Source organism: Carettochelys insculpta, chromosome 1 (assembly GCF_033958435.1).
Source record: "Carettochelys insculpta isolate YL-2023 chromosome 1, ASM3395843v1, whole genome shotgun sequence".
Classification (NCBI taxonomy): Eukaryota; Metazoa; Chordata; order Testudines; family Carettochelyidae; genus Carettochelys; species Carettochelys insculpta.
The window spans coordinates 29069033-29213211 of record NC_134137.1 but is presented as its reverse complement, the minus strand read 5'-3'; the positions used below and the strand labels follow the sequence as shown (position 1 = coordinate 29213211).

Here is a 144179-nt window from a genome sequence, read left to right as displayed (position 1 = left end):
AACAGACTGTGAAGAACTACAAAAGGATCTTAAGAAATCTGGTGATTGGGCAACAAAATGGCCAATGAAATTCAATATTGATAAATGCAAAGTAATGCACTTTGGAAAACATAATCCCAAATACACGTATAAAATGATGGGGTCTGACTTAGCTGTTACCACTCAAGAAAGAGATCTGGGAGTCATTGTGGATAGTTCTCTGAAGACATCCACTCAGTGTGCAGTGGCAGTCAAAAAAGCTAACAAAATGTTGGGAATCATTAAGAAAGGAATCGATAGTAAGACAGGAAATGTCATATTAGCTTTACATAAATCCATAGTATGTCCACAGCTGGAATACTGTGTACAGATGTGGTCGCCCCATTTCAAAAAAAGATATATTGGAACTGGAAAAGGTTCAGAAAAGGGCAACAAAAATGAGTATGGAGCATCTGCCATATGAGGAAAAATTAATAAGACTGGGCCTTTTTAGCTTGGAAAAAAGATGATTAAGTGGGGATATGATAGAGGTATATAAAATCATGACTGGTGTGAAGAAAATAAGTCAGGAATTATTATTTAGTCCTTCTCACAACACAAGAACTAGGGGTCACCAAATGAAATTAATAGGCAGCAGGTTTAAAACAAACAATAGGAAATACTTTTTCACACAATGCACACTTAACCTGTGGAACTCCTTGTCGGAGAGTATTGTGAAGATGAAGACTATAACAGAGTTTAAAAAAGAACTAGATAAATGCATGGGGTATAGGTCCATCAATGGCTATTAGCTAGGATGGGCATGGACGGTGCCCCTGGCCTCTGTTTGCAAGAGGCTGGAAATAGGTGACAGGGAATAGATCACTTGATGATTACCCATTCTGTTCATTCCCTCTGGAGCACCTGGCATTGGCCACTGTCGGAACACAGGATACTGGGCTTGATGAACCTTGGTGTGACCCAGTATGGCTGTTCTTATGAAACTGGGGAGAGGAGAGGGAGAGGCAGCTGCGAGGGCTCTGTTGCACTTTCACAGAAACATTCATTTAAAATACCCATTACAACCACCAATCACTTACCTTCCTTTTGTATTTTTATAGAAGGTCCAGAGAAGAGCAACAAAAAATGACTAAAAGTCTAGAAAACCTGACCTATGAGGGAAAACTGAAAGAACTGCCTTTGTTTAGCCTGGAAATGGGAAGACTGAGAGGTGACATGATAACAACTTTCAAGTATCTAAAAGGGTGTTAGAAGGAGGAGGGAGAAAAATTGTTTTCCTTTGACCTCTGATGATAGGACAAGAAGCCATGAGCATGAATTGCAGCTTGGAAAATTTAGGTGGGACATTAGGGAAAACTACCTGTCAGGGTGTTTAAGCACTAGAATAAATTGCCTAGGGAAGCTGTGGAATCTCCATCATTGGAGATATTGATGATCAGGTTGGACAAATATGTCAGGGATGCTCAAGAATAGATAGTGCTTTGTCCTGCCATGAGTTTAGGAGACTGGATTTGATGACTTCTTGAAAACCTTTCCAGTTTTAATCTAAGATTTTCAGTGTTGTCAGTTTTGTTTGCTTTCTGTGTCACTTCATTACTTATTTTTATTGTTCTGTATGTTTGAAGTATTAATCAAATTAAGAGTTGACATCCCATAGAAATTGTATATGTCTTAGAGAATGCCTTTTATTCTCCTAGCCAGTATGAGAGAATATTGCATTCATATTTTCAAGGAGAACATGACTATTTCTGGTTCACTCACAGATTCCTCCAGCATCTTAAAGCTGGGCTATGTTCAGAGAACATGAATGCAAGAGGTATCATTTTAAAAGAGACAAAAGTCTATAGTACGGTAATGTTCTGGCAGATGCTTTAATTTTTGAGAACAGCTTTCACTGCAGAATTAGTGGTCTATGGGAGTAGGTTATTAAATTAGTACAAGTGCATATTCTTATGCTTTTCCTAAATAGTCATGTCTTTATTTGTACAGTTGTTTTCAATGTGCCAAAAATTGGTGTGGTTACTAGCTAGGGTTGTTAGGATAAAATAAAATATATGTACTCAAGAGACATGTCAATTTCCTTTTTTATTTGATTTCATATTAAATACACACATTAAGCAACGCATCTTATTAGTTATCCCATATTTTAATATTATTTCCTTTTCCATTTCTATGCACTTTTAAAAATATATATCTAAGGTTTTTTATTTGTACTTGTTGCTCATGCACATTACACTGGAATGCATTACCTAGAGAGATGGAGGAATCTCCCTCCCTACAGATTTTTACGTCCTGGCTTGAAAAAGTCCTGGGTTGATCCTATTTTGGGCAGGGGACTGGACTCAATGACCTCCTGGGGTCCCTCTGAGCCCTAAGATTCTATGATTCTATAACCTCAGAATTGGTGCACATACCAAAATTCAGTGTGCACATGTATGGAAAAAATTAGAGGTAAAATTGTCGGTCACCACCGACCCTTGTTCAGATTTGCAGCTCATTAAATACTCCAGGATCAGCCACTTTGTGTCTGTAATGCTCATCACAAGACTGGTGAGCAACGCAGGACTCATGCTTTCAGGCAGATATGTTGAACACAAAGTTTACAGGTTGTGACAAAGGTCCTAATTTCACACAGTGGGTCCTGTACTTCTGGGTAGCAGTAAGCTGGGTATTCTCTTTCCCCACCTGGGGAAAACATTATTTCCCAGTCTAATTGCTGGCCTTAGTGTCTCACTACAGCTCTCAGGGTATGTCTACACTAGGAAATAAAGTTGAATTTATTGAAGTCGATTTTTTACTGCTAGATTTTACAAAGTTGATGGTAGGTGTCCGCACACATCCAGAAAGTTGACATAGTGCGACTCCATTACCTTTGCTACATTCAATTGTGTCAGCAGTGCATTGTGAGTACCTATCCCACAGTTCCTGGACCCCCACTGCATTCTGGGTTTCTGTGTCAGCGTTTTCTGGCGAGGCAATGCACCTCAAGTGGTTGTGGGTGTCTGATGTCATCATCCCAGAGTGCATTGCCCTCACTCCTACCTCCCTTTGAAAACAAGCCACCAAAGGAATTTCCATGCCATTTTTCCAAAGCCTGGCCCTCACACACACCAATACAAGGGGCTAGCGTGGATCTGGAGGAGCTTAAATCTATTGCATGGTGTGTTATGGCCACATCAATAAGTATCCTGTAGTATCTCATTAGACAAAGAAACTAAGAAGAGGAGGAGGAGGAGGACCCTGATGTGGAGCATGTTGATGGATTGAAGAGCAGGAATGCCTAGCTGCTGGCTGCACTGGGGGCATTGCACACAGTGGAACACTAGTTCTGGAGCTGTGAAACCAGCACGCACTGGTGGGACTGCATTGTTTTGCAGGTATGGAATGGTCAGCAGTGGTTGCAAAATTTCCACATGCACAAGGCCACTTTTATGGAACTTTGTGATTTGCTGTCCTCCATCCTGCAGTACTGTGACCACCATAATGAGACCTGCTTTGACTGTTCACAAGCAAGTGGCAATTGCTGTGTGGAAGTTTGCAAAGCCCAATGGCTACCAGTCAGTGGGAAATCAATTCAGATCTACAGTGGGGGCTGTGGTGCATTACCAGGGCCAGCCGCCCACCTGCCAGCTGCCCAAACTGCCTGTCAGCCATGGGCCAGCCACCTGCCTGAGCCCTCGCACTGCTGGGGCCAGTCACCTTCCATGGGCCACCTTAGCCATCTGGCCAAGCCCCCGTGCTCCTGAGGCCAGCTGCCCTAGCTACCCATCTCAGCCCTGCCCTGCTGGGGCCAGCCTCCAAAGCCCCCATGCTACAGGGGCCAGTCGCCTGCCCACCAGCCACAGGCCAGCTGTCCGAGCTGCCCACCATCTTTCTTGAAATGTGGTGCCCAAAACTGGACTTAGCCCCAGAGAGTTGATTTGAGACAGCAGATCATTCCGTCAGTGCTACCAGCTTGAACCAAGAACTTGCAATTATAGTATTATTTTATTCTTGTAATGGCTTGCTTGCTTGCTTGCTTTCAATAAACTTGTAGAATGCATTTTGGGTGAGACTTTACGTTATAAATTGATCCAGGAATATGTGGCTCCTTTGTAATCAGAAGAACCTTTTTGATTTGGTGAGATTGCACCTGCTTTGAAGGATAGAGTCATAATTCGAAATGATCTGGACAAACTGGAGAAATGGTCTGAGGTAAACAGGATGAAGTTTAATAAGGACAAATACAAAGCGCTCCTCTTAGGAAGGAACAATCAGCTTTATACATACAGAATGGGAAACGACTGCCTAGGAAGGAGTACTGCGGAGAGGGATTTAGGAGTCATAGCTAAATATAAGTGAACAGTGTGATACTGTTGCAAAAAAAGCAAACAAGTTTCTGGGATGCATTAACAAGAGTGTAGTGAGCAAGACATCGGAGGTCATTTTTCCACTTTACTCTGCACTGATTAGGCCTCAGTTGGAGCACTGTGTCCAGTATTGGGCACCACATTTCAAGAAAGATGTGGAGAAATTGGAGAAAGTCCGGAGAAGAACAACAAGAATGATTAAAGGTCTAGAGAACATGAGCTATGAGGGAAGACTGAAAGAATTGGGCTTGTTTAGTTTAGAAAAAAGACTGAGAGGGGACATGATAGTGGTTTTCAAGTACCTATAAGAGGGTTACAAGGAAGAGGAAGAAAAATTGTTCTCCTGGGCCTCAGGATAGGACAAGGAATAATGGGCTTAAACAGCAGCAAGGGAGGTTTAGATTAGACATTTGGAAAAACTGACTGTCAGTGTGGTTAAACACTGGAATAAATTACCTAGGAAGGTTGTGGAATCTCCATCAGTGGAGATTTTTAAGAGCAGGTTAGACAGATACCTATTAAGCATGGTCTAGACCATGGTTTCTCAAATGGCGGGCGTAACCCCCTGGGGGTGTGTGAAGAAATTCCGGGGGATGCATGAAGTGACCCAGCCCCACCCATTCACCCCCCGCACCAAGGAAGAGCCACCCCTTGCTTCTAGCTCCCAGCCCCTGCCATTTTATGTGCGAAACCTGGCGCAGCCACTATAAAAATCAGGCAGCCAACGAAGAACCACGTGGAGTTAGCTGCCTCCTGCAAAAGTGAGTGAGTGTGGTCGGTGAAGGAGGATAGGGTTAGATGGGGGGCTGGCAGTGCCTGGATTTGGGAGAGGGGAGGGGCTCCAGCAGGCAGCTTGGGTGGTTTGCCCTGGGAGTGCGGGGGCTTGGGTGGCTGGCCCCAGCGGCACAGGTCTCGGACGGGCGTCTAGGGCAGCTGATGGGCAGTTTGGACAGCTGGCCTGTGACTGGTTGGCAGGCAGCTGGCCCCTGTAGCACGGGGCCTCAGGCAGCTGGCCCCAGCAGGGCAGGGCTTAGATGGGTAGCTTGGGCGGCTGGCCCCAGGAGCATGGGGGTTGGGGCAGGCGGCTACAGCGGCTGGCATGTGGCTCAGATGGCTGGCCCATGGCGGGTGGCTGGGCTCAGCAGTGCAGGGGCTCAGGCCTGTGGCTGACCTATGGCTGACAGGCGGTTTGGGCAGCTGGTCCTGGTAATGCAGGGGCTTGGGTGGCTCAGGTGGGCAGCCCTGGCAGTGTGGGATCAGATGAGCAGGCACCTGGCATGGGGCTTGGGCAGCTGGCCAGCTTAGGCTGCAGCAGGCACCCACAAGGTGGGGCCTGTGTTGTTAATCTGTATGGTCCATAGTCAGTCTCCTCAGATTTCCCAACTTATGAAGAAAATGCAACATCATCTTTCACATTAAATTCATTTCTGTTGTTTCTGAGGTTAAATTACATTTTCATTAAATTTTTTGGCCAAGAAAAACTATTTGTGCTTATTTTTATTTTTAAATAACATTTTTATATCAAGATTTTGGGTTTACTTTAAATTACGTATTGAATTTTTTTGCTAAAAGGTGGGTTGCATGATGATAAAGAAAGGCAGAGCATGAGGGTTTCTCAAAAATCAAAAGTGAGGCATGATGCCAAAAAGTTTGGGAACCGCTAGTCTAGACAGTGCTTGGTCCTGCTAAGAGGGCAGGAAACTGGAGTCAATGACCTATAGAGGTCCCTTCCAGTTCTAGCATTCTATTATTCTATGGAATTGGTTTTCATAACCTCTCATCTGTGTAAGGAGCGGTACTGGTGGTGGGACAGGAGAACTGGAGTGTCTGAAGAAACTGCTTGTGTGGCATCTTGTTAGCCAGTGCGGTGAAGAGAAGTGCTCTTCGTGACTGGTTTGGTGTGCCTTACCACGGAGGACTTCCACACTTGGCTGTAAGCAGCCCTTTCTGTAAGCAGTTCAGCCTGAATTGACACTCTCAGCAGTGCCCCCAGAAAACCCTTTTATTACACTCAGCACTCATTCTGGGGATGAAGCAGGTTACATATGAAGGTATCAGAGGCTGCTCAACATGCCACAATGAGTTGCACGCCAAACCCAGTGGCCCCAGCCAAAAGATCCATTGTCATACCTCCAAAACCTTATCTATCAGGTTCTGGTATAAACTTCCCCCCCCAAAATCCTAAAAACCTTAGATTTTGGGGATAAAATTCACTGCCACCACCCAAGTAATAATAAGGAAACCAGGGAGAGACTATTTGGGAAATCTCAGCCCCAAAAATAAAAAAACCAGGACACAAACATTAACCAATACCAGGTTAATAAAAAGAAGAAGAAGAGAAGTTTTATTATAACAATATTCATGTCACAAGCCTCATGACAAGATGGAAGAGTCACAAAGTAAAACACATGGGGAGTCCCCACTATGGGCATAGAACTTAGTTACAAGGAGAGTAAAAGAATATTTCTAAAAAGTGCACAGACATCAGATCCCACTTCCCAAACCATAAAACAATAAAGCCTAATAGATTTATCTGAACTTTACCCTGCTTACAGAAGACTGGAGGGCCTGTTCTTGTAGGGAGATATTCTGTGTCTGTCTCCCTCATGGCTGGAAAAGAAGAAGCAACAGAGGACAGAAAAAGGGACATGCCAAAAAATTCAATTCTTACCTACATTCCTATAGGCCAACCCCACCTGGCTAAGGAGGTTAACCCTTTTACTCCCAGGCTGCTGGCTAACCCTCATGATCATGACACCCATCCTGCCCCCCAACTCCCAAGACACATTCCAGAGCCTGCAACTCCAGTCAAGCCCTCACCCCTCCCACACGCCAACACTCTGCCACATACTAAAGCCCTCCTTTTTGCTTCCTTCCCTGTTACAGGGTTGCCAGCTTTCCTGACTGGACAAACCTGACTGCATTATCATTAATAGCACTGGTGTCCATTTTGTTGGGAAAGTTGACAACCCTAATATCAAAGCCTAGGAAAGTCTGTTCTGGTATGGCTATGATCTGAAGAAGTGGGTCTGTCCCATGAAAGCTCATCACCGAATAAATTATTTTGTTAATCTTTAAAGTGTTACATGACGGCTCGTTTGTTTTGATAGAATACAACCTAACACGGCTACCTCCCTGTCACCATCAAAGCCTAGGGGAAGCCCCAAACTTCTGCACCTCCCAAGCTCAAATTTTGCTCCCTGGCGGGAGTTACTGTTTGTGCCTTGCCCTGATCTGTCTGAATCATGGCATATTATGTTACACTCTTTTGTTGTGATTTTCATGATTTAACATCTAATTCCTGTTTTAATCATGATGGTGGTGGAAGGGATAAAGTTTAATATCAACAACACCAAGTTTCACAACTCACCTAAGATCTAGCTATGAGCAGTTGTAGTGGCACCTGCATGAAGGGATCCAACATGAATAGGGAGGGAAAAAGTGGAATCAAAGTCTGTTTCAATGTGTTTCCCCCTCAGTTGTCATCATTCATTTTTGAAAAGTCAACAAGTCATCCATCTTAGGAGTCCTCCTTCATAGACTGTGTCTACACTAGCCGGCTATTTCGAAGTAGCTGGCCCACCTTAGAAAGAGCACGCATCGCATCTACATGTGCCGTGCACTATTTCGAAGTTGAAATTGACATTAGGCGGCAGGACACCAAAATCGCTATCCCCATTAGAAGATGGGAATTGCGCCCTACTTCGACGTCCAACATTGAAGTAGGGCTTGTGTAGAAGATCTGTGTCCCGCTACTTTGAAATAATGGGGTTCTCCATGGCAGGAATCAGCTGAGGGCTTGAGACGAGATGTCCAGCCTCTCCCGGGCTCTATGGTTGTCACATGCAGCAGCCCTTAAAGCACCACGCATCTGGATATCCTGGGGCAGGAAGCTGAGAGTGTTCAGGCAGCAGCACAGATACGCGGCTGCCCTGCATGCCCTCCATAGGCCCCACAGACCCCATGGGAGCCAGCCAGCCCCCTGAGTGCCCTCAGGGCACACTCCCCAGGGCTCCCAGATGTCCATCCGGCAGCGGAAAGAGGCAGCAGGGCCCTCCTGGACGGACTCTGAAATCCGCGACCTGCTGGGGCTTTGGGGCAAGGAGGAGGTGCTCCAGGTAATGGGGAGCAAGCATTTGCCAAGCTGGCTGAGGGCCTGGCCGCCCAGGGTTACCCTGCATGCACTCCTGACCATGGCAGGAGTAAAGTCAAGGAGCTGTGGCAGGGTTACGCCTGGGCCCAGGATATGGCCAGCCGGTCTGGGGCCACTCCCGCCATTTGCCCCTTTTACAGGGAGCTCAGGGAGTTCCTGAGCCCCTGGCAGACCTCCTTCCCCCAGCCACCCTTGACACTGCAGCCAAGGAGCCCCAGCAGGTCTTGGAGCCCGAGTCCAGCCCTGCACCCCAGGGGCCCCTGGGGGAGCCCACCCCGGGACAGCTGAGGAGGGGGCCTCCAGCAATGGGCAACTCTGCGTAGACCTCCCCTCCCACAGCTCCAACAGGGCGTTTGCCTGATGGGTGTGCCCCGACCATGGGAGTGGACCATCAGGTACGTACCCCACAGGGAGCACACCCCCAGGTTACAGGGCGGGGGCAAGGGACACGACCATGGCCCCTCCCCCCAACCCAGCCAACCCCAGCCCACCACCACCCCGCCAAACCATGGCCATGGGACAGCAGCACGGCCCCCAGGACCTCTCAGCACCTGCCTCCCATGGACAGCACCACGCCCCATCCCTGGGAGAGTAGTGGGAGCTGAATGCCCGAAGGGGGTTGCCCACAGGGACACCACACTCATGGCTGGGGGACAGGGGACGGGGACCCAGCACCGGGGGCGGGAGACAGGGGGCCGTGGGCCATGGGTCAGGACCCAATACTAATGGCTGTCCTCTCTTTTCCCCGCTCTTTCTACAGCCGCACCATCCGAGGGCCACGACAGCGCTGCCGCCAAGTCCATCATGCCAGACAGTCCACTGGGGACGTTGCACCACAGCAGCCAGCCAGAGCAGGGACCAGCCCCAAGATGAGCCCACTACCGCCAGAGCCAGCCAAGGGCGTCCACTAACCCCCAGGTCCTTGCCACCCTCCAGCACCAGGTGGAGGTGGCAGAGCGCCGACTGCAAGTGGAGGAGCGCTGCCTCCAATTGCAAGAGCAGGTGCTGGCCTGGAACCAGGAGGCTTGATGGTCCCTCATGCGGACCTTCGAGCGGATCGCTGGGACATTGGAGAGGATCGCGGACCGGATGCCACCCTCCCCGGCTCCAGCTGCCGTCCCTCCCAGCTGCCCTCCTCCTGCCCTGGAGCCCACTGGGGAGGACCATGGGTGTCAGGAGCTGGCCCGGACATATTTGGCGGTCCTCCCAGTCCCCACCCGGCCTCCACGGGCCCTCCAGCTCAGGTGTGGGTTGCACCCCCCGCCATGCTGGACGATGGACAGTAGTAGGGGCCAAGGACTGAACCACTCAGGCCCCCCTCCTATTGTACAGAGTTCTGCCCCCCTCCATTGTAAATAGTTGTGTCCCCCCCCCGCTTTAGGTAGCTGTCCCCATGTACATAGCTCCCCCATGGGTGTTCATTTCCATTGTAAATTAATTGGTCAGCAGTTTGGTTTGTTAAAATAATTTTCACAGGTTTATTTTTCCAAAAAATGTGTGTCATGCGCTCTTAGGGTGCAGTAGTGTGAGTGGTGGGGGCAGTGTGTCATGGATAGAGGGGACAGTGAGTGGCCTGCCAGGATGGCCCGCCAGTGCTGACCCCGCAGCCTGGTCGAAATGGGCCTGATCAAAATGGGCCTGCAGAGCGTCCTGGACCTGGGTCCCCTCGTGGTCGGCCTGGTGGCTCAGGGTGGCAGCTGGCTGCAGGTAGGACGTGCCGGCCTCCACAGCCCACCCCTGCAGGAAGGCCTTCCCCTTGCTCTCCATCAGGCTGTGGAGCGCACAGCATGCACCCACAACCCGGGGGATGTTGGGGAGATTCACATCCAGGTGGGTGAGGGGGTGCTGCCAGCGGCCTTTGAGGCAGCTGAAAGCCCACTCGACCAACTGGCATGCATGGTTCAGCCAGGTGTTGAACCCTTCCTGGCTGGCACTCAGGAGCTGAAGGGGTTAGGCCACATCTGCCACGAGGCAGAGGGGCATGGTGGTGTCTCCCAGAGGGATCTCCCTCTGGGGGATGTAGGTCCCTGCCTCCAGCTGGCAGCACAGGGCCGAGTTCCTAAAAACACGGGCGTAATGGGTGCTGCCAGGCCAGCCAACATATGTGTCCTGGAAGCAGCCCAGACTGTTCACCATGGCCTGGAGGACCACTGAGTGGTAGCCCTTCCTGTTCAGGAAGCATCCTCCACTGTGCTCTGGGGCACGGATTGGGATGTGGGTCCCGTCCAGTGCCCTGAAGCAGTTGGGAAACCCCATGCCAGCAAACCCCACGATGGCTGCATCCAGATCCCTGAGCCGCACGAGCCTGTGGAACAGCAGAGCAATCAGCATGCGGACCACCTGTGGGGAGGAGGACATGGGCACCTGTGAGGGTGTGCAGGGTGTGCCTGGCCCTGCCCCTGGGCTCTCCCCTCCTCCTGGAGTCCCCCTGCCTGGGCTCCCTGCCCCCTGGGGTCCCCTCCCAGACCTCCTGACCTCCATGATGACAGCTCCAACGGTGGCCTTGCCCACACCGAACCGGTGTCCTACGGACGAGTAGCTATCTGGAGCGGCCAGCTTCCAGACAGCGATGCTGACCCGTTTCTCAACGGTGAGGGCACGCCACATGGGGTGTCCTGGTGCCACAGGGCAGGGGTGAGCCACTGGTAGAGCTCGAGGAATGTCTGCCAGCTCATTCGGAAATTCCGGAGCCAGTGGTCGTCGTCCCACTCCTCGAGGACCAGGCGGTCCCACCACTCCGTGCTGGTGGCGTACCTCCATAATCGACGGCGCGCCTGGTGCGGGGGGTAGGAGGGCCCCATGATGGTCTGGGACGGCCCCTTTATCCCCTGAGGAGGGCTTGTCTTCCAGGAAGTGCTGGGCGGCTTCCTGCGCAGCACCGCGCAGGGCACCTCCTGCCTCAGAGATGGCCCTGAGGGCTTCTGGCTGCTGCTGGGGGTCCATGCTGCGTGCACAGGGTCTGCAACCTGTTGTCGGCTCTGCAGACCTCGTGCTATGCAGGCCAAGTGAGTCTGGGGGGGCCCTTTAAGGGAGTGGCTTGCTATTGCCCTGGAAGGACTAGTCCGCAGGCTTTCTTAGCCCCCTTATTTTGATTGGGGCGCTTTTGCGAGTAGATGCTCCCCTGCGGGGCCCCTTTCAATGTAGCGCATCCCTAAGTTGATGCTGAATGTCAACGGCACCAGCCCCAGAGAAATGCGGACGGTATGCTTCCAAGTAGCTTATTTCAATGCCGCTACTTCAAAATAAGCTACTTTGACGTAGCGTTCCAGTGTAGAAGTAGCTATAGATTGCTTGATGCATTTCACCCGAGAAGCAAGAAAAGAGAGGGTCACACGACAGCCCTATTTGATCTAACCACAGCAGCCTACTTAATGATGGCACACCCATCACTCACCACTGTTCAGAGTGCAGTCTCTCCAACATATCCAGCCACCTTCTAACAAGCCCCTAGCTAAATTAGGATCCATGAGAACCATTAAGGATCAATCTATCTTGCCAGAAGTTACTGCACACACCTGTGTTAACACCTTCCAGCAATTGTCTGCTTACCACAAGTAGGATGTCAAGCTAAAGAATGGAAGAAAAGATGAAAAGGAAATTCAGCCTTAGTGTTTCCCTCAGTTTCCCTAGCCTTTGTAAGGGCTTTTGAGGCTCCGAGCTTTTGCCCATAATACCTATTAACTTCTGAGCCATCATTTACCATTATTGTGCATGTTTGTTCTCTAGTTTGGGTCCCAGATTTTTTACACACTTTTTGCTCAATAAATGTGATCTTGTTTGTGTCTTTATTCTCCCTATGTTTTCATTACTGATTATACCTTTAAAAAGTGTGATTCTCAAGGACTTTGGGCTTACCATCAGCCTAAAGAAGACGAACATACTCGGTCAGGATGGTGCTGAATCCCCACCAATCAGCATTGACAACTATACGTTAGAGGTTGTCCACGAGTTCGTGTACCTAGGGTCCACCATCACTGACACCCTGTCATTGGACACTGAGCTAAATAGGAAGATCGGAAAAGCGGCCACAACTCTGTCCAGACTCAGCAAGAGAGTGTGGAATAACAACAAGCTGTACACTCACACCAAAATGCAAGTCTACAGAGCCTGCATCCTCAGCACCCTCCTTTATGGCAGCGAGACTTGGACCCTGTGTGCCCGCCAGGAAAAGAGGCTGAACATCTTCCACTTGCGCTGCCTCAGGCACATCCTGGAATCCCAGCCATGCACACTCTCCTCAGGCAGCGTCGACTCTGCTGGCTTGGCCACGTCCACAGGATGAATGATGGAAGGATTCCAAAAGACATTCTGTATGGTGAGCTAGCCTCTGGCAAAAGACCTCCCGGACGCCCCCAGTTGCGTTACAAAGATGTCTGCAAGAGAGACCTCAGAGAGGTAGACATCGAGCTGGACAACTGGGAAGATCTAGCAGATGACCGCAGCAGATGGAGGCAGGGGTTACACAAGCGCCTTCAGAAGGGCAAGTTGAAGATCAGACAGCTAGCAGAGGAGAAGCGAGCGCACAGAAAGCACAGTAAGGACTTGCCAGACACCCACTACATCTGCAAGAGATGCAGCAAGGACTGTCACTCTCGTGTGGGTCTTTATAGTCACAACAGACGCTGAAATGAAGTCCTCAATTGAAACTTTAAAGGGTGCAATCCATAGTCTATGCAGACTGAGGCAATTTTTCATGTAGTCTGAAGTGGCACACAGAATCTGTTCCAAGAGATGAATATAGAAGACCTGCTCAGTACAGTAGTCCCTTGAGTTATGCAAGGGTTGTGTTCTCACACACCCCACGTAACTTGAATTTCATGTTAGTCAGGGGGTGGCATTTTTCCCCGTTGGAATGCATGTTCTGCAGCTGGGGAAGCAGCAGGAGCACCTGAAGCTCCTTTTGAAAGGTAAGTCCAGGGGTTTGGGGAGGGGGGCAGTTGGGAAGGGTTAAACCTGGTGGTGGGTTGGGGCCGTGGGAGGGGGACAGGAGGGTTAAGCCTGGGGTGGATTATGGCTGCAAGGGGCATTGGAGATGGTGAGCCAGAGCTGCATGGCCCTTTGGGGGGTTGAACCAGAGCTAGGCAGGGTGGGGACGAACCAGGGCCAGGGTGAGCCAGAGACAGGCATGGGGAGAGGGGCTGAACCAGAGCTGGGGCTCCGCAGGGGTTGAGCTGGAGCCCCACGGGGTTGGGGTAAATCAGGGTGTGCGGTATTTGAACCAGGGCTGCGCGTGGGGGTTTGAGCCGGAGCCACCCAGTGGGGGTGGGGATTTTGAGTTGCACTTAACTCCAGTGTAACCCTTCTATTAATGCCAGATGCCTGCCAGAAGGGCCGGGTTCAACTCCTGGGGGGTTTCCTGTCAAGGATACAACCAACCGGCTCGAGCCCCCACCCAGTGGCCTGGGACAATTTCACCCCATGTGCTGGGTGCCTGTAAGGCGGTTCTTCCCCCCTCGCAAGCACAGAGTCTGAGATAGAAACAGCTTGTTTAATGACCATAACCTACCCCAAGGTTACAGTGACAGATGCAGTATATCTCAGCAAAGAAGAGACAAACCCCTTTACCAAGATACCATCCCCATATGCAGTAGAACTAAGTCTCTTGCTGGGGCTCTTGGCCCTTTACCCCAAACACAGTTACAGGGCATACCTCCCACGGTGCAGTCCCAAACCCAGAGCCCAGATACATCACCAGGGCAGTACTAGCTGTCCACTTGTCTGCAGCATCCCCTTGCTACCACCTGCTGGCCGCCGCTCCTCCTACCAGCCGCCCACTGGTCACTGTCATCTGCTGCTGCTCCTACCGGCTGCCCGCCAGTCACCATCGTTGCTCCCTTACTGGTCACGCTACCAGGGATCACCCTGAGGCAGAACCCTGTGATTTCAGCTCAGTGTGGCCTCAGCTGCCACTTTGTGATTTCAGCTGTTTAACACCCTAGTATCCGGCTCTATCTTTCAACAGGTGCAGAGGGCTTGTCAAGCCAGGCTTATAGCTACATAGCCAAGGCATAGGCAGGGCCCAAGCACTCGGTAAGCTGCCTTAAATAAATTAAATTGGTCCTCCTTGCTTAGTGTTTTTGGTTCTCTGTGTCTTAAATATTGAGTCTGTTCTGGTCTGAAAAAGTGGGTCTGTCCTTCAAAAGCTCACCTAATAAACTATTTTACTAGTCTTTAGAGTGCTACTTGACTGCTTTTTGTTTTGACTGTCTTAAAGAGTACACCTTCCCTCTTTCTTTACAATGCTTTAAACCAGGGAGCCCTGTGCAATCAATGTCTTAGGCAGGTATGGCGACTGCCCTGTCCCGCACAACAACCCAGAGCATTGGTGAGATCTCACAACTCCCATACTGAGTGTAAGCTTAAATTGTGATTCTACAACAACATGTTTACAATAGACCAAATCTTATGGCTTACTTGCTACCCATTAGGCTTTGCCTGAAAGGTATCACACATGCACACCTTTGTATTCTTATGCAAATGATCTCTGGGAGACACATTCCTCCCAGCCTCAGTAACCTTGCATTCCTGCTGCCACATTCCCTACACCAGTAAATGCAAGTTAAGCTCAATTTGAAATCACCTATTCTGGGGGATTACTGTAATAGTAATCATAATGTAATTAACATTCTTGTCATGGGTGTGACAGGGTCAGGCCAAAGGCAGCTCTATGAAAAAGCAAAAACAGCCCAGCTAATCAGGCATCATATCATCATAGGCAGAGTGGGAGCAGCCAGGAACAGGCTGCCATAAATCAGTTAAGGGCCAGCTGTCCCCACTTGAGGCTGCTATGAGGATTTTAAAAAACCCTCTCACGCAGAGGCGGAGAAACTGGAAGAGGAGTGAGGCAGTTCAAATGGCCAAGGAGAAGGTTAAAAGAGTAGTGTAGGTAAATAATAGCAGCATCAGAGACAGCAGGAAAGGTGAGCAACTAGAGCATGGAGTGCTTGGGGCTCAGCTGAAATCTGTGGTGGGGACTGGGTACTTAGTATGATCAAACCAGGAGTCTCCTACCCATGGCTTGATAAACCTAGGGACCGAAACCTGACCTGTGGCAAGGTCACGCAGGCCCCACACTATGGACTGAGCTGAAGATTAGGGCCCAGGAGTGACCTTGACCCTGCCACAGGGGAAAATAGCAAAATACCAAGCCATTATAGTAGCCTTGAACTTCAAAAAGGAGAATTTGACAAATTGGGAGACTAATTAAATAGAAACTTAAAAAAAATCACAAAATTGAAATACTGACAAACTATATGGAAACATTTTTTAAAGTACCATTAGAGTCTCAAATTAAATATATAGCCCATATTTTTAAAAGGCAGTGAGATGACCAAACAAATAGCACCATCACTAAAGAACTGACTAAAAGAAGTGGTTAGAGGCAAAAAGCCATCTTTTAAAAATTGGAAGTTAAATCCTACTGAAAAAAATAAAAAGGAACATAAGGTCTTGTTGGTAAGTCCAAGTATAATAATATAATCAGCCACGACAAAAAACAACTTAAAGAATACATAGCAAAAGACCCAAATGAAGAACAGTTTTTAAGTATTGAAATAAGGAAGATAAGTATCAGAGAGGTAGCCAACTTAGTGCACCTTATAAACTAAGAGATATTTTGGAGCATAAGCTTTCATAGGCAAAGACCAGCTTTGTCAGATGCATGAGAGGGTGCGTTTTAGAGGAGGATTTAAAGAGGGTGCCTCAGTAAAGGGGAGGGCTAGAGCTGACAAAGTCTATTCAGTCAGGGTGGATAAGGCCATTGTGGAGAAGCTAAATGGATTCTTTGTGTGAGGTCAACAGACCTGGGTTGTCAGCCAAAGGGACTGAACCTGTGATTAGAAAGGTTAAAGCCCGGTGCTCTACCACAAGCTAAGGCCAGCTGGCTCTTAGCCAAAGCTGTAGCACAGACACTTCACTCTCCCTAGTACATGGTCTCAGAGGCTCTGGGGTTACATATGCATTGGCCATCACTGCAGATGATGACAAAGAGATTCACAGACCTGAGCTATTCATTTTAGGTAACAAATCTAAGAACTGTATCCAGATTAAGTGTCAATAGAGGAGGTTTGGAATCAGTAAATAAACTACACGGAAATGTCATCAGGACCAGATTGTATTTATCCAAGTGTTCTAAAGGAAATCAACGATGAAATTGCAGAACTACTAACAGGTATGTAGCCTCTGGATCAGATGACTAGTGGCTAGCTAATGTAATTCTGATTTTTAAAATGGCTCCAGAGGTGGCCCTGGCCATTACAGACCATAAGCCTCAATTCAATACCAGGCAAGCTCTGTGAAATACAAAAACACAATTATCAGACACATAGTTTTATGCAGTTTTGTCAGTGGGGCTTTTCTGTAAGACAGCCATGCATCATCAATGTATTAGAATTCTTTGAGGTCAGCAAACGTGTGGGCAAGGGTCACCCAGTGGATAGAGTGTAACTAGACTTTTCAGAAACCCTTTGATAAGGTCAACCATTGTTACCTGCACAAATTTCTTTATCCCTTCCATACTTCAGGGACCCACATACACCTTTACCCAATCCCCAGGGCCCAAGGTGTGACCCTATTAATTTAAACTACCACCCTTCCCTAACTCCTAGGGCTCAGGGCATAATTCCCTGCGGGTATGCAGGATCTATGCCTCTGAAAAAGCCTTACACAGTAATATTCTTATTTGCTATTTATTGACAATTACCAAGCAAGCAAAATACATGCTAAGAATACAGTGTCCTGCTCACCAATCCTAACGAAAGGCAGGCAGGCAGACTTCCCCTGTTGGGACAGTCCGAGTCAGTCTCTGTGGATGCTGGTTGCTGTACCCCAGGGTCTGGCAGCTCTGGTCTTGGGGGCCTCCCAGGTCTTTTTCCTTCTTTTTCCTGCCTTTTTTCCCCTTTCCTTCCACCTGCTGTTTTCCTCCTTGGACCCCAGTTAAAGTAGTGAAACTTCAATCATGTTTAGCTATTCTTTGACTAATTATTTTAGTACAATTTTACTAACCAATCCTAAACTACTGTAACAGAATTACCTGACCAGTCATACTCCACTACCTTACTTTGATTTACACTTAGTAAAATTAATTGTACAGCAGAAGAAACAATTATAAACCAGACAGATACACAGAAAACAGTAGGAAAGTGAGGATGATCCTCACAGAATCAGGATGCCACAACCTCAGCTACTGATAAGTAGTTTCGTGCCAGACAAAATGCTATCAACTAAATTTTCTTTATCCATCTTGAGATCTCCTTTCTTCATCTGGTGACAGTGGGTGGCAGTAGGATGTGGTCTTCTTCTAACAGTCTGGTGTGACACTATTGTAATGAGAAAAAACCCAAGAAGCCCTGTGGTACTTTATAGACTAACAGATATTTTGGTGTCACAGGACTTTTTGTTGTTTTTGAAGATACAGACTAATTTGGCTACCCCTCTGATACTGTAATGAAAGTTAGATGTATGTGACTCCTAGCTTCAAAATTAATGGCTGCAGCTCTTCATACTCACTGCACAGGAAGGCCTTAGGTATGGTTATAGAAAAAACGTATTTGTTATACTGTTACACCATCAAAAGCAGTTAAGAAAAGCAGGCTGTCAAGGAATAAGATGGAAAGTCCTCTCATGGACAGAAAGTGGTTAGAAGAGAGGAAATAAAGGATATGAATAAATTATCAGTTTCTGGAATGGAAAGGTAAATAGTTGAGGTACCCCCAGAATCTGTACTGAATCCATTGCTTTTCTATGTAATCATAAATGATCTAGGAAAAGGGGGAAACAGCGTGGTGGCAAAAGATCCAGAGGATACAAAACACTCAAAATTACTGAGCACAAATCACACTGTGAAGAGTTACAAATGGATCTCACAAAAGTGTCAGTGCTTAACTTGTGCCAAGGCTGAGCCAGTTCTCTAAAAACATCTGCTCAGTGAGCAGCACCGGTCTAAAAACTAAAAGAATTCTAACAATCATGAGAAAAACAATGAGGAGTCCGGTGGTACCTTTCTCTCCTTAATGTAACAACTAACGAGGTTTTAACGGGAACACCGATGACATAATCAATTAGAGTGAATTACTCAAAGGCGTCCCAGGGCAACCGGCCCTCAGGTTTTACCCCACGACCTGCCTCTATGTACACGGGAATCTAGTCCAATGAAGTTTACAGGGTTGTGACGAGCTGTTCCACCTCCAGAAACACGACAGACAAGGAAATTGAGTTTAAATTAACAAGGGAGTTTATTAGGAGCAAATTATCTTATTAAAGGAGTTAAGTTGTTCTATTGTACTAAAACTACAACTATTTAATCCCCTACCTTTCTAGTCCTAGCACAGGATTTTTATACTTATAGACTTGTAGCCTTCAAACAGCGTGTCACTGCAACAGCAGTAATATATCTAACCCCATCTATTACTTACTGTGTGTCCAGGGGTGATCATTCTATTCTTCCTCACGTGCTGAAAATGGAAATAATTATTACAGAGCTAAGTATTATAGTTAATATATCCTTGGCTCTTCCTTTTAGGTTTACCAGGTCGCTCAACCCTAGGCCGAGTTACCTTGGGGAACAGGCTTTGTTAAATAAGGAAATTTACCTATGCTAAGCTATAGGTTATCCTTTTATATTAAATGGGTTGCCCTGCCGGCCAAACAGGGGAGAGCCCAATATAAACGGGGATTACCAAAAGGTTTTTCCCTCTTATCAATCAATATATGGGGTTATCCTATTTAAAGGTTGTCCCCTTAATTAAAATTGGGGTTTTCCTCCTCTGAGAGGTTTGCCCTTAATTACCCTTGAAGGGTTATAATTGCTAGGGTTTTCCCTTTAGCGGGTTGTCCCCAGCCGCTCTACCCCTCCTGAATAGGGGGGAGCTAACAGCTCTGTTATCAATAATAATAATAACAATGATGCTACATAAGCCTATCTAATCTTCTATTTGGATGTGATATTTTCAGGCTAGGCCAATAAGGCTGGCCTCCTGTGCTTTACAATTATGCACTAGAAGGTGTGGGTTACAAAATATAAGACGCTTCTAAACCTGTACTGTATCTTTAAATTCTTTGTGTACAAAATAGCAATAGAACACTATAAACTTAAGTACAGCTATGAGAAACAGTAAACATAACAGGAAGAATACAAATCCTATATCCATTCTAACATAAATAACAACAAGCAAACATACAGCATAGGCAATAGAACACGCACATCCAATTGCTCATGTTGTTACTAGACCTAACAGATGTTAAATATCTCCTCTCTCCCGCTCTGTAATCTGGGCACTGGGCCCGCAGGTCTCTTCACAGAGGCTGAGAAGGTATGACCCTCACGGCGCACTTGTACAGCTGCCGCGTCAGGTCAGATAGGAAAGAGAGGAGAAGGGAGGAAACCAGGAGGAAAAAGGCCAACGTGGTAAACAAAAAACCTCCTGGGTTGAAAACACGGCCTGTGTTTCCGTCACTGGCCCAGGCTGAGGTCGATGACTGAAAGGGCAGGGCCGCTTCTGCGGTTCACCCGTGCAGGGCACCAGCCGGCGTGGTCTGCCGAGTGAACCCTCCAGATAAACGCCGGAGCCTTTAAAGTGATTTCAGCTCTTAAATGCTGGAGCTCTTCTCTTCAGATCTTCTACGGCCCACGGCGGCTAGAGAGCGATGACTGACACGTAGTTCAGCTTCGGCTCTTCCGCCAGCGATCTTCGGCTATAGGCACAGTCCAGCTCTTAGCTCAGTCCTTTTTAGATCTTCTCTTCTGGTCCGCTTCATCCCGAGGTCAACGACAGTCTCCCGCAGACTGACTGGCTGCGGGGTGCGCTCCGGAATTTATGGAGCCAGGCCGGACCTGGTTGAGCACCTTTACCTGTCAGGTCTGCTCACCTGTTGCCCCGGCAACCAGGATGCACCTGCTCATTGCATATGCATGAGCATTCTAAACCAGCCTATCAAATTACAGAATTTTGAATCTTACCCTATTAATATTAATAAACCTAATGAATATTCATAGTAACCGGCCCTTTTTAACGGCCATCCTATATACCTTACATTAAGCCCATTTATGTAACCAGTTTAACACTGTTTTTTGAAGTAAATTTCTTGTGTTTTTTATTTCATTTTAATGTGGATTGATGGGGAATAAAGTTAGAAATGCTAACATAGCAAATTAATATTTTTGAAATGCTTGGTTTCTTGAGGCTATCTGGAAAGGGTAGTGGAAGGCACACAAACCTCACAGCCCATGGCCAGGGACATGTTCTCTTAAAAGAGGAATTTACAACAACAACAACATTTCAATAAAAATTGTTAACCAAACAATTTCAAAGTTTAAACAAGAGGCTTCCTCAAACTATTAACCAGATAGTGTGGGGTATCTGCACTCCACGGGGCACTTTGTGGACACACCTCAAACAGCATCTGAAAGACAGGCTGATGAGATGGCTTTTGTTGTACCAGCCAATGATTTTTTAAGGGGATGTGTTTTACTAACCTGTTGCAGACCTGTGTAAGTCCTTGAGACTAAAAGTGCTGCTATAAGTGAAAGTACTCACTGCATACTGTTTGTGCTAGCCATCAATCACTCAGATGGTCATGTCACCAATGACTGATTTCCTGCTATGGCAGGGTTGGGCAAAATACGGCCCACAGGCTGCATCTGCCAAGTTACCAGAACTGGCCGGTGACTCATTGTCAGCCATGGACAGGCTCTTGGCTTCCCCACCACCACGTGCCACTCAGAGTGGCCAGCTATGGAGGCAATGTGCTTCTCAGAGTTCATTTGCAAGCCTAGGAAGCGGAGAGAGCCCTTGCATGCTGCTCACCCCCACCCCCAGCACAATCTACCAGCCAATGTGAGCTGCGAGATTGTGCAGGGGGTGGGAGCAGTGTGTGAAGCCTCCCCCCACCCCCCAGCTCCCTGCACTTTGAGCAGCACGGGGTGGGAGTGGCAAAAAACCTGTCTGAGGGACCTGCATAGCAGCTGGTTGGGAGCTGCCTCAGTGAATGCCTCCCGGACAGATCTTGCATCTGGTACCCCCACACCCACCCGCTGCCACGCCTACCCCGTGTAACCCAAGCCCTCTGCAGCCTTGCTCCTGCACCTCCTCCTAAAGCCCTAATTTCGGTCAGAAATCTCTCCTGCATCCATACCTATACTTCCTCCTAGAGTCTGCACCCAATCTCACACTCCAATCTCCCTTCTGCACTCAACCTCCAGAACAGACCCTGCACCTTCTCCATTAATATACCTGAAGAGTGTGCCCCTTGACCACTTTTCAGATTATTGAAGTGCCCCCCTTCCAGCCAATCAAAAATTATTGCCCGCCCTGTGCTATGGCCTCCCCCAGAGTAACAGTTCCCAGGAGCTTTGGGAACCCGTCAACAGCATTGGCGATGCCAGTGAGAATGGGTGAAGAGGAAGGAGACCTATGGTACAAACTGTTTGTCTATTACAACAGAAAGTAGAAGACAACAGAGTGGGTTAGCTCTATGTCATAGTTCAGAAGTCTGTTTATAGATAAATTCCATTACTGTGACAAAGAGCTCAGGCTGAAAGCCTGCTTGAGAAAGGAATTATGTCCAAAGGAAACACATGGAAAGGGAAAACAGCTGAAAATGACATTGGGGAAACAGCTTGGCTGATTTATTTATTTACTGAACAGGAATATGGGATAACAGACTGATAGAATGGATTTGACAGCTGTTTTGTATGTCTGAATGGCTCCTTAGCTCTGAGATGCTGTTCAGCATCAATAGTGCTGATCTGTCATCATTAGCTGAACCAGGAAAATGACGTGATTTGGGCTGAAGTAAATTAGTGATATTTCAGTCATGACAATGAAACAAATTACATCCCTATATGCAGTTTGTCACTATCTGGTATTTATAAAACTAAACAGATGTAAATGTATTCCGCCATTGCTGGTCATAAGCCCGGATGAAAAAGGAGGAAGGCTGGGCATTGGGCTAGCAACCCGATCCCATAAAACCTATCAATCGCTACAGAAACAACAAGTGCAACCAAACAAAATAAACAAAACCTAATTCAGCATTAAGGTATCAGCTCTTTCTCTATGATGGCGCTAAATGAAAGCCGAAAGAAATTCAGTGCTTGATGCAGAGCTTGATCCTAAGTGCCAAAACCATGACGAAAGTCGGAACCTCGAATGTACGAACATTATACCAGTGTGGAAAGCTAGCGCAGTTACTTGGCGAATTTGACAGCTACCTAATGGACATTCTAGGCGTTAGCGAGACGAGGTGGTTAGCAAGTGACAGGATACTCAGTGATGGAAAGACCATTCTATACTCCGGAAATGATGACCAACATGTGCACGGTGTAGGTCTGGTATTCAGCAAGGATGCAACGCAGGCATTAATTGGATGGAAGCCCGTGAGCAAGCGCATTATAACAGCAAGGTTCCAGTCGAGGCATGCAAAGACTACCGTGATTCAAGTATATGCACCAACTGAGGATGCCAACAAAATCAAAAAAGATGCATTTTACAACCTGATGCAAGACACTATCAATGGTGTCCCCAGTCATGACATGAGGCTACTTATGGGCAATATGAATGCACGAATAGACAGCAAAAGACAAGGGTGGAAATACATGATTGGCCCATATGGATCAGCGACACAAACGAGCAATAATGGAGAGTGCCTACTGCTGTTCTGTAGTATGAATAACTTGTGTATTGGAAACACCTATTTCGCACACAAAAATATTCATAAGAAAACACGGAGGTCTCCCGATGGCATCACTAACAACGAAATCGATTATCTCTGTATCAGCAAACACTGGCGATCAGCGCTGTTAGATGCAAGAGTATATAGTGGAGCCAATATTGGATCAGAACATCATCTTCTGATGGCATTGCTTCGCTTTCGCTTAAAAAGAAAAAGAGAAAGGCAACCACTCCGGTCCTTTGCAGTTGAAAAGCTGAGAGATCAGGCCATGGCTGAACGGTATAAGCTCGAACTCTAGAATCAATTCCAACAAATGCACCGTGAAACTGAACTTGAAGACCAGTGGACGTGGTTCAAACAAGCAGTGACTAAGAGCATGGAAGAGATGACTGGATGGAGAAGAGGCACGCAAAGAGAACGCTGGATACAAGACAGAACCTGGAAACTGATAGATGAGCGTAAAATCGCGAAACAGCATAGAGACCAGGCAAAATCGCCAAACGAGATAGCAGAGGCTATTGCAAAGTATCAATCGCTGGATTGTCAAGTTAAGAAAAGCTGACGGGCTGACAAAAAACAACGGTTGGAATGTAGGGGTGCTGAAGCAGAAGAAGCAGCTAAGAAATGTGACACCAAGACGCTGTCTTGTATTGTCCGAGAATTAACAGGCGCAAGATGCAATTCCAACGTTCCTATCAAGGATAAGAACGGGAAGATCTTACTTTGTAAAATAGAGCAAGATGCACGCTGGGTAAAGCACTTCAAAGATATATTAAATCAGCCATCTCCAGTCACAACCTAAGATTTTAGTAATTCCAATCCTTCTGACGAACTAGAAGTAGACCTAGGCGTGATTAAATTTGAAGAAACTGATACAGCCATTAGATTGCTGAAGAATAACAAGGCCGCTGGTCTTGACCAAATCACGGCCGAATTACTAAGATATGGGGTCAACAGTGTCGTGCAAGAACTAACGGGGTTGTTGAACGCATGCTGGTGAGCAGTGTGTCCCAAGTGATTGGAGGAAGGGAGTGATTGTTAAGTTACCAAAAAAGGGGAACGTCACTGATTGTAGTAATTGGAGAGGCATTACGCTCCTATCAGTCCCGGGCAAAGTGTTTTGTATTGCCCTGCTTAGGACACTTCTGGCCACAGTGGATAATACACTGCTGGAGGAGCAGGCTGGATTTCGGCGCGGACACTCATGCAGCAAGCAAATTTTCACGTTGTGCAACATCATTGAACAGAGTATTGAATTTCAAAGGCCACTGTCAAATGTAGTAAGTACAGGCCCAGTATGACGCCTTAGGCCTGAACTAAAGTAATGGTCAAGACTTTGCTAACAGAAAGCGAAGTGCAGCTGTGAGCTAAAGGAATGCATTACTCACAGAAGTTGTCAAGAAGAGGGTTGCTGGTGCATAAACATATCTACCTAACATATTGAAGTAGGTACATGGTACCAGAACTCCCTACCCCGGAACATTGCACAGATAAAGAATAGGCCAATCCATCCCAATGACAGAGGCAAAAGGGTAGTATGGCAGGTACATGGTACCAGAACTCCCTACCCTGGAACATCCCACAGATAAGAAAGAATAGGCCAATACATCCCAATGACAGGGGCAAAAGGGTAATATGATGGATAGAGTTGTTTTGTTCAAACCAACATGTACAAAGGGGGAGGCGGCACCTAACTACGTAGAAGGGGTATACCTCAATACATCAGAAGTGATGTGTAAGTTGTTTGTACCTGTGTATAAGAATGTAATCCTGGGATGTGGTCTGGGTCCGGCCAAGGGGGCAGTGGAAAGTCCCGCCACTGACTGAGCCGAGTCCATTGACCGTGGGTGCATATTTGTAGTATGTCCTGACTTAGACTAAGAAATCTACAGGGAACTACTATTGTATCGAATATGACAATAAACCTGGCCGACGTGCCTTCGCACCTTAAAAAAAAAAAATTATATCTGTAAGGGAGAAGCGAGTGTTGTTTTGTATTTTTACAGGTTAAGATGCCAACATGGATATGGACCTTGGCAGGCGTTTTGGTGATAGCCCAAGACTCGAAGGGACTGGTTGATGTCATTAAGATCAACCGAACACATTCAGTGATCAGGATCTTCCGAGTCGAGACAGCAGGTAACCCTGATGGATGGGAGACAGCAAGTCAGCAGCACCCTATTGGGACTGTATTAAAGCTGGTGTGTGAAACTCAAGGAAAGCGACAAATGGAAAACATCCTCAGGTTTTCGCCCTTCCTGATTATGATGGCGTGGGGATGGACAGTTAAAAACGGCAGCCAAACTCAACATGTTTCCATCCCAAAGCTTGAAAATGAACGAAGACGAATTGAAAAGGAACTGACTTTAAGTACAGAGACACAGGGGGAGTATGCATGCTGCTGGAAGGTTGATGTTGTTGTTAACTGTAAAGCCATTGATGATATCGCCCGTTCTCATCCAGGTAGTACACCACAACCCCATGAACATAATACAAATAAGGAAAAGAAACGAGCAACTCCGGATATGGAGCGTGCTCTAGTGGCGCCAAAGCAGATTATGGAGGTATATCTTACAGGTATGGTGGGGGAGGATCTTACTGTAACATGCATTATACAACCACACTTGCTTCAAACCAATACAGTATATCTGGATTGGTTTCGAGCAACAAACCCAGTAATCAGTTACATTAAAGGACAGGTAAAAACTTATGGGGATTGGCTAAATAGGGTGGAATTTACAAATGTGCAAAAGAAGTGGAATGCATCTATTCACATTCGCAATATACAATTAAGGGATGCAGGAACATACACAGGGACGTGGTCTATAACCCCGAGTACCAGTAAATGTATTTACCATGTGCAGGTCTGTGAGGATGCCTGTCCTACAACAGCCCCAACATCAATAACCTTTATCGATTTCAAAAAGGCGTTTGACAGCGTACATAGAGTGTCATTGTGGAACATAGTACATAGTTATGGTATCCCGCAACGCTACATCAGCACCTTCCAAAATCTCTGCCTAAACTCCAGTTGCTGTGTGAGGAACAATAGTGGTATGACTGATTTCTTCAATATTGACTCTGGTGTGCGGCAAGGGTGTGTTCTATCACCATACTTGTTCTTTTTGGCTGTGGACTTCATTCTGAGGAAAGCAATGTGCAGGACAAATTTTGGTATCTCTTGGGAAAACCAGTGCTGGCTCACGGATCTGGACTTCGCCGACAATATCACGCTGCTTGCAGAAACAGGTGAATGCTTGCAGGACATGACAAGTTTAGAAAAAGAAGCAGACAAAGTTGGGTTGAGGATAAACAGCAATAAAACAAAGGTGATGTGGGTCAGAAAAGCTCAGGCGGACACACCAATAGTGGTCGAAAGTCAGTCCCTAGAAGATGTCTGGCGGTTCACCTATCTTGGTAGTATTCTGTCCAATGATGGGGATGTCGAGGCAGATGTCAACTGCAGAATCGGGAAAGCCTCGTCGGTGTTCCAAAGACTATGCCCAATTTGATCTGTGTCAGCAATTGGCCTTGCTACAAAGCTTCAACTGTACAGCACTAGTGTCATGTCCACTGCAATCTACGCCAGTGAAACATGGAAAAACTCTGCAAGAATATCACATAAGCTGAATGTGTTCCACCAACGATGTCTGCGTAAGATCCTTGGTGTTATCTACATCGATCACATTACTAACTAAGAGATTCTACGAAGATGTGGTCTGCGGAGACTGCAGGACGTTGTGGCAGAGCGTAGATTGCGTCATGCTGGACACATCTTGCATCTTTCAGATAATCTTCATCCAAAGGTAGCAATGCGATGGACACCGGCTGAAGGAAAGAGAAAGAGGGGAAGACCACTGAAAACGTGGCAAAGCACGGTTAAAGAAGACTTTAAGAACATTGGTATAACGTGGGAAGAAGTGGAAACAGTGGCATCAGACCGAAATCTCTGGAGAGCACTTGTTGCCCAATGTGCCCAGACGCACAGGCAGACCTAAGTCTAAGTCTAAGAGAAAACAGGATGGCAGTCACAGGAAACCAAAGGTGTGGAAACCAAAATGGCAGTGCTGGAATGATTTGACCATTAGCAATCAGGTAGACTGGCGTGAAAAACTCCAACACCTGAAGGAAGACTTAATTTAGGGAGAACATAGATCTTCAAACAGGTGCAGCTGTGAAGCTGTAGGTTTTCAATTTGACCCACATTTGATTGACAAAGGGCTTGAAGCTGATTGGTGGGTTAGTCTTGTATGATGTGAAATAATCCTTAAGAATAGCTCAAAATATGTATTTAAGGCACAAAGCAGACAGGCCTGAATCACTTTGTGTGCGTGCGTGTGCATGAGCTGGATGTGCCAGAGTGCATGAGAAGAAGAGAGGTATCATCAAGAGATCAGCATAAGAAGAAAGACCTGCAATTACTAAAATAAAGGCAGAGTGGTGAAGATCCATATCAGCAGCAAACACAGAAGAAGGATCAAATCAGAGGGAGAGAAAACAGTGGAGAAAGTAAACATTGTGATTTTTTTAGTAGAAGACTCCAATTCAGTATATGAGTCAGTGAATTAATAAAGATGAATATATGTGCATGTTTTTAGTGCTTTGTTTGCATTCAGCATGTGACTGGTCACGCACGCAGAATGTAACCACTTAAAACTGCTACTAGCATACTATCATAATATTGGGTATTTGAATATGCATGTGTGCTACTAGTATTATGTCATAATATATATCTGTTTATGTTAAGTTTATGGCTCATTCTTTCAAGTATGTGTATGAAGCTTACTGTATTAAGGAATATTATGTTTTAAATCAGAGTATTTTGTTTTCAAAGAAATTGCTGTCTAAGGCTATGTCTACATGGCAGAGTGATTTCTGGGTCCCTTGGTATCCTGAAATAGCTACTCAACATCTTTGGAACACACCCATTATTTTGAAACAATTTTCAAATAATGGGCGTGCTATTTCAGTATTCCTGTACTCATTGCAGGAAGAGTAAGGGATGCTTTGAAATAGTGTGTTATTTTGAAATTGGGTGCTGTTGAGACATTTAGGGATGATAAAATTCATTAACCCAGATTTTTAGCGCTTCCACTTACACAGGTTTGATCCAAGGATTCTGTCTCATGGCTCCTAAGGCCCTGGTAGTTATAGACCTGGCAGTGGTTAAAATGAGTAATACTGAGGATAGGACTTAGCATAATTAAGCCAGAGGCCAGGCAGGATGGGGACAAGCTCACATGATGTGGCATAGAACTGCTGTGACTTCTCACTCTCCTAGCTAGTCAATAAATTTTCTGAGGTCTGGCAAGCAACAACTGCTTGCAACAGCTACTTGATCCTTACAAGCCTAGGGGGTAAAAATAATGGGCAGGGGAAGAGGGCTGTATAGAATCTGTCCTTGTAGGAATACAGCCACCGACAGGTTTGGTCTGTATCTAATACCAGCCCATTCCTCATACCCAAGGTCTTGTTTTCAGCTGACTCTACCATGTTGATTTTTTTCCATAGTCTGCCTCCACGGTTCCTCAGCGTGCTTCCTTTTTCTGCCCTGTTCTTGCTTCTCATCACAGCCATCCCACCAAGAGGATGAACTGGGGTAGCTGCCCCATATTTCTGGGGGCCTCACAGCAGCCATCCAACTGTCCTAGGGATGGGGGGGAGTTAAGTGAGGCCAAGCATAGTGGGGGCTGCAGGAGTCACCTCTCCTCTGCATCAGTAGTGGGACTGGTAGTCTCTTTTACATACATCACACCTAACTGGAAGTGACCTCAGGAGGTCACTAAGTCCAGTTCCCTGGGTGCTTGGCAAGACTAAGCACCACGCTTTTTTGACCTATTTGCCCCAGATCTTTAAATGGCCCCCTCAAGGACTGAGCTCACAACCTTGGGTTTAGCAGGCCACTGCTAAGATCACTGAGCTACCCCTCCCTGTTTGCCCTGCTGCACTGTGCTGTTCTCCCAGCCTGCTTCTCTACAGCAGCCAGGCACAGAAAGTTCCCACCACCGGCTGCCCATATGAGTGCAGGGCAGGTAAGATGACCCCTGCTGTATGCAGTCCCATTGCCCCAAGCAGTGTTCTGGCTAATTTTTAATCATCAGTGGACAGAATAAATTTTATGTGCACTAAGACCTGTGCAGATGTGCACCCCCCACAGAAACACATACTATCAGCTGCAGGGGCTGTGGGCCAGAGATGGAAAAAGTACCCCAAAAGTTACCTGAGTAAGAAGTACAGCTGCTTTGGGGAGTCAGGACGTACTTAAGCACAAGCCACTGGTGCCTTCTGGAAAACTACCTGAGTAACTACATGCACAAGCACACCCAGCTTTATAGGACTCAAGTACCAGAACTGACGACAGCTCCGCTTTCACTCAAGTAACTTTTGAGGTACTTTTCCCACTTGCCCTGTGGGCGGCGCTACAGTCAGTGCCCCTCACTGCGCAGGCGCCATTTATCTAGCAACGTCTGAAAACCTCCTTTCCGTCAGGCTTCTAACCCCGCCCGGGAATCTCCTCGTCTTCAGGAGCGCCTCCTCTTCTCTTCCGACAGCGCCCGTCACCCAGCGCGCCTGCGCACTTCTCGCCGCGACACCCTTTCCCTCCCATCTCTGCCCTACCTGTTGCTCGTGGGCTCCGCCACTTCCGGAGCCCCACCTGCGCCCGGCCCCCCCACTTCGTGCGCGTGCGCCAAGTCCCGAGGCCTCTCGCTCTGTCCCGAAGTTTCACGAAGCTTCCCGAAGTTGCCGCTCGGCTTTTTCCGGAGAGATTCGAAAACGAGGCTTCGTTCTTGCTCGGCCGCTTCCTGTCTCCCGGCTTGCTGCTGTTGATGGTGGTTCGGGTGCTGCGAGTACCGGTGTCTGCGTTGCCCGTCATGTCTCAGCTCTGCTATAACCGGGGCTGCGGCCAGCGCTTCGACCCCGGCGCCAACACTGAAGGTATGTGCAGGGGGTGGATAGCGGCGGCGACGGCTCTGAGGCATCCCCTGCCTCCTTACTGCGGGCTCCTGCCGGCGCGGGGGCTGAGGCTGGCCGGAGGCAGCAGGGACTTGGCTGTCGAGGTGTGGGAGGAAGAGGCTGACCGGGATGGGGGAACAGGGGCTGTGCGGGTTTGTGGGGAGCTTGGCCGAGGTGGGAGGGGCAGGGGGTGGGTTGGCTGGGCGGGGGGAGCCTGGCCGGGGTGGGGGAACAAGGGTTCTGTTGGTTTGTAGGAGGGGGAACCTAGCCAAGGTTGCGGGGGGTGGGGGGCTGTGTTGGTTTGTGGAGGGGGGAACCTGGCTGAGACTGCGGGGGGTGGGACTTGGCTGAGGTCGGGCTTGGGGGGAGCAGATGCTGTGCTGGCTTTGGGTGTTGGAGAACGGGTTGTGCTGATTTTGGGGGGAGGAATATGAGGGGGAGAAAACGGACTGTGTTTATTGGAGGAGCCTGGTAGATCGGGAGTAGGCAGGATTGTGGTGATATTGGGAGAGGGACTTGTACTGGTGCGGGGGCAGCTAACAAGGTGACGGTGGGCTGTTCTGATCGTGAGGAAAAATAACACACCTATGTAAGGATAACCTACACACTTACGTGTGGTTAACTGTCACATACAGTGGTACCAAGACCACTTAACAGAGAGAGAATTGGTGTCCTCTACCTCCTAAGATGAGAGCCAGCTGACCTGTAGCTCAGGCTGTAGCAGTGACTGCACTAAGCTCCAGAGGTCCCAAGTTCCAGTCTGCCTGTGGGGAGTTACATAAGGACAAAACAAGTAAATTAACTAGAAGAATACCAAACTATTCTATAAATCAGGGGTGAAGAAACTTATCATGTTGGGCCCCACTTTTTCTCCTTGCAGTCAGCAGCTTCCCCCTCCCCCAATGTTTAATGTAAATCAAACTGACAGAAATTTTATCAAAACCAAAAAGCAGGAAAGTAGCACTTTAAAGACTAACGAAATAATTTATTAGGTGAGCTTTCGTGGGACAGACCCACTTCTTCAGACCATAGGCATACCAGAACAGACTCAATATTTAAGGCTTAGAGAACCAAAAACAGTAAACCCCGCCCCCCACGACAGCTAATACCCCTGCCCCCAGGTCCTTGTTGGGGCAGGGAGCATGGAGGGGGAGTTCAGTGGGGGGGGGGGCAGTTGAAGTCCCCTATGCTGTGGAAAGGCCCCAAAAATCTTAGCTGTGGGAGGAGACTTCCTCCCACCCCCCTAGCCCAGGGCAGCTAGCCCCCTGGGTTCTTGTTGGAGCAGGGGGAGGTTTCAGTGTGGGGCCAGTTGAAGTAATCGTCCCTGATGGCGGCAAGCCCCTGAAAATTTTTTCCCATCTTTGGATTTGAAGGCTACGACTATAGCAGAGCTCAAAAAAGAGCTAGATAAATTCATGTAGGTTAGGTCCATAAAAGGCTATTAGCCAGGGGGTAGGAATGGTGTCCCTGGCCTCTTTCTTTCAGAGGCTTGAGATGGGTGGCAGGAGGCAAGTTGGTTGATCATTGTCTTTGGTCCACCACCTCTGGGGCATCTGGTACTGGCCGCTGTCGGCAGATGGGATGCTGGTCTAGATGGACCTTTGGTCTGACCCAGTAATGGCCGTACTTATGTTAACCCTAACTGTGTGCAAGCCAGGGCATGGTTCTGCCTGGCAGCATGGTCAGCACCGAACGTCAGGCACGTCCTTTTATTGGGTTGGGGGCTACCCATGTGACTGAGCATGGGAAAACCCCTGACTGCATGGTGCTTGTGGGGGAGTAGCAGTGGTATGCACAAATGTAAACTGCTGAGAAGTTTCTCATCTTCTTGTGCAAGCACAATCCCCACAACAACCTAGCTGCCACATGATGTGGCGGGGCAGCAGCTGGCATGGGGCAGTGCAAAAAAAAAAAAATCAAGTGTGGAAACAGAACAAGAAACTCCATGCTGGGGCTGTTTGTAAGGGGGGGATGCGCTAATAGCAAACAAAGACAGACATTTCTCAGGCTCTCATACAAACATGACTCCCAGAGCCACAGGCTTCCTGGTCCCAGTTTGAAATTCACAGTCTTCCTGTTACCTAACTCCTGTGCACCTGGAGGTCAGCAGCCAGAGCAGAGCACTGTGGGGCATTGTAGGTTACATATAGGGCACCTCTGGAGGCTAATACATTCTGTTTTAGAACATGGTGCTTCCACGCTGGCCTTTAATTAAACTTTTGAATTTAAGCTGGACACTACACCCAGGAGTTTACCGAAAATATTATATTGATATTCGTGCTCCCTAAATTGAGCTAATGGTATTTACAGTGAATGGAATCACATGGTAGTATTGAGCTAACTGCCTTAAATTCAAATTTAATCTCATAGCATAGATGTAGCCTCAAAGACCTAAGTAAGGGGTAGTTAAAGGCTCAGTTGTCTTTGAAAAATCATGGGAAATAAGCAAAATTCCAGGTGGCTGAAAAGGGGCAAATCTAGTGATCATCTGTGAAAATGTCAGTAAGGATAACCCAGGGAATTAAAGACCAGTCAGCTTAATTTTAGTACGTGGGAAGCTAATGTAGCCAGTAATTAAACTCCTGGACTGTTAAGATTACAAGGTATAAGTAATATGATAGATTTGTCAAGAATATATCATGTCATACCAGCTTAATAGATTTTTTTATCGTAACAAGCCTTATGGAGGTGAGTAGGTGTGGAAGTGGTTGATGTGATATATCTTGACTTTAGTAAAGCATTTGCTAGTATCTTAAGTGACCTTGATCATGGGAGGTACGTTCTATGTAGAGCTACTGTAAGGTGGGTGCATAACTGATTGGAAAACCGTTCCCTGGGAGTAGTTATCAGTGGTTCACAGTCAAGCTGTAAGGGCATATCAAGTGGGGTCCTGCCCAGATCAATTCCGGTTCCTGATTTGTTCAGTATCTTCATCTGTGATTTAGGGCTGGTATGGCTCAGAAGTGTGGTGGGGGGGAACTCCCTGGGTTAAGTGAGTTTATTGACCTAGGTAGTGTCCATACCAGTGCTGTATCAGAAGATGGTTTTCCGCCAGTCTAGCTTCTGCCTCTTATGAATTCAGAGTAATTATTCCTACAGCATAGCGCTCTCCCACTGGCATAGCCTAACTTCACCAGACATGCTAGAATGGTGCAGGTGCATTGGTGCAGTTGTGCCAGTTTAGCACAGTAGTGTAAACATTCCTTTAAATAATGGTATAGCAAGTATATTGGTAAAATCTGTGGATGATACTAAGGTGGGAGGGTGACAAGTGCTTTGGAGGATAAGATTAAAATCAAAATGATCTGAGGAGAAAAGATTACTTCATTAGGGAGGATCATTTGGCTGTACATATACAACATGAGAAATGATTGTCTGTGAAGGACTGCATTGGAAAGGGATCTTGGGGTCAGTTCACAGTGAATCGCAAGGTAAATATAAGGTATAAATCAACACTTGAACACAGTTGCAAAAACAAATATTATTCTGTGTTTGTATTAACAGGATTATTGCAAACAAGACATGAGAAATACTACTACCTCTCTACTCTATCCAGTTTGGACTTTTGTTTTCAGAAAGATGTGAAAAAATAGGAGAGCTACAAAAATGACTAAAGGTTTAGAAATCATGATCTAGGAGGGAAGATTGAAAGAACTGGGTTTGCCTAGTCTGGAGAAGAGAAAATTGAGGTGGGGACATGATAGCAGTTTTCAAGTTCATAAAAGGTGGTTACAGGAAGGAGGGGGTAGGACAAGGGCAAGACTTCAATTACATCAAGGGAATGTATAATCTATGCCTCAGGAAAAAAAAACTTCTTAATGGGCACTGGAGTAAATTGCCTAGGGAGGCTGTAGAATCTCCATCACTGGAGATTTTTAAGAGTACTGTAAACCCTTGATTTTACGTACCCTGACTCAGTGGACTTTGGGAGCAATGGATGTCCATCGTTGCTCTTGAAAAACCCTAGCATATAATGGACTTCTGGTAATAGTGGACAACCTTCCCCGCCCTGCACCCGTTAGTCCGTTATATTGAGGGTTTGCTGTAGTTAGACAAACACCAGTTTCAGATGGTGTAGCTAACACTTAGTCCTGGCATCAGTGCAGGGGACTGGACTAGATGACTTCATGAGATCCCTTCCAGTCCTATGATTCTATGGAGGGTATTGGTTCACCCACCCTTTCTGTTGTTCTAGAGAAACCAACTGGTTACAACTACAGTAACTTGCCCACAGGTGACAAGTGGTAAGCTGCTTCTGCACATGGCCTGTGAGTACCATTGTCTGGCATTCCTCAATGTCCTGAGCTGGAACAAAACCAAGGATATTTGCTTGCTGAAGCTAGTTCATTGGGTAATAAAGAGTTTTTGCTTCTAGGGTACAGATTTGGATGGGATTTTGTTCGTCCACTTTTGAAACTTCTGCAGCGAGGGAAACTGATGCTTTATCCTGTGATGAAGGTTAAGGTTTTGTCAGTTATTTTTAGGAAAAGTCATAGAAAATAAACAAAACTTCAAGGAAGCTACTATGACCTGTGACTTTTACTAAAAATAATGGTGGGGAGCATGGGTCTTCAGCCCCCGGCAACTGACTGATATGGGGACCCTGGCAGCCTTGGGCGCACAGCTGAAGAAGTCAGAGAACTCTTGTAGTTACAGAATCTGTTGTATCCATGACAAAGTTGTTCCTTTACTCTTAACTAAGGCTACCATGGTTCTAAACCTGTCCAAACTACTGCATCCCTTTCATGATCTTGATTTGCCTTGCATAGTCCAAGTTTCACCTCCTTTAAAAGATACTTGCTTACACAATCAGGTATAAAAATACCAGTGTCAGAGAACACTCAATGAAAAACTGTTAACAGCTGTCAAACCACAATCCATTTGATGTCTGGTGATTTAACTGGAACAGACTAGTGACTAGTGACTGTTGACAGGAACACTGAATGATCTTCTGCACCTTAACCTGGTCGAAGCTCTATGGTGAATCACTGTGAGGTTAGAATAGTCTGCTACTGCCTCATAAACTAAGCCGAACTTGGTGGTGGGGAATACATTTACAATACGTTATTTGCCTTTTTTTGAAAGGGTGTATGCGCATGTTAAATATTTACAGACATGCCATCATGTTATGTACATGCATGCCTGAAACAAGCAATTAAATTTACTGTCTTAGGTGTTCTGCAGATGCTTTGAAAAGTGGTTGGTGCTCTCACATCACATCTTTTCCACATGCGAGGAATACAATATTGCGTGAAATATACTTGAAAAGTTAAGCATGCTATCATTTCAGTTTCAATGACTTCCAGGTGATTCTACCAGTTTAAAGAGCCCTCTTATCAAATTTTTCTTCCCTATCTGCAGAGTTATAGGTTATGATTAACCACTTCTTAGCTTTCTCTTCGTGAGCAAGACACATGCAGTTCATTTAGTCTTTAGCTTGAAGGTGTATTTTGGAGTCCTTTAATCAAGTTTATGAACATCCAATAATGTTTAAGGCAGTCTATAATTTTTGATGCCTTTGTCTAAGGGCTTGAACCTATCTACCAACAACTGCAACCAGTTGTGTTGGGTGTTGCAAAACTGAGTTAAATGTCAGTGCTTTTCGAATGCACCAGGCTGACATTTGGTTCCTTTTGCTGGGATACCAGTTGAGGTTTGTGCTGATCGTGGTCCCCAAAAGATCACCTGATAAATATAATATAGATGATTTAATTAACGTGCTTATAGTGTGTGCTGTATATGGATAGTTCCTACTTTAAGGAATTTAGGGTACATCTACACTGCAGGGAAGACCGACCCTGCATGGTCGACCTTCCGGAGTGTGATTTAGCATACTTGGTGGGGATACGTTACATGAAATTCTACGGGGTGCCACTATCAGTCAGTACTTCTGACTCCTGTTAAGAGTAAAAGTAGTCAACATGAGGACAGGATCCTGTTGACCTCCTGTAGTGGAGACAGCACAGAAGCTTGAATTAAGGTACGTTGATTTTTAGCTACACGATTAACGTAGCAGAAATTGTGTACCTTAATTCTAACTTCTTCTGTAGTGTAGACCTGCCATTAGTCTATATAGCTCCATATATACTCTCTTAATGCTTGTTCTGTCAAGTCTGAATGTGCTCTCCTGGGTAGTTTTCTTCCGTTTAAAAGTAATTGGAAAAAGGTGGAAAGTGGAGCTTATGTTCAGCGTGAGATTTACGTATGCTGTTCTGGCTGTAATTGTGTTTCAGTTAATAGTTTCGGGGGATTTTGGTTCATTTAAGTACATTTTCATTTAGTACAGCATTTTTCTTTCAGAGTCATGCACATACCATCCGGGTGTACCAGTTTTTCATGATGCTTTAAAGGTGAGTATGCTGTGATATAGACAGTGAAAGGTTCTTTGTCTTTAGCTTGTTGTGCTCCAGCTTCTTTAGGACATTTGGTACATCATTATTTGTGGAAGTTAACCAAGCCCTCCCGGAAATCTGAAAAGGAAACTGAATGAATATTACTAGATTTGAGCAATAAGTAATAGGTACATTGAATGAGCACTTACTGCAGCAATGACTATATTTTTCTGTTACTAATTGCAAATTGAGCGTGTTTTCTAAGCATTACATTACAGATCCTATCAAAAGAAAAAAGCAGTCGAATAGCACTTTAAAGACTAACAAAATAATTTATTAGGTGAGCTTTCGTAAAGTGGGTCTGTCCCACAAAACTCACCTAATTATTTTGTTAGTATTGAAAGTGCTGTTCGACTGCTTTTTTTTTTTGGGGGGGGGTGGGGGCGGGGGCGTGTTTAAAAAAAAAAAAATACTACGGCTTTGTTTCTATTACAGATGCGATGTCACTTTGTGTAAAATGTGCAGCCTTATTAGTCATATAAAATATTGCATATAGAACTGTTTTTTCAATTTTAGAAGTTAGTACACATCTTCATATTTTTTGCATTTTTAAAGAAAATTGTCTCTACCTGAAAAATACACTTTGGAAAGGTTAGACCTTTTTCTCAGTAGTAGTATTCCAGCAATCCTTAAATTGTGATATATGGATCATTGATAGACCATGAAGTTTCTGTTGATGGCCAGACTAGTCACATGGTGTTGATTCTACTCAATTGTGGATGCTAGGTTTCATTAAGACAGCAGAAATATATTCAATACTTCTGTTTATCCAGCCAAATATTGCTGTATTCACCAGGGAGATAAATTCTTGGCCTTCGTTTTTAAAAAAAAAAAAAAAAAAAAAAAGAGAGAGAGAGAAATCCCTTTAAGGAAATGTTGATTGCAAGAAATAAGGAGTGAAAAAAATCATAAAATTATCTCAAATATATAAGATTCATGAATTTGAGTGATAATACAGTGTGAAAGCAGCCTTGAAAAGAGACAGTCTGCAGTAAGCTTGCTAAAAGAAAGATGAGAAGCATTTGTTAGCTTCCATGAGGAGAAAACAAGTTGAAGTGGAATTTTCTCAGAACTTTTTCTCTTTCCCAGTATTTTGTTGAAACACCATCAGAAATAGCCATGTTTGTGGAGAGAGATGTGCCCATGATGATTATTCCTTTGTAATGGTGGGAGAGAGCAGCATATCTTCCTAGCTGGCTGTGTATAGGTATTGAAAAATTGACTGGCTGAAGCTGAATACCTAAATGTGAGACAGAAATAATATCTAAAGTATTTTAGAAGGGACAGCTTGTCCTAAACTCTTAATTACTGAGGAGTAATCTGTACTCACTGCTGCATTTGTTTTCCAAACATTATTCTTAGTACACTTACCACTTTTTACAGGTGGTGTACCCAAATGTTTGGATGCTAATATTTTAACTTGTCACGAAAGAATATATTGTACCTCCTTTTTTGTCTCCTAGTTTCCTGTCCTAAATAAAACAATACATGGTGTATTCTTGTTTTACAATATATTGGCTGTGCAAAGGATGAACATTTAGAGGACACAGGAAGTAGTATTTTGCAGTATCCTAAAGAAAGAATCTCTTAGTCATGTATTCTAGTCTGCAGCAGAAATACATTTAGTCAGTGACTTGTGACATCTAATTAAAAGTTCTTCAAATTTTCCAGATAAATTGTTTTGTCTGGTGTAGTAAGAGTCCTGATGCTATAGAAATGCATGTCTCCTTGATATTGTTGGCTTAAGTTGACCTAATTTAAGCAGATGACCATCTGAGGCAACTAGGATACAGGACAAGCTGGAATAAACGCGGTTCACCTAAAATAAGTCTGAGACTCTCCAAAGATGATTAATATTGGTGCTATGCTGTTCTTCAAAATAGGGACTGTTTCCATAGCAATAGCAAGGGAATTCAACCTCAGAGGTATTTATTTTAGTTACTTAATTTTATAAACTGCAAGTTTGCTCTTTTTCCTCATTGAATAAGTACCTTGCATGGCATGGGAGTATGGTTTTGGTAAGTTTTGATGGTGGTGTATGACGAAGTTAGCAAATATGAACTAATGATGGCAGCTGTAGAAGTCCTTACATTTTCAAAAATACAGAGAATCAGCAGAGACTGATCAGAGACTGATCAGAGAGAGAAGAGTGTTAAGACTGTAAAGCAGCATAAGGGGGAAAGAATTATCACTAAACTTTTGCTTCTGTTGAACTTTAGTGAGCAGGGTGTTTGTATCTGTCTCATTATTTTATTCCAAATTTTATAGGGCTGGTCATGTTGTAAGAGGAGGACAACAGACTTTTCTGACTTCTTAAGCATTGTGGTATGTATTGGTGGTTTTCGTATTTATCTTTGTATTATGTTATCCAATATTCTGTTTGGTATCAAAAATCCATAGTTAGATGTTAAGTGATGCTACAGATATGTATTAAGCAAATTTTGAATGATACATGTTAAACTAAAATCATTTTGGAAGAAATATAGTAAAGGTGCTCTCTCCTTGTGATTACGTAGATGTTAAGTTTGTTTCTAAACTTGAGCAATTTATTACTTGGTTCTGTCAAAATGTGTTTATCGTTAAAATATGAGGTCGGGGAAGAAAGGATGGTAGTTCTTACACTATTTTGTCTAAATCATAAGTAGCTAGTGGGATCTTGCTCCAGCTTAATTTTTTTTAACAAGCATGGAACATTTTCATATAAATGTTCCAGAAGGTTTACTTATGTGCTTGAATCATTTTTCAAACTTGTTATAACACTTGTTGCAAAACTGTCACTAGAACTTAACACAGGGGAAGGATAACAGTGAAAAATCAAATTGCATTAATTTATTAAATTTGGATAATCAACAGTTTGGTTTTGGACTTTGCACATAGTGTTCTGTTTTTATGTATATTTCTGTTGTCTACAATAGGGCTGTACAAAGGGTCCCCATAATAGTGAGAAACCCCCAGAGCCTGTGAAACCTGAAGTCAAAACTACCTCTGAGCGAAAGGAGCTAGCTGATCTGAAACCTAAATTTCAAGAACATATAATTCAAGCACCAAAGCCAGTGGAAACCCTTAATAGGCCAAGGTACAGTATACTGAACCAAATTTGTTTCCAGTGGTTAATTTTAGAATATTTTTGGTTACTGCTGTTAATTTTATATGGAAGCTACAATGGTGACAAGCAGCATCATTAAACCACAAAATAGAAGTCAGACATATTTTTTCAAATCTAGCCTTGACAATATTTAAATGACAGGCTCTCGCAAAACTGACTTTCAAATACCTGCACATATGTACAATCACCTGCAGCCTTGGGAAGGCAAGAGTCATGGATGGCAGTGAGTGCAATGAGCATAGGCCAGAGGACTGCAGCCATCCCCATGCCCTGGCTGCTTCCCTTCCCTCTTGTAGATTCAGCACAGTTGCCTTCCCTTGGGCTGTGCCCAGCCCCACTCACTAGGAGGCAGTGAACATTATGGGCCAGGGGGGCAGTTGCACTACTGATGGCCAGAAAGAAGCAGCAGTTTAAACAATTTCTCTCTAGCTGTTGGCTGGATCCCAGCCTGGAGCCCACTTCTGCACGCCGGACACCTCATCCTCAGCCCACACTCTAGCCCCTCACCACCACCTGCATGCCATCTCCTTCCTCAAACCATAGCCCCATCCCACATTTTGAACTCTGCTTTTTGGCCCCAACCTGGAATCTAGGGGCTCCGTAAAACCCTAATAGTACTGGGCAATCAAAAAACTTAATCTAGCCCTGTGGCTGGGCAATGCCCAGAAGCCTGCATCACAATCTCTACTTACCTTATCTTCTGCTAATTAAACTTGCCTTTCCTCAAGCACTGGCATTCAGCATTCAATGGAAAATACCTGTTTCTTGTATTGTTTTTCTATATTCTTTTAATTACTAGTGCTGCAACATTATTTTCTTCTACTTTTTATTGCAAATACACAGTATTTAGCGACATTATGAGTTAAATAAACTTCTCTGGGCTGGCCTGGGACCCTACCTACAGGTTGCACTGACCTGATCCAGGACCCTGGGAACCTCAGTGGTCCTGAAGGAGGATTTTTGCCAGACCAGGGGAAGTTAATGGCCCCACAGTCCCTTGCCACCCCCTCACTGGTGCTCCATTCCCCTGCCCAGGAGCAGCCAGCTGTTTGACCTTCTGCCCCATTTCTGTGGTCCAAGGACATCCCTGGTCCTGCTGGACAAGAGATGTTGCTGGACCAGCGTGCACCAGTTTTCAGAGGTGTGCAGCCTCTGCTAGTTTATAACGTTGGAATTCAGGCCACCTTTTTCCCAAAGAAACAACTGACCTTACAAATGAATTTTTGGAACACAACTTCTTGTACATCTTTTGGTTTTATATGGTATCTCTTATATGAAGTAATTCACAGTATTTTAGTAAACTGCTAGGGAAGCATACGCAAATGAAATGACAATTGTGTACTTCATAGTGACTGTTAGATTTCTTTGATAGGGAAATTTGGCAACTATATTGAAACTGTTTTGAGTTTTGATCTGGATTAGCTTGATGTAGTGACATAAAGGGACTTTGACATATGAATGTGTTTTTTTTTTTAAAATCTGAATCGCTCAACTTCCAGACCTTTCATATCAGATTCCTTAATCCTGTGATAATATATGGGCTGTCTACCCCTAGGTTTCAATGTTACCATAGTGCCTAGATGCCATGCCCTGTGTCTACACAAGCCCCTTCCTTTTGGAAGGGCATGTTAATGAGCAAGTTCAAAAGATTTTAATGAGGTGCCACTATGAATATGCAATGCCTCATTAGCATAATGGCAACCGCGGCGATTCGAAAGTGCGGCTTTCAAATCGCATGTCTCCCATGGAGACTGGAGACCTTTCAAAAGGACTCCCCAGTCTTTGAAAGCCCCTTCTTCCTGTCTGGTGTTAGGAAGAAGAGGCTTTCGAAGACTGGGTCCTTTTGTAAGGTCCCCGTCTCCGCAGGTGGCGCACGATTCAAAAGCAGCTCTTCCAAATTGCTGGGGCTGCCATTATGCTAATGAGGCACTGCATATTCATGGAGTCACCTCATTAGCATCTTTCAGACTCGCTCATTAACATGTCCCCTCTGAAAGGAAGGGGTTCATGTAGACACAGCTATAGAGAAAGGACAAACCCCCACTGCGGTTGATGCTGTAGAAACAAAAATACAGCACCTACTTCACATGTCTTGCAGTCTAAGCATAAGGCAAGACAGTATAGGAATGCTGCCCAGATAGGGGAATATTGTACTAGGAAATTATGAGAACATTTGTCTAAGAGCTGGTTTCAGCATACTAAACACCTACAACGGTTAAGCCACAAAAGAGTTCTAAGTAATTCTGCAGATGTTAACAGGGTATTGCTGAATCCTAAAGGATAGCACAAGAGAACGTGAAGGTTTTCATTTGACAGTTTATAGAGTTCAGTAGCAAGTCTCATGCACCTGTTGGAGACAGAAGCCAACATCTTATTGAATGAGAGGGTGGGGAAAAGCCAGAAAGGCCCTTGACCATGCAGTTTGCTTGATAAGTATCACAGGGACAGCTGTGTTAGTCTGTATCTGCAAAAACAGCACAAGTCCTGTGGAACCGCACAGACTAACAGATGCCCATTGTGATCCTTGGAGCATTTTCCCTGGGTCCCCCTTCCCAGCTCTGATGCCTTGCCCATGTTGCAGTTCCCCTCCCAGCAAACTTGATTCCATTTTCACCCCCCCATCTTCTTTTTTTATATAATAAAACCTGAGTTTTATGATTATCTATACCTTAACAAATCATCTTACTAAAATTTTTACTAACTCTGACATTGTAACACAGTTCTCTAATGCTAATCCTATCCCCTCACCTTAATTTATACCTTGGAAAATTAGATGACACTCGGAAGCAATTAAAGAGCCAGATTAACAGTAGGAAAGTGGGGACTATTAAAAAAAAATATTGATAGATGGCTTTTTGTTTAACAAAAAGCTATCAAGCTGTTTTCTTTGTACGTTCTAACATTTTTTCTTTTATCTGGAAGTGTTAAGAAGATGATCCAATCTAACAAAGTACCACCTTATTTCAATGTAACTGGTTTGGAATATGAGCATGTGACCATATGGTTTTTCAGCTTATGACTATTACTGCTTAGCCAAAGAATAAAGCCACAGATTTTCCATAGACTGTCTACACTACAGCAGTCCTTTCAAAAAAGTTCTTTGGGAAGATCTCTTCTGTTTTCAAAACCACACACACAGTAGATCAAAAAATCGATCCTCTCTTGTTAGGCCATACCCTGGCTGTTCTTTTGAAAGAACAAGCCAGGAAATGCTGCACATTAAAAAATCCAGTTCCAAGGACTACTGCTCCCCTCCACCCCCCACCCCTGAAAGAATCTAAGGAAGAGTGCCTCCAGAGAGAGTGCCATGTTCTTCCAATTTAATATCGAGAACTCATTTTGCATGTAGACACTCCGTGGGATTTTTCAGAAGAGCCCTGGCTTTTTTGGAAAAAAACCTAGTGTAGGTGTAGCCATAGTGAGAGAAGAAACATACCCAGGAAGATTTTTTTTTTAAATTGTTTGTTTTATACATCTGTAACTAGTTGTGATAAAAATACAGGTAAACTCTCTTGAGCTATGTCTACACTACAAAGTTCTGCCTACAGAAGAAGCCTTCTGCCTTCAAAACTAAGGAAGGTTCACACTAGAAATGCATTCTGTCTAGAATCTGACAGAATGCAGTCTTTTTCCCCAGCAGAGTTATGTTGTAAAAGTTTGACACTACACCTCTGCAAACAGATTCTTTTGACAGAAAATGCTGACGGTAGATGTTCTGGGGAGCCTTCTGTGAAGAGAGAGGGCTTCTAGTTCACTGGGCTGCCCTTTTTGCAGAGGTTCCAGTTGGCTGTTTTATCAGCAGAGAGCTAGGCAGTCTGGCTGCTCCCTGTTGACAGAGGGTTTTGATAGGAGGAGCCTGTATTAGGTGTGGGCAGGTTATGCTGGCAAAACTCTGTCAACAGTGACTTCTGGAGACAGAACTTCATAGTGTAGACCCAGCTTTAAAGTATAGTCCTTTTCATGTAAGTTGGAATGTTTGAGTGTTTCTCAACCATGTACCCTTGGGGGGTACACTGAGGTCTTCCAGGGGATACATTAAATTATACAGATATTTGCCTCGTTTTACAACAGGCTATATTAAAAAATACTAGTAAAGTCAGTACAATCTAAAAGTTCATTCAGAGTGACTTGTTTCTAGTTCTTGATGTGCCTCATGCTGAAATGTAAGTACAATATTTCTATTCCAATTTTTTTATTTGATAAGATGGTAGAGTCAGCAAGTTTTCAGTAGTCTGACATTTTTCATGTTATAGTAAGTAGTTTTTAATTCAGGTGGATCTTGGTATGCAAAACAAATGACTCCCAAAAAGGGCTATAGTAATTGGGAAAGGTTGAATGGCACTTGTTTTAAGACCTTAGATTATTTTAGGACCATTTTTCTCAACCAGTAGTTTGCATACCCATAGGGGTATGCGCGAGAAGTCTAGGGATCGTACTTATAATTGTTTTTGGAAAAAGTGGTACTTTTTTTTTAAGTTGAGAAACACTGGTTTGTATTCTAATATGCAACCTAGGCTCTAATAAAACACCAGGACTGGGAATCTGAGTCACAAGTAATATATGAAGTTCATCGACCAGGACTAGAATTACTACCTTCGCCAAATCTTCCAGTTGACTTTCCCAGTCCAATAACAATAATTTGGTCTTGACTGAATTAAGCTCTAGCCATCTTGCTATCATCAGTTGTACAATTGCATAATGAGTCTTCATTCTCTTCCTTGGCATTATTTTGTGGGAAAAGTATTCTGTAGTGACTGAAATGGCTTTTTTCCTCTTATGTAAAGAGTATTCAGATCTTGTTACAGCAGAGGCTTGAAAGAGATCCGTTGTCATATTACGTAATTTATTTTGACCAAGATAACAAGAATTCATTTAAATATTTTAGTCCAGATGAGCCAATGACCAGCTTACAGCTGAAAGTATCCGCTTCCCTGAAACAAGCACTAGGTAAACTGAAACTATCATCAGAGAATGAAGAAGTAAAAAAAGGTAAGAACCTGTAACAAAACAAATGAGACCCCATACATACTTCTTTGCATACCCTTAGATAAATAGGTAGAATGTCTGTCTCTCACATTTCAGTGTTTCAGAATTTAAGTCTATGCAAAGGTATTCCTGACCCACGTTGGCCAGGAAATTAGTTCAAGAGAAGGAAATTGTCAATTTAATTGATAGGAATGCAAAAAGAAAAACTCTTTTCCTTAAGTAGTTCATTCAGAAGCTCAGAGGTGTGTATCTTGTACACCTTTTTTCTTAAACTTAAATATTTGTTTACCCTGGCCTATTTTTTCCAACATATTCAATGAAAAACATTTCACTTGGAACAATATATATTCTAGGTAGTTGAAAATAGACCACAATAGTCAAGATTGGATGTCTTTCTAAGTGGTATTTTTCAAAGAATTGTATTGGGGAAGTTCTGTGGCCTGTGCGAAACAGATGTTCAGATTTGGTGGTCACAGTGCTCCCCTATGGACTTGGAATCTAGGAATTGAAAAGGACGTTGTCTTTCAAAAACATATATTTGTAGAACTTTTAGTTTTTAAGTTAGCAGACAGTGTCCTGACTGTTTTAAAAGTGTATCACAATTAAATCATTAAACACACAAAAACAGGCTTATGGATAACTCCAAATTGGATATATGCAATATATCATGTAAAGAAGAAAATCCTTTAACACACTATTAATTTATATGCTGGAGAGTTCTAAAGACTGTGATAGTCCTGTAAGAAGCAGTTATACTTCTGATATAGTATCACACTAGACAACATAGTCACAAGTTTCGGAAAGAAGCACATGACCGTTCTTTCTCTCCTGGGCTGGGTCTATGCTAGAGTTTTGTCGACAGAAGTCGACATAACTCAGGGAGCGTCCACACACTTAAAGCATTCTGTGGACAGATTCTTGACAGAACTCTGCATTTGCCTCCACCGTATTATCCCTCAACAACTTGAAGCATAACAATCTGTTGTCAGTGTACTGTCGACAGAAGTGTAATATAGACACTTTTGTCGACAGAGGGTTGCCTGGCAGCCAGCTGCCATTCTGCTTTCTGGCACCAGAGGGCAGTGCAGTCTGGTAGTTCTCTGGCAACAGAAAGTTGTGTGTAGATGCAGTCTGTTAATAAACGTTTTGTTGAGATTTCCCTGTTGACACTAACATCTGTCGACAGATTCTTCTAGTGTAGTTATAGTCCTAAAGTGTTAAATGCTTATTAGCTCCCAATAACCTCCAGAGCTGTTTGTGTAATTCCTTCCTGTACAGTCTAGCATGGATGGCAAGTGCAACCTTTGCTGAGCTCCGTTATGTGACGCACAGTGTAAACCCCCAAGCACACCAGTTCGGTGTGCAGATGCAGAAGCGTATTAGAGTTGGGGTCCTATCTGACTATATTGGAGGATACAAAGGAAGTCATTTCTCTATGCATTTATGATAGGCCTTTGTGTTGGGTGCAGAAAATGAGGAATGCTTCATGCATGCTTCCACCTCCTGCTTATGAACATATGGAGGGGTCTGCTAGAATATAGATTTTAAATTAAAACTAAATATCTTATATTTATAAAATGTATATGTACAACTTAATTCTACAGAAGAAGACAGTGATGAGATCAAAATTGGGACCTCATGTAAAAATGGAGGCTGTTCAAAGGTAAATAGCTGCTTTATTCTTTGTTTACATTGTACCTTTTTAAAATCCTAAACATGAACAAGTCAATATTTTAAGACATTACCAAGTAATTTAGATTCCAGACAATGTCCACAAGTCTGATTAAATAAATACACCTTCCAATATATTCAAAAGTTCAAAATATAGGTTCTTTTGGACCAATGAGTTAGTAATCTTGAGTTGAGGCCCATTACTGAGGTTTCTGGGTATCCCATTAAAAATGTAGGAGTTTGTCCATTTGAGTACCTGTGATACTTTAATGTAGCAGTTAAAATGAGTTCAGGTGAGGAGGTACCAGCCTACAGAGGCTTTGTTGATTAAATACTTCAAATTGCTTCTTGCAACTAGTGAAGTACTACTGCAGTCTGTGAAGTAGTCACTCACTATGTAGCATAGATTATTTAACTAGTTACACTGAGTATAAGGAGGCAACCATGTTTTACTTCAACCATAAAATTCTTCCATAATGAGCCACCTACACTGATACGTCTGCACTGCAATACAGTTAAAAACAGTTTACGGGCTGTTTAACTGCAGCTTGGGAAGGAAACCTGAAATCTAAGACTTCGTGAGGTGGGAGTGTCCCAGAGGTCAGAGTGCAATCTGAGAGAGAATGTCTGTCTGTGCTGCAATTACTCAGCCTGTTAGCCTTAGCCCGGTAAGCCAGATTCACCTGGTGTGGGCCAGATGCAGGCATCTTTAATTGCAGTATGGATATACCCTCACTTTCTCCCGACAACCATCCGTTGAACTGTAGGGATGTAGACTAAAAATCTGTAGCTCCCCATAGTGTAAGGGTAGTATTTGCACATGAGTTTGAGACCCCCTTCATTGGATTGCAGTAGTCCTGCCAGGTGGATAAAGAGGGGCTGATGTTATATTTAAATATGTTCTTAGGAGGTCTTTTTATTGCTAAACACTTAATAGTATGTTGGGCTGCTTCCTTTTGGTAACTTTTGTGAATAACTTCACTTAAATGTTTCATCACTGTGTGCGCTAGTATTTGTGTACAAACAATGCATACTTAGTTTCATTGTGAAAAATGTGAAGAGTTGCATAGTTCTGGATTTCTCTGTAAGAAGTCAAACTCCCCTTTGAGCACTAATAGTGATAGTATCCAGATATCCCACTGAGTCAGCAAAAGGTATTCTTTTAAGGGAGTTGGAGGAAGCACTTCTGATGAATGAAGTTTGAATCAATGTCTGAGCTGATTTTGCAGCATAGAGGCAGAAAGCCTGCTTTTTCTGTTTGTTTCAAAAGCATTAATGTATATTGGTCAGTGTTTTTGATCTGTGTTGCCAATTTTCTGTTCTAATACCTTTATTTTTTTTACTTCCTGGAAAAAAAAAATTTAAAAAGTGTTTTCCTTCACCAGACATTTGAAGGAGCACAGAGCACAGAAGAAATGTGTATTTACCATTCTGGTGTACCCATATTCCACGAAGGGTTAGTATTATGCATTGTACAATTTTTGTTCAATATATTCTCTAAATCTTTTTTAACTGTTCACGTCATTATCTTTAAAAGAAAAGATGCTTACACTGGTAAAACTCATAGTGATTAGATGATTCTAAATATTTGACTTTTGTGTGCATTATGGCTAAGGTGGCAGCTGGGACATACAGTGGAAAATGAGGTCTCTGAAAGTCATGTATTCTGTGACTTCTATGATCTCTGTGACACAACATTATGACTTGTTAAATTCTTTTCTTTACAAATTTCCTTTTAAAGGATGAAGTACTGGAGTTGTTGTAGGAGGAAAACTTCTGATTTTAATACATTTTTGTCCCAAGAAGGCTGTACAACAGGAACGCATGTGTGGACTAAAAAGGATTCTGTAAGTAGTATTACTGATTATGTATTTCATGTAGCTTTGACTTTTAAAACAAAACTGTGGATAATCTAAGCATTATACCCAGATGTATATACACTCATTTCTTAATCTGTTGTTATATGTTTAACATTAGCTTTAATAACATTTTTAACTTTGCCATTGGTAATTGATTATAAGAACATAAGAATGGCCATAATGGGTCAGTCCATCCAGACCGGAATCCTGTCTTCCAACAGTGGCCAATGCCAGAAGCTCCAGACGGAGTGAAAAGAACAGGTGATCATGCCCTGTCACCCATTTCCACCCTCTGACAGACAAAGGCTAGGGCCACAGTTCCTGCCCATCCTGGCTAATTACTTTAAATTTAGCTTAAACTTCCCATACATTAAGAAACTGTGAAGCTGGGCTGAATTCGGCGCCAAAGATACAAGATTCTCCTACTTCCAAAATAATATCAACTCTCTAACATGTTGAGAGCATCTTAATGAAACCTAAACTAATTGAAGTAAAATGCTGTTCTTGTCAGTACACAACCACACCGTTTATTGAAGCATACCTTGTGAAGTAACAATAAAATCTGGGTTTGTGCACATCATACTTTTAAACAATGTTGTAAGGCTTATTTAGATATTTCCCAATTCAGTAGTTATAAAGTTAGCATATACCTTTAGAAAGAGCTCAAATGTCTGTTCTAAAGCAGATTGTGTTTGGTTTGTTTATTTGTGTGTTGGGACACAGAATGTGCTTCTTTCTTATAGCTGTTCCATGGCAGACCTGTGAATAAAGCAGATTAGTAATCAAGTGTAGTACCTGAACTTGTAAAACAAAGGAAAATACAGTAATATTTGAAGAGATTCTGTGAGGATGCTGCAAAATTTAAAGTGACATTATACCAAAACAATATCTGAGCACTTCCAAATTTAAAAATACTATGTGGTCACTTTCTGCTCCTAGATGTGTGTACACAACTCCATTGTCAAAATCTGTGGTCCTGACCTACAGAATAAGATCCACACAGCATTTGCGATAGTGTTAAAAGGCAGAAAAGAGGCATAGCTAGATGCTATCACTTTCTTTAGTCATTTTTTTTCCCCAAGCCCAATTAGTTCCTTGGAAATACAGAATCCTTGTCAGTTCTCTATCACTTCCTGTTTTTAATTATATTTCAGGTTTTTCTTGAAGTAGAAAAAGAGAAAAAAACAGAACTAGTGTATGCATGTGAAGTGGGAGTGTGGAGAAATTGTGTATTTAAAAAAAAAAAAAAAGCGTACTACCAAAAAAAGCTTAGTTGCCACAGAGTCACTAAAATAACTGTCTCCTAGCCCACTGGGGCTAGTACAGGGGGTCTGCAACCAAAATAGTGAGAGGAGCCATTTTTTCAAATTTGTTAACCAAATCAATATTCAAGAACTGCAATGCATGTGAATGAGACTCTCCTTAATAAACATCAAATCATTCTTCTTGTAACACCTGTTGTAAGAAAAACGTACACACAATGATTTGTACAGTTTGTTATTTTTACTCCCTGGATCGGTGAGCAAATGAGGACAAGGAAAAAGCTGTGCCTGGGTATAGGCTCTTAAGCAGGAAGGAACAATGTTTTCATCAAACCTCCCCATTTCCAGGCTACCCCCCGCCCCCGTTGGTCCCCAAATCTTCCCCGCATCTCCAGGCTTTACTTGCCTGGGTCCCCAAATCTGCCCCCTGCCATCTCCAGGCTTAACCCTCCTCAACCCCAAACCAGCCCCTGGGATTAAGCCATCTGTGGCGCTGGGTGGCCACATGTGCCCAGCAGAAGGAAGGCTGGCATGCAGGTGTTCCACTGGTGGGGGTGAGCTGAGCCATGGCCACTTGGGTAGCATGGTGAGCATGGGGCTCACTGAGCTGCTGCCACTGAAATAATGGAACTAAATTAAGTTGGTTTAACATGCAGATCCCTCCTGCTGCCCTGCCAGCCGTTAAACAAATTAAATGTAGTTTTACTGTTTCAGCGGTGGCAGGGCAGGGAGCTGCTGAGAAATCAATGGCAGCAGCATCCAGAGCCATCAGTGACTCCTTACAGAGTTGCAGATTGCTGACCCCTGGGATAGTACCAAAATCATGTTCCAGAGTAGTCAGTATTCCCAACTGGATGGTCTCTGCTGTGGGGAGGTAGTTGAAGTGCTCTGTCACTTATGCTTTTATACAGCCTAGCAACTGCCTCACTGGGCCAACCACAGTAAATGACCTATACTGGACGCTTTATCAAGATAGCTATGTTGAGATCTACTGGTCTACTGTGCCATGTTCAGAGGTCTTTTCTCTTTCTTCCGGTGAAGTTTAAGTACTGTTACCTGGGAGTCTAACATACTCTTTCTTTAACTTCGCTCTCCCACAAAACAAGGCCGATGGACCCCTGGGGAAAAAACTTGGTGTGTTTTGTTCCCCCCCCGCCCCATCTAGAATCTCTTGCCACATTCTATTTCTCCCTAAGTAACCTGGTTTCCTTCCTTCACAAAAGGAGTTGAGCATCTGGTTTCCTTTCCGACAGTTTAGAACTGGAAGTACAAGGTTTAGTCAGCCCAGAGATGACTCTTTTTAATGCCATTGAGTGGATTTAATAGTTCCTCATTCTTGGGCATGCCTTTTTTTAAGTCTGGCTTTTCTCCTTCCTTCCTGTGTACCTGTTCTCTGCACTCGTCCCACCAGAGGCTGCTGTGGCATGTTTTGAGACTTATATGTTGTGTTAGTAATATGAAGACTTCTCTTGTGTACCCTTTTACTGCCTTGTTCAAGTTTCAACCACAGGCTGTCCAGTTAGTTGCATCTGATTTCCTTCTGTACAATTTTTTTATAATTCCCACTGATACTTTCTTCAAGCAATATAAAGGGTATGAATCTTAAGTGTCTGATTTTCCACAATGGCTACTTCATAAATGGTATAAAAATTCCTCTTCATGTGGACTGACGTTTCCAGTCTAGGAGATATGCCAATAGTATAGCTTGAACTGGTGGAATGTTGTAATAGTGTCCATTGGAATGCTCTTGCACCTCTGTCCCCTGACCTTGTGGCTCTGAACTTCTTGCGAAGTGGCTCTCAGAGGGTCAGGATCAATGTTCCTTCTAACATTTTTCCATTCATATGGGGAACAAATATGTGCACTGAGCATGTGTAGCTGTGCACCACCAGTAGAAACATGCTGCCAGCTGTTCTGCTAATCAGCTGGGCAGCATTTGAATCTGTCCAGGGTAGCCACCCAAGCACTCAGCTTATAGGGAACACTGGTCAAGACCCCATTTTAATGGGGTTGTTGGATCTGGCATTAGACTCACTGGAGCTGAATGGAGGGGCTCAGGCCTTTCTCTCCACCCCACGAACCGTGGATGAGTATAAATTTTGTTGTCAAAGGTGTTATAGTGGAAAGGAGTTCAAGAACCTCTGTTCTAGAGGGTGGCCCATACAAGGGAAGGAAGTCATAGCCTGTTTTTAATTCATGCCGTGTCTATTTTGCTGGATGGGATGCTTCCCTAATATATAGGATGGAGAGATTTTATAAGGCAAAACTATATATACTTGTATAGTTTCGCTTCATTTATAATATCACCACCTCCATTCTTCATGTATATACCAACCCTTGATTTGGTATATACATCTTTATATCTCTAATATGAAGTTTTTAGTCTGCCGTCAAATGACTGTGGCTCCTTGATAAAGAGAGATTTCTCCACTGAGATTTTTAACTTTTGCCTAGACGACAGATCTTATCCTTTGTGTATAGATTCTTGTTTTGTAGGGTGGGAGAGGACATTCAAACATTTACCATTAGGTAATTTTTCCTTAACGTTAGTCAGGGTTCTGTGTACATGTCTAAATGCAGATTTTAATTCTATACTAGTTATATTTATTCTCACTATGATATCGTCTTATGTGACAATTTTCAGAGCATTTGCTTAAAATTGTATCATGAGTGTGGAGTTCCAGTACAGGATTTTTCAAAACTATGCCTTTGTTTTCTAGGGGAAAAAGGTAGTTCCATGCAGGCATGATTGGCATCAAACTGGAGGTGAAGTGACTATTTCAATATATGCAAAAAATTCACTTCCTGAACTTAGCTGTGTAGAAGCAAATAGTACAATGGTGAGTGTCTTCATGCTTTATTTTAAATAGATTTCATTTTGTTGCTAAACTTAATGTTTAAATACAGCAAAACTATGTAGCTTGGATGTACTTTTGTACATAAATATTAAAGCACACAAGTGTTTTGTTAAGAAATTAAAAGTAAAATACAGTAACAATCTGTGAGACTTAATTCTTGGCCATATCAGTCTTGGTAGAGCTGTATGTTGTATTTTGTCCCTTTTTGTTCATTTAGACAAACTTTAAATCTTTACAATGCATCTTTAAAAGTTTACATAATTGTATGATCAAAATATTTTCTAAATTTTTACTGTTTTAAACGTAAGCAGACTCTCTGATAATGTATCTTTACATATCATTGCAGATTTTACAATTAAATATTGTAATTTGCAATTCCATAAATACGCATTTTGAAAAATTGTATTTCCAAATACTGGTATTACCATTTATTGTTTCTTCCACAGATACATTGCCACACTTAACCATGATCCTGCATCAGGATCCCCTTTGCATTGACTTGTATGTTGTGTGTAAAGTCCTAGACTTCAGTGTTGAAAGATTAGGATCATAAAGTCATACTTTTATTTTAAACTAAATGATTTGACATTAATAAATCTTCTTTTATTTTTTCTCATTTAGCTAAATATCCATATTGTATTTGAAGGGGATAAGGAATTTGATCATAGTGTGAAACTGTGGGGAGTAAGTATAACAATCTTCTGAGTGTTTAAGTCTTTTTCCTAAAAGTACTTCATTTCTGCAAGTCTGAATTCTCAAAAGAAATTCATTTATGCAAGATTTACTAGTCTAAGCATAATTTTAATCAGAATATTGGGGGGGAAAAAGCACCTTTCCGATTAGCTGCATGTAATTGCATATTTTGTGTACATGTGCATGATAGTTTATCTACATGATGTAGAAGAGGGGAGCTTTATAGGCAGACTGCAGGTCAAGTATAGCCATAGGATTTTGAATCATGTAGTTAAATAAATATTGGTTATACTTTCTCTTTAGGTTCGGACCTTGGCTTTATTGATCCAAATTTGGATTGGGGTGGGGATAGGGAGGAATGATAATGCTAGCTTAGGAAAAGGTTGACTGCGCAACTTTCCACAGACCCCAGGAAAACTGCAATTTAAAAGCTGATCTCACTCTGCAGTAGACCACTTCCTTGGGCCTCAGGTATACTCCAGGTTTTAATCGTAGGACAGGAAGGAGCCTTGAAAAGTCATCAGGTCGGGTACCCTGCACTCACAGCAGGATCAAGCACACCATCTAGGCCATCCCTGTACGGTGTTTGTTTAATCAAAAAAAATCTTCAGTCATAGAGGTTCCTCCACTTCCCTAGCCAATTTTTTCCAGCACTTAACCTCTCTGACAATTAGGAAGTCCCCTGGCTTTTAAGTAGTAAAACTAGTAGTTTAAAGTCCATTATTTCTAGTCCTATCATCTGAGGTTAAGGAGCTAACTTTTCTCCCACCTCCTTATAACAAACTCAACCCTTTAGGTACCTGAAAGCTGTCATCATGTCTCCTCTGTCTTTTTTCTAGATTGAAAGAACTGAGTTTGATTGATCTTCTTTCATAAGTCATAATTTCTAGACCTTTAACTTTTGTTGCTCTTCTCTAGACTTTCTCCAATTTGTCCACATCTTTCCTGAAACGTGACACCCAGAACTGGAGACATTACTCCAGTTAAGGCCTAATCAGCACAGAGTAGAGTGAAAGAATTACTACTCTGAGAGAGAGGTCCTTGTGGATGCTCCACTCTAGGTGTAGATATGAGCCTACTCCTTTTCTGAGTTTCAGAACAGTGTCTGCCTCACACACTGCTTGGCCTGGATTTCTTAATTCCTTCTCACCCATCCCTAACCTGAGACAGAGCTCTGCAATCCTGACTCTCACTAGTAGATAAATAAGGAAACAGATATAATTCCAGTTACTAACAGTAGTATTTGTAGTGTTTTAGGTATTTAGTTCTTCACCTGTTCCTGTGAGTTGTTAATTTTAATCTGAGCAACCAGCCTCACCATGCCCAGTTCACCAGGCTTTAAGCACTGCACCTCCTCCAGGGAAGCAATGCCCGTCTCAGATATTCCCAATGTGTCTGATGCCTTGGTGAGACATGTTCCCAGAAGTATTTCTTGAGGCCCTGGTGGCTTGAAGACCTCTAACTTTTCTAAGTAATTCTAACCCTACCTTGTTTTCACCAGCATTCACGATGCTAAGTATACAATCACCACCAACCTTCTTGGTGAAAACTGAAAAGTGTTTAAGCACCTTTGCCACTTCCACATTTTTCTTATATTTTTCCATACCCTGGGTTTGGTCTTCCTTTTGGTTCTAATATATTTGTTTTCTTGTTACCCTTTGTGTTCAGCTAATTTGAGCTGCTTCTTTGCCTTGGCTGCCTTAATTTTGCCCCTAGTGAGAAGTGCCACAAGAGCCATTGAGGGTGACCAGGCCTAGTAGATTTTGTGGACCCCCTGGGGTGGTGCCAAAAATGAGGGGTTTAGCATGGGAGAGGGCTGACAGGAAGCAAGGTTTAGATGTGGGGGCAGGGGGGGGGGCTCCACGAGCAGACATGCATGGGCGGAGGTGTCATCCAGCTGGGAGGGGGTGCTGACCTGTTGCAGCTTTCTGTGGTGCACACTTGGCTTTGTGCCTCCTGCTGCTCCCAGGCATTGCCCTCTGGCTGCAATTCTGGCCAGCCAGAGCAGCAGGGAAAAAGCTTACCTACGCAGTGCTTCTTGGTGCAGGGGGAGGGAGACTTCCCCCATCAGGCATAGCCCAACTATGGCCTGAAAAGCTTGGGGCTTCACACTCCCTACCGCACAGCAGGCTGGTTAATGGGGAGGATTCAACCCCAAGGCTTGGGGGTTGGATCCAGGCAAGCTATGGACCGGATCTAGACTGTGGAGCAGGGGTTCCCACCCTTGCCCTATATACTTGTGTTGTGTTTGTATGCTTCCTTGGTAATCTGACAGTTTCCACTTTTTGTAGGACTCCTTTTTGATTTTTAGGTTATTCCAGATTTTGTGGTTAAGACAAGTCAGTCTCTTGCCATACTTCATATCTTTCCCAGGCAGTGGAGTAACTTGCTCTTGTATCATTAATAATGGGTCTTTGAAGACCTGTCTCCAGTTATTTTTCCTGTTAATTTTGCTTCCATGGTATGTTATCAACCAACTCTCTGAGTTTGCTGAAGTCTGCTTTCTTGAAATCCATTCTTGGGCTGTTCTCCCTCCTACCGTTCCTTGGAATCATGAATTCCATTTCATGATCACTTTCACTCAGGCTGCTGTCTACCTCCAAATCCTCCCTATTTGTTAAAATCAAATCTAGAACAGCCTTCCCAGTAGTTTTCTCTATCTCTTGAAATAAAAAATTGTCTCCGGTACATTTCAAGATGATGATGGATAATCTGTGTCCTGCTGTTTTTTCCCGGCAGATGTCTGCATAGTTGAAGTCCCCCAGCCACTAAGTCTTGTGCTTGGGATAATTTTATTAATTGTCCAAAAAAACCCTTCATCCACCTCTTCTTTATGGTAGGCGAGCTATAGCAGATCCCTACTATGACAATACCCTTGGTTTTTCATTCCTTGTATCGTTACCCAGCGATTCTCGAGTAGTCTCTCCCCTATGTCCATCTCAACCTCAGTCCAGTGTACTCAGCTTTAATACAGAAGGAACCACCTCCTTTTTTTCTTTGCCTGTCCTTCCTGAGCAATATATGGTCTTCTATATCAATAATTTTGCAAATTCTTATGGATGAGGTAGTCCTGGGTAAATTCCATTCTGTACTGTTATGAGACCCAAATATTTGGAGACTGCAAGACTCCCATAATGTGTGATGAATGTACCATAATTGTTTACGCGTCTCCAACAGTCTTCTTTCTAAATTTAAGTGAAATATTCCTGTTCTGTTCCAGGTAATTGATGTCAAGAGGAGTTACGTAAATATGACAGCTACAAAGATTGAGCTTACTATGAGGAAAGCAGAGCCCATGTTATGGGCAAGCCTTGAACTCCCAGTGCCTAAGACACAGCAAAAACAGAACGAAGATATTGCAGATCAAGAATGAAATCCTAAATATATATAGACTGTTTTCGATCATGAAGTGGTGACTTGCTACTGTAAAGCATTTCCTTTTGACTTTTATTTTATATGAAAAGATCACATTTTACAATAAATCTTGCTTTATGTATCAGAGCAAGTACATATTTTACTCCATTATGTAAAATTCTAGTGCTTCCCCTGTTCTAGAATGCAAGATTTAGTGTAAACTTGTTGACGCTCAGTTCACACAGTTCATTAACGTTTCAAGAGTCTTATTCTGACTGGAGCTACCAGCATAATCAATGTTATGGTTTGTTATATAGCTCATAATTGGCTATAATAAGCATACATGATGAGAGTTTGTGGAATGATACAACATGATTCCAGTGATCTAGAATAAACAAATTTGATCACTAAATCCAGAGGGAAAGTAGGTGCTACTTGGATTCTTTCCTTTTGCTTGTGAGGGGTGACAATAGCTATATATTCCACTTATGCAGTGGCATCACTAGTTTGTGAAGGGCTCAAGTAGTTATTGGCTTTTTCTGCCATCTTGTTGTCTGGATGGTCTCTGAACAGTTTGAGTACACATAGTAACAACTGGTGCACAATCAGTACTTGAGTGATGACTTGCTAAAAATTTCTAATGTAAGTGGAGCAAAAAGGACTAATTCAGGAAAAATTTCCCTGCACTATCTTGCCCCATTTTAACTTCTACATTTCAAATAATCCTAAAACAAGAAGGAATTGGAGCAGAGTAGTGGTTTATCTTAGCCTCCCATCTATGAAAGCCTACACTTTAGAGACTGTCTCAGAACTTCTAAGCCAGTTAGTGTAAGGGATTTTGTGAGATCTATCACTTATCTTCCCTAACCACCTTCTCCCCAAGTCCGTCTCCCCCCCCAGCCCCCCCCCCCCCAAAAAAAAAAAGCTAACAATTGTTAGTTTGTTCCAAAGAGGTTAAATATTGAAGCAGGAGCTGCAAGTATAGGCAGTATTTGCTGTGCTGGCTGAGTTGTGTGAAGCAAAATGTTTCCATGCAGTATGCCTAAATCTAGCTATTGGGGAAATAGTCTTTCTCTGGGCATTAAATTCACTAAAGGAAAAGTCTTAACTAAAACATAACAAGCCTTATAATTTCATGTAAATACATAACTGGATTAACCTTATTTTAAAAAAATTAAATTGTTTTTGTTTTATATTTTGGTTTAAGAATAAAATTAACAGACCTTTTTTCTTTCCTGTTCAAGGGTAGCTTGCTACCAAAATCAGGGATAGCGTGAAAATGTATGACTGAGTTCTAGGCCATCGCTGATGCAGTAATGCTTCTCTCCCTGCCTGAACTCTCACCTCTAAAAGTGAGTTTGAGGCTGCAATTAAGAAAACTCTGTAGTTCATTATTCCCATTACACTGGGGGTAGGCCAATTTCTACCGACAAAATTTATTGTAAAATTTGAAAGTCTAGTTCACTTCACAGACTTAAACTATACACTGGAGTTGGAAGGTGTAAGGTACCAAGGGTCTCAGACAGGCTCATGCTTGGTATGGCTAGCCTCTCCTGCTGCCACAGCTACGCTTCACATAGGTATGTTGCTTCAAGCTAGTAACTACATCTTCCAGCTCCAACATAGACATACTTTTCATGTAGGGACATAAGCAATTCAGGGGGTGTGATATCACAGATTCTTATTGTATAGTCCCTTTTCTATCCTGAGAGACCTGGAAGGAAGCCAAATGAATTTTTATTGCTGGCAAAATGGATGTCTCATGGGTTTGTGTATAATAAATGAGAAACATCTTCAAAAGCTTAAGAAGAAAGGTAATTTAATCTGTAGAGGTTTTCAGATGGGCTTAGTATTTTCTACCCATGTAGTCATATATGCAGAGTTCTGTCTATGGCAATACTTAGACATAACAAAAGCTGAAAAAACAGGTAGGAAATATAGAATAAGGCAGATATACAGAAACACACTGCTTTAGTGTTTTGAGACTGGGACTTTTAAAGGGGACTGAAGTTAGTTGCCCAACTCTCACTGATTTAATGGGAATGCGATGACTGACTCCTTTTTATCCATCTTTGGAAGCCCCAGCTGTGGGTGCTACACAAAATTATAGAGTTGAAACAAAGCCCAGATAAAATAAGTTAATATAATACTATATAGAGTACCTTAAAGTAGAATCCAGGCTTTCAGAAATAGATGCATGAAAGTATCATCTGTATTCTTTGCATGTGGAAACTCATCAGGCATTGTGTGTATACACAAGTGCATTCTTTTCGAAGTCTAATATTGTGGCGTTACTTAACTTCACTGAGCAGAGTATTCCAGGGACCTCAAAAGTCGAGGCAAATATACAAGCTATGTTAGATATTCTTTTTCAAATCTGCTGTCTTTGTTGCTTTGTGTTAGGAATAGCAGTTGCTGCAATACACAAGGAGAGCTCTGAACTTGAAGACGAGAGACAGCACTCTTTAAATACGGCAATAAAATTTTGGGTTTGGAAGGCAAGTCTGTGGGCATCTATCTATAATATAGTCTATAAAGTCCTGCAGCACCTTGTAGTCTTACACACACACACACACACACACACACACACACACACTCTCTCTCTCTCTCTCTCTCTCTCTCTCTCTCTCTCTCTCTCTCTTAAGTTTCTAAATTTTGATCTTAGAATCCTTGCAGCTCTTTGAAATATCAGTGGTTGATTCATCATGCCAAGTCCATTTTAGGGAGCTTGTGTCAGCAAATACAAGACAAACTTCAACCATACTCCAACTGATGGGAATGCAGAACTTGGGTCTAAGCAATTACCCTCTTTATACCACCATGTTTTTATACTATGTTCTGGTAATACATAGAATAAGTTGGTGATAGTTAATGGCTTGGGGGAAATGTTAATAGATGTTCCATCTTTTGCACTCCAGCCTCATAAATAGAATCTGAAACACAGCAAGAGGAAAGTCAGTAGTTACTACTTGTGTTCTGTCTTTAATAGGAAATTATAAATACTTCAGAGCTCAATGACAAAATCAGAACTTCCCCATCATAGTAGAAGTCATTTTTTAAAAAAATTAAGAAAATTTAAAAATTGTTTTATATCTAAACATAGCTTTGCACTGGCCATAATGTGGGGGGGTTTGTTATGTTTAAAGAATAAAAGGGCCAAACTGAGTTGTCTAAATTGGCATAAATCCATTGACTTCCCTGGAGTTAGAGTAACTAGCATCTGAAAACATTGCTTATCCTCCCACCCTCACTCCTCTGCTTATTCACTCTGCCACATGCTATTGAGCTATATCATTTTTGATCTGAGAATTAAGATTTTTGAATAAACCTTATCAGGGCCCAGAAACTATCTTTACAACACTGCAGATAGTTTTCTTTCAGGGAAACAACTTATTTTTAATGATGCTGAACTCTGTCAGCAAATAGGGAGGGAAGGTGAATTGAGGCTGCAATTACTACACTAAACTATTAGGTAACACATCAGAGAGCTGTAGTGAGGAAAAAAAAAAGCTTGTAAAATGTTTAAGAGGAATTATTTTTAACAGATACATTCATTATTAAATTTATAATGAAACTGTAAATATCTGCATAAAGTAAACCAAATTCAACTTGCTCTGAATGATTCCTGAATGTCAAGATTGCCATATCACATAGCTTCATTGTGCTACTTTAAACAGGTTGACTTGCCTGCTGCAATCTGTGGGTATTAGTTTGTTTTTATAATACACAGAACTCTTACCAAACTATACTGTATTTATTGTGTATTTGTTGGACTTGGCTGTCCAGTTGTCTGTGCAGCTGTTCTCTTCAAAAGTCTCAAAATATGACAATACCACTGTAGCATGAGCTTACAATTTCTCAAATGAGATTTAATTTTTGCTTCTGTTTTGCTTGTCTAATTTTACATATGATTTCTGTAGTCTTTCAGATCTTAGAACTATTGTTCTCAAGATCTGTTTAGCGTTGTAAGCATTAGACCATTCAGTTACTGTAACTATTTTATTTTACAGAACGTTTAGTATCATTTTACAAAAAATACTCATCCACCAATGAGGGTTTTATTTAACACTTACTTTATCAAGTCACTGTTACAGCTGTTTAGCACTGTTTTACTAAGAACTTTTTGCCTTGAAAATGCATACACTTATGCTATGTAATGATGCAGTTCTTTGCTTTGTACTCTTAAGTATGGCATGAAGATTGATAAATGCTGTATCTGTTAACTTTGTTCGTTATTCCATTTTACTACTACAAATTGCATTCGATTTCAGAAAAATAATCTCGTACAGTAATGAAGTACTCTAGGTGTCTGGAACACTGTTTTATGATAAATGTTTTGCCATTAGAAAAAAGGTGTACATCACTATTTTTTCCCATGTTTTCTTCTGCATGGGTGTCTGATTTGTCATATTCATGTAACATTTGGTTATGTGAATTTTTTTCTTGGTGTAATCGTCTTCATGCTCCAGTTTTGAATAAATTCTTACTACCTGCAGGTTATATTTGTTTTGGTTACCTCTGTATTGAGGGAGAAGTTTCTTTTGGTTCTGCTGTACAGTGTCACAGTACAGCATTTGTTAGAGATCGATATCATAGCAATTACGAATACAGTTCTGAAATCAGATTTCAAAGTAGGGTTGGTGACCTTCCTAATAGCAGTAGTTCCCTCTTTGGATGCTTGCTCATGGCCAATCCACAATAGGGTATGTGGTCATCCAGTACCTCAGTGCCAGAAGTTTTTCCCCTAGCAGTACCTGTAAGGGAGTGCCTCTAGAGACCTCTGGAGTAGCTCCTCCTTGGTATGATACAAGGGGTGCTGTGCACTCTCCCCATCCTCAGTTCCTTCTTGCCACCAATGGTGGTGCACTGGAACAACCCTCCTCCAGTGTCGTCTGTTGTCTTCTCCCCACTGATAGTCATCTTTGTAGTTAGTTTACTCAGAGTAGTAGTCAGAATAGCTGGTCCCCTTCGGGCAGGGGTCTGCAACCTGAGCCTCTGGAGCTTCATGAGGCTTAGGCTCAGCACTGCCACTGCTGACTCCACTTGTGGCTTTGGAGGCTGCTGACCCTTAGGTTTGTGTGGTTTGTTTTTTTAATAGCAGCAACAACCTCTGGAGCCACTGAACAGTCAGGCAGGGGGGAAGCCGTCAGGGCTCCACACGGGGGAAGTCAGCCTGCAGAAGAGCTAGAGGGAGGGGTGGCTGAGCCTGCCCTGCCGAGCTGTGCAGCTGCTGAGGAAGCAGCCGTGGAGCAGCAATGGCAGTGCATGGGGCTTATCAGCTGAGGTAGGTAAATCCTGGGGTTGTGGGGGACAGTTTGGGGCTGAAGGGGTTAATCCTGGGATTAGGGGACTGAGTTTGCAGGATGGGGGCAGACATGGGGATTGAGGTGGGTAAAGCCTGGAGATGGGGGTTTCTAACATTTAAATTGTTCTGTGTGCACTGTTAAAATACGGGGGACAATACAGTCTGATATTTATTAAGGACTGTCTCGTATTCACGTGCATTGCAGCTCTTGAAGTATTGATTTTATTTATTTATTTATTTATTTATTTATTTATCTTTTTTGTAACTGGATTTGGAAAAAAAAGGCTCTTCTCGCTATTTTGATTGCAGACCACTGCCTTTGGTACCTCAACCTGTATGGGGACATGCCCAGTTCTCTGGGTTTAAATGCTGTGGTGCTTGCAAACGTTCTGACAGTCAGCGACACACCTGAGTTGCCTGCGCTGTCAGCAATGTGTGCAAGATTCATGAGTCCTTTAAGACTAGGAACAGGAGGTGGTGCTTTCAGCTTTCTGCACTCCTGATGAGTTAGCCTTAACCTCAGCACTGCTGCCCGGATTGGAGTCAGCGCCAGGTACTGAGGTCTTGGTGGACAGTGCATTGACAGTATCGTCCTACTGTTGGCGTTGTGCTCTGGAGCTAGCCTCGGGCCCCGTGAAGCAGCAGAGGAAGCTAAGTAAGGTGCTGCTCAGCACCATTGTGGGGGTGGGGGGAAGAAACGGGGAAAATGGGACATAAGCACAAGTCTGTGTCAGGCAACTCCCAGGCCTGGTCTACACAGGGGCTGAAAGTCAATCCCAGATACACAATTCTAGCCACACCATTTGTGTGATTAGAATCAATGTATCAATCGACTGTTGGGCCTTTACATAGAAAGGGACTTTTTGGGCTCGCACCGACATCCCTTACTCCATGTGATAGCATGGAAACATCAGGGTTGGTAGTCAAGCAGTTTTTTTTGTTTCCTCTTCCCACATGGCAAAATCAAACTCCAGAAGATCAGTTTCAGTGGGTTGATGTTCCTGTTAAGCACACAGAAGCCCCCAGTCTCTGAGCTCACAGGGCCTGACTCAGGCAGAGTGGAGCACCCCAGCCCACTCTGCCCTGCCCTCCTCAAACATGAGCAGAAATTCCAAGTCACATCCAAGTGCCCTCCACACCAGAGGCACTGCAGGCTTCTCCGGAGTCAGTACCAGCATTCCAGGTCTTTCTGATTTCTGTTTTCTTAGGGCAAACCTGCACTTGGCACAACAAGGTCCCCTCCACACTGTCACTGTACTGCGCACAGAGAAGTATCCAGGTGCTGCTTACTGGCTCATGATGACTGGAAGTCAACCTGGGAAAGACTAGCTGAGCTAACTCTCCTTAGACTGTGGGACTCAGTTCACTGATGCAGGAGTACATACCCTCAGAGGCACATGCCTTATGCATCAAATGAGAGCAATGACCCTGAGGATCCATAAGGCCCAACTGGAACGTCAGCCTATATGAGCAGTACCGGCTTCTTCAAGGGCACCCTTCTTCCTGATTGTCAGCAGGTTCTACACATCACAGTCTGGCACTGTTTAAGAGGCGTTAGACATATATCACTGGCCACAGGTTTCCACAGACTTGCAGACCACAGTTGCTCTATAAACAACTGGGTTCAGAGCCAGTCCAGGTCCTCAACACCAAACTTTATCCCAGAGTGGCTAGGACTCCCAGCGCACCTCTACAATTGTCCAGGCAGCACTTGAATGCTAACCCATTTTTCATCTGATGTGCCCTGTTGGTACCAGACCAGCTCCTGCATTGATGGCACTGCAGCTGGTGCAAAAGCACCAGGTTCTTCTTCGAGTGGTCCCCATGGGTGCTCCACATTAGGTGTCGGGCTCACCCCAGCGCCGCCCATCCGAGAGTTCTGGCTGTATCTCATTGGGTCGTGCATGCACCGATGCATGTCGGCTCTTTGTGTGCTTTCGGTCACATGCACAATCGGGTCCATGCCAGTTCCTCTCAACCACCAACAGCTGCAGATGGAATTCGCTTCGGCTCCAACGCCTAAGACAGATAAACAAGTTCCTAGTTCATTATCAGTTTTTCGTTAGGTTCGTTCTCTTAAACTGTTTAAAGTTCTGTACGTAGTTTTTATTCAAAAAAAAAAAAGAGGAGAGAGAGAGAGAGAGGAGGCAGCCACCCTCCACAGACTGAATCTTACCTGTTTTACTAGCTATTAGTAGCTGTTAAGTGTCTGAGAAATGACAGGGTTTAAGAAATGTGACTGGTGCCATGAAGCTATGCCTGCCTCCGACAGCCATAGCAAGTGTATTTGCTGTTTGGGAGAGACCCATGTCCCGCAGAAACGTTCTCACTGCTCCGAGCTGATGGTCAGAGCAAGGAAGGACAGGGAGATGAGGCTAAAAATGATTCTATTTGACAAGGCTCTTCAGCTTGAGTCGTTGGAGATGACCCATGGGGAAGGGTCCTCAGGGTTGCATAAGAGGAAGGTGACCTCTGTGACCTCTGCATAAGAACAAGAAGATATCTCCCACTCGATCCTTGCCAGTATTATCTGAGCAGGATGAGTGAGGCATGGGGCTGAGAAGCGCTTGCTGTCCAGGGCAGCGCAAAGGCCGCAGAACATAACAGTGCCTGGGGCTCAGACCAGCAAGGAGTTGGCACCGAGGACCCGGCAGGCACCGAGACTCCTGGCACCAAGTGCACCGAAACCAGAGGTTCCGGCATAGGCTCCGACGGTGCCGGAGGTTGCGGCCCTTGCGGAACTGCAGGCAGAGGCACCGGGCATGGCACCGAGGGCACTGACACCCGCGCCGAGATCTCAGGCACCGGATGCATCAGCACCGACCACGCAGCCACGTATGCTGGATAAGGCAAGGGATAAGACCCAGCACCAAGGTCCATCACTAGACCTTCTTTTGATGCTGCTCTCATCCAGTTCTCCGCCTGAGGTGTGCATCACGGAACAGCCAGCAACCCCTCCAGCCTTCCTGAGACCTCCATCTCCATTTTACGTCCACCTTCTCCCTGGCTTAGGCATCTCTTGCTGGTTGCCTCAGAGGAGCTGCATGAGCATCTCCACTGATGTCCACATCATCTAGGAGATCATGCTCCTCTCGGTGCTATGCATACAGGTGTCAATCATGGGCCAGATCTCCATCATTGGCTCCCTGCCCTTGCTACTACAGTCACTCGTATCATAGTGAACATCACTGGCACTGGGGCTCAAGGTCACAGGATAGATCCCCACTCCAACCTTCATTGCACAGACATTTCTATCCTCTTCCTCTAAACAGAGCATACATGTCTCCACTGGGAATGGGTCCAGAGTCCTTAGACCTTCCCCTGAAATCCCTAAGTTAGCAGACACAGGAAGTGTCCGAGGAACAAGGGGAAGCATATCACACCGATGCCTCCTCGTCCTCCCCAGATGAAGCAGTTGTTCCAGGGGATATATCTCCCCCAGATGATCTCAAGCAATTTGAAGAGCCCTTTAACAGGGTAGCACAGACCCAAGACATACAGATTGCGGAGGTTAAGGGGAAACAGCATAAGCTTCTCAAAAACCTGAGACCCCTCCCCTCATCATCGAAAATTGCCATCCCGCTAGATGAAGCTATTATGGAGGCCGCCACAAACATATGGCAGACCCCAGCCTCCATTTCAACTACAAACAAGCAGGCAGACAAAAAGTACTTTGTCCCATCCAGGGGGATGGAGTTCTTTTTCAACCACCCCCACAACCAAATTCCCTTGTGGTGGAGTCTTCTCAGCACAGATCGAAGACACCACAATACAAATCCACGGGGCCAGACAAAGACACAAAAAAGCTGGACTTATTTGGAAGGAAGGTATATTCCTCTTCCACCCTGTTGCTGTGCATGGGCAATTATGCCACCCACCTTTCAAACCATAATTTTGACAACTATATGAGACTTACCTCATTCATGGACTTCCTCCTGGACTATAAGAAACCAGTCCTGAAGGCGATAGTCCAGGAAGGCTACATGGCCTCACGTACAGGTGTCCAAATTGCCTTAGACGTGGTGGACACAGCAGCTTGCTCTACAGCCACTGCAGTGGTGATGCATGCAGAATCGTGGCTCCAAACACCTGGCATCCCCAAGGACCCGCAATCAAAAATCATAGACCTCCTATTCAATAGGGAAAAGCTGTTTGCTGACTCTACAGACTCAGTCCTCCACTCCAGCAAGGACTTGAACTACGCTGAGAATGCTGGGAATGTACACCCCTCCTTACAGGAGGAAAAGATTTTATTCACAACGAAAATGCTACACCTACCATGCCCAGCGCCCACAATACCAGCAAGGCTACAATCGAGGACACCACCACCAACAGCAACAACAGAAGACACCTAGGTGATGTCCCCAGCAAGGCCACGCATCGGCAGCGCAGATCCGTAGGCAGCAAGTTTGACTGCTATGTTGAGGACCGTGACACCACAAACATCGTTCAGTGCCATTCACAGTATATGTTTCGCCACCGACTCAGACCATTCTACCATCAATGGCAAACTATCACTACAGACAAAGGGGTATTGGAAATCATTGCCATGGGGTACGCCATCACATTTTGATCCATGCCCCCACCAAAACCCCTTACCCAGTCCCTCTTCAGGGACCCCTCTCACAGGATGATGCTAAAGCAGGAGGTAGACCACCTCATATCCATAGAGGCAGTGGAAAGAGTCCCGGACTAGTTTCAAGGGAGAGGATTTTACTCCCGACATTTTCTCAGAGAAGAAAGCAGGAGGCTGGAGACCAATCCTGGACCTACAGGTTCTCAATCATTGTCTCCGCAAACAGTGTTTCAAGATGACCACAATCGCTTCCATAGTCATGGCACTGGACGATGGGGACTGGTTCACGGCCCTCGACTTACAAGATGAGTATTCTCACATAACAATTCACCCAGCACATAGCCACCAATGCTCCCAGCACCAACGTGTTCTCTGCGTGCTAAAGAACTGTGTCCCCCATGCTCTGCACTGAGCTCATCGGTGCCGACACAAGTAACAGAGCATGGAAAAGTGAGGAGTAAATCCTCCCGTGCACATCACAGGGATGCCCTGCACCAGTGGTCTGTATCACCGATTTCTGTCATGTCACAGATTTCTTTGGGATGCTACTCCAGGTCTCCTTACCACGCTATGAGGTCACCATCCCCAGTGTTGGGGCCGCATTCCTCCCCACTGGCGCAAAGTCCGGACCAGAAGGTGACAGAGTAGTGACAGATCTAGGTCACTGCCTCAGCACAGCGGGCGTTCTCATTCCCACTCATCATATGAACGTGTCTATGAACGCTATTCCCGTGCTCGTCATTTCTACCATTCTCCATGCTGTGCAATGCTTCGGAACTATGAGTGGCATCGGTCTTCCAAGCAAGTGCATGAGTGGACAGAATACCCAGCAGTGAGGTTTCAGTGGCATCCTGGTCTCCTAGCCCCTCTTCCGTGCCTCCACTTCAGCTGACCACCCAACCATTCTCTCCACTGTTGGGAGAGGAAGAGGCTCAGTTTTCAAAGGTTGACTTCCCTCCAGGCCCTGCTTCACCACATGATCCATGCTCATCATCACCAGATGAGGCAGTCATTCTGGGCAACATCTCTCCCCCTAGTGACCTCCGGGAATTTCAGGACTTGTTTCGGAGGGTGGCAAAATCCCAGAGGATTCAGCTAGCAGAGTTGCCTGAGAAGAGACAGGGGTTGCTGAAGAACTTAAGGTCCCCTGTCTCCACCAAAATCACCATCCCACTGGACGAGGCTATCGTAGAGGCGGCCAACAATATCTGGCAAACACCTGCATCTACGCCAGCCACTAACAAAAGAGTGGACAAAAAGTATTTCGTCCCTTCTACGGGTATAGAGTACTTATTTACCCACCTGCAGCCTAACACTTTGGTGGTGGAATCCTTGCTACAGAGAGTGAAGGTCCCACAATATAAGGTCCTGGATGGAAACTCAAAATGATTGGACTTATTTGGGTGAAAAGTCTATTCGTCCTCCACTCTGTTGCATATGGCGAACTATGCTGCGCACTTGTCCAATCACAACTTCAACAAGTACTCAAGCTTACGCCCATGTCTACACTAGCCCAAAACTTTGAAATGGCCATGCAAATGCAGCCGTGGCACTTTGAAATTGACACTGCTCACCAGCGCGCGGCTCGTCCAGACGGGGCTCCTTTTCGAAAGGACCCCAGCGACTTCGAAGTCCCCTTATTCGTATGAGCAGATGGGAATAAGGGGACTTCGAAGTAGCCAGGGGCATTTCGAAAAGGAGCCGTGCGCCGGCAAGCCACGTCAATTTCGAAGTGCTGTGGCTGCCCACATGCTAATGAGGTGCTGAATATGTATTGCAGCACTTCATTAGTAAACTTTGAAATGGCCATTTGTATGGCCATTTTGAAGTTTTGGGCTAGTGTAGACACAGCCTACATCACTTATGGAGTGCTTGCGTGACTCTAAGAAGTCCTTGTTGAAGGTCATAGTACAAGAAGGCTATGCAGCCTCCAGGGCTAGCGTTTAGATTGCCCTCGATGTGCCCAACACGGTAGCTCGCTCCATGGCCATAGTCATGAGAAGGGCTTCATGGTTGCAATCTGTGGGCATCCCCAAAGAGCTTCAGTCTAAAGTTGAGGACCTGCCCTTTGATAAATAGAAGCTCTTTGCTGAAAATACGGATGTGATGTTCCATTCGATTAAGGACTTGTGCACTACCATCCAGACTTTGGGTATGTACACACCGCCGTTTAGAAGTAGGCGATATGGGCCTTATCAGAGGACGTACTCCCAACCTTTCTAGAGGCAGTACCAGTCCAAACAATGTGAACAGCCCAGGTCTTCCCAGAGGCCACTTAGGCGAAGGCATACACAGCCTCATGGCCAGCAACAACAGCCGAGGCAACAAGTTTGACGGTGTCATCTTCGAGAGCTGAACCTCCCTTGAGCTAGTAGCTTCATCCTTCTCTCGGACACTGTTCCACCACTGCTTGCAACCATTTTCCAATCAATGGTCCAAAATCACAACAGACAGATGGGTGCTAGAGATGGTGGCTGCAGGTTAAGTGATCCTGTTTTGCAGCACCCCTCCCACCACTCCACCAAGCACACCCCTCTTCAAGGACTCCTCACACAAAGTCATGTTACGGCAGGAGGTAGACCACCTTCTCCCCATAGGGGCGATAGAGCTGGTGCCAGAGGAATTCAGAGGAAGAGGTTTCTGCTCCTGTTACTTTCTCACACAAAAGAAATCCAGAGGGTGGAGACCCATTCTGGACCTTCACAATCTAAATCGCCATTTGCAAAAATAGCGGTTCAAAATGGTCACATTGGCCTTCATAATTCTTGCGCTGGAACAAGGTGTTTGGTTCGCAGTTCTTGATCTATCAGATGCTTACTTTCATGTCACCATCCACCCCCTACATAGGTGATTTCTTCGCTCTGTGGTGGAGGAGGACCACTTCCACTACTGGCTGCTATCCTGTGGTCTGGCTATGGCTCCCAGGGTATTTTCTAAAACCGTCACAGTGGTGGCAGCTCATCTGCGCCACCTGGACATTATCATCTTTCCATACTGTAGCACCCCTAGTGTTTGGGCGGTCCTCAGGAAGAAGCCGGTATGGGAGGGGTCTGCATCTTATAATCGAGGTTTCCAACAAATGATTGATAGAATGAATAAAATCACACCCACTAGAAAAAACACTACTCCCTGAGGGGTTTCCAGGTCCCGATAATTTGTTAAAATGACCCAGGGATTGGGGAGTGTGTGTGATGGTACTGTCTACCACCATGACTACCAGAGTGGGGACAGTTATCGGCCAGTGTGTATTATTTTCTATTTCTTGGGGTGCCCCCGAGCCACCCCTCCACTTAGCATTTCTAACTAAATAACGGGCCGCCTCCTTGTCTGCCGGATCCAAGCCACATTGAAGCACCATCCTTCCCAGCCAAAGGGCGAGTGGCTCCCTGGGCGCCCTTGACGTGGTGTCTAAAAAATCATTCCGTTTCCCAGGGGTCCGAGTTCTATAAACTACTTTAGAGGTGGTGTGTCCTTGGGCATCTATTTCCATCCGGGTGACGGTGATAAGGAGAGCCTCCAAAGGTACTTTTCTGGCTCACGTGGCACCTCTAGAGGTTCCCCAGACGTAGGGGCGTCTGTCATCAATAGGGATGGAAGTGGGGAACACACTCCTGATGGCTGTGAGGGTGCTGAGGGATAGGAAGGTGGAGGTTCTATCTCGCTGGAACCCTGAGGTTCCCCGGAAACTCCCCCAAACCTGGCCAAGAAGGCTCTGGAAGAGAGGGTAGACTCTAGGGTCTCTATTCGGGATAGGGCTACAAAGAACTTCCTGACCAACACCCCCAACACTTTGGCGGAGTCATAGGTGTCAGCCTGTAGTTTGCGCTCAGTACGAACTCCGTGAACCTCATTAATGGTCTCTACCAATAAGTGGTGGGGCTGCCCATTAGTTCTCAACTCAGGGCACAGGTGAAAAGGTCCCTTTTGGACTCCTGCCTTTTCCAAACACTTCAAAAGAGCCTTATATGCATGTTTCTGATCTTCTTCAGGCTTTAGGGGCTTTTGAATGCCCTCTAGTTTTACTTGGTGACTCTCTGCGGAGGGGCAGAACCGAGCGGTTGGGTGGAAGCTTAAAATACAACCCAAAGCCGCTGGTGATAAATTTACTAAGTACTTTTTGTCATCCCCAGAATCAAACAACTGTCCCTTCACATGAGCATCGGTGGGGCCCTGGATTTGATGGTGTTGGGCGTGATGGAACAATTCATCAGGCCCCTTGCAGCGGGGATCCTCCCAAGTGCATCCTGTCCGTGATGCCACGTAGCACCCCCGAGTGTTCGGGCAGTCCTCGGGAGGAAGCTGGTATGGGAGGGGTCTGTGTCTTATAATCGAGGTTTCCAACAAATGATTAATAGAATGAATAAAATCACACCCACTAGAAAAACCACTACTCCCTGAGGGGTTTCCAGGTCCCAATAATTTGTTAAAATGACCCAGGGATTGGGGATTGTGTTATTCATTAAACCCTTATAAATTAATTTTAGAGGTAATAAAATTCTTAGTATTTCTTAATGATTAAACAAGATAACTTTATTGAACTGTTTCAACTTATTAAGTAAACTGTACCTTTTACAGAATAATCTATGCTTGCTTATACTTACAGTTGAATACTTACAGTTCCTATGAACATGAGAAGTAACATATTATATGCAGCGGATACGAATGCGAAGGCCTTAGTTACACCTGGTGTACCAGGGAAGGTGGTTAATCGGGTGATCAGTCCGTCAACCGGCACGGGGAAATGCGTGCACTCTACCTCCCTGAGTGCTGGTTGGGCGGGGTCTTATATACCCCGAGGGGCCCTTCCCCTCCCACCAGGGATGGGGTGATGGAAATGTGCCAATGAGGGGAAGCAATTTGGGTGACGTGCTGTGGTCTTGCTTCAAGGCCCTAGAGACTGCTGGCAGGTGCACAGCTCTCCTTTTTTGGCACCAAGATCTCTAGCTCTCCTGTCAAAACAGAAAGTGGTAAGGGGGCCCAGGCCGAGTGCGTGGCAATGCCTGCCTCGCAAGCAGGGCCAGGCCAAATGCAGACACTAATTCAACACATACCTAGACGACTGCCTCAAAAAAGGACCATCCTGGGAGGAGGTCAATACGATGATCTGGGTCACCAAGGCCCCCTTCATTGCTCTGGGCCTTCTGATAAGCAAGCAAAAGTTGACTCTAGAACTGACCCAGGACATATAATTTATCAGGGCAATGTTGAACTCTACCACCACCTGCGCGTATCTGCCATCTCTCCGCTTTCGTGCCATCCAGAACCTTGTTCACATGGTGTTGATGGGTCCATAGGTGCAGATCATAATGTGCTTATGTCTCATGGGTCACATGGCCACCACTATGTATGTGGTGCAAAACGCATGGTTGCATTTCTGATGTTTTCAACTCTGGATAGTAACCATTTACAGACCAGTACACTGAAACCCACTCGAATGGGTGACAGTGCCAACCGATGCGTGCAATTCTCTACAATGGTGGACGGTGCCTGACAATTTGTTGGCAGGAGTCCCCTTTCAATGACCACAGCCCAAGGCTCTCATAATGACAGACGCCTCCTTGTTGGGCTGGGGAGTGCTCCTCAATGGACAATCCGTGTAAGGTCAATGGTCTGCAGCAGGATCGACCCTGCATATAAACCTACTAGAACTCAGGGCGGTACACGATGCCTGCAAGCTTTTTCTATTGAGCATTCATGCCATGCCCGTCAAAGTCCTCACAAACAATGTCACTACAAAGTACTACATCAGCCACCAAGGGGGAGCCCGTTCTTGGTCCCTCTGTGCGGAAGCCATCTGCCTATGAAACAGGTGCATCTGCAAGGGAATAACACTAACTGCACGTTATCTACCTGGGGTCAACAATACGGAGGCAGATGCACTGAGCAGGCACTTTTTGCCAGATCACAAGTGGGAGATCTGCAGAGACATCCCGCTCGTGGTGTTCCATTGGTGGGGGTTTCCAGCCATGGACCTGTTCATGATGCACGACAGTCGCCAGTGCGAGCTATACTGCTCCAGAGTGGGCCTGGGACCACACTCTTTAAGTGATGCGTTCCTGATCAGCTGGAGGGGCCCACTACTCTACACATTCCCACCGACAGTGTTGATCCCCAGAGTCTTACAGAAGATCAATGGGGATGGAGCACAGCTCATACTTGCCGGCATGGGTGCGTCAGCACTAGTTTCTGGTCCTGTGCAGAAGGTCACTACAGGAGCCTCGTCTCCTACCCTGTCCTGTAGATCTGCTGCCACAGGAGAAGGGAACGACCCTACATCCACAGCCACACACCCTACACCTCACAGCTTGATTGATTGCTGGTTCAATGCGGCGGAGAATCATTGTTCGTACAAGGTGTTCGTACAAGCAGTCCTCATTCAGAGTAGGCGGAAGAATACATGAAAAACATTGTGCGAAATGTCAACGATTCATCACGTGGTGCTCAAAGAGACAACTAGCACCAGATGAGACACAAATTCACTTGGTACTCGACTACTTACTAGAGCTAAAAAGTCAAGGTCTAGCACTGGTGTCCTTAAAGGTACATTTGGCTGCTATATCGGCCTTTAGACATACAGTAAATGGCACGTCGGCCTTTGTGCACCCAGTGACAGCATGATTCCTCAAAGGCCTAGCGAACATGTAACCACCAAGGTAGCTGGTAGCGCCACCTTGCAGCCTGGATCTGGTCCTAGAGACATTGTTGAGAGGCCCATTTGAACCCTTGGCTACAACTTAGTTCAAATTGCTGGCACAAAAGACCACCTTCCTTTTTGTAATCACGTCAGCCCAAAGGGTGAGCGAGCTATCGGCACTCTTGCCGACCCCGCCATACATGATCTTCAACAAGCACAGGGTGCGACTTAGGTTGCGTCCCCGCTTCATCCCTAAGATCGCCTCTGAATTTTATGTCAACAAGCCAATAGTGCTCCCAGCATTCTACCCTAAGCCACATGCTTCAGCATGGGAAGTGCAGTTGCATTCTTTGGACATTAGAAGAGCCTTGGCCTTCTACACTGACAGGACCAAGCTCTTTTGGAAGACTGAGGCACTGATGGTGTCCATAGCCCATCATTCTAAAGGTGAGGCAATTTCCTTGCAAAGATTCTCTAACCCTATCACTTCCTGCATCAGAACCTGCTACTCACTGAGGGGTGTGTCCTTGCCATACCAACCGAGGACATATTCAATGAGAGCGATGGCAGCATCGATGGTGCCCTTCAGAGTCCCCCTTTGCAATATCTGCAGGGCAGTGACCTGGGCATCCTATGACACTGTGGAAACACTACGCCATCCACTGATAGATGACTGAGAATACCTCCTTGTCCACAGTGGTGGTGTCTGTCCCGGACAAGACCTAAATCCAGTACTCAGCTCCTAGTTTCCCAGGGACCACTGCTACTCAGTCACCTAAGGTGGAGCACCATGGGGACACTCAAAGAAGAAAGAGGAGTTACTCACCTTCGTGCAGAAACAATGGTTCTTTGAGATGTGTCCCCATGGGTGCTCCACCACTCACCCTTGCTCCCCGCTTCAGATTTTTCTTTGTGCTTTATGTTTCAGATCCGGAGCGGTTTCAAGGATGTGGGTCAAGCTGGACCCATGCACGTGATGAAAAGAGTGTGAAGAGGAGCCGCACTTGTGCGGCCCGGCAGAAATGGCTATCAAGATCTCCAATCTGTGGTGCCAGGGTGAGCCTGACACCTAAGGTTGAGCACCCACGGGGATGCATCTCAAAGAACCATCGTTACTGCACGAAGGCGAGTAACTTCTCTTTCATGTCTATGCTCAGTGTCTGGTTTGTAAGACACTCGTTTCTTCCTCTCCATTCAGTGAAAACATGCTCATTTAAGTATTAGTAAACCAAGTGAACCGGAGTGGGTTTAAACATTCAGACAATGGGACAAATGTTGTAATTCATTAACATCAGTGCAAGTTCGTCAGTTTGATCTACTGTCTGTGCCCAATACACTCAAACTCCTTGACTGACTTTCATACATAACTGAGTTAGAAATATGCTGGGTTTGACTGAAAACAGCTCTCAGATAACACACAAGCATCAATGGCAGATTTTAACCCTCAGGGCACTAGCAGCTGGTAGCAAGTTTGCCCTACCCTGATAACCTATGGGTTAAGCCAGGGAAGGGGTGTTAGATCAGAGGCCACTGTTCCAGGGCTCTGGCTCAGGTTTCACTCTAAAAATACGTCCAAGTTTAGGACAGGTCCACACTAGACCTGAAAGTTGATCCTAGATATGCAATTCCAGCGAAGATAATTGGGTAGCTGGAATCGACTTATCTAGGCTTATGTGGCTGTCCTCACTGAGTGAGGCTGACAGGAGAAACTCTCCTTTCAATCTCCCTTACTTCTCATGATAATGAGGAGTACAGGGGTTGACTGTCGAGCCCCAGTAGTTTGATTTCACAGGTCCCCACTAGGTGCACAAAATCAAACCCGAAAGATCAACCCTGAATGGGTCAATCTCCCTTGGAGAGGATAAAAATAGCTACATGAGTAACACTTCCATGGCCTTGCTTACACATACCAGATTAAGGCTTAAATGTGCCAGTGTGGTCACACGCCAGAGCTGGGGGAGAGTTCTCTCAGCATGTTAAAAAAACCACTGCTGTGAGGGGTGTGGCTAACAGTGGAGGGATTCTGGGTACACTGGCTCTGCCCAGTTCTGTAACTTGGGGGTGAGGTGTGATGTCTAAGCAAGAAAGTTTCAGCACAGTAACTTGACAGCATGGACAACTCCAGTAAGTCACTGTAGCTGGGTGTGACTTTACATGCCTATGGCCATGTCTACACTAGCCCAAATCTTCCAAGTGGCCATTTTGAAGGTTACTAATGAGGTGCTGAAATGCATATTCAGCGCTTCATTAGCATGCTGCCAGCCGCAGCTCTTTGAAATTGCTGCTTTTCACTGCCACGCGGCTCGTCCAGATGGGGCTCCTTTTCAAAAGGACCCCGCCAACTTCAAAATCCCCATATTCCTATCTGCTCCTAGGAATAAGGGGATTTTGAAGTTGGTGGGATCCCCCTCTGGATGAGCCCCACGGCAGCGAAAAGCAGCAACTTTGAAGACCCGCGGCTGGCAGCATGCTAATGAGGTGATGAATATTTATTTCAGCACCTCATTAGTAACCTTCAAAATGGCCATTTCGAAGATTTGGGTTAGTGTAGACATAGCCTATGGGGCAGAAGAGGAAGGATGTAGTATGTCAGGTAAAAGAGAAGGCGTCTGTTCTTACACCCCCTGAGCTGCTTTTCCCACTATCTTCTATCGGAGCTGTGTTTATTTAGAAGTATACAACACATGTCTGAAACACCACACAATGGGCTCAGAAATAACCAGCCTAAACCTGCAAGAGAAATAGCAAATTATTTAACAATGAATTAGCTGCTCTCCTTCAGGTGGCCAAAAACCTACCAGCCCTCTTCAAGAAAACAGATGTGCTGTAAAGCAAGGGTGGGCAAAATATGGCCCATAAACCAGCAGCTTTGTGTGGCCACCATGGCACTTGGGCAGCCTGCCTGCCTGTCTGACTGTCTCCTGCACCAACAGCCAGCAGCTGCCTATGCTGATGTCTCTTGGTCAGAGCCTGCACCTGGCATCTGCTCCTACACCCTAACCCTTGCCTCTGTTTACAATTCCCTCCTGCACCCTACCTCCCACCCAAACCCTGACCCCTCTTACACCTTTGCCCCAGGCCAGAACCTCCTCCTGCACTCAAATGCCCTCCCAGACCACACACCCTTTCCATTAACATAATAGAAAAAAGGGGCCTGTGATGACTTGCCAAAATACTTGGAGTGGTGCCTTGGGAAAATTAGTGCCCTCCCTGCCTTAGGGTGTGGCCCACAGGAGCCATTTCCATGCACAGAATTCAGCCTCTGGCAAAGCCCTTGGACCACCCTCTCCCGCACCCCCTTTTTTAAATCCAGTGGATTAATAATCAGCAGTCTACCGCCATGGTTCAGCACCAGTGTTCCCTGTCAGCTGAGCATTTGGGTGGCTGCCCAGGAGAGGTTCAGGCCAGCTGATCAGTAGTGCATCCACAGCCACCCATCGTCAGCAGCATGTGTTTCTATGGGGGCGGGGGGGGGGGTGCACAGCCACACATGCCTGGGTGCACATAACAAAACTTATTCCACCCCGGATGGAGAAATGAGAACGGATCCTGCACAGCACTGGCAGTAAACAGTACAGCCATTCTGTGGGAGGCAGTGCCAAAACCCCACCCCCACCAGGCTGTAGCCCAATTCCAGGTTGCAGTTTGGCTGGATCTGGCCCCTGAGGCCAGCAATGGGGCATGAGGTGGGGAGCCCTGAGCCCCATGGACAGATCAGGCAAGCTGGGGCCAGATCCAGCCTTTGGACTTTGTCTGGCAAGAGCCGGAAACAGCAGCACTGCCAACATCAGCTGTGCCACTGCCGCTGCACTTCCTTCTGCCCCAGCTGCGGGACGACAGCTCATGGCTCCCAGGAGAGGTTCCCCTGCCCCCAACCTCTCCCAAGCAGCAACCTCCCCCCTGCCCCAGCAAGCTGCTTTGAGCGATAGGAATGCTGGCCAATCAGAGCAATGGGAGGGCAGTGCCTGAGAGAAACAGGGATAAATTTCTCTAGGGATGGGTTCTTCACACTGCTGTTCCCCCCCTGCTGGGGTGGTGTGGGGGAGCGGGGGAGCAGCTGTGCTGCGCAGAGGCAAGTGCCCCTTCCCATCGCCCAGACTCCCCCAGCCCACTCCTGCCCCTCCACTCCTGCCCAGACTGCCCCTCCGCGCACCCTGGTCCTGTACCTGCCCTCCCAGACAAAGCCCCACCCCCCCATTGTCCGTCCTGCTCCTGTACCTGCCCTTCCACTCAGATTCCTCCCCCCCCCCCCAGCCTATTCCTGCACCCACTCTCCCACCCTTGGGAGCTTCCTCCCACACCTGAACCCTGCTATTTTGTAGTCCTACCCTGGTCCTCAGAAGAGTTAATTTGAACCACATTCCCTGTCCCCCATTTCTTCACCCCACTACCTGGGGCGATGGGGCATGAGGGGTGTGAGGAGGCTCAGTCAAGGGACACATCAGGCAGGATTTTGTGGCATTGCTCTTACTTCTCATATTTCTCCAGCCCCTGATTTTTCTGTGGGTCAGTGACCCCGACCCAAAAAATTCTACACCTCTGATTTAGGGCATGTAAATCCCATCTGCTTAAATTGATGCTGTTGTACCTCAGAGTGCCTGTGTGACTTCATGTCTGACTCCGATCGCGTACTAGGTTTACTGTTGTACCACTCTATTACCTTGATGTAACTATGTTTGATACTCATCTGTGTGAGATGGGAATGGTGCTAGGCTTATGATACCATGGACTCAGTTTCTGTGTAGTTGTGTCAAGAATAAATTATTGCCCCATGTCTTTATGTGTTACCCCTTATCAGCTATTGTGCCATGGGACACAGAAGCCCCTTTGGTAAGGCTCCAAAGATGCAACAGTACCAACAGCACAAACATGCAAAATTAAATGCGCCTACTTTAATTTAAGCCTTGTGTCTCATAACAAAACACATCAGCCAGAAAAATGAATCTGAATTAACTAAAGGTGAAAATTTGAAATGACATAAACTGTATTAAACCCTTGTGTGAGCACAGTCAAAATAGCTCAGTTTCTGATTTTGTTCATGCTATGGCCTCTGGTAAGGCTGGGTACTAGAGATGACAATTAATCATAGAATGCTAGGACTGGAAGGGAGCTTGAGGTCATCAAGTCTCGCCCCTGGCCCTCTTGGCAGGACCAAAGTACTGTCTAGACCATCCCTGATAGACATTTACCTACCCACATCTCCAGTGATGGTGATTCCACACCCTCCCTAGGCAATTTATTCCAGTGTTTGACCACCCTGACAGTGAGAAACTTTTTCTTAATGTCCAATCTAAACCTCCCTTGCTGCCGTTTAAGCCCATTGCTTCTTGTTCTCTCCTCAGAGGCCAAGAAGCAGTTTTCTCCCTCCTCCTTATGACACCCTTTTAGATACTTGAAAACTGCTATCATGTTCCCTCTTAATCTTCTTTTTTCCAAACTAAACAAGCCCAATTCTTTCAGCCTTCCTTCACAGGTCTCTAGCCCTTTGATCATTCTTGTTGCCCTTTTCTGGACCCTTTCCAATTTCTCCACATCTTCCTTGAAATGCGGCACCCAGAACTGGACACAATACTCCAGCTAAAGCCTAACCAGCGCAGAGTAGAGTGGAATAGTTGTTTTACTAGGTAAATGGTTGTTTTACTAGGGTGTGTGTGTGTTTGTTTGTTTTAGTGCTGACTCCTGTCCCACAGGTTCTGGACAAAAGCCACTAAAATAGCCCCTAAGTGGTTGATCCCTGTCAACCTGAGTTGGATTTGAACCCATCCTTTACAATCCACCCCCATCCCCATTTATAATAAGGCTTCCCCTCCCCACTCCTTGTTTCCAGTGAAAATGAATTAAAAATTGACCAGGTAAAAGGGCACATCTAAACAGGCAGTGCTCCCCAATGTCATTTTTCTAATAGAAATCTAGTAAACCAAATACAAATTTCATCCAAGTTTAATTTTTTCCAACTCCTTTATTGTCCCATTCTATCCTTTAAATACTGAGGATCACATGCTTTTTTGGCTACAAATCTCCACTTGCTTCAATCAGGTTTAATAAAGGAATCAAAATGGACGTATTGTGTAAATGGAGTTGTGAAGGGCAGTGTAATTGATATTTAATATTAGCCATTTATACTGACATCTTGAAAGAGCTCAAAATCCTTATAAGTAATCAGAGTCACAGAAATGCAGCCACCTCTGGAAATGAAGATAGCAGTAAGCTGCCTTATTGCACACCCAGGGAAAGAGAGGAAATGTTGTCCAAGTCAATGATGAAAATCCCTACTCCAAGCAACATTTAGACCTTGTTATACACGGCATCTCATTTCTGAGAAGCATTTCAGTTCCCTTTTAGTGTGGTCATTTTACTTCCTTCATTCTTGAATTTCAACTAACTTTTAATGACTGAAACTTGAATTTTTTGGTGGTGACAGCAGAAGATAAAACCTGTGTGTACACCAGTGCTGCAGAAGCTGAAGGAGAAATGCTGAGCATTCCATCCCTTCTACTCAGAACAGTAATTAATAGCATTCTGGGAAAACGCTTTCCTCCTCTGTCACCAGACATCAGCTGGTGGGTGACAGTATGGTATAAAATAGCCTTCCCATTTAGAAAGAACAGCTGTCACAGAGGGAGCAAGTAACTCAGCACAGAAGAGATGGTGACAAGGACTGACTCTGTGGGTGCTCTCAGCTGTGGCATCCACAGAAAAAAATAGTGGGTGCTCAGCACCTACTAGAAGCCCCACAGATGAGTGCTTCCCACCCCAGCTCTCTCTTCTGCTGGCAGCCCCACCAGTCACTATTCTTCCCTCATAGTGTCGCCGGTGCACTGTGGATCAGCTGTTCAGCAGCATGCAGGAGGCACTGACGGGGAAGATTAGAGGGCAGGAAGAGGGGGGGTTGGGGATGGGTACTTCGGGATGGTGATTCTTAACTTGCTTTTTCCTTTTAAAAACCACTGAACAGTGATACTGTATAAGTCTGGGCTTTACAAATGGAAAACTTCAAAAAGGGATTTTGGTGTCTCACTCCCTGTTCCCTTTGTAATCTCAGCCTGAGCACTTTCAAAACGCTTGCACAGAAAATTATTTTAGTATTTCATTTGGTTATTAAATCTGGCATAAAAAGCATCCAGACCTACAATGTTAGCTGTTCACAGATGATAGGTGAGCAGATGGGAGCCCTTAAGCTGGAGTTTTCCAAGAAGGAGAGCATCCCATTCTACAGAAGTAAGTAGGGATTGTAGATGCTCACTGTGTTTGATACACACACCCACCCACAATCAAAGAGTACAAGAAAGGAGATAAACCCTGACTGGTCAGGGAGTGACTCAGTGTCTATGACTATGGCTATACTAAACATCAAAAGTAGATTGCAGATATGAAATTTTAGCTACACCAATTGCATAGTTAAAATCAACATATCTGTGCTCAGCTAATGTGTCTGTCTTTACAGGGGAAGGTTAATGGGAGAGGTTCTCCCTTCAACCTTCCTTACTCCTTGCATCTTGCAATGAGTACAGGGGTTGACTGTGACCCCTGAGAGCTCAATTTCATGTGTCCAAAATAGACATGGGAATTGAACCCTGGCAGGTCGATCTTCTGTCATAGTGTAGATGTTGCCTATGAGAGGACACCTGTGAGTCTGTGGAACTTTAGGAGCACTTGGAACCCAAAAGCTGCGGTCCCCAAAATTAGTGAAGCCTTTGGAAAATGTAAACCTGACATTATTCCACGCCCCCCCTCCAACCAAAAAAAGAAAAACCAGCAAAGTAGGGGGTTTTTTGCTCTAGATTTTTTTTTAGGTTAACACAGCAGTTATTCCAGTCTCAGAGAATCAACACGGGTTCCTTAAGCATTAGTCCTATAATAAGAGTGCTCACTAACTCCCATGGGACTTGTGTATGCATCAGTCGTGGTTTCAATTATAATGCTAGGAAATGCTATGCACAAAGTGGAAATATTCACTAGTATTTTTTTAATAGTTCTCTATGTGGCCAGGTTTGTTAGCGCTGTCTTCCTATGCTACATCCTTTAGTGTCCTGGCTGCAGCCTCCACTGTGAAGGCTGCAATGGAGATCTGCCTCTTTACTTCTTCCCAGGCTTTGCGCTGATCTGCTTTGTTGTCAATATCAAACATGGCATCGTAGATTCCTGGGAATGACTCTCCAGCGTACTTGTTGCGACTGCTTGGAGCAAAAATAATGTGTCTGTTGGGAAAGAGAAAAAAGATTGAAGTAGGGAAGAGAGATATGAAGGAGAACAAGGGGAGCTACTGAGACACAGCTGTGGGGAATTCCTAATTTTAAAAAAACAGCAATTTTTGTTCTAATAAAATTTATTTTCAATTGATTTACCATCATTTGCCCTTTCAGTACATTTTGATTCCATTTTTTGACCAAAATGAAAAACTTTTGGCTCTCCCATTTCATTGGAAAATGAAAAATGTTTGCCCCAGCTGAATTTTTCTGCTTACATGAAATAGCAGTGCACTTTGAATGATGCCAAAGCCTGAGCTGTCCAAAGAGTCACACTATGTGCAAACAAACCAATTTGACAAGCTCTAGCTGAAACTCTCACAAGTACAAGGAAGGAGTTAGCACTGGAAGGATGAATGGCTGCTTGCTGGAATGCTAGTATATCTGAGGAGACCTGAAAGCTATTTAGCTTACAAGGAGCTAAAGACTGGCTTTGAACTGCTGTGTGTCCTGAATTTGGCCAGAGGGTCACATCACTGGCACCCCTTGTTTCAAGTAAGTGGCTACTGCAATGAATCTGAAGCACTGGGGCAAAATGAGGCATAGCTATAGTGGTGTTGACATCAAAGAGGTAAACTGGTCCATCACCATAACTTTATGACCATATATCTTACAAATACAATGCACCCTCCTTGTGAGACAGAATAGTATTGCTGTATTCAAGCGCAAAACCCTCCTGAGACATAAGCAAACCTTCTTGGCTGATAACGATGGTCCAGTGGTTAGTGCACTAGCAACAGGCTTGTGTCCAATCCCTGCTGCACCATGTGTCCTGTGTAACCTTGGATGTGTCACTTAGCCTCTTTGTGTCTAAGTTTTCCATTTGTAAAAACACGGCAATAATAGTCCTTCCCTACTTCACAGGGATGTTGTGAGAATAAATGTGTTAAAGATTTCAAAGCCCTTCACAATTTAAGAGCAAAAGTTAGAGACATTTAATACCATTAAAAGCACAATCCTACAACCAGCAGGGGAAGCCCAATAGCTCAAATTATGGTGTTGAGCTACTTAAAAAATCACAACCTCAGTATCTTTTGGCTCCCTTTTCTTCTCCATCACCAGGAAGGATGGAATCAGCAGGACAATGTCCTCACACTGCTGTAACCTGGACAGCTATTTCATTTTACTGCTTTAGCACTGTCCTAATTAGTGTTTCTTGTAACCAAGCACTTTTGGGCTACGTCTACACATGAACGCTACATCGAAGTAGCTTATTTCGATGTAGCAACATCGAAATAGCCTATTTCGATGAATAACGTCTACACGTCCTCCAGGGCTGGCAATGTCGACGTTCAACGTCGACGTTGCACAGCACCACATCAAAATAGGCGCTGCGAGGGAACGTCTACACGCCAAAGGAGCACACATCGAAATAAGGGTGCCAGGAACAGCTGCAGACAGGGTCACAGGGCGCTTCCGGGACAACAGCTAGCCACTCCCTTAAAGGGCCCCTCCCAGACACATGCAGCCTGCACAGCACGCGGTCTGCAGAGCCATAGGCATGGACACCTTGAGTGACGCAGTCATGAACGCCCAGCAGCAGCAGCAGCAGCAGCCAGAGGTCCACACAGCTGCCCCTGCAGGAGCAGCGCTCGCCCTGCTCGATGCCATGCAGGAGGCAGCTGATCACATCCTTGCCACAGAGGAGGAGCTGCCCGCAGGGGAGAAGGACGCAACCCTCAACCCTGCAGCACCCCGCCGCGCCCCCCCCGCCCCCCCGGCCGCACACGCCGCCGGCTGTGGAGCTACCCCATGAGCACCAACTGGTGGGAGCGGCTGGTGCTCGGAGAGTGGGACGACGACCGCTGGCTCCAGAACTTTCGGATGAGCCAGCAGACATTTCTGGAGCTATGCCAGTGGCTCACCCCCACACTAAGGCACCAGGACACCTTCATACGGCGTGCCCTCAGCGTCGAGAAATGGGTCGGCATCGCTGTCTGGAAGCTGGCCACTCCAGACAGCTACCGATCTGTGGGACAGCAGTTTGGCGTCGGCAAGGCCACCGTCGGGGATGTCCTCATGGAGGTAAAAGGACCCACGGGGGGAAGGGGAGGAAGCCCTGGCAGGGGAGGGGAGGGGGGCCCTGGCAGGGGAGGGCAACACACACCCTGCACACCCCTCATTGGTGCTCTCCCATGTGCTTCCCCTGCAGGTCGTCCGTGCCATCAATGCCCTGCTCCTCCACAGGCTCGTGAGGCTTGGGGACCCAGATGCCGCCATCGCGGGCTTTGCCACCCTGGGCTTCCCCAGTTGCTTCGGGGCTCTGGATGGGACTCTCATCCCCATCCGCGCCCCGGAGCACAGTGGAGGACACTACCTAAACAGGAAGGGCTACCACTCAGTGGTCCTCCAGGCCTTGGTGGACAGCCGGGGCCATTTCCTGGACATTTATGTGGGCTGGCCTGGCAGCACCCACGACGCCCGGGTATTCTGGAACTCGGGCCTGTGCCGCCGGCTGGAGGCAGGGACCTACATCCCCCAGCGGGAGATCCCTGTGGGGGACACCACCATGCCCCTCTGCGTCATCGCAGATGCGGCATACCCACTCCGGCCCTGGCTCATGCACCCGTACACGGGCCATCCATCTGCCAGCCAGGAGCGCTTCAACCAGTGCCTGAACCACGCGCGCCAGGTGGTGGAGCGCACATTTGGCCGCCTCAAAGTGCGCTGGAGGTGTCTCCTCACCCGCCTTAATGCGGGCCCCACCAACATCCCCCAGATTGTGGGCGCATGTAGCGCCCTCCACAACCTGGTGGAGAGCAAGGGGGAGGCCTTCTTTCAGGGCTGGGCTGTGGAGGCCGGCAGGGCCAATGTGCAGCCACCCGCTGCCCCCAGTCGCCAGGTGGACCCCGAAGGGACCGGGGTCCGGTAGGCCCTGCGGGCCCAGTTCGATGAGGCCGTGGGGTGAACGCTGGCAGGCCCCCCACTGCCCCCCCATCCTCCACAACACTCCCTGCCCCTACGCCCACACCACAGAGCACCCAAGAGCCGCCCCCCCCGACTTTTCTTGTAAAAATAAAAGCAGACAGTTGTTCGTCAACTCATATATCTTTAGAACTCTTATTATTATTATCAACAAGACTAACTAACTATGTACAGGGAAATTCTAACTTAATAAATATATATACATTATAAAAATAGGGATAACATGAAAGGGGAAGACAAGGAAGGGGAGAAGTATTTACATGGGGGGGTAAGGATCACCATGGTAACAGGGGTCAAATATACAAACTATTTACAGCAAAGTAACTTAAAAACTGGGGGGAATATATACAAAGGGGGAGGGAGGGCACATCCTGGGCCCCACGCCCCTGAAGTCCAGTGCTGGGAGTGGGCGGCCGGGATGCCCGCCTCGGCCTCAGCCCTGGCCGGGGCTGGCTGGGGGCTGGGCAGACCGGGAGATACGGCCGGTGAGTGTCAGCTGGCCCCAGGTCCCCCTTGGCGGAAGGGCCCTCGGTGGCGGGTGGTGGTGCAACGGCGGACGGCGCAGCGGCTGGAGCAGCAGGTGGAGCAGGCAGGGCAGGCGCTGCGGCGGCCGGCGCGGCATGGGGGGCCAGGGAGTCCGCGATACGGTTGAGAGTATACATGTAGGCCCCCTATGCCTCCTGGCGCCAGGCCAGCGCCCGCTTCTGCAGCTGGAGGCGGTGTTCCTCCACCCACAGCCACTGCTCGGCAACCTCCAGCTGCCGACAGTGGAGGGCCAGCAGCTGGGGGTCCGTCACCGTCGGCTGCTGGTGCTGGGTCCGCCATCTTCCCCGCCGTGGGGCTGGTCGGTCCTCCGCCGAGGGGCTGGCCTGGAGTGATGGCCCTGGAGGGCTGTCTGGGACCACTGACGCCTCGCCGGCACTCTCTGGTCCTTCCGATGGTGCAGCTGCGGAACACAGGAGGGGGGGAAGAAGAGTGGAGACAGCCGTTAGTGTGGGCCCCGAGCCGTGGCCCTTGTCCCCCCACCCCTCTGCTGCAGGTTCCCCATCCCCGTCCCCGGGAGATGCTACTGTAATGGGGTTCAGGGATCCCCCCTGCACTGCACTCCGTCTGCTGGCAGGAGTGACTCTCATTCAGAAGGTACAACAGGAGGTTTATTAGACAACAGATGCCCAGTTCCTCACAGAAGCGACAGTACAGCAGTCAGAGACAGTCCTTCCAACCCGTCCTGGGGAGAAGACCCCGAGGGGTGCCCCTCTGGGGTGTAGCTTTCCCCCTCCTCAGGCTGGCTGCTTTCCTGCTCTCCCTTCCCCTAGCCTCTAACTGCCACCCCCCATTCAAACCCAGCTCGGCTCCTCCCTCCTCTTTGTTCAGGGCAGAGGTGTTACCTGCCAGTTGTAGCCCCAGGATCATCCTTAGCCGCTGGGAGCTATTCAGCTTGTTTCTCATATCTAGCCTGAGTCTCGCATTTGCACTCCCCCCACTCCATCACATGCTGCTGCTGCTGCTGGGTGTCCCACCCCCTCCTCCCGGGGGACCATAGAGGTTCCGCTCCCCCCAGCCCTGGGGATGGGGCATGGCACTGTCGTTCTAGGGGGGGCAGGGGCTGATGCACTCTTCTGAGGGACATGCCACTGCTGTCCTTGGAGCCATGGTCATCTGGGCATGTGGAGGGCCCTGGTCATATCTATTACCCCCGCCCCTCAACCCCGGGGGTGTGCACCAGGGGGTGTACATACCTGACGGTCCACTCCCACGGTCGGGGGACACCCGGGGGGCGGACACCCGGCTGGAGCTCCGCGATGGGATAGCGATCCTCAGGCCGGCGTCACTCGAGGAGGTCCCTCTCCTTCTCCTCCTCCTCCGGTGCCCCGGGGGGGCCCCCGGGGTGCAGGGCTTGCCTCCGGGGTGGACTCCACCTCCGGGGCCTGCTGGGGCTCCTCAGCTGAGGTATCAAGAGTGGCTGGAGGGGAGGTGGTGTGCTGGGGGCCCAGGATGTCCCTGAGCTCCCTGTAAAAGGGGCAAGTGACGGGGGCGGCCCCAGATCGGCCAGCCGCATCCCGGGTCTGGGTGTAACCCTGACGCAGCTCCTTCACTTTACTCCGGACATGATCCGGAGTGCGGGCAGGGTGACCCCAGGCGGCCAGGCCCTTGGCCAGCCGAGTGAACGCATCTGTGTTCCGCCTCTTGCTCCCCATTACCTGGAGCACCTCCTCCTCGCTCCAGAGCCCCAGCAGGTCCCGAAGCTCAGCCTCCGTCCAGGAGGGGCCCTGCTGCCACTTCCCCACCTGGCTGCTGGGCTGTGAGCCCTGGCTCCCCTTGGGGGGGGTCCCCTGGGGGCGCTTGAGGGGGCTGCCATGCGGTCATCGCAGCTGGGGTGGGTGTCTGTGGCGCTCAGAGACATGAAGGCTGGCCGCATGTCTGGGCTGCCGCCTGCACATTCTCTCAGCTTCCTGCACAGGAAGGGAGGGGGCGGGGAGCTTTAAGGGGCCGCTCCACGCGGCCACCATCGAGCTCAGGGGCTGGAGATGGCCGCCATGGAGGACCCCACAATTTCGATGTTGCGGGACGTGCAACGACCACGTTCCCTACTTCAACGTTGAACGTCGAAGTAGGGCGCTATTCCCATCCTCTCATGGGGTTAGTGACTTCGACGTCTCGCCGCCTAACGTCGATGTTAACTTCAAAATAGTGCCCAACACATGTAGCCGTGACGGGTGCTATTTTGAAGTTGGTGCTGCTACCTCGAAGTAGCGTGCACATGTAGACACGGCTTTGATGACACAGCAAAGGTGTAGGATGCGTTCCTAAAAGACTATTTTAGGAAGCCGTCCAAAATATGAAAAAGTTCAAGTCATAGGGCTATGCCTCACAATCAGTATTTTTTTTACCAATAACTTGTCTTACCTGTAAAATTTCCTGCCTGGCAAACCAAGAGGATCAGTGAAAGCTCTTTCCACAAACATCAGCTGATCATTCATGAGTCGAACAGCAAGTGGACTGTGGGGAGATGAAGACAACCATTGCATAAAACAACAAGGCACAAAAATGTATGATCTACATGGTATTCTAATAGAGCTGGTTGGGGATTTTTCAACATTGCATCTTAAAGCAGAAAATACTCAGAGGAAACCAATGCTGCTTCTGGGAACATACTGGCTTTGACGAAACTTTCATAAAGAAATGTTTTTCAGGTGACGTTTTGTTAAAAACAAGAGAAGGAGACACCTTTAAACCCCAGAATAAGCAATGGAGTGGTGGTGAGAGCACTCACCTGGGATATGGAAAACCTGGGTTGAAGTTCCTGCTCCAGGTTAGGCAGAGCAGGGACTTTAGCCAGTTCTCTCACTTTCCAGGTGAACTACCACTCTACTGGCTTTTCCTTAAAAAAACATCAAAAGGTCTCAGTTTCATCCTGTTGCAGAACAATAAAAATTTGTGAACACTCAATAATATTCCTGGGATAGGAAAATCATTGCCAACCCCATTCTAGTTTACAAAATACTATAAAATATCAAATAGTTAACCCTCCCTATGCACCTGACCAGGCTGACAAATATGATATAACTGAGGAAAATGACAGACAGGGCCTACATGCCTTGCCCAGGGCTACAGCGAAGATGAATTCTAATCACAGTTTAGAAAGAAAAGTTACTCACCTGTAGTAACAATGGTTCTTCGAGATGTGTCCCCGTGGGTGCTCCACAATAGGTGTCGGGCTCGCCCGGCACCGCAGATCGGAAATCTTCCAGCAGTTTCTCCTGGATAGCGCATGCGCCGGCGCGCGCCGCCCCCCTGCGCGCCCCCGGCCACGTGCACGATCCTGTCCCCGCCAGTTCCTTGACCAACCGCCTCGGATGTTCCTGAAAAACACTAGACAGAGATCCGAAGCGGGGAGGATGGCCGGGTGGTGGAGCACCCACGGGGACACATCTCGAAGAACCATCGTTACTACAGGTGAGTAACTTCTCTTTCTTCTTCGAGTGGTCCCCGTGGGTGCTCCACAATAGGTGACTACCCAGCAGTAACCCAAGTAAGGAGGTGGGTAATCGGTTTATGTGCAGCTTGCCCCGAGAGGACTGCTGTCGACAGACGGGTATCCTCTTAGAATACCCGAGGCAGGGCATAATGCTTGGCGAAGGTGTCATAGGATGACCAGGTCGCCGCTCTACAGATGTCTGTTAACGCGATGCCCTTGAAGAAGGCTGTTGACGCCGCCACCGCCCTGGTGGAGTGAGCCCTGGGCGGGGCCAGCAAAGGAGTCTTTCGAAGTTTGAAGCACATTTTTATACAGGACACAATGTGCTTTGCGATTCTCCGAGAAGAGAGACCTTCTCCTTTTGACCCGGGAGCAAGAGAGACTAGAAGCCTGTCCATTTTCCGGAAGGACTTAGTTCTGTCTGTGTAGATGGCCAACGCCCTCCTCATACCTAGGAGATGCAGGCGTGCCTCCTTGCCGGAGCTGTGAGACTTCGGGTAAAACGAGGGTAAAACTATTGGCTCGTTAAGATTGGACTCCGAAGAGACTTTTGGAACAAAGGCTGGGCGCAGCCTTAAGGTTACCGCCTCCTTTGAGAATACTGTGCAGCGCGGCATTGCCATCACTGCCGCGAGCTCACTCACCCTGCGGGCTGACGTAGTTGCAAGGAGGAAGGTTGTTTTTATCGTAAGGAGACGTATGGGAACTGTGACTAATGGGTCAAAAAGGTGGACCCGATAGCGTGCTGAGCACCAAGTCCAAATTCCACGATAGTGGAAGCAGTTTCCGAGGGGGGGTACAGGTTTACCAGACCCTTCAAGAACCTGGTAACGATAGGATGGGCGAATACCGTGGGCCCTTCCTCTGTATACCGAAAGACTGATATAGCGGCGAGGTGGACCTTTAGCGAGGATAGAGAAAGCCCGCCTCTCTTGAGGTCCAATAAGTATTCTAGTATTACAGGTATAGGAACATCAAGGGGAGCTAACTGCTTGGCGGAACACCAGGCTGTGAATCGAGTCCATTTCTGCTTGTAAGTCCTCCTGGTGGAGGTCCTTCGGCTACATTCCAGGACTACTTGTGCTCCCTCCGTACATGTGCTCTTTAAGGAGCTGAGCCATGGATTAGCCATGCTTGTAGGTGCAGACCCTGAGGGTGCGGGTGCACTATGGACCCTTGAGCCCGCATGAGTAAGCCCAGCGCCACCGGTAGAGGGAGCGGTGGGCGGTCCGACATGCGCAGAAGCAAGGGAAACCATTGCTGCCAATCCCAAGCAGGACTATGAGTATCATGCGAGCTCTCTCCCTTCTGGCTTTGTGCAAGACCTTGCGGGTAAGCGCTGCAGGGGAAACGCGTAAAGTAGGGAGCCCTTCCATGAAAACATGACCAGGGACTCCCGCCCCACTCCTGCCCTGGAGCAGTACTGGGGACATTTTTTTTTTTTTGTTATACTGGGTGGCAAACAGATCGATCTGGGGAAAACCCCCATGTACGAAGAATGCGCTGTAGCAGATCGGAGCGGATCTGCCATTCATGCATGATTGCGAAGCGCCTGCTCAGCTGATCTGCATTCACGTTGTGAGCGCCCGGCAAGTACGAGGCTTTCGACGTTATGTTATTGGCAATGCACCGATTCCATAATCGGAAGTGCTTCCGCACATAGGGCACGGGATCGTGCTCCTCCTTGTCGATTGATGTAGAAACATAGTGGAGGTATTGTCGGTATTGAATCCCGACTACTTTGCCATGTAGGTAATCTCGAAAATGTTTGCAGGCGTTGAACACTGCTCTGAGCTCCAGTATGGATATGTGCAGTGTCTGTTCCGCAGGGGACCATAACCCTTGCATTACCTTGTCGCCGATGTGCGCTCCCCATCCCATGTGGGAGGCGTTGGTAGTAAGAAAAATAGAAATTTGTGGTTGGTGAAAAGGCACCCCCACCAGCAGATTCTTGGGGTTTTCCCACCACGCCAGGGATCTGCGCACCTCTGCTGTGGGCGACACCACCCTGTGGACAGTGTGGGATGCCGGTTTATAAACTCTCGCCAGCCAATGCTACAGGCTTGACATGTGCAACCTGGCATTCCGTACCACAAATGTTGCTGCCACCATGTGGCCCAGCAGCCGTAGGCACGTTAAGACCAGCACCGTGGGGCTGTATGTAATGACTTGCACCAGCGAACTGATTGCGCGGAAGCGGGCGTTGGGTAGGTACACCCTTGCTGTGACAGAGTTTATGCGTGCCCCTATGAACTCTGTATGTTGTGTGGGTTCGGACTTTGACTTTGCGAGTTTGATAACTAGGCCCAGCGAAGAAACGTGTCTGCTGTGACGCGTATCATGAGTGAGACCTCTGCCTTCGAGGTCCCTTTTAGCAGGCAGTCGCCCAGATATGGGAAAAATAAACACCCCGTCTGTGCAGGTAGGCTGACACCACTGCCAGGGTTTTGGTAAAGACTCTGGGGGCCGAGGAGAGGCCAAACGGAAGAACCCTGTGCTGGAAGCGCTCCTGGCCGACCGTGAAGCGGAGGAAGTGTCTGTGTGCCGGGTGGATTGTTATACGAAAGTAAGCATCTCGTAAGTCGAGTGCTGCAACCCAGTCTCCATCGTCCAGTGCCGTGAGTATCAAGGCAACTGTGATCATCCGAAACCGTTGCTTGCGCAAGTAACGGTTGAGGCCCCGAAGATCCAAGATGGGCCTCCGGTGTCCTGTTTTCCTCCCTGGTAGGAAGTAGTGTGAATAGAAACCTTCCCCTGGAATTATTCCGGCACTCTTTCCACCGCCCTTATGAACATAAGGTGAGTCACCTTCTGCTTGAGCCTCGCCTCGTGGCAGTGTCCCTGAGGTAACGCCTGGTGGGAGGCTTTGTCGGTGGAAGCGACTGGGAGGGGATCGCGTAACCCAGGGCTATGATCTCCAGCACCCATATGTCTGTGGTGATCTTTTGCCGTTGGGAGTGGAACGGTCTGAGGCAATGATGGAACATGAGATGGGAGTGGCACTGAGCGAGGGTATTGATAGTGCAGCTCCCAACATACCCATCAAACTTGTTGCCTTTGGGCCTGACCCGAGGGCGTACGGCTTTGTTGAGAACGTCGCCTAGGAGTTCTGTACTGTTGCCGCTATTGATAGCGCCCTTGGCCGTAGCCCCGTTGATATTGAGCACGCTGTGGTTGTAAGCGTAGCGTCTTTGCTGAGGATAAAATTTTTCCCTCCTGTATGGGGAAGTATAAATGCCCGAGGTTCTACGTGTAGCTCTCGAGTCCTTACTGGAGTGAGGGACCGAGTCGGCTGAGTCTGCAAACAACTTTTGTGTATCAAAGGGAAGGTCCACGATCTTCGCCTGTAGTTCCCTCGAGATACCCGATGTCTGGGGCCAGGATTCTCTACGCATGACCACTGCTGTAGCCGTTGAACGTACTGCCGTGTCCGCCACATCCAGGACAATCTGGACTCCCGTCCGCGATGCTGCGTAGCCCTCTTGAACAATAGCCTTTAACACCGGCTTTTTATCTTCCGGAAGTGGATCCATGAGGGGAGTAAGCCTGGAGTAATTATCAAAATTATGGTTTGCTAGGTGTGCCCATAATTTGCCACTCTCAATAGCAGGATAGGAGAGGAATATACCTTCCTGCCAAACAGCTCTAGCTTCTTAGCATCTTTGTCCGATCCCCCGATTTGTACTGAGAAGCCTTTGACCTCTGCTGGGATGACCCGACCACCAAAGAATTTGGTTGTGGGTGACTGAAGAGGAACTCCATGCCCTTTGCCGGGACGAAGTATTTCTTATCCACTCTCTTGTTCGTAGGCAGAACAGAGGCCGGAGTCTGCCATATAGTAGTGGCTGACTCCAGAATGGCTTCGTCCAGCGGAATAGAAATTTTGGATGAAGCCGGGGGTTTCAAATTTTTCAGGAGTTTGTGATGTTTCTCCTGCACCTCTGCCATTTGAATGTCTTGCGTGAAAGCCACCCTTTTAAACAGCTCCTGAAAACTGTTTAAGGTCATCCGGGGGAGAGACATCCCCAGGGGCCACGGCCTCATCTGGGGAGGATGAGGAGGAACCACTAAGGTAAACCTCCCTTGAACCCTCGGGTTCCTGCGGTCGATGATACACTTGCTCGCTGGAGGATTGTGAAGGAAAGTCTCGGGGTTCTAAAATTAACTCCCCTTGAGACAACTGTGTTTCCGTTCCCGATCGGGAGTGCCCACGGGGTATTGAGCAGCCGAGGGGGCACCTGCCCCTGGGTGTAGGTCTGTGGTTTGTCTGTGTCCAGCATGATAAGGATGACCATGGCAGCATGGGCAAGGGTCCGGGGATGGAGACCTGGACCACTCACGGGGTGTGTACCCCCGATGTCTGGGAAAGCGAGACCTCCGCGACAACACAGATAGAGGTGAAAATGCCTTGTGATAGTACTCCAGGGGATCCAATCCCAGAAACGGTGAAGGTGGCCCAAGCCATGGTGACATTGGTTGGAGGAACGGAGAAGGAGGTTTTTTTTTTTTTTGTTTCTTTTTTCTGGATGGGCCGGTGGAGACACAGGCCTTCGGTGCGGCGTGTGTATCACAGGGGGAGGGCTTGGTGCTAACAGCAGCACAGCCCTGTCCAGAGATGGACTGCGGTGCTGGGTTTTTGATGTTGCCTTGCCCCTCCGCTGCAGGGCCAGCACCGCCCCCTCCCGTGCCGGGGATCTCAGCCCTGCTGTCAGTGTCGCACTCGGCACTGTCAGCTGCGGTGCCACACGGGTATCCCCCTCCAGTGCCTGCAGGCTCCGTGCCTGGCGTCCCTGCACCGCTGGTGCCGCGGGGGTCTGTGCCGCCTGTGGCAGTGCCGCCGGTTCCGGCGCTTGCCTGGCTGAAGCTCTAGGCACCGCGCGTGCCGGCTGTTGTATAACCGGAGGCTCAGCCTCTGCCACGTGTGCTGCCGCGCTGCCGCTTGCCTGAGTATGCGGCTGGTGGCTGTGTGCTCCACTCGTCCTGCTCGCTGCAAACGCACGGCAAGGATCGAGCCAGGGAGAGTTTCCTCCATTTCTGCACTGAGGGGGTCAGAGAAAAAACTGCCCTCCTCTTATGCAACCCAGCAGGCCGTTCTGGGTGAGGCTTCTCCGGCAAGGTAGCCTGGAATTCCCCCAGGCATCGGATGCCTTCGCTATACCCCACGGAGGCCGGCATAGCTTCACGGCATGACTCCTGCTTTGTAAAACCTGAAGAGGCCATTGCAGTGAGTCCTTTATTGTTAATAGGGTACTTAGCACTTAATCCGTGCCTTTCCACCCCAAAGAGTGATCACTGGCCTGCGGCAGCGGGCGGCCTAAATGGCCTTCATGTCCGCTCTTCTCTTCTCTGCTCCTCTCTGTTTCCTTTTTTTTTTTTTTTTGATGATATTCTCTTTGTCTTTGCTTTCTCTCCTTTTTTTTTTTTTTTTTTGTTTAATAACCGAAAACAACAAATTACACATGGAAAAAAACCACTAAGTAATCTGACTCTGGCCTTAGCCTGAGTGGATTACGTCTGCAGCTGATGGCGGTTGAGAAGGAACTGGCGGGGACCGGATCGTGCACGCAGCCGGGGGCGTGCAGGGGGTTGGCGCACACGGGCACATGCATGATCCAGGAGAAACTGCTGGAAGATTTCCGATCTGCGGCGCCGGCAAGCCCGACACCTATTGTGGAGCACCCACGGGGACCACTCAAAGAAGAACCTAAGAGTTCCTGGCTCATCACCGTGTGCTCCAACAGATCATGTGGTTTTTCAAACAAGGATTGTTAGTTCCAGAAGATGCTGCTTCTGATGATTACTCGTCACAGAAACTTGGAGGATAAAACTGCACATTGGACTTGGGGAACTTTCTGTTATATAAACCGCATATTGGGAGGCCACCCTTTTGAGAGCAGTGGAAAGCTGTGTTTTACGAAATATTAGAAAGAGACTGCCAAAGAAAGAGAATCAGGTTTTCATTGATCGCTGCTTCTTTACATGAAGAATATGTTCATTACATAAGATTTTTCACGGAAATTATCACAAAGCTCGTACTGTTCATTAGTGAGTGTGCTAAAGAAACAGGATGTGTTGCATTCCAAATCCTGTACTCCTCACTCAGACATAAGTCTCATTGATTTCAAAGTGAGTTTTTTCTGATCAAGGCCTCATTCAGGACTGTAGGACTTGGTCCTCATCAAAGTTGAAGAGCATGGGCCTGGGTGAATTTGCCACTGTTTTTTTTTTTTTAAAACTTACTCATTAATATCAACCTCTTTAAGTCTTCTGTGAAAATCTGCAGCAGCTTTTGTGAAATTGACCACCGCAGAAAAAAGAGGACCTAGAAATAGAAAGACCTTTTTTACTTCAACTTCACACCAAGAGCCTGAAACAAAACACATTTCACTTACTGAGGAAAGCCATGTATTTTATTTTTATTTACTAACTTGATGAGAAATCCTTAGCTTCCTCATTACTTCTGTATCTGACTTTTAAAGGGCTGCAGTGCCCTCTCATACCATGCTGAGGAAGATTGTCTAAAAAATTATCTACTAAGAGGCATTACAATAGTATTTAATGTAAATCAGCTGAAAGTATTTCTGGAGAACCTGTTGCAAAGAGAAAATCTGAAATTGGAGTGGATGGAGAGGAAGAAAATGCTGGATTTGCATTTCTTAATTTTACTGCAGAGGTTATGTGAAGAAACTTGAGGTGTCAAATTTCTAGAACTTCTTCCTGCCTGTGCAAGGTTTCCGCTTTTTCTACCTTAGGAGATTCTCCACATCCTTTGTTTGTTTTATGTGAGTTCTTTCTCCATCCATATCAAGACAAATCTGGTGTAGTGAGATCACATGAGGCAAAATGGGGAATTCTCCATACCAAGGCACAGGATGGTGATAAAAACATTCTATAGTTGCTACTCAGGACTTAGATTATTTCTCATTATGTGCGAGCCCAGACCCAGAGCCCAGATCACTGTAGTTGCAGAATACACATACACCCCCAAACTCATCCTCACTTGTTGCTTGGTAACACATCAAGCCCTTTTAGCAGCTACTGGTAACAGTCCCTGTGGATCTGAGCTTTGTGCCATACAGGGCAGTCACAGCCCTTGGTCAGAGCTACAGTTCCACTGAAGCCAGTGTGGACAGGACTTTGATAATAGTGTCAATTTGATTTCTACAGCTAATTTTCCTAACCCCCCCCCCGCCCACCCTCCACTCCCTGCCACCCCCATCCCCAATTATTTTGGATCACTGAGCAACAGAGGGTAAGTTGCAAAGAGGGGAAATTTCAGAATGCTGCAAAAAATACAGGTTCTGTAGGCAAAGGGAAGCTTTGGAGTATTTCACATTTAACCATATGTTTCAGAAAGCCCTGTCTAAGCTAAAGCAGCATTCTCCTCTCCCACTGTTTATATCAAGAGACTTGAATCATCCCCCTAAGTTCAAGTCTCTGTGTTTGTCTGCCTCTTTGCACTGAATGTGTATCCATGCAAGGACAAAGTTTAGCCAATGGAGACATACCATTTTTCACAAGCAGGAGATGACTGAAGAGCAAAAAGGTCTTGGGAAATATACAAGTGTGTTTATCACAAACAAAGCCAGTGTTGCTAACTTGTTAAAAAATCATGTTTACAATATTTACAATATTTCTGGTTTAAGCTCCACTTTCTAGAATCATGTAATTATAAGAAAAAAAATTGGTTTGGAAAAAAGGTTTCTAGCCCTCATTTTTGCAGAGGAAAGCTCAAAAACCTGAACCCAAAAGGCAAATAAGCTCAAATTATTTTTTCAAATAATTATTTTAAGTCAATCCTATGATTTCACTGGGCCTGAATCAGTGTTCCCTGTAGGGTGAGCGCTTCTGAAAACCTGGGTAACACAAGAACCATTATTTTTCCCTCCGTGGAATTCTAACTGATGCACTCAGGATACACAAATGTTTAATGTCTGCATGGTAATTACTCACCAAATGACACTCCATAAGTCTCTACCTGTCCTTCATGTTTCTTGGACAAATTATAGATCCTATCTGCATATTTTCTTAAAGCTTCTCCATAATCTTGGCAGTTGAAAGGAATGACCTGGGAGTCGGCAAGTTCATACACCAGTCCTCCTCGTAACTGGGCAACAGCAAGCTGTTTCATGAACGTAGGGTCATAAAATCGTTCTACTAACTCAAAGGTCTCATATGTGGTGTGGTAAACTGGGTAATTGCTGAATTTGTCGGCTCTCTGAAAGAGAATATATGTCTCAGATGTTCTAAATGAAGTGACTCTGAGGGATGAAATTGGTCAGACAATAGCCAACCTAAATCATCACGACTTCCACATCAGGATAGCTCTTTCCTAGACCCAAATGAATTACTGTCCCTATTCCTGTTTGAGTGTGGTTCCTACGAGGCAAAAACAATCCAAATCCAGGGAGTACTTTGGAAGAATAAATGAATTTAATAATTTTTACTTTCTCTCTTTGGTGGCTCGAAAGATGCTCTATCCTGAGCTCCACTACCACTGATTCATTGCCAATAAAGCAGAACAATCTAGTAGCACAAGTGCAAAACAGTAGTTCCACTGCATCTTGTGGTAGTTCAGCCACCACCTACATGTCTTCCCTCATTTCGTCATCTTGTCACAGACTACAATCTACCCATTCTCTATTCTTGTGTTCTTTTCTTGTACCCTCCACTGTGAGCTTTTGTTCATCCAGGCTTCTATCCTTAGAAATGACTTCTGCTTTTTAGGTGCTAAGTTGCCTTTCTCCTTGAAATGCATACTTCCTCTGCCCCCCACCCCAAAACTAGCCTCCATTGCTAACCTCTTTCTAACTTTGATCTCTTTACGAACAGTGTCTTTATCCCAATGGGTCGTGAATATTTTAAAACCATAGGTTAGCTCCTCAGATAAAGAGCTATGGCCTGATTGTTCACACCTTTTTCATCTAGTGTAACCATGTACATTTGTGATAAGTAGTATTTAAAAAACAAGCTCCAAGTCTGACTTGGAAGCCCTTCTTAGCCATTTTGCACATTTTAAAATGGCCATGGATGCAGAATGGTAAAGAATCAGGCCCCAAGTCTTCTGTATTCTGTAAAGCACCTGGCGCTCCACACATCATGATCCTAGAATCTTTAAAAGTACTGCAGTTCATATTGTTAGATATATCTCTTCTGCCTCTCAGCTTTGTTGTTTTCTCCACAAAAGCTCAGTTTTACTGAGTGTCTTCAGCCTGATCCATACTTAAAGAAATTGACTGACTAATCAATGTCTATAGGGAGTATGATAGTAGCATAGCCACGCCAGCAGTTAACTACCAGTATCCGTTTGGTTCATGTTGCCTTCCTGAATCAGTATGAGCTATTCAGTAGATATAAATGCTTTTTTATCAGTGTAATTCTGCCTATCCCTGGGGCAGAGAGCAAGAGAGGCAGTTTTCAGAACGCCAGTATGGTTAAAATCTTTTAGACAATGCTTCAGTCTTAAGTTCCAGTTGGCCTAGACACTGTGGCTATGGCTACAGAACAGGGCTTTTCCGGCAAAGAAGGGCTTTTGTCAGAAAAGCCCATGGAGCGTCTACACGCAAAATGTGCTTTGATGACAGTTTGTTGACAAAACCTTGCACATCCACTGCCAGTGTTATACCTCTCCCCATTCAGGTATAATGCCTCTTTCAACAGTGTTCTGTGGAGAAAACAGCCATGTATATGGTCTGGGACCCTTTTGTCGCCAGAGAGGGCTTCCAGTTCACAGGGCAGCCCTGTTTGCAGAGCTTCCTGTCAGCCATTCTGTCAAGAGAGGGCCAGGCAGTATGGCTGCTCTGTGTTGACAGAGTGGCTTACTCTGTCAATCTGCTTTTGTGTGTAGATGCAATTTGTCAACAGAAGTTTTGCCGGGAAATCCCTTCCAACAGTCATTTCTGTTAACGGATGCTTCTCATATAGACATAGCCTGTAGGACCTTGGCTGTTAAAGTGCAAATGAAACATCTGTAAACTGCTTTTAACATAAAACTGTAGGTTAAAGGAAAAATTGGCCAAGTCATTCTGTTACTGGGAAGAGGATTGCACAAGGTTTTTTTCATTAATGAGGCAACATGTCACTAGAACTAGAGAAAATACTACATGTAAAGGGACAGTGTAATATGTGTGGGACTGGCAGCTGTGCCAAGAAGCTGATCCTTCTTGCACTTCTTCATTGAGAGCCCTCTCTGTGTAAATATAAGTTTTAGATGAATATGCACTTCACCAGCTTGCATGAATTTATTCTTCCATGTTTTGTTTCGTCACAGATTCAAAAATTACATTTCTTTGCTCATAGGACAAACACTTCGAAACATTTTTTAAAAAATTGTTGTTAAACACAGTAAGGTTCCTACATTTGCAAACAATGTTCACAAATTCAATTATCTGTGAGTGGCTGCAGGGCGGGGAGCACCCTCACCACTTCCCAGGGACCCCAGGCAGGACCTCTGGCGGCTGCTGCAGCTTCCCTAGGGCTCCGGGGTCGGGAGCGCTGGCGGTTGCCATGGCTTCCCCGGGGTTCCAGGGCTGGAGCACAAGCAGCCACCACTTCCCTGTGGCTCTGAGCTCACCCCCCTATTCACGAAAATGAACATTCGCGAGGGTTCTGAATACTGAACCCTTGCAAATATTGTGCCCCTACTGTATGTCAACTGCATAGTAACTGTTCTCACAATAGAGGCAAACATTGGCATGAACTGCTTTGAGGAAATCTGAATGTCTTACCCTATTCTTGGTATAACGAACTCTGCCTGATGTGATTCCCAGCCGCTGAAAATAAGCTTCAAAATCACTGCCTGATCCCAGTTTGTTTATTCTACATGCAGGAAAGAAAAGGTATCAAACTAAGGGTACAGTTAGATCCAGCGTGCTTATGCAAGGTGTTACTAGTAGAGTTTCCAAAGTATTGTGGACAAGGCTTCTGACAAGTGAGGTCATAACTGTGCGGTCAGGCTATAAAGATGCAGAATATATCAGGAAAGGACACACACAGAGCCTGATGTGAGAGAGCTGCACAATGGCACTTGGGGCATCTTGGTGATCTCAAACATTAATAATCCACTGTTGACTGAAATCAATTGGGAGACTCTATATAAAGATGTGTTTATATGTCGCAGACCACTGTATAATCAGAGCCTTGCAAATAGTTTCCATTGCAGAAGAGAGTCACTGGCATTAAATACAAGTGACTAATGCCACCTGCTGGGCAGAAACAGCAACAGCAGAGGAAAGGAAAATGAGACTAGGGAAGAGAGAAAACATGACATTCTGGATCAGAGTTATTTATTTGTAATTACAGTAAACTCCTTCATATCCAGCAGCCCTGGGACAGAGAGGTTGCCAGACATTCAAATATTCTAGATGACAGAGAAGTGCACCTAGCAATGCACAACACTAAAGAAAACAAGATTAGATATTAAGAAACAAACATACTGTATTTATGGAAAACATAATTTACATTTACTTATGGTTAGAATGTCTGTTATTTGAGAATTCCGGATGATAGAATGCCAGTTAAGACAGAGTTTACTGTATACAGATAGTCCCTGACTTACGAACGGGTTACTTTCCAAACATGTGGTCGTAACCTGATTTGGTCATAAATCGGAAATACCCTTATACTGTAATCCCTCATGTACCTTGAATTTCGCGTAAGTCGGGGTGGGAGAAAGAGGGTTAAGCCTGTGGTGAGTTAGGGCAGCAGGAGTGGTGGGAGGGTGCAGCTGAGCTGGAGCTTGCAGGGGGCTGAACCCGGGCAGCAGGGGGCTGAACCCAGCCAGGGGGGTTGGAGCTGGGGCTGCGGGGGTGGTGGGTGGGGGGGGTTGGAGCTGGAGCCCCATGCGCAGGGGGTTGGAAACTCTGGGCACAGGTTGAAGCTGGGGCCCCACGTGCTAGGGAGTGTGAGCTGGGGCTGTGGGGGATTGAATGGGGTGAACCGGGATGGGAGGGTACAGCCTCATGCACCAGCTGACAGCTGGAGCCCCACGTGTGCGCTGGTGGTTGACAGCCCAGTGCATGCCAGGGGACGGGGATTGGTTAGCTGAGGACTGGGGTGTTGAGCCAGGTGTGGGGGGGTGGGATTGAACGGAAGTGAACTGGGGCAGGGGTGGGTTGAGCTGGCAAGAGGGATAGAGCCCCAGTACATGCCAACGGTGGCTAACAGCCAGAGCACCAAGTGCCAGCAGTGTGAGCTGTGGCTGTGGGAAGGAGGGGTTGAACAGGTGCACCAGGGTGGGGCGGTTGAGTGGAGGGGGGCTGGAAGCCAGAGCCCCAGACACAGGTTGAAGTTGGAGCCCCATGCATGGAGGGGGCATGAACTGGGGTCATAGGGGGATTCAGCCAGGTGTGGGAGGGGTTGAACAGGGATGCGCTGAGGCAGGGTGCTTGAGCGGAGACAGGTTGGAGTCCTGCATGTGCTCAGCCAGATGGTGGGGGTGGGTGATCTGGGGCCACACGGGGGTTGAGGTGGGGTTGGGTCTGGGTCTGCAGGGGTTGGGAATGGGTGTGGAGGGTTGGGGCATGGGAGTTGGAGATGGGTCCATGATAGTTGGAGGGAAGCCCCAGGCATGCCGCTGGAGCCCACCCCGGGGGAGGTGAGCTGGGGCATGCAGGGGAGGGAGAGTGAGCTGGAGGTATGTCGTAAGTACGAATGGTTGTAAGTCAATATGTTCGTTAAGTCGGGGACTGCCTGTACATGCTTCTAGGAAATTACATCCAACAAAGGGCAGCTCTTCAAGATGTTGAAGGCAATAAAACTATGTATATCAGTGAGAGAGCAGGGGCTGCAAGACAGCAGCAACAGACTTGGGACACATGAAACAGCAACAGGGGCCAGATTCCTTTTACCTTGCTGACGTAAATAGTCCCCATCTTGTGAGAAAAGATTTCAGCCTTGACAGGCAGAAACATGCAAACAGCTGCATAGTTTCCACAGGGATGTTTTAGTTTAGATAGCAAAAATTACTGCAAATTCAAAGAAAGTTAAGCATGCATTTGTATATATAATAGGTAGTCAACAGCATCCAAAAGGAATAAGCAGTACAAGAGCAACCCTCCCTCTTAACTACTGTTGCTGTTTCTTTTAAGAAGCCTTTGTTCATCCCAACAAGAATCTAGCAGTAGATTGTCTGCCAAAACGTTGTTATTATATATACTACTAGCAACTCACCCGCTAGCAGTTTTGTACCATCACTATTATGGGTAAAGATGTTTTTAAAAATAACAAGCAGTGATGCTTCTGAAACACTAAGGGACAACCCCTCCCCACCCCCAAATATACACCTTCATGAACTTGCCTGGGGTAACTGTTTTGTTCTGTTGATGGGTCCTTTTCAAGCCAGCTCTCATAGAGAGTCTTTCCTTCATAACCCTCGTCAGGGCTTGCAATCTGGGGAGACAAAGCACAAACTTGTACTGAAAGTGTTTCCACTTCCAGCTGAACTTTGTCAAGAGGAGATGCATAGTGTTCATCTGCTTTATTCATGACTTTGAATGTTAACACACGTGGCTTTACATGTGTCATTTACAATCTATGGGTCACACATACATCATACACTTGGGACAACTCAAAAGGGTGGGACTTCCTGACACCAGCCCAGTGTTGGTGCCAACCGGGGCACAGGCATCATTGATGCAAATGAAAGCAATAGTGAGGGTAGTTCTAACTTATGTTCATAGGACTATGATCGTTAAAGTTGCTCTGAGTGGCTGCCTGTGATGCCTCACCACACTTCCTTCCCCTTGGGAATGCCCCCTATGCTAGGAGATGGCCCTCCCCGACTCAAGTTCTTCCTAGCCCTGGGTAATATTTCCCTCACCCCCATGCTGAGCCTGCCTTATGGCTGCTTTGGGCTACTGGAGGAGTGAAAACCACGACCCACTGCTAAGCTCTTGCATACCTCAGGATTACATAGTGCAGATGCAATTTGGCGGGTATAAGTACAAAAAAGTGATGAACAGGACAAGGGAATTCCATCCTGTATTAATGCAAAAGTGCTGCCATATGAGTATGAAATGACTCCTGCCTTGCAGTACTAAGGCCAATGAAAGGGAGTAGCTAAGGATCTTATCTGCATGATGAGGACCATACTTAAGCCAATCCCTTCTCTGAAATCTCCATTTTTGCAAGGCACTCTTTCTTATAGCCTGCTGTCTTGGATGTAAGGGAAGATGTCAAGAGGCCTTCAGGCTCGTCTCAACTCAGTGTAAAAGCCTATGGCAAATACATGACCTTGCTTTCACCTAGTTTCCACTCGTGTCTGCACTGAACCACAACAACCAGTCACACTCTGCTGTGCTCAGGGGGAAATCAGCTCTTTTCCAAAGGCCGGCGCAAGGCTCAGATTCCAGTTCAATCTTTGTTTGGAAGGACTAAGCGGGGACTGCAAAGGTTTTGTGCTGTTCCCCTGAATAAAACAGTACTTCGGTCAAGTCAAAGACTTGTTGTATCAAAGCCTTGTAGTACACTTTCTTGCTTCTCAATTATTTTCCCCAAAGCAATGTCATTTGAATTAAAATTTCAATACTAAAAAATCTATTCCTTCAGCACCCCAATTATCTGTACCTTTGAGGAAGGCTTCCATCGACTTCCATTTTCCAATCACCTCCCAAGTGGTTCCTTCACAGATCAAAGGTAGCTACATGCAATCTTGTCGAAGGAACAGAAGACCCCCTAGTCTCTTATTGAAATAAGTTAGGTCGCTACTTGAGATCAGTTAAGACAAAAGATGCAAATGCTCAGTTTTTAAGCAAGGATAAAATTGAGCAGCTTTTTCAAATTGTTACTTCCTATGGAACACTAGGAGGTAGGTTGTCTGTGTTTATTCTTCTTCGACTTTCACAGAATCATATAAATATAGGGCTGGAAGGGAAAGTGAGAAAGGAAGTCTGCAAGTCCAGACTCTTGAGGCGGGTTCAACTAAATCTAGCCTGTCCCTGACAGGTGTTTGTCTAACCTGTTCATAAAAATCTCCAGTGAAGAATATTCCATGTCTTCTCTTAGGAGCCTATTCCAGCATTTATCTATCCTTGTAGATAAAAAAGTTACTTCTAATATGTAACCTAAATTTCCCCAGCTGTAGCTTATGCCCATTATTTCTTGCTCAGCAGACACAGAGAAGAAATGAAGAACGTATCTGAATACTGTTATCAGGTCCCCCCATTCAGAGTTATTTTTCCCCAAAACTAAGTATGGCCAGTATTCTTCATCTTTCTTAATAGGCCAGGCTTTCTAAATCATAGGATTTTTGTTGCTCTCCTTTGGGCAATCTCCAGTGTGTCCACATCGTCCCTCAAGTATGATGCCTTGAATTGCATGCAGTGCTCCAGCTGAAGCTCCACAAGTGCTGAGAAGAGCGGGACAACTACATCCTGTGTCTTGCACAAAAATTGCCAGGTAGTACACCCCACTGCAATGTTAACCTTTTCCACCATTCCATCACATTCTTGGTTCATTTTCAATTTGATTCACTATAGCCCCCAGATGCTTTTCATCAGTCCTACTACCTAGCCAGTTATCCCACCCCGTTCTTGCTGCCTCTAGAGGAGCCCTTGAAGATGTTTAAGCCCTGAACTGTGACCTTTATCCTTTAATGCTAGCAGAAGAACGCAGATCTTAAGACAGGGGTCAGACATCTTTTGACTGCTGTGTGTGGTCCAAGTGCCGGTGAGGCTTTTTAAAGTTACTAATAATTACTAATAGTTGTACTTACAACAGCTTCATCAATAAACAAAGATGCAGAGCTTTCCCATTTAGGTGCTGGTGGTTGGTAGCATTATCTGGTCTTTTGTTAATCCACAGGCAACATGGCTTTGAGCAAACTCACAGCAGCACGGGGAAGGATGGGCAAAGCTGAACTCCCACCTCACGTGCCGATGAAAATTGACTCGCATGCTTGGCACCCATGCTGGTGGTTGCTGATCCCTGTCCTAAGGGATACTAGTGGGCATGCTGCCAAACTTTTAGAAGATGTGTAAAACTAAAGCCCACCTGACTGAAACCTTGTGAACTTTTTCACAGTAAACTTTATGTGTTTGGAGAGTTTGCTGTTGGATGATGGGGGAGGGAGGGAAAGGGTTTGAAGAAAAATGCAGATTTGCAAACATTGGCAAATTCATGTCAATTGTTGCCAATTTGTTTTGGTTAGGGTAAAGAAGTCTTCTAAAAATCTAAACAAACAAAAATTTCATACCAAAATGTATTGATTTTTCAGTTCGAAATACCTTTGTTTCTAAATTTCCTTTAATTTTATTAAAACAATCTGAATGGTTATTTTTAGTCTAACGAGACTCTTTGTTAGACTTCAAACAGATTTTTTTCACCCTCAGAATTGCCAGTGAACTGAAAAAATGCATACTCCTTGTCACTTGCAGATATTGATGAGCCTCTGGTACTTTAAATGAAGGTCTTAAAATACCTCTGGAGGATGAGGAGACATCCTAAAGAAGCATGTAAGGGAAAGTGCCTTTGTGCATCTGTCTAAGTTTGGGTTTAGGATGGTCTGTGGGTCTTTGACCTCTATGGTTGTAATGGACTCCAGCTCTTTCCTTTGTTGATCTTCACCAGCTCTGCACTGAGAAGGATGAAGAAGTGAAAATGTGGTCCTCCAGAAGCCACACAAGGCTTGGGCAGTCCCTTTCCAAGGAATTTATGAAGATGAGTAACTGCATTAGAAAATAAAGTCACCTCAAGGACCTAAAAAGACAACTGCTCTCCTTAGGATCCTACAAAGAGCTTTAGCTGCACTAGAAGAATAAACGCATCAAGCCTCAGAACATGGGTGGTGGGGTGAACCTAGGACTGGAGGAGGCAAGCCCCACAGCTCCATCCCTTCTTCCCAAGGCTTCACTTCTGCCTCCCACGACCCCATGGAAGTGAAGTGCTCTCCCATTGTAGACGAAGGCTTTCCCTTCTCCAGCAGGCAGTACACAGCCTCAGCTTCTCCCCACAACCCAAGACAGCACAGGGGAAGGGCAGGCAGATGGTGTATGACTCCAACCTTCCCTGATCCCAGCCAGAGCATGGGGGTGGGCAGAGTGGGCAGCTCATAGCCCAGCCTTCCCTGCCCAGAAAACCAGGGGTGGGTGGAAAGGGAACAGCACACAGACCCAGCCTTCCCTGGCTGGAAAGTGGGAGGGAAAGCAGGCCACATGTGAATGGGCTGGGGGAAGAAACCAGGCAGCAAGTGGACCAGCCTTCCCCAGCTCCACACATAGCACTGGGGACAGAGAGGGTGAGTGGCACCCAGCCCCACCCTCCACAGCCCCCCCAAACTGGCACCATGGCTCCAGCCTCTGTGGGGCTGAATCCTAGACAACCTTGGGCACACATATTGAAGGAGGTGGGAGCTAGAGCGGGAGTGTGGGCAGGGCCAGGCCAGACCAGCAGTTTCTGCCTATCATATCCACCATCCATGCCTCAGAATCTCTCATAACCTCAAGCATGAGGAGGACAGTCGCTGGTTTGCTTAGACAATGCAAGAAGAAAGAGGGAGAAATAGGAGATAAGCCATGTATTCATCTCCGGGATGGAAAGAGCAGAACAGAACAAAAACTGAGGAACCGTCTCTTTGAATGAAGACAAAAAAGGGAGAGAGGAAGAGAATCAGAAAAATGCTCTGTCTTTTATCTACAAATTAATAATAATAAAAAAAACAGATCCTTTCAAGACTAACTTCAAACTGCTCAGAGAATACACAGGGCTTTTCTCCATGACTATAAGCACATCCCCATGATAAATGAAGTAGTGAAGGACAAGAATGAATATAATGTACTACTGGAAATTCCCTATACCAAAACAGTATTCAATTACAGACTGCCCCTGCTGCCCTCTGTTGCACTGTGCTACACTTTTGTATTACTCAAGCTCTTGACAATAGCACTGGGGGCTTTTTCCAAAAGATGATGTGTTCATGTCTCACAAGCATTGGTGATATTTAGATGGCTGTTATCTATCCAAAGCCAGAAATGGCTTAACACAGACACCTAACTTAGGCATCATGTGTCACAGTGGAGGCACTAACAATGTTTTTCAATCAAAGCATGTTTAGCCTCTTTCTCTTTGCAAATGGATCTCTGAGTGAAAGAGGAAGTAATCCTTTCAGCAGTAGGAGTGCTTGCAAGTGAAACAGCCTTTCCTTCACTGTGTGACTGTGTTACTGCTATGCTGATGGCTTCACAAACACATCCTTTCCCTCCCTCAAAGAGAAAAATAGGAAGAATTCAAAAGGGAGGGGAAGGCACAAGAAGGAAACACAAATGTTGAAAGTGCTGAAGACAAAGGAGCACATAAACTGGAAACCTTGTACATTATTTTGTCCATGAAGGAGTATAATGTAGAGTCTTTTATCACATGGAACACTAGATGCCTGACTGGGGACTACTTTTTATGTCTGTGCCAATATCCTCCCCTCTCCCACTGCCATACCCTTCTGCTATATAAGCACTGGATTCTGTTTTTTCTCTCCATTTTCATCTGAAGAACTGGGTTTTACCCACAGAAGCTCATGACCTAATAAATTTGTTAGTTTTTAAGGTGTCACAGGACTGCTTGTTACTGGAGGTAACTGAGGACTGAGTGGGCTCAGTCCAGTTCTGAAGTTGTTCCCATTCTGAAATGAGTAGAAAGAATCTTCCCGAAGAGCCATATTTTATATGTGTTCAAGCAAAAGCAGCATCCTTTAATGTGCCTGCCATCTAAAACAATAAGTTCTAATAAGCATTACTAAGAATGAAAAAGACAGCTATCTGGGACACGATTTGTCCAAAATGGGTGTTTCTGACCCATCAGAAGGACAATTTAATTCTTTGAAAAATAATAAGGCATGGGGGAGTAAGAAGAGATTTAGGGGGATAAGCTGAAAAGTAAGGAGGGCACTTTGCCAATTTATAGAACTTAGATCTTTTCCATTTTCATGATTTCTTCTCAAATGCCATTTTTTAATTTCTTCCACCTTCCTGGAGTTTTTATTCCATTTGTCCAATAACCTAGCTTTTAATGGGTTGATTATCTTTTTTTGTTTGTTTGTTTGTTTTTGTTTTGTTTAATGTACACTGTAATGCAGTTTTGCTTGCTTTAGTAATACTCTTCATCCTTCATCAACCAATGAGGAGCAACTGTGGCTCGAGATCATGTGTCGTAATAAATGAAAAAGTTTTGCCTTTGATGTTAGTGGAAGCAGGATCAGTGCTTATGTAGGCTACAGTCTAATCTGCAGTAAGTTTGTGTCTTCAATTATCAGAAAGTCTTGTCATAAACACTCCGCTTTGTACCTCTTCCGTCAGTTTATACACCAGTTTGTAGAGAAGAGGGCTGCAGTCAACTCTTAGAGTGTAGTTGCCTGAAAACCAAACACAGACAGGGAAAGCTTTTTTAAGTGGTTTTGACTCCCTGCTAATGGAGCAAACCCTAATGTTGTCACCTGAGCAAAGTTCATATTGACTGCAAGAGGAGTTTTAGTGAAGTTAGGCCTACACTAACCCACCCCTGACATTCTATCCTATGCAATTTCAGCTACACAAATAGCATAGCTGAAGTTGAAAAACTCAGTGCAGCATCTTCTACACAGTAAAGTTGGGAGGGGCTCCTCTTCCATCAAATCCCTCTACTCTTCTTGTCCTGGTGGAGTACTGGAGCGAACAGAAGAGTGCTCAGAGGTTGATTTATTGCATCTAAGCAGGTACAATAAACGTACGTTGATCCACCACTTAGCTGAGACAAGCCCTAAGCCCTGCAGGACTTGGCACAAATCACTTCAAATACAGGTTGTCTGGTTAGATTTCCAATACATGAAGTATTTATCGTAAACTCATCTTTGTCAGATTCCAAACAGAAACATGAAAATTAGACCTTCCATTGGTCCTCAGGCTCAGCTACCCTAAATTATAAACACCCTCACCACACATATTACCCACATTTGGTTCTTTCCCTAAAGATTGTTTAAACAAAGGCACCCTACAGCATGCCCTGAAAATCAGCACATCTGCGTTATTTGGGAGAGGACGAGGGAAAAACTAGTTCTAATGTGGAAGTTCCCTCACAAGAAATCCTGCCAGCAGCTGCTTTTCTCATATAATGAAGGATTTGGCATCTGTCTTATGAGTGCTTTTGAAGACCACAACTGTAGCATTGAGACCCCAGGAGAGAGAGAATCTCTAGTAAGTGCTCCCCAGGCCATGTAGAGCTTTATTGGTAAAAACTGGACACTAAACTTCACCCAGAAAACAGCAGTGCTCTGTGATCTGCACTGGCTGCCTGTTGTGTACTTGTTTCCTAATACTACACCCCTGTCAGTGTGCAAGTTGATTTAAGGCAAGTTAGAGCACCCTGCAGCGAGTAGTAGTCATGTGACAAAAACAGACTATGGCAGCAAGGTCTATGGCCAAAAGAAGCCAGAAACTAGCTTCTAACTTGAGAAAAGCGCAAAATGGCTTTCTTAGAATATGTTAGACCATCAGCTGACTATCCAATAATACACACAGACAGAAAACTCTAGCAACAAATGCTGGATGCACATACCTATATAAAAACTGCCATATCTGATAGGTTTTGTTTTCTTAGAACTGTTAGCAGATTTTGATACTATTTTAGAGCAGAGTATTGTTTCTGGCTGAACAGACAAATGAAACTCACATTAAAAGTAGTCAGATGACTACAGTAATGTAAATGTGGAAAAAAACCCACTCAGTTATATTAGCTAACACAGACAAGGTGTTTGTATGTTTACCAAATAGAAATTAGATGCAAGGCAATGTTCATAAAGGACACCAACCCTTTTCTGTGCTAAAGAATGGCAGGTAAGATAAATGTGCTGCATTGTACAAGGCACAGTGCAGAATGTACTTTGATGCACTATCTTATTCCTCCCAGGAATATAGATGCTATTACACCACTGGGGATTCAAATGCCTGAGGTTGGGGAAAGCGGACTAATGAACTGAAAATAGAGCAGTGAAGCATGGCACCAGCTTTCCTTAGTATAGGTTTCACAATGCTATCATATTTCACTTTGATGTGTAAACAAAGGCATCACTGCATAATCAAGGTTTGGAAGCAAATTGGCTCCAAATCACCTCCAATAGATTGTTACAATATACACCATGAATATGAAGTAGAGCTAAAGGTATTATTTCAGCAGCAAGATCTTTGGAGGGCAAGAAATATAAGCTAAAGTCTGCTCTACTTTTCACACAGTGTGTAGGCTGCATAACTGAAGGAACAGCTCTGAATTCTGACCCAGTCCCCAGTTCTTACTGAGCATTTGGAAAGCAGGTGTGGGTCTGGGTTTTGCTTTTTTGTTTCCATTCATTATGTGATGAAGAGAATTCTCATCTGACAAAAACAAACCCGAACTATTACACATATGTGGTGAAACCTACTTCACTGAGGCAAACACACCGGAGGAAATGGGCTTCACACGGACTAACTGTAGTTAGAACATGGCATCCTCTAACAAACTGAGGCCGCTCTACAGCACAATACACACACTCCACTGCTTGCTAGCTCAGAGATGTAATGGTATCTGCAGCCCCAGCCACGCCACCCAACAGTGGGGTACAGGGGGATAAATACACTGGGCTACAGCAATGGCAGCCAGAGCCCTGGAGCCCTTTGAATTGCCATCAGAGCACCACTCCACTGGTTGCTCTCAGGTCCGATCCTGCCAGCCAAGGCCCCAAGCCTTCAGGGGACATGGAGCCAGGCTCTCCCACACTTAGCCCCTGGGCCCACGGTGGCTAGCAGCCCCACTGTCCCCAACAATGTTTACTGGTGTCACTGAGCACTGGGATGTGATTGGATATTGACGTCATCACCCTGACTCGGATCTCATTGTGCGGGGTGGGAGGGGAGGACGGGGAGGAACAGAGATGGAGAGAGCCTACAAATAAACTCCAATTTCTTACTAGTGTTCCTGTGTGTCACAACCTTAACATACCCTCTGTAGCCCCTGAGTGGTATGGTAGGGCCAGCTGAACCATGCAGCTGTGGATCACACCCCTCCAGGCCACACTCAGTCTTCCTTTGTTGCTGGCATGGGGACCCCACCTCAACACACAGAGTGCAGAGACTGCCTATGCAAATGCTCCACTGGCACATCTCTGCACAGACAAAACACTAAGCATAACTCATTGCAGAGGTCTCTAGCTGAAGGGTGAACTGTCTTGTGATGCCAGAATACACTGTGTTATCTAGCTACCTACCTATAATACACTATAACCACGAGACATTGTACAATAACTCCATTGAGGAAAATGAGTCAGTCTACAACAGTGGACACAGTCTTCCGTAAATTATAGAAAAAGATTAAAATCCAGATTAAACAGTTGAACTCATTAAAATATAAATATTAAACTGTAAGCTTTTCAGGAGACATATTTTAGGTATATTTTGTAATCACCCACCTTTGACATAGTGATCTCTACCTGAGTACACAGCTCATTAAAGTGCTATTCGCTGAGGGAAATTAACATGAGAACTGAGTTGGATTCTCTCTCCACTGTACTTTAAACTTGCCTTTGCCGCATGTATTAATATCTTGTTAGGTACCTTGCATCACAAACCCTTGCTGTATATATATTACTGCATCAAAGTGTTAGCACACAACAAGAAGCTAACTGACTTAAAAAGAATTATTAGACATACCTTCTATAGAAGAATCTGTATTGATGTAAGCCACAGCCCGTTCCTGAAGAACTTTAGCTTTCTCCTGGGGTAGTAAAAAAGAAAACACATCTGTTTTACTGATAACGTGATCACGTGATACTGCAACATTAATACCATCAACAACAAAGGGGTTCTGGACCAGTCAAGGCATATAAATGTCTAATTATATTAATGAATATGATGGATCAGTGGTCTGGCATGAAATTCAGCTTTGCTAGTTGTGTTTTTCTTAATGTCAATCTACAAGCCATTAATAAAATAGTAGAGGGGCCAGCTGTAAGTCCATGAGAAGACAGATGGCGTCCTGAGGCTATTGATAGTAATATTATAATTGCAGAGTGTCACTGGGGTGATATGTATGGGTGCTTCACCTGTGCATTTCCATGGCTTGATACGTCTGGATTTCTTTCAAGATTAAGATTAATTCTGAATTTTGGGGCTTTGCAATACTTGATTTTGGGATAATCACAATAGCCGTCTCCTGTGTCTTACCCTGAATTATGAATATGGACTCTCAGCCCTAACGCCATTTCAAATAGAGCTGTTGAAACTCAGAATTTCCATTCCACAGGAAACTGTGGCACTTTTAAAAAAGTTTGAACTGGAATGAGAAGTCAAAATGTTGATGTTTCACATGAAAGAAAATTTCCAAAAAATATTTGTTTCAAGAAAATAAAATGTTTAGTTCTTATTTGGACTATTTAAATATCATTACTTTTATTTTACAAAATTTAATTGTTTTTGAAATTTAGTGTTCATATTATGATAGTTTGGTATTCGGTATTCTAATTGGTTTGGTAATTGGTTCTTGGCTTTGTCAACTGATATTCTCACTTGTCTTTTGTAAGCAGGCTACCCGATAATTTTCCACTGTAAATTAGTATAACATAAAAATGATATATGAATCAAACATAAAAATAATTATATGATAAAATAAATGATCAGGTGGAGGATTTCCCCAAAGTTTTGTGTCTGTGTGCATGAAAGTGAGCGGTGGGAGGTGAGAGAAAGAGGCAGTGCCCATATAAAAAAAGAGAGAGGATGCCTGAGCATATCTTGGTGTCCATGTTTGTGTATGTGAGATATTTCACTAGTAGCCACTTTGTCTGAACGAATCCCTGCATTTATGCACAGATGCTTCCAATATTAGGGGGTGGTGATACATTTCTAGAGATTGCGTTCGCATCTCTCACCTAGTGAGCAAAGGGTTAATTTTCCTTAAGATTTAGTGGATGAAAGATTAGCCAGCTAAATAGAAGCAGAGGACATTTAACTGAGCATTGACTAACATCTTTAGAGTTTAAGTCTAATCCAGGATTCAGAGGGAGGAGATGCATGGCACCAAAATGAAGCTAAAAAGACAATGAACTGGAGGCTAAAGTCTGACTCTGCCATTGAAATGGAACATGGAATAATTGGGTACTAAATTATCAAACCAAAAAGAACTTTAGGACAATGATTCACAAAGGCTATGGTTACACCACTGTGATCTGTCAACAGAAGTCACTGTCAGAAGAGATTCCCAACAAAACTTCTGTCAACAGAGTGCAGCCACACACAAAAGCCAATTGGAAAAGCGCTCTGTTCTGTTGACACAGCAGTTGGACTGCCCAGCTGCTCTCTCAACAAAACAGACACCTGGAAGCACAGGCTACCCATTCTTCTAAGTTCTAAGGGTATGGGAACTTCCCATTTGCCACCAAGAAGATAAACAGAATTATTTTAGACACCGGGAATAAACATTTTGCATCTTCATTTGTCCTGATATCTCATAGATTTTGGATTTGTGACAATGTCACCATAGGAATATGGATTATATAACCTCTGAAGGCCCTTCCAGCTGTACATTTCGGTGGCTATGCCTACACTAGTGCATTTTTTTTTTCTGAAAAAGCAAGGGCTCTTTCAAAAAATCCCATGGAGCATCTACACACAAACTGTGTTCTTCCAATTTAATATCAAAAGAACACAGCACTTTTTCCTGTGGTCCTCCTACTCTCCCAGATGAGGAAGAATGCCTTTTGCCAAAAGATTATTTCAGGAAAAAGCATGTGTAGATGCCCCAGGGGCCCTTTTTTCAAAAGAGCAGCCCTCACAGCACCAAATGTTTCAATACCTGGCCAGTTCTTTCAAAAGAGCGGGGGCTGTGTGGACACTCTCTATTGAAAAAGAGGATCAATTTTTGAAATCTGCTTTTTTGTGTATGGATGCAATCTTTTGAAAGAAGTTTTTTCAGAAGAAATCTTCCAGAAGAACTTCTTTCGAAGGATTACTGTAGTGCAGGCGTAGCCTGTGAGTCTATGAATGCAGGCACGTGAATTTAAATACTACAATGCCGCATAAAATATAATATAGTTTTCAAAAGTTATTTTGAAACACAAAAGCCCCTTAAAATTGTTTCATAATGAAACTTCATCAAAATCAAAATTTCCCCAGCCCACCATTTTGATTTCAACAAATTAACATTTTCCAATGAACAAATATTTACACTCTAATTTTAACCTCGGTTTTGTAAGCTAGCTAGTATACGTGGTGGGCTTGTCTACACTACCACCTTCCTTCGAAGGAAGGATGGTGATTAGGGTGTTGGGAGTTTACTAATGAAGTGCTGCAGTGCACAGGCAGCACGTCATTAAGCACATTCCCCCCCACGGCGACTTTGAAGATTTAAACTTGGAAGCACTGGCTTGCGTTTAGCTGTGGCTCACCTGCCGGTACTTCAAAGTGCCGGAGCAAATTCAAAGTCCCTTTACTCCTCAAAATTTTAAAGGGACTTTGAAGTTGCCCTGGCACTTCAAAGTACCGGCTGGTGAGCTGCGGCTAGACGCAAGCCGGTACTTCAAAGTTTAAAAGTTTAAAACTTTGAAGTTGCCACGTGGGGGAATGTGCTTAATGAAGTACTGCCTGTGCAGCACAGCACTTCATTAGTAAGCTCCCAACGCCCTAATTAAAATCCTTCCTTTGAAGGAAGGAGGTAGTGTAGACAAGCCCATTATGTCCTATATATCTTAGTAGGTGTGACCACTTGCAGCATAAGAACTTGGAACAGTATAACAAAAATGATTTTTCCATAGCCATATTGAAAGACCTTCTTCTACTGCCACAATAAAAAGCAGCAGCTATTAACTGTAGACCTAGCAGTCACATAATCACACTCCATCTAAATTTCAATTGTGTCACACCAGAAGGAGACCACATCCTAATGCCACCCACTGTTACCAGATAAAGAAAGCAGATCTCAAGGTGGGTAAAAAAACTTAGCAGCATTTCATCAGGTAAGAGACAACTTATCAATAACTGAGTTTGTGGCATCCCCGTTAGATGATGACTATCTTCACTTTTCTACTGTTTTCTATATGATCTCTGTTTGGTTTGTAATTGTTTCTGTCTGCTGTATAATCAATTTTGCTAGGTGTAAATCAATTACAGTAGTGGGATTTGATTGGTTAGGTAATTCTGTTATAGTAGGAATTAGGTAAGGGTGGAAGTTCAACAGGCTCACACCTTGAGCCCTCAGGATTGGACGTGTGTGTCCCTGAAGTGTGCAAGGGATAAAGTAATTTGTGCGGGTAATAAACTGAAGGCCAGGTTGCTTTACTTACGGTGAACCCCATAAGGAATGAAATGGGAGGAAAACTCCATAGATTACCTTTCTGATGGACAGATATGTTGAAATTCAGGGTGTCTCTACAGAGCAAAGATATTTCAGAATAACAGCTGCTATTTCAAAATAATTTTGCAAGCATCTGCACAATGCAACTGCTATTTCAAAATAATTTTGAAATAGCAGATGGCTTATTTCAAATTTGGTAAATCTCATTCTACACAGAATAGTGCCGATTTTCAAATAGATACTTTGAAATAGGGGCTGCATATACAGGGAACAAGGGCTATTTTGAAACAAGCTATACTGCATCCAAGGGCTCTGTTTTGAAATAGGCTCTCTTGTGTCTGGATGCTTTATTTCAAAATAAGCTCAGCGCTATTTCAAAACATATTTTATGTGTAACTGCAATATTTTGGAATAACCTATTACAGAAAAATCTCTACCAGAATAGCTTATTCCAAAATAAGGCTCCTGTGTAGACATAGCCTCAGAGTCATTTAGCCCTAGGTCCAGCATCCAAACCTGTTGGATCCAATGGAAGCCAAAGTCTTCCCAGAAAAAAAAAAAAAGGGTTTGATACCTTTCTTTTGCAAACGAGAGTTGATTTCCATACACAGAGGACTCTACGGATCACCAGGACATGGTATGGCTCTCAATTTGTGGTGGCCATTTTTCTTGCTGAAGAAAATTATTTTTGAACAGGACAGTACCTTACCATACTCTTCCTGAGGGTATTTGATTCATAGCCAACATTTCCATAATTTTTTAATCTTAAGAGGAGCTAGGACATGTGCACCATCATTATTAGTTAGTTACCCTTTATATTATGATTGTATAAAGGAGTCCCAATGAAGACACTGTTGTACTACAAACAACTACAATGTAATCCTAAAATGAGCACTGTATAGACAGACATCCCCCACAAATCTGCGTAAAGCTACATTAATTTAAATGGGTCTGTCCCCATAACGTTAGAGTCATATAGGCAAACACAGGCCAACATGTGTTCATCAGTCATGCTTTTGTATTATTCTTTTTTACCTCAGCCCACTCTGTGGAACCTAATAGCCCAAATTCTTCTGCATCCCAGCTAGCAAAAACAATAGTTCTTTTAGGTCTCCAACCTGTAATCACACAGTAGATTTGATTTACAGAGAAAATTCGAACAGAAATCGCCATAGTTACTAAATCACATAAAAAAAACGAAAAAAAAGTACACCACAAAAAATTATGCATAATATGTATCAGTGAAATTCTGTTTTCCCCCACACCAACCCCAAATTCTGCAGATCAGCACACCCACTGCAGTATTATTCTTGGAAAAGTAAAACCCCAGATCCCACAACTGAGTGGCTCACACTACACAGACAATGAGCACAGAAATTCAAATAGCTCACATTATATAGTAGCAGATAGGGAGCCATGCTAGTCTATATACGATCAAAACAAAAATGCAGTCAAGTAGCACTTGTTGAAAAATCAGAAAAAAATTATCAAGGTGAGCAAATCAGAAAAAAATTATCAAGGTAAGCAAATCGCACCTTGATTTGCTCACCTTGATAATTTTTTTCTGATTTGTCAACTTTGATTACTGTTTTTGGTTCTCTATGCCTAAAATATTGAGTCTGTTCTGGTATGGCTATGGTCTGAAGAAGTGGGTCTGTCCCACGAAAGCTCACCTAATAAATTATTTTGTTAGTCTTTAAAGTGTTACTTGACTGCTTTCTCACTTTATATGTGATGTTAAGTTCACTGCAGATCTATCTATCCCTATGGATGAACGTAGAATAAGATGCAATGTCTATTATGTGAAATTCAACCCTATGCATAGGGCCAACTTAAGGTCTAAGCATCTGCTTACTGGTGAAGTCCCCTTAATTCCTGAAAATAATGTTTTCCATGGGCCTTGTGTTTCATCTTCTCCAGTTACAATAAGTTACCTTCCATCATCATTTTGCCAAAACTCCGAGCAACTTCTTGAAGAACAGCTGCACCCGTGGTTGGATCAATCCCACCAAAGACCCAGGAGTCTCTATGTCCACCCAGAATAATATATCTGTCTGGAAATGAAGACACAGAATCAGTCTTTAATTCAGAATACATAGAATTTAGTTTTTTCCCTTAACCTCATTCCCATGTTCCTAAACCACAATGAAAACTAATTTAAATGTTTTTAAAAAGCCCATCCCATAATCCCCTACTGATATTGTTGCAGTTTACAATCTGACACAAAAATGGTTTTATTTTCCCTGTTCACTACCTTTGCTCTTATGCAGACTTGTGTTAAGAATCTTTTCATTCCTTATTTTGGAAACACTGCTAAAATAAAAATAACTAACATCTACAGCTATGTTTATATTAGAGCAATCAGTCAAGAGAAGTATCTGTCAGAAGATATCTTCCAACAAAACTTCTGTCGACAGATTGCAGCCAGACTGCCAAGCGGATCGAAAAAACGATCTGCTCTGTCAACAGAGAGAGTGGCCAGACTGCCTGGCCGCACTCTTGACAAAACAGCCAACTGGAAGCAGAGCAGACAGAGCTGCCCAGTGTCCTGGAAGCCCTGTCTGTTGACAGAGGGCCCCACAGACTATCCAGACTGGCTTTTTGCCAACAGAATGGGTTGACAGAGGCATTCTGCCTCATGGGGGAGCAGCAGAACGCTGTCAGCAGAGAAGTGCCACGTTTTGTCTATTTACTGTCAACAGAATGCCTTGGAAACGTGGATGCTTTGTGGGTTTTGTCAACAAAATGCCAGTTTTGTTGACAAAACTGCCTAGTGAAGACATAGCTTAACTTTCTGCTCAATCATGATTTGAACAATTTTGGACTCAGTGCTCTTGAGAGAGAACCCAGATGCAACATTCAAATCAGAAAAGAGTAGTGATTTTCTAACAATCTTTCAGCCTGTGGCCCATCCTGCCTTTCTGCAGATCACCAGCCAACCACCCAGGATGATAAAATGCCTTCATTTTCCTCTAAATAACTTGAATACTAAGTTATTTATATTAGGTTATTGGAACAAGAAAGGAACTGGTAAGAAAGGAAATATGAATAAATAATCAAAAACAAAATAATTAAACAGATTAAGCACTCTAACTTTGTCATATTATTTTACCAAACTTCATTTTAAATAAAATATTAATTTAAGTCCTAAAAAGGTTTCAACCTTGTCTTTATTTATGCAAGGACAGGGAACCCTTTCTTTGGTTGGAAGCCACTCAAAAATCAAACAGGGGCCACACATGTCAGAGGCAACCCTGAAAAAACAAACAACCCCCCAACAGCCCTGACTGATGTGATTCCCAAAAGAGATACTTCACCCCCCGCTCGGTGCTCCAGCCCCATGATGGTGGGAGAGGGAGAGGAGGCAGGGAGGACCAAGCTTCAGGGCTTCCCAGAGGCCAGATTAACTCTTTTGGAATAGTTAGCAGATTTTGTGAGCCTTCCTCACCCCACTTTGTGAGATGAAGACAAAATGATGACTCAAGGAAGGTCTGCCAGATGGTCTTGGGGTTAAGTTCCAGAGGTTCAGTGGTAGGTGGGGACTGAAACCGGCTGGGAGAGCTGGGCGTGAAGGGGATCCTGGAGCCAACTGGGGCTGGGAGAGCTGGATTGGATGGGGTGTCAGAGTCAACTGGGGCTGGTAGAGCTGAGTGGGAGGAGGGGCATGGGAGAGGGATGGGGGTGCAGGAGCTGGCCATGAAGAGGGTAACTCTTGCTCCCTGCCTCTCCCAGGTACCACCCTCTGTTGTTCTCACTGTCCGTATTCAGCCAATGGAAGCAGCGGGAAAACCCTCCCTGAGCAATGTCCAGTGCTGTGTTCATTCAGCCAGAGAGTGGAGGAGCAGCAGTATGCATGGCCACTTCTTTCCCCATAAGCCAAATCTCCCCCACACACTGCAGAAAGCTGGTGTGGGTGTAAGAAAATCCTGGGAGGATGAGGAGCCATGGGGCTGGGCTCCTTGGGTTTTTTTGTTTTTTTTTTTGGTGGAGGGATAGTCCAGAGCCTTGTAGCCCACCCTGCAAGGTGGCTACAGACTATTACTGGTTCACAGATCACAATTTGAGAACCAGTGGGATAGAGAATCAAATACTAAACATCCCAGGATTTCAGTTTAAGCCACTAGAAAGACACAGTAAATTGAGAAACATGGATTTAGACTGTGGTTCAAATCCTGAATCGCCAAAGTTCAGGGTATTGCAGGATTCAGAAATTTATTCAGTTTATTATTAGTTCAGTTATAGTTTGTATTGTAGTTCAAACATGCTGGTATAAAAACGTACAAATGATGTATTAGAGATCCTATACAAAATGAGATGTCTTATGCAAGACTGTCCTATTGAGATGTTCATTGTAGCATTCTCATTTACAGATCTCTTGGAGGAACATTGTGATGAGAGGGACAAGATGACGTAATAAATTTTTTCCAAACTTATGTCTGTAAGTTCTGACAAATTCTATCTGATTATCTCTGAGAAATTAAACCTCATCCTGTCTAAGACCATCTTCATCAAATACAAAAAAACTTACCTGGTTCCACAGCTCCCTTGATAGTGCCAATAACATTGTAAATTCGTGTTATTTTGTTGTTAGTGTGGACATGCATTCTGACCTTTCTGAAACACACGTTTGAAACAGCAACAGAGGAAGTCATTTCAAATATGTTTTACAAACACAATTAGAACAAGCCCTTGCACCTCTGCAATAGCTTTTTAAACATCACAGTGAAATGAGGCTGGATTAGCCCCTACAAAAAGGTTAGGTTGTAGTAGTTTATCTCCATGTGAAGGGGATGAATTGTATTTCAAGCCATGATTTAGTTCCTCCAAATAAATGGAATTTTTGCAGAATGGAATAAATAAGGCCACAGTAAGAAAAAATGTGTTAGGATATTAGCAATTCTCTGCAGGGCAAAAGTTAATTAAAATTACTAATTACCATTGTCAAAGTGTCAAGAAAACTCTGTTTGAAACTTAAAATAAAAAGTTGAAAATACAGTCCATGTGTACAATTTTATCTTTAAAGTTTTTATATTACAATCCAGCAATACTGGCCAACCAATTCTCAGTACTGGAGCTGGCCAACCACTTCCTATGATGCTATGGAAAGGAAAGGAACAGTCTTAACCCTGGCTAACATCTTAACATCCCTATCTCTATAACAGGAATAATGAAATTTTATTTCTGTAATAAACTTTTGCAATATTTGAATGAAATTAAATACACAAGGACAATGTTCTAAGCATTATTACACATCTTACAGGGCTGTGATAATGCCTCATTTTTATTTGAAACTGAAGGATGACTTAAGAAAAAATTCACCAAATACACACATTTATTGGCTATGTCTACACTAGCCAAAAACTTCAAAATGGCCATGCAAATGGCCATTTCGAAGTTTACTAATGAAGTTCTGAAATACATATTCAGCGCCTCATTAGCATGCAGGCGGCCGCGGTGCTTCGAAATTGACGCGGCTCGCCGCCGCACAGCTCATCCCAACGGGGCTCCTCTTTGAAAGGACCCTGCCTACTTCGAAGTCCCCTTATTTCCATCTGCTCATAGGAATAAGGGGACTTCGAAGTAGGCGGGGTCCTTTTGAAAAGGAGCCCCTTCGGGGTAAGCCGCATCAATTTCGAAGTACCGCGGCTGCCCTAATGCTAATGAGGCACTGAATATGTATTTCAGCACTTCATTAGTAAACTTCAAAATGGCCATTTGCATGGCCATTTCAAAGTTTGGAGCTAGTGTAGACACGGCCATTGACTTTCAAAGCTCTTTATAAAATTTGTCACAATGGTTTCAAAGGGAGTCAGGCCCATTATATCTCCTTTCAGTACCTTTAAAACAGGGCAGATTAACAGCAGACCCACAAATCACATTAAAAACAAAAATAATCAAAAATATATTCAATTTTGACCCACATGATTGGACATTATTTAATTTTGAAAATATTTTTTTTAAAAATTTCATAAGAACATGCTGCTTTTCTTTACAGAAAAATGATGAGTAAATTTGATTAAATGGTAATTGGTAAATTGGTCATTAAAATTGCAAGAAAACAACCAAAGGTGAAAATGAATAAACCGTTTCTATTTCTTCAAGAACATTAAGACAGCAAATCAATGTGATCAAGCTTCTCAGATCGTTAAAAAAAAATCATTCATTGGTTGAGAATTCTGTAAAATGACAAAGAATATCCAGTCCTCTCTTCCTTTGTGAAACAAAACCCACGTTTGTCTGCCCTGGGCAAAATTCCAACTGCGTCTCATTTGAAGTTATTTTCTCAGTGGCAAAGATCTTTAGGTGTCAAAACCAATACCTTTTTAAACACAACTAGTGGACTTTTGCCCAGAAGAGAAGTTAACCCCAAGACCTTGAGCTTGCAAAGAGATAAACATGTATCTATGCCATTGGACTCAATAGGACGAAGACTATTCCTATCCATAAAGTTTACTCTGGTACACAAACGCTTGCAGGACCACTGCCCTAAGGTTGTAATATAGTGAAGCCATGGGAGTTTCTCAAGAACCAACTTAAAATTACACTGTCAAGATGGTTAAGGTGTCAAAAATCCTATGAATAAATAGGTCCTCAAAAATGTGATTGGCAATCTAGTACACGTTCTGTTCATTTTAATATTGTTTTTCTCATTACACAGTTTATTGCTCTCCAATATGCTCAAAACATTTTGGATTAGATGCTCAAAGGTATTTGGGTGTCTATCTCCCACTGATGTCTATGGAAGGTAAGAGCCTAAATATCTTTTGGATCTGGGCTTTTGTTCCTCTAGCAGAGGTATGACTCCCTAAAGGAATAGTCGGTCACTTACAGCTGAAGCAAGCCTGCATAAATTAAAGGAGCCCTCTGCCTTAACCTGGGTTATTTGAACAGAAGGAGGAAACTAAGACATGTAACTTCAGACAGCAGAAATGACACACCTAAGGAAATGTTACTGCTAATATATTTGACACAGTGGGGTGTAATCACAGTACAAGCATGGACCCCGTGCAGGTAGAGATAATGGGCACACTAGCCGGCTGATTTAGAGATCCTTTTAAGAAAACTTGAATTTAAAAATCTAATAAAAGTATATTAAGAGCAAAATGGCAGGAAATATGGGCAAAAGACATGGAGGGGAAAAATTCCATGAAATATTCCCAGGACTTGAAAATCATGGTTTGCTCCAAGTCCCTGTAAAAGGAAAGCAACTAGAATTTTAATTTGTCATTGTGGTTTAAATAGTAATTTTTTTTTAACAAACATAAAGATGGATTATGTGGGACACAGTCCAGAAAACAACTGATTATCTTCTTTGAAATCACAGTGAGCATCCCATCAAAAAGTGGTATTGATATAAAAAACTTAGAGGCCTTAAGTGTCAAAATTCTCACTGAAATGCCAGTAAGGACAACAGAAAAATGGGGCACTATTAAAAATAAAGCAGTATTGCAACTCTAAAGAATACTGGGGAAGGTGAAAGACTTGAATAAGCTGTGGTGTTTCTTGCTCAGAAGGCTGAGTGTCTGCTTTGCCATAAAACACAAGAAGGAAGAGGAGAAGGAGGAGACAGGCAGATTACAATGGGTGGTGGTCTTTTGCTCAGGATCCCCAGGACTAGCATGGCCAGGCCCACAGACTTTAGGAGCTCTGAACCAAGTCCCCACAGTAAGGGCATTACGGATTTTGTTCAGACTGCTCCTTTGCTGATACCATCTTAGACGGGACATTTGTTTTATTAGTTTGTTTTGGCTTCCCCTTGCTTGGATCAGAGGTGAAAGTGAGCTGGTACATCCTAGTGTACAGCTCCGATAAGAGCTGGCTAAATTGCAGCAAAAAACACCTGGGAGCTATTTAAAGAGCTGGCAGGGACCTGTCTTGCAATAGGATAGTAGCTGTAAGAATTTTAAATTACTTTCACCCCAGGTTTGGATCTTTTACAGTCCTCTTTATCTCAGGTGTCACATTTGTTCCATTAACATTTTGGTTTGTATTCTTTATTAATCTTCAGCTGTAACACCAACATGAAAAAAATGCATTTAAGAATCCAGCTTTTTAAAGTTTAATCATGTAGAGCCTTGCATAGTACAAATGTATACCCATGAATGCTGGTATCTACAAATGTCAATTGTTAGCCACAGAATCACAGAACTCTCCCAGGAACCACAAAGGCAAAAGGAGCAGATCATGGAGCTGCCACTGCCAGGGCCCCAGCACCCTGTGCTGGCAGCTTGTCTAGCATGACTGCATTACCCCCAGGCATACTCAATAGAGAGGCACTGGAATCCCTGGCATGCCCATGGACAGGAGATGGCAACAACTGCATGGAAGAGACAGTATTGGAAGTGGGCTGGGGACAGTACAGCTGCTAGCATGGAATGCCGACTCCGGGGAGCAGGGGCTCACATTCTGCTCCTTTTGCCTCTGCAGCTGCTGGGAGAGTTCTGCGGTTCTGTATATTCTGATTTACATCTGCGAATACAATTTAAATCTGTACCTGCATAGGGCTCTACAAATATGTCCTTGAGGTACTGGAAAAAAACACATCAATATGTCCTCCTGTTCGTGATCTTTCAGACCACTTCCCAGGATCCTGGCAATGGAAACCTGTCCCTTTGTAGTCAGTGCCAACCACTGCTTACATGGCACATTACCATAGTAATATACATTTAGTGTCATTTAATGCAGTATAGTGGCTGGAAGCTGGGAGGAGGAAGCATCACCATGTGACCAGACAGGTCTCTACACACCGTCAGCTCCATGGGCCATGATTTGTGAGCTTCTCTGCTTGTTTCAGAGCACTGTAGAAGCAGAGTGAAGTATAAAGAGCAAACATAGTATTGCAAAACAGAAGTGTTCAAAAATCATGCCACAGCCCCAAAAATCTGAGTAGACTTTTAAAATTAGTAGGTTTGGGGTTCTTTTAGCTTGCACTCTTGGGATCAAGTTTCCTCCCTTTTTGCTGCAACTAGGAAGGCTAGAGCAGCTGATCTTTGGGGCCCACCCATGCACATACTTCACAGAGCTAACTCCAAAGGATTGTCACAGATAGCTTCCATGGGATTAGGGAAAAGTTGAAGGCTAAAAAACCTCTCCAGAAGCTGTGCTCTGCTATTCCACCACCATAGATTACCAATTTCTTGTATCTTTGGTCTTCAAAAACAGAAGTGAAGGAAAGGACTCAGAAAAAGAAAGGTTTTAAAACGTGTGTGTTTCACCTGACAAGGGGAAAAAGTTAATAAAACCACTTGTTACTGCTGACCAATGTTAAACTTGTACATTGTCAAGAAAACATGAAACAATACAAAAGAGCTGAGAAGGGCGATAAACATGGCCTTGTCCGTTGCCTATTGGAATTAATGGCAGTCTTCCCATTGTCACTGAGCACGTCCATTGTTTTAACACTTAACCTTTAAATCCTAAAGATTTTCACCCAGCCATACTGCCCATTCCAGAGGGAAGTCAGTTTCTCTGCTAAGCTCAATAAATAGCCAAAAGTGCTCAAACAGACCTTGTGGAGTAGCTGCCTGCAAATCCAGGCCCAATGTTGTAAGATACATTAAGGCTTCCCCTCCAGCTGTTGTCTGGTGCTGCAGGTCCTCCCAGGATGCTGTTAAATGAAAACCAAAACAAACACAGCTGGCCAATTCACAAAATGTAGAAGTCTCCCAGGGGAATAACATACCTGAAAATGAGTTTGTGGAAGAAATGCAAAGTTTTTGAAAATTGTGTTGTACAAACTGTATGTGCAATCATTTACTATGTGTTGAGAGCCTGTAAATTAGCACAAATGCTATTAAAAGTCCTTCAAAATTTCTTACAGTAAAAAGAGAGTAGAGTTAAAGCAGATAAATTAATAATATAAACTCCTGGTCTTGCATTTCTTTTGAAGCAAACCTACAAACTACACTTGTACCCCACTTTGTCTTTCAGTAAGACTCACAGCCAACAATTGTTTGTATTTCTGTAACCTATGTTGCTACTATTATACTTGACTTCGTATGCATAACATGCAGAAGCAATAAAAACAGGCATGAGTTTTACTGTCTTGCAATTCAGAAAAGGCTTTTTGCATGAGCACATGAACACTGAACCCAAGTACAAAGGTTTGAACTCTACCTACCGTAATAATATTTCTGCATCATGATATCCAATGGGGTGAACTGGGATTTTGGGAATTCCCACTCCCTCGTCAACATCAGACCTGAAGGTGTATTCTGAGAAACCAAAAATATATTGGAATATCAGGCTTGCTGCCCTCCCCAGCTTGCCTTTCAATTGGAATGGCTTTTGCAACAAAGAGTCCTAAAGTTGCATCTAGAATTGATGTACACTGATTCTTGCTACTTTACCTCCAGTCACCCTATATCTTCTCACGCATCAAGGATTAGTCCCACTTACTCCACTGGCTTCTGCTAGTTTTAATTTATTAAGTTCAACCCACATAAACAATCTTATAGGCTGTGTCTACACTACCTCCCTACTTCAAAGGGACGATAGTAAGCAGGGTGTTGGGAGTTTATTAATGAAGTGCTGTGGTGTATATGCAGCACTTCATTAAGCAAATTCCCCATCCCCGCCCCCCTCCCCCCCGGTGGCAACTCCGAAGTGTTAAACTTCAAAGTGCTGGCTCATGTTTAGCCGTGGCTCACCCGCCAGAACTTCGAAGTGCCTGGGCAACTTCGAAGTTTCTCTACTCCTCAAAAATTTGAGGAGTAAAAGGACTTCGAAGTACCCCAGGCACTTCGAAGTATCGGCAGGTTAGCCGCAGCTAGACGCAAGCTGCCACTTCGAAGTTTAACGCTTTGGAGTTGCCACGGGGGAAGTTTGCTTAATTAAGTGCTGCATATACACCGCAGCACTTCATTGATAAACTCCCAAAACCCTACTTACCATGCTCCCTTAAGAAGTAGGGAGGTAGTGTAGACAACCCCATGGTGTCTTTCTGCCTGGCATTTATGATCAGCAAAGAAATATACAGTAAACCCTTGAAGTGCATGACTGCAAGTTAAGGGCAACTCAGAATCCCACTCCTCACAAGCCCTGTCTCAACCTCCCAACACCACTCACCACCTGCACTCGACTCCGGCTCACACCACACCCCTGCACCCGACTGTCTCCAGCTCACCACTCTCACACGTGGCTCTGGCTCCAGTTCAAACCCCGTGCTGGCTCAGCACTTGAGCATGACTCCAGCTCAGCCTCCCCGTCCCAGTTCAAACCCCCCACATGCTCACCCAGTTCAACCCCTCTGCAGCACGGCTCACCACCTAAGCATGGCTCTGGCTCACCACCCCTGCATGTGGCTCTAGCCCAACCCCCCTGACCCCAGTTAAACTGCCTCCCCTGCGCGCAACTCTGGCTCAACTCCACCCCACCCCATGCAGCCTTAACCCACCCCAGGCTTAACCCCCCTGGCCCCCTTCCCTGGCCCTAACCCACATCATGCTTAACCCTCCCTAACTGTTCCCACAACCCCAGAACTCACCTTTCAAAAGCAGCTCCAGGTGCTCTTACTGCTTACCCCACTGCAGAACCCGTGTTCCACCAGGGTAAAAAGCTGCCCTCAACTTATGTGAAATTCAAGGTACACGAGGGTATGTGGGAACGCAACCCTCGTGTAAATCGAGAAACTACTGAACTTCCAAATAAGACCAATAGTCCTCTTTGAGGATAGACAATAATCTAGTTTCAGCTGGTCCTCTGGAGAAACACAATTCCTTTCAAATCTCGATAAATTCTAACTCATTCTTACTCTGTTGGCCTATTCACACTGGCTCGTATGGCTCAAAGGGATATTGATTGGAAACTGTTTGTTCCTGAGGAAAGCCTGCTGGAATGAGAGGTAGGCAGAACTTGCTCCACCCTAGGAAAGTAAACTCTTGTTGGAAATCCTCTTAAACAGCAGTTCTTTTTGCATGGGTACAGAAAACAGTTTAATCACTAGTGACGACCCTTTTCAATGCCAGTTCAGAAAGCATCAGGTGTTTAGGGCTATCAATCCATCACTCACCTTTTGCTGGATAACCAGGTGTGAGAGGATCTCCTGCCCCATTCAGATTTAAAACATTCCCACGCTGGGCTCCACCTCCAGGAAGATTCCAGCCACTTGGATAAGGGCCTACTCCAGGAGCACAGTAGTCAGCAGGGTCTGAATACAATATAATCCCTCTGGCTCCAGCTAATAGGGCATTTCTAACCTGCAAAATTATTTGTTTTTAAGAAATTTCAAAATGTTTGTATTTGGCTGAGACATTCCTGGGCTTTGCAACATGCCACCAATTAGGAGACACATCAGAACACTTACATGTCAGAGCTGGAATAATTAACCCATGGAAAGTATATTTAAAGTTCAGCATGATGTCAAGTACTGGTCATAAGGCTAAGGCAGGAGAACTAGGTGCTCTTCCCAGTGTGACCAAATTTCCTGTATGATCTTAGAAAAGTCATTTAGCCCCGTGACTCAGTTTCTCCAGGTGTCAAAACAGGATAAAAATACCTACCTCTTCAAAATGCTTTAAGATCCACGGATGGAAAGAGGCAGTAGTGTTTACTGGCTGTTGGGCTGGTTACATGGTCTGGATGTCTGATCAGTGCCTCCCAAAACAGATTTTGGTTTTGGAGTTGAAAGAAGGATGGAGGAACATTGGGAGCCAGAGGAAGCGATACAGGGATGTGCTGAAGGCACAAATGAAAAAGTGCAGCATTGGTGTCGACATGTGTGAGAACCTTGCCCAAGACTGTTCCCAGTGGAGAACCAAAATCCGTAAAGGGGTAGCACAAGCTGAGAGATCCTGCCGCAGTGCAGACAAGGAGAGGCAGAGAAGAAGAAAACAGCGGCAAAAATTGTTCCATGCCCTGCCAACAGCTACCAACACCTGCCCCTTCTGTGACAAGACCTGGAGCTCCAGAATCAGGTTGGTCAGCCATCAATGGACTCACAAATAGAAGGGTGACATGAAGATGTCATACTCATTAATCTAGCTCCCAACATCAATAGCAACACACATTGATGTAAATGTAAGCAGCCTCAGACCTTTAATTTACTAATCTAATTATGATTTGACTGATAAACAGAGAGAAACTAATTAATAGAACATGCAAACCAACCCTAAGAACACTTACTTTATTTCCTCTGAAGATTTTCCCATATCTGGCAATGACAATCTTTCCAGTACAGTTAATTCCCATCTCCCGTTCTAGCTGGAAAAAATCTTCTGTGCGGCCATAGTTCACATATACCAGATCTGCCTGTCCAGGGAAGAAAGAAGGATAGAAATTAGAAATTATAGGCTGTGTCTACACAGGCACAAATCTTCGAAATAGCCATATTTCGAAGATTACTAATGAGGCGCTGAATTGAATATTCAGCGCCTCATTAGCATTAGGATGCTTCTGGCCGCGGCGCTTCGAAAGTGCGCGGCTACATGGGGGTCCTTTTCGAAAGGACCCCACACCTTTCGAAATCCCCTTATCCTACTCACTGATCGGAATAAGGGGATTTCGAAAGGTGCAGGGTCCTTTTGAAAAGGACCCCCACGTAGCCGCACTGAGCCGTGCGCTTTCGAAAGTGGTGCTTTTGAAGCACCACAGCTGGAAGTGTCCTAATGCTAATAAGGCACTGAATATTCAATTCAGTGCCTATTAGTAATCTTCGAAATAGCCATTAGCATAGCTGTTTTCGAAAATTTGTGCCCATGTACACACACCCATACTGTCATAACTTTATCAAATGTCTGCTTTTAGAATCCCACAACTTTATTTACTGAACATCTCTTACACAGTAGACCCATTATTAGCAGTTCTACATGCTTGATCCAAGTCCCAGTAAAATCAATGGCAAAACTTTCCCAAATTATTTTATCGAAAGGTTTGTTTTGTTGATGAAGTCTTTATATAATCCCATGGCTAGAAGCATCCTCATTAGCAGATACTGAAAATTAATGCACTTGATTGCTCTTCTGGCAAAGTATGTGCAAATTATTTATGGCACAAGTACAGAAAATATTACTTCTGATAAGCTGCTGCACAATAGGTAGACTTCCAATTTTAGTTATTTCTGTCCACTCATGCAATGTGACACATATCATGAATGTTGTCTGGGATTATCCATCACAGAAGAATCATTCAGCATAACTTTAGGGAGTGCAGTTTTACAGAGCATGTGTGTGCTTCAGATTTAAAAGAAATAAGGGAATTTATTCTTAGGCTGGGTCTACACAGAGGGGTATTGCCATCAGCTTCATGCTAATGAACAGTCTTGCAGTTGCAAACAGCTGCTCATTAGCATGAGATCTCACTGCTGGCAGAAACTGCTGCTGGCAGTAAACAGGATGTGTAGACGTGTCTCTGCTGGCAAAAACCCCTCTTGTCACCAGCCTCTTATGCCTGAATTTCACATATAGTGAACGGGAAGCATATTGGATGCCGCGGGGCTACAACATAATGAATTTCAGTATTCATCTTACCTAATGGAGAAGAACAATAGCTTGACAGTGACTCTTTCTCAAAATATGATTCCAACCCTCAGGACTCATAAGAATTATTTTCCTACCTCTAGTACTCCTTGTGCTGAAAAAGCATTATATGGTGGCAGCACACCAGTAATGTTTTCATATCCCTGAGGGGGCGGCTCAAACAAAGATGTATTGAAAATCTACCAAAAGAGCCAAGAAGAATAAACAGTTACTTTAGCAAAAGCTTTGCATCAGATTCCTTGTTTGGGTAAGCTCAGTGAAGTCTGGGCACAATTTTGTATGCTAAATTTATTAATTAAAAACAGCATGCCATTTCATATAAAAATAGCAAAAAAGAAATGGAGTATAACTTCCAGTGAAAGAGGTACACATAATTAGAACTTCATAACTCAGAGAGAGAGAGAGAGAGAGAAAGATTGTAGTGAGTATAAAGTTTTATGAATGACTGTCTGAATTAAAACAGAGGAATAACTGGAGAGTGCTGAAATGGACTGAAAATTAATTTGTCCCTGTTTTATAGAGACTTTTTGTAATTTATTGGTGGCTTCCATGGAGACTATTGTTCCTTTCCTACTACTTCAGCAGTTAATTAGGTACATTACCTTTTATTGGTACCAAAAATACTCCTGTGTATTTAGTGCTCATTCTATTCTTATTCACAGAGTAAGATACTATTCAGTGTGAATAAGGGTGGCAGGATAGGTCTTTTAATTTGGATCTGATCATTATTATGTAGAAGAAAAACAATAAACACTTAAATTAATAATATTAATAGTTCTTCAAATATTTTACGGATTTATCTGTTTATTTATTTAAAAAAAACCAGGAATTTTTCAGAGTGTATTGTTTTAGCACTGGTTGTCCATTTGGTGGAACAGTGGAGTTTCTATGTGCATACACTAAGGTTGCAAAGTTAAGTACCTAAAATGTAGGGAATGTCAAAAAATGTGAATATGTAATTAAAGTTTGTATCATAATGCATGTGCTCAAGGGGGCTGAATTAAGGATACCCTGGCAATCTTAATTCTGGCATTTCCTAATTTTTCAGTGCTTGACTCTGCAACCATAATAATGTTCTTTTAATATAATTTGTGAGTGTGTAATTTCATATGTTGGAAGGAATAATGCTCTAGTAGCCACACACAGTCCTGTCAATTAATCCCAGACCTCACCGCTTCCAACCTTAACATCCAGACTATATCTGTCCTAGTCCTGCCTCCTCCCTGCCCAGGCTCCTCAACCCAGTCCCATTCACCTAACCTAGCAAGTCCCAGTTTCCTCTCCATAGGATTCTCATTTCTCTTCCCATTTCCTTGCATCTACCTCGTCTCCCAATTTTGGCTTTTCATCCCAGTATCCTGACACTCCAAGTCTTCCCTTCTCATTACTAATTATCTCACTCTTTCTTACCCACACCTTGGTTCATTGTTTGAGCTGTCTTCCCCTCCCATCTCACTTGTGCCCAGTCCCAGTCTGCTCACCACAAGCTCTTCATATCGCCTCAGCTGCCCCCTGACCTTAGCTTCCTGTTCCAGTTTTCTCCATCCCCACAGGCTCCTTGTCCCAGCCTCCTCTCTCTGTCCCTGCCCTAGTTAGGCTCTTGTCCTTTCTGCATTCATTCAAGTGGCTTTCTCTTTTCCACTCTTGGAAAGTCGGCAAAGGGGGCTTTGTGAGTACAGGGGAGACAGCAGTCCTGCTCAGCCTGAAGCAATCCAGAGTCCTGGAAACTCTTGCTCAGCCCCAGGCTGAAGCATGCTCAGTACATACAGAGTCTTCATGGAATTTAGCTGTGAAGCTCTACCAAGTAGTTACTGATTGTGTGCAAACTATAGTTTGTCAAAGTCTCATACCTTAGCCAAATCTGCACAGATTTTTCACAAGGATCGCAAAAGGCATAGTCCTGACACAAAGGCAACCCCTGCTACTTTCCAAGTCTCTGTTGCAAAGCACAGGGAGCTTCAGAACTTCTTGGATAAAAGGCCATTAGAATTTAACATGGGTATAATATATTTTCCCCTACCCTCATTCTCAGAAACAGCCATACTTGTTTGGATGAAATTGTTTAAAAAATATTCAGCACAAGACACACTCCCAGCATGGAAAACTTTAGCCCAAATGGTTACAGCGCGGTAATGGTGTAAGTGACTAAAATGAGGACCCCAGAATGGAAAATGCTGGTAATCTTTTAATAAGAGCAGTGCTACCCGCCCCCATTACATATAAATTGAATAAACTAAGTTTTCACTGCATTTGCATGGTTATTTGATATTTCATATTCTTTCCAAAATCTTAATTCTAGATGACTGATGTAGTCCCTCCATTGTATTAATGCATTCTGCAGAGAAGATAGGCATGTAATGCATTCATGCATTGTTACATCTACTTTGGTGCATTAGGCACTTTGAAGGGGGAAACCAGAAGACACCCTCCAAAACATATGGAGTTTTAATAGTTGTACCTGAAAAGCACTGAAATATTGGCATTGGATCTTGGGGTAGGGATGGCTTGACCATAAGCAAAACCTGCTTTCTGCTTGGTTTGCTACATAGCAAAACAAGTAGGGTGCAAGAGACGGTAGACTCCAGTTGTATGTTTGCAAAATGTAAGCAGTCTACATTGTCGGTCCTATCAGAGACCATTTCTAATCATTAGTCCAATAGATTTTGTGACACTACCTCACAGTAATGGATTTTCCTTTAAAATTAAGAGGGGTTTCATTACTTTATAAATATAATAAAGATGTATGGGTATGGGTGGAGGGCAGAATCTGACCCCTTTTCTTTAAGCAGCTCTTATACGTACAGTTTATTAAAATAACATCACCTCATTCCAATGATCATCAATAATTGAGACATAGTTGGGCTGAGTTTCATTTGGGTAAGAAAGGAGGACATCATAATGAACCAGCTCTGCAGAATCCAATCCAAATTCCTTCCACTGGGCCTGAATTTGCTTAGCTAGGCAATGGTTCTGTTCTGTTCCTGCTACGTGAGGGAGCTTTGTAAAAGAACTAAAATAAAACAAAGTCATGAGTTAGCAGAGTACAGAAAAGCAATTAACAGAAATGTCCATAATCTTCTACATGCACAAGAAGGAAGTTATTTCTTCCCTTAGATGAAACATTGAGTGGCATAAGAGAGTTATCAGAGCCTGAGGCAGGATAAAGTGCAAAGAGATCTTTGCTGAGGTCCTAGGTTAATCAGATCAGCTTTTCACTCTGTGTCTTGGTCTACACTAGACCTTAAAGTTGACTGCAGATACGCAATTCTAGCTATGGCAATTACGTACCTAGAATCGACATATCTGCAGTCGAATTTAAGGTCTGTCCTCACTAAGGAAAGTCAACAGGAGAGACCGTCAACCTCCCTTACTCCTTGTGAGGAGTACAGGGGTCAACTGCCAACCCCAGACAGATCGATTTCACACATCTCCACCAGATGCATGAAACTGAATCCCAGAAGATCCACCCTAACTGGGTCGATCATCTGATAAGTATAGATGTACCTTGAGTAACTGCTACAAGTGTTTCAGCACTCCCCTGAGAAAGGGAAGACAGTCTCTTCAGAACGTTTCAGCCCTTCTGCCAGAGACAGGGGAGTTTAACCAGGGTTTCCCATATCCTAAGTGAGTGCTCTAATGATAACAGTTATAAGGTGGGTTGCACTGCCACCTGCAAGATTTTGAATGGGGACTCATTCAGGAGGCAGTCTCTAATCACACCTACCAGACTGGGTTCTGCATGCAATTTAGGCAGATTAATGCTTGTGTTCCCACATTGTGAATTGCTACCAGGCTTAGGTGGGAGACTGGTGGCTGAAAGACTTGAGGGAGGCAGCAGCATGCTTGGTCAGATGCAGAAACTTAGGAACAGAATAAATTTAGATGCCTACAGTTTTAGGTAGAAGTTTTGTGGATCATTGTGGAAACAAAACTGGGACTGAGGCACCTAATCCAAGATCTAGGTGCCTAAATATGGAGTTTAGGTGCCTAAATACCATTATGGATCTGGGTTATAATTTCCAAACCAAAAATACATTAAATTAAATTACATATCCGTAATTTAGGGTTATCCCCCCACCAAAAAATAAAGCTAGAAAAGTCAAAGTTTTAAAAAAATCCAAATGTGTCAAGGTATAGAAATACACCTAAACACCCTTAACTTCCCTGCAATGGCTCCATGCAATAGCCATGCAATTACGATGGCTGCACATCAATGCTGGAGAATGAGAAAGTATGACATACTCATACCATCTTAATTCTATACAGCCTGCCTCAGGAAAGTCCTCTCTATCTTTGGGCCCAGAACAATCTCAAACCAATATCTAATGATATAGAGCAGCCAAGAAGATGTGAGCACCATCATTGCCATGAGGCGAGGGAGCAGGGCTTGACCATGTGCTTTGGATGGAAACTGATTCCACCACCTTAGCAATAGGGGTGGTGCAGCTGCACTGTCAAGTAGCGCAGCCAGCATGGGGCTCTCTCTCCTGAGCATGATGGGACTATGCTCCTGGGCCACCATAGCTCTTGGGAGTAGAGCCCTGCAGAGCTGCATAACATGATCTCTATCCGGGCGTATTCCCATTTCTAGAATTTGTAGATATTTCTATCTTCACATGGCTCTACCCATATGGAAGTGATTTTTAAAGATACATTAGAGTTCACTTCATATGTTCTTTCTTGTGATGTCACTCTTTTTCTCAGAGCTCTGATAAAATGAGTGCACCATTAAGGTTATGTGATGTGGGAGTTATTACTTGTACCTCTGTATTTCCTGGTTTTCTGATGTTGAAGTTCTGCTTTTCCTACCCCGTAGAGGTAGACTAAATAGCTTGAGGTAATGATGGTGTGATGTGTGTGAAAGCTAATTTTGTATTTCATTTTCAACACCCTTAACACAGTCTTTGGAGAGTGAATTAACATAAAAATTTGTGCAGTTCCTGCTTTATAGCTTGACTTAGCAAAAACATATAGGTATTCTGGCAGCATGAAAGCAAGCAGCCTAGATAATGATAATCCCCTGTAACCAAAAGACTTCAGCCTAATCACAGAGAAATTTCACAGTCTTCTGTGTGTATACTTCCCAGACATTTGAATATGCACTCTCGCTTGCTTTCTCTTGGTCTATCTCTTGCACTCTCTCTGTCTCTGTCTCTCTCTCTCTCTGAACTGTCTAATTTGCTGCGAGCAACAAAAGCCAGCACAAGTCCAAACTGTGGATTTTATGGACTCTAATTCACGTTAGAAGTGAAAGCATGTAGGTTTAAAATAAACACTTGTATACAAATCAAATCAATCATGAGTTGTTAGCAGCTGCATCCTCACAGACTCAAAAGTTGAATATCAACATGTGCTGCTAACCAAAGCTGATTTATTCTGGCTTTTTGTGATATGTCCAAAACATATCACAAAAGTAAACATGTGCAAGAGTCATTGCTTTAATTTCCAATGAAATACATGACAGATTTTAAGGCATGGTTTCCCAAACTGGGGTGTGTGCCCCCTGGGGACATGAAGAAATCCCAGGGGAGGGGAGTGGAAGGTGACCCAGCCACCCACCCCCACCATTCTGTCCACCCCAAGTAAGAGCTGGCCTTTGCTTCTGTCTCTGAGATCCTGCCATTTTACATGAGTGACCCAGCACAGCTGCTATAAAAAGCAGGCAGTTATCAAAGACCCATGTGGAACTAGCTGCTTTCTGCAAAGGTGAGTGAATGTGGGTTGTGCAGGGAAGAGGAGGAGGATTGGGTTAGATGAGGGCTGGGGGTGCCTGGCTTGGGTGAGGGGGATGGGGAAAGAGTGAGGGCTGGTGGTGCCTAGCTTTGTGGGAGGGGAGAGGCTTGGGCAGGTGGCTCACAGGGCTTGTGGGGCTAGGGCAGCCAGCTGGTTTGCGGGACCCACGGGGCGGCTGGTACCAGCATCACAGGGCTCAGGAGGCTTGGGCTGGTGGCTGGCCCCAGCATCTTGGCGCTCGGACAGCTTGGGCTGGCAGGGGGGCAGCTCGCCCCTGCAGCTCAGGGCTTGGGTGGCTGGCCCTGGCAGCATGGGGCTTGGGCGGCTCAGGCTGGAGGGTGGGCGACTGGCCCTGGCAGCACGGAGCTCAGGAGGCTTGGGCTGGCGAGTGGACAGGTGGACCTGGCAGTGCAGGCTCGGACTGGCAGGTAGGCAGCTCGCCCTGGCAACACAGGGCTCAGGCTGGAGGGTGGGCGGCTGGCCCTCGCAGCACGGGGCTTGGGAAAGCTGGCCCTGGCAGCGTGGGGCTTGGGTGGCTTGGGCTGGCAGGTGGGCGGCTGGCCCCAGTAACTTGGGGCTCGGGTGGCTTGGAATGGTGGGCAGGTGGCTGGCCCTGGCAGCGTGGGGCTTGGGCGGCTGGTGGGTAGGCAGGCAGGCAGCTGGCTGGCACCAGCAGCAGGCTTTAGCAGAGCAAGTCTCAGGTGGGTGGGCAGCTGGCTCAGGCAGCTGGCATGGGGCTCAGGCACCTGGCCAGCTGGGGCTGCCCCAGGCACCCACAAGGGGACAAGAAAAAGTATTTGTGCTTGTTTTTAATTTCAAATAACAGTTTTATATCAAGTTTTTGTGTCTATTTTAAATTACAAACTGAATTTTTTGTAAAATGGGGGGTTGGATAATGGTAAAGAAGAGGTGGGAGGCTGAAGGTTTATAAAAAATTAAAAGGGGGGACATCCCAAAAAGTTTGGGAACCACTGTGTTAAGGCTACTGATGTGTCTTTTGCTCTTCACACAACAAACTTAGTCTGAGAGAACCACATAGCACAGTGGGATCTAAATAATCCAATTTATTAACTATGTACTACAGGCAAGACCTGTAGTACCTGTAGCAAGACATATACTCTAGCAAAGGTGCTGTGTCCTGGTAGCTTCCGAAATATGGAAGACACAGAGGGACACCAGAAGGTTCAGCCATCATTTAAAGGGGTACTATCCAATTCCTATATACTACACCGTACTTGTACAGGAAGTTAAACTGCATTTTTTAAAATGTTTCATTATTAATATGTTCCTACTGGATTAATTACTTTCTCCTTTGCACTAATTGGCTCACTGAGTGCTGAGATACCGAAATTAATGTGTCACTAGCTATATTATTTATTATGTAATAATGGTCAATCTGCAATACATAAAACATTTTTTCCAAAGGTATCTGAGTGAGACTAAAGCAGAGTTCTTTACTGATCCTATGACTTAAATAATGTAAGATGCAGGGGGAAATGTTACACTAGCTGGAGCTTAGATAATGGGAAAAGCTCTGTATAAAAAATAGAGAACTTAGAGGACTGCATGGATAAACTTAATAAAAGCAACATCACTAGCAACATGAATTTTTATGAGAAAATGGCATTGTCTGAGCAATATATTTTTTCAATGCTCTCTATATACGTAAGTTTGTTTACACGGTTGTTCAACTATATGTACATCTTTAACATCTATGTTTATTTAGGAAGTACACGAAAAAACCCTAATGTGTGTAAATGGTATCTCACATCCTCTACTGCTCAAACTTCATCAATCAGTCTATTTTGAGGAGCACTTTGGAGTACAATAATTTCTAAAAGTCAACTTTGAAAAAACATTAAAATGAAAGCATGTGTTTTATATCTTTTCCCAAAACTGTACACAAACCAAGTAATCCCAAAATGTAAAATATATAACAGCATAGTTAACAAATATTCTTTTATGGAGCTAATGTTACAATTTATGGCTTTTGTGGTTGATACAATCATCTGAAAACCAAAAAGGACAATATTTACCGAAGAAACTTCTTGATATTTTCTGCTTTCATTTCAGCCACAAGTCTCTGTCTCACATTTTGATAGACATCTGTTGAACTAGTTGTTTTTTTAGTGGGTTTCATCAACCATCCTGAAAAATATCATTAAAATCTGATATATACCAAGCTCTACAATGTTCAAATACTTGCGAACATGCTTAATTTTAAACACAAGTAATCCCATTAAAGTAAGTGGAACTAGTCACATGCTTACATTTTAATAGAAGCCAAAGTGTTTGCTGGACCGTGGCCTAAAATATAAAAGAAACTAGAAAGTAAAGTGCTTATTGTTGCTGAATCATAATAAAGTGACAGGTCTCTCCCATGTTTATAAGAGCACACACTGAAGAATATAGAGTATCACTTCAGCAGATTCTTCTGTCAGCGGTTTCAGACCCGTAACTGGAATGGACGTTACCAGTTCACTGAAAGGGAAGGATTAGATCCATCACATTCACAGTGAACATTCATTGAAAAGGAGAGGGACTCATTACATCCTACCTAATGAAACTGTCCATATGTTTAAGGTGAAGCATATGCATCAGCATTTGCAGGATTCTATGACTGCACACCAACCCCCTAAAAATTTTGAAGTGTTCAGGGAAGGAGGGAGGAGAAGGGAAAATTTTAAAGTACTGTCAAAAACTGATTTGTCAAATACTGCCATTCCATGTTACTTGCTGTGGTGTTGTTTCCATGTAGCAGAAAGCCCACATAAATAGAGACAATGGCTGCAGTGAACTTGTGATACACAACAGTAATGTCAAGTGCACAAGGGAAAACTCAAAGAGGCTCTCTAACATCTTTCAGTAACAGTAGTTTTAAGAGCAGTGCCTTTTTTGTAAAAAAAATAAATAAAAAGATAAAATAAAGAAGCACCAGTACTCAGTCGGCTCCCTCCCACCCCACCCCCACCTAATCCCAGGGACTCCTGGGATGCCAGTACTCAGTATTACCAAGTACAGGCACAAGAAAAGCATTACTTAAGAGTCTGATGTTAAACAGTTTCTTCAGAAAAAGGGCAGAAGTGTTGTGTGGCTTTTTTTTCATGACTGTTGTTCTTTTGAGATTGAACACATCCTTTTAATATTTAGCTTGAATAGTTTTAAGCTTGTTAGCCACTATATTGCAAGCAACTGTACAGTCAGACCTTTGCACCCACGGAAAGCCCACTGGAGTAAATGAACAACAAGAAGTCCTGTGGCACCTTATAGAGTAACAGGTACTTTGGAGCATAAGCTTTCATGGGCAAAGACACACTTCATCAGATGCATGAGTTGGGGGGAAGTTCAGAGGAGTATTTAAAGAGTGGGGTCCCAGTAAAAGGGAGGGGCAGAGCTGACATGGTCTATTCAGTCAGGGTGGAAATGGCCCATTATCAGTAGAATACGTCAAGAGAGGAGAAAACAAGTCAGATGGGCCAGGGAGGTGTGGCCCATTGTCAGATTCTAATGTTGAGCTGTGAACATCCAGAACAGAGAAGCTGCTTTTATAATGGGCCAGCCACTCCCAGTCTATGTTTAATCTTTGGTTGATGGAATCAAATTTGCAAATTAATTGCACCTCAGAGATTTCTCTCTCCATTTTATTTTTGAAATTTTTTTGTAGTAGGACTGCTACTTTTAAATCTGTTACTGAGTGCCCAGGGAGATTGAAGTGCTCTCCTACAGGTTTTTGTACGTTACCATTCCTGATGGTAAACAATGGTAGATGATCCTCAGTCATTGATTTCATTACACAAGGACAATACTGGTCATAAATTTGACTTCAACAACGTGAAAGTCATAGGATGAACAGGATCTAGGCAAGGAAGGGAGTTTCTAGAGGCATGGTTTTCCAGAAATGACTCAACTAACCAGCATGTCAACTTGGACCCAGTGTTCGAACCCATGAGGTTGAGGGATAATAGAAAAAGAACAACCAATGAGAATGTGGCCAACGATGATTGGTCAGTTGAAATTCAAAGCCATAAGTAACCAATCAAAATCAACCACTGGTTAGGGTCATGCAAAAAGACTGTATAAAAACCTGTCTCAGAGGACTTTTCACCAAGTTTACTGCACGTTGATAATGTTACCTTGATTGGTAATGAAACGTTTGCAACCAAATTGCCAAACTCGGCGAACATCCAAACACCAAATATTCCTGATGTCTGACTAGTGTCCATTTATTCTTTTAGGTAGAGACTGTCCAGTTTGGCCAATATAAATTGCAGTGGGGCATTGCCAGCACATGATGGCATATAATTATATTCGTAGATGTTCAGGTAAAGGAGCCCCTGATGGAATGGTTGATATTAGGTCCTGTGATGATATCACTGGTGTAGATATGTGAGCAGAGTTGGCAGCAAGGTTTGTTGAAGGGATTGGTTCCAGGTTTAGAGTTACTGTGTTGTGGTCTATAGTTGCTGGTGAGAATTTGTTTAATGTTCGCAGGCGAAAACAGGCCTGCCTCCCTAGGCGAAAAGAGGCCTGCCTCCCAAGGTCTGTGATAGTGAAGGATCATTGTCCAGGGTGGGTTGCAGATCACTGAAGATGCAATGGAGAGGCTTTAGCTGGTGGCTGTATGTGATGGCCAGTGGTGTTCTCTTGTTTTCCTTGTGAGGCCTGTCTTGTAGCAGGTGGCTTCTGGGTACCCATCTGGCTCTGTCAACCTTCCTTAGGTGGGTATTGTAGTTTGAGGAAAGCTTGGTAAAGGTCTTGCAGATGTTTTGTCTCTTTCTGACGGATCAGAGCAAATACAGTTGTACCTTAGTGCCTGGCTGTAAATCAGACTCCCATAGGAGTGTAGGAACCACCTGTGAGCTGTCAATTGCCAATCCCTTATTTCAAAAACCCAAAGGTCCAGAGTTACTCTGTCCTTAAACTCCATGATGGCAGCTAATGGAAGCCACATCCCCACCTTTTACAATAATGCAAGGAGGAAAAGCATAACCCTCTGTAATTTCCAAATCAGATTATCATACCTCATAATAAGAAGCTATAAATTAACTCAGCTGGTTTGGAAATAAACATGGGCACATATACACCCTCACCCAATCACACAAGTGGCTGGGAATGAACAGAAAGGATATCCTTCTTTAAAAACCCCCTAAGACGGGTGAGTATTTAGGAAGCCTCAGAGAAGCAGTAAAAGCCCCTGGTTCAGTGCTATTCTTAATTACAAGATCAGAAGCTCATTCTCCTATACCTCAACCAACATTATATATCCCATCATGTGCCCGCAATGTCCCCCCTACAATGTACATTGGACAAACTGGGCAAACATTTTACCAAAGAATGAATTAACATAGAGCAAGCATTAGGAATCTCAATACACATAAGCCTGTCAGTGAGCATTTCAGTGGAGTGGGCCATTCTGTTAAAGACTTGAAAATATAAATCCTACAACAAAGAGACTTTAGAAGCAGATGGCGGGGGGGCGGAATTTGTGAATTGGGGTTCATACTCAAATTTGACACATTACCACTTGGTATGAACAAAGACAGCAATTATCTCACAAATTACAAGGACTGCTTCCCTTCCTCTGATGTTCGTAATTATCTCAGGCAATACACTTAACATCCCCCACCCCTTACCCGCTCCATCAGTTCTATGTATTTGATTTGTCAATAATAAAGCCGCAATTTCACATTTGAGTTCTTTCAGAACCCTTGGGCGAATACCATCTGGTCCTGGAGACTTGTCGGTTTTTATTGCAATTTTTTTGGGACATCTGTGCTATACAACTGAGTCTGGACTGGAAATTCTATAAATCTGAAGAAGTGGGTCTGTCCCACGAAAGCTCATCACCTAATAAATCACTTTGTTAGTCTTTAAAGTGCTACCTGACTGCTATTTTGTTTTCTTTACAGGGCAGGGAGTTTTAACATGCACACTTGGAAAATGTTTGGGAAATAGAAATAAGAAAGGAGACTGTGTGTGGTGGAGGATAGGGTGAGGAAGTGGTGGTTTAACAGGTTGTATATCTATAGAATAGTACGTGGGGGGAGGGGGAAGGGAAGGATACAGGGCTCCGTGTGGGTGGGAGTAACATGGAGGGGGTTCGGTATGGGGGATGGATGGCGGGGCTGTGTGTGAGGTGGGGGTGAAGGGGAGCGATGTGAGGTGGGAGGGAAGGATGCAGGTGGTTCTGTGTGAGGTGGGGGAGGAGTGAGGCTGTGTAAGGAGTGCGGGCAGGAGGGCTGTGTGAGAGAGGGACGGACGCAGGTGGCTCTGTGTGAGGTGGGGACAGCTGTGTGGGTGGGGCAGATGCAGGTGGCTCAGGGAGAGGTGGGGGCAGAGGGTTGTGTGAGGTAAAGGGACAGACGCAGAGGGCTGTGTGTGAGATGGGGCAGGAGGGCTGTATGAGGTGTGGGGAACAGAGGGGATGTGTGAGGTGGGGGGACAGATGGTGGTGGTTCTGTGGGTGGGGGCGGAGGGCTGTGTGAGGTAGAGGGATGGACACAGGGGGCTCTGTAAGGAGGGCAGAGGGCTGTGTGATGTGGTGGGATGGACGCAGGGAGCTGTGTGTGTGGGCAGGGGCTGTGTCAGGTGGGGATGGACATGGGGCTGTGTGAGGGGATGGGGTGGGGGTGTGAGGTGGTGGACAGACACAGGGGGCTCTGTGTGGAGGGCAGTGGGGCATGTGAGGGGGCTCTGTGAGGTGGGGAGATGGACGCAGGGGGCTGTGTGTAGGGTTGGGGGCTGTGTCAGGTGAGGACGGACGCAGGGGGCTCGGTGAGGGGATGGAGTAGGGGTGTGAGATGGACGCAGGGGTCTCAGGGCGGTGGGGGCTGTGTGTGGTGAGAGGACGGACACAGGGGGCTGTGCGAGGTGGGAGAGAGGAGGGGGCTGTGTGTGGGGACAGAGGCAGGAGACTTGGAGGGTGGGAGCTCTTTGAGGTGGGGGGACGGATGCAGGAGGCTCTGTGGGGAGGGCAAAGGGCTGTATGATGTGGGGGATGGATGCAGGGGGGTCTGTGTGAGGTGGGGGGACGGACACAAGGGGCTCTGTGGAGGGCAGGGGGCTATGCATGGGGATTGACGCAGGGGGTTCGGGTGGGCAAGAGCTGTGTGAGGGAGTGGGAGTGGGGGTGAGAGGTTGGGGACGGATGCAGGGGGCTCTGTGGGGAGGGCAGAGCGGTGTGTGAGCTGGGGGACAAACACAGAGGACTCCGGGGGGGTGGGGCTGAGTGAGGGAACAGATGCAGGGGGCTGTGTGAAGTGGGGGCAGGGGCTGTGTGGGGTGGGGGATGGATGCAGGGGGCTCGGTGGGGGGTGGGGACTGTGTGAGGGGATGGGGTGGGGGCCAGATGCAGGGGGCTCTGTGTGAGGTGGGAGAGAAGAGGGGAACTATGTGAGGTGGGGGGACAGAGGCAGGGGACTCAGGGGATGGGTGTGAGGTGGGGGCTGTGTGAGGTGGGTGGCGGATGCAGGGGCCTGGGGGGGTGGGGTCGCTATGAGGAGATGGGGCAGGGGTGTGAGGTGGGGGGGCAGACGCAGGGGGCTGTGCGAGCTGAGAGGGAGGAGGGGGCTGTGTGGGGGACAGAGGCAGGGCGCTCGGAGGGGTGTGAGGCTGAAGGGGTGTGAGCTGGGGCGGAGGAGGGGGCTTGGGGGGGTGTGAGGTGGGATGGGGGTGTGAGGCTGGGGCGTCTGAGGCAGGAGGCTCAAGTATATGAGATGGGGCAGAGGAGGGGGGCTCGGGGGGATGTGAGTCGGGGTGAAGGAGGGGGCTTGGAGGTATGAGGTGGGGCAGGGGTGTGAGGTGGGGCAGAGGAGAGGGGTTCGGGGGCGGTGAGGTGGGACGGAGATGTGAGGTGGGGCAGAAGAGGGGGCTCGAGGGGTGTGTGAGGTGGGACGAAGGAGCGGAACTCGGGGATGTGAGGCCGGACGGAGGAGGGGAGCTCGGAGGGGTGTGAGGCCGGACGGAGGCGGGGGGCTCGGGGGGGGGTGTGGGGGACGGAGGAGGGGGGCTCGGAGGGGTGTGAGGCTGGACAGAGGAGGGGGGCTCGGGGGGGGCGTGAGGCCGGATGGAGGAGGGGGACTCGGGGGAGTGAGGTGGGACAGAGGAGGGGGGCTCGGGGGAGGTGTGAGGCCGGACAGAGGAGGGGAGCTCGGGGGGGGGGGGGGTGAGGCCGGAAGAAGGAGGGGGGCTCGGGGGGGTGAGGGGGGCTCGGGGGGGGTGAGGCCGGACGGAGGAGGGGGACTCGGGGGAGGGTGTGAGGCCGGATGGAGGAGGGGGACTCAGGGGAGGGTGTGAGGCCAGACAGAGGAGGGGGGCGCGGGGGGGTGAGTTGGGACGGAGGACGGGGGCTCGGGGGAGGGTGTGAGGCCGGACGGAGGAGGGGGGGTCGGGGGGGTGAGTTGGGATGGAGGAGGGGGACTCGGAGGGGTGTGAGGCCGGACGGAGGAGGGGGGCTCGGGGGGGTGAGGTGGGACGGAGGAGGGGGGCTCGGGGGAGGTGTGAGGCCAGACGGAGGAGGGGGGCTCGCGGGGGTGTGAGGCCAGACGGAGGAGGGGGGCTCGGGGGAGGTGTGAGGCCGGACGGAGGAGGGGGGGTCGGGGGGGTGAGGTGGGACGGAGGAGGGGGGCTCGGGGGAGGTGTGAGGCCGGACGGAGGAGGGGGGCTCGCGGGGGTGTGAGGCCAGACGGAGGAGGGGGGCTCGGGGGAGGTGTGAGGCCGGACGGAGGAGGGGGGCTCGGGGGAGGTGTGAGGCCGGACGGACGAGGGGGGGTCGGGGGGGTGAGGTGGGACGGAGGAGGGGGGCTCGCGGGGGTGTGAGGCCGGACGGAGGAGGGGGGCTCGGAGGGGGTGAGGTGGGACGGAGGAGGGGGACTCGGGGGAGGTGTGAGGCCGGACGGAGGAGGGGGGCTCGCGGGGGTGTGAGGCCGGACGGAGGAGGGGGGCTCGGAGGGGGTGAGGTGGGACGGAGGAGGGGGGCTCGGGGGAGGTGTGAGGCCGGACGGAGGAGGGGGGCTCGCGGGGGTGTGAGGCCGGACGGAGGAGGGGGTTGTGCCTGTGAACAGTCCGTACACCCCGGTTCAGGCCCTGGCTGAACACTCGGCTCCCATCTGCCTGTGCCGGCCCCACCGCCGCGCGCGGGCGCCCCGTACTCACCGCCCAGGAAGCCCAGCAGGAAGGGGGCCAGCAGCAGGGCGTAACCCAGCCCGGTGCGCAGCGCGCCCAGCTCACAGCCCATAGCTCCGGCGCGCCGGCTCCGCTCTGCGCGCCCCGCCCGCCGGTGGCGCCCTACCGCCGCCGAGCTTGAGCCTGCGTGCGCTGCGCAGGCGGGAACCGCTGCCCGCTGGGCCCGTCCCTTGGCCGGGAGCCGGGCGGGTTCCTCCCTGCTCCCGCCGGGCTCGGAGCGTGCCAAGGCGGCCGGGGGGCCGCGACCCGCTGGAGTTGCGGGGCGGGGGGACGGGGATGAGGACGACTCTCCTGTTGGCTTTGGCCGCTGCTTCTCTGATAAGGCAGCGGCGCCTCTCACCCCGACCCTCAATCTGCTGCCCACCCCCGGGGGTAATAGGCCTCAGGGTACAGGTGGGGAAACTGAGGCACGGTGCGATTGACCGATGCCCCAGATTAAAGTGTGTGTGGCAGGAGCAGGGATGTCACCTGGGTCCCCTAAGTTTCTGCTTCTGGTCCCTTTGAAGACGTGCAGGTACCTCCTTTATCCCTGGGAGGACATTTAAGATTGAACAATGTCTTTCT

The 144179-nt window shown here is 45.6% G+C and overlaps 2 protein-coding genes across 3 annotated transcripts; one reads left to right on the top strand and one right to left on the bottom strand.

Moving 5' to 3' along the window:
• The first annotated feature begins 29760 nt into the window (after positions 1 to 29760).
• CHORDC1 (cysteine and histidine rich domain containing 1) lies at positions 29761 to 60786 on the top strand. Its single transcript, XM_074983985.1, has 11 exons — positions 29761 to 30087; positions 36406 to 36455; positions 38766 to 38822; positions 39413 to 39573; positions 44489 to 44592; positions 46194 to 46252; positions 47646 to 47716; positions 48002 to 48107; positions 52102 to 52221; positions 52861 to 52923; positions 56153 to 60786. The coding sequence occupies exons 1-11, from the start codon at positions 29979 to 29981 to the stop codon at positions 56303 to 56305; spliced, it is 1053 nt and encodes a 350-aa protein (XP_074840086.1). The 5' UTR covers positions 29761 to 29978; the 3' UTR covers positions 56306 to 60786.
• Positions 60787 to 78740: 17954 nt separating this feature from the next.
• NAALAD2 (N-acetylated alpha-linked acidic dipeptidase 2) lies at positions 78741 to 143667 on the bottom strand. 2 transcript variants are annotated; one of them, XM_074983970.1, is made up of 19 exons: positions 143586 to 143667; positions 136469 to 136580; positions 131523 to 131709; positions 128777 to 128878; positions 127348 to 127473; positions 126236 to 126422; positions 124346 to 124439; positions 123734 to 123832; positions 118754 to 118839; positions 116160 to 116279; positions 115261 to 115343; positions 110592 to 110655; positions 107223 to 107290; positions 101249 to 101340; positions 98679 to 98769; positions 95905 to 96169; positions 94192 to 94273; positions 86880 to 86972; positions 78741 to 80999 (listed from the first exon to the last, which is right to left on the bottom strand). In XM_074983970.1, the coding sequence occupies exons 1-19, from the start codon at positions 143665 to 143667 to the stop codon at positions 80810 to 80812; spliced, it is 2223 nt and encodes a 740-aa protein (XP_074840071.1). In that variant the 3' UTR covers positions 78741 to 80809. The 2 variants fall into 2 exon arrangements, 1 of the variants encoding a protein (XP_074840071.1); XR_012643920.1 differs by lacking the exon at positions 78741 to 80999 and adding an exon at positions 87247 to 87387.
• Positions 143668 to 144179: the final 512 nt, after the last annotated feature.

Excerpts from the sequence above, each read along its gene's own strand:
- NAALAD2 (XM_074983970.1), bottom strand. The coding sequence starts at position 143,667 with ATGGGCTGTGAGCTGGGCGCGCTGCGCACCGGGCTGGGTTACGCCCTG. Across the intron at positions 116,280-118,753 it reads CAAGGGAGCTGTGGAACCAG|ACAGATATATTATTCTGGGT; the intron begins GTAAGTTTTTTT and ends CTTCATTTCCAG. Across the intron at positions 98,770-101,248 it reads GAACAAAACAGTTACCCCAG|AATAAACAAACTGGGATCAG; the intron begins GCAAGTTCATGA and ends TCCTGCATGTAG.
- CHORDC1 (XM_074983985.1), top strand. The coding sequence starts at position 29,979 with ATGGTGGTTCGGGTGCTGCGAGTACCGGTGTCTGCGTTGCCCGTCATG. Across the intron at positions 47,717-48,001 it reads GTACCCATATTCCACGAAGG|GATGAAGTACTGGAGTTGTT; the intron begins GTTAGTATTATG and ends TTCCTTTTAAAG. Across the intron at positions 52,924-56,152 it reads ATAGTGTGAAACTGTGGGGA|GTAATTGATGTCAAGAGGAG; the intron begins GTAAGTATAACA and ends GTTCTGTTCCAG.